The sequence below is a fragment of the Mastigoproctus giganteus genome, chromosome 6 (assembly GCF_048544385.1).
Source record: "Mastigoproctus giganteus isolate SK-2022 chromosome 6, ASM4854438v1, whole genome shotgun sequence".
Taxonomy (NCBI): domain Eukaryota; kingdom Metazoa; phylum Arthropoda; class Arachnida; order Uropygi; family Thelyphonidae; genus Mastigoproctus; species Mastigoproctus giganteus.
In genome coordinates, this window is record NC_143580.1 from 42,056,438 (window position 1) to 42,200,616 (window position 144,179).

Consider the following 144,179-nt stretch of genomic DNA (forward strand, 5'->3'; position numbering starts at 1 on the left):
CTCCTCACAGTGTGGTATTCTTTTTCAAATGTGAATGCACTGTTATGTAAATAAATTTACATTATTTTCACATTTATGAAGTTTTCTTTCAGTTTGCAAATTGTCCAGTCAAATTTATTTACCATCCACCCCAGATAATCAGGAGTCTGAATTAAGGAAAACACAAATGTGGAAACAGAAAGCTTCTAGCTTATTATCTAATAAGAAAAACTAATAGAAACACTACTGTGGGCATTTGTTTCTCATCAACTGAACTAGCCCAGAAACTCAAAGAAGGAGAAACTTACAATTCTGGGTATGATGAGAATCAACAAACCATGGATCCTGCACAAGTAGTTAGGTAAACTATTTTTTTTTTTTTTTTTTTTTTTATTTCAAAATTTTCAAATCATTCAAAACATTGTGAGCAATGAAGTTTTTGTTGTTATAATCACAAATAAAATTCATGTGGAAGTTTTCAAATATTTTTCTAATGTTAATTTTGCACTTATGTAGTTTTATCAAAATATTATAAAAATATGTTCCTAAGATGATTTATGTAAACTTGACATAATATATGTATATTATGCCTACCTTTTGTAAAAGTTTATAAAATAAAATAGTGTTTCTTAGTGTAGAACCTGGAGTCTGACAGACCCTCATCATGTTAGTACCATTTTTTTCCCACCAGCACAATTATAGGTTAATGATGTAACAAATGCAAACGTGACACTATAATGCATGCAATGTAAGTACTTATACTTTACAGATGACTAGAAGAACATGTGCATTGTTCTCTGTCTCTAATTATAATATTTTATCCCTTCCTGCTGATCACGCATAAGTTATTGTCTCCACTCACAACATCTTATGCATGACCAGCAGGAACGGGCAGATTTCCTTCAGCAAACTGTTGTTTAAGATGAATTATAACTACTGTATGGTTTTAAGTGATATAGTATGTAACGTCACCATTTTCACTTAAAACTCATTTTCATGTGTGATTCACCATGATGTGAATGACATATGAAGATGAGTTTTAAGTGAAAGGCTGTCTTGTGGCATGTAAAATGCCAGTAAGTTCACATTTTTCTTTAATCCAGAGGCCATTTCTCAATTTTATCCATAGCACTATAATGTATGCTTTATACTACTGAAAAACACCCCATTTGTAACAGAAATGTGGTAGTGCATTACTTACACACACACACACACGAGAGTGGGATTATCAAAGCAACAAAGCATCCAGGCATGCTGAGTACTGGTATTGCATTACTGTATGAGTTTTCCCACATTCAAAACACACACACAAAAAAAGAGGATTTATGGAGGCTGCATCAGACAGATTCTGTTGGGAAGTGATTACCATGGCTAGCTTTGGTCCCTTTAAAAATGGCCTGAAAGGTAATTATTTGCAAAGAAATAATGGTGCAGACTGCCATGGTAACAAGGTGGCTTCAAGTGCAGTTACCCATGCCAGAAAAGTTGAATTGTTTTCTGCCAGATTAGAAGAAATGCCTAAAGAAATTTCTTTCTGTATAATGTCTAATCCCATCAGTTTCTGCATAATCCTTAAATGAAAAGTAATACTTTTCATTTTTCCTAGTTGATATCTATAAAAAGCACCACAGTATTTTCCTATGTGGTTTAAACCTATGCTTTTCATAAATATTGGGTATGCTTGAGTTATTTTATAATTTTTGAAGTATCCTTTTCATATGTTGCCTGGAGACTCACATTGAACAACTTTTCTGTGAATGTTTAGGTCATAGAATTGTCATTAACAACCACCTAAGGACCAGTATGTCCTGAAACAGGCTGTTATACCAGTGTCTAACCCTTTAAACAGATGGCACAATAACTACTTGGTGATGTCATTTATTTGAAGATAATGCAACAACGATGGCAACCTATCAAAATGGAGTTCATTTTGGATGTGAGGCATAACCCGTAATGTTTTATTATGCAGTTTAAACTCTGTGGGCTGAAGAAACAAAGATTTGCTTTTTAAAAATAACATACATGCATTTTCTATGTTTCATTTAAACAACCCTTACACACTATAGGATAAATGATGTTCATTAATAAGTAAATATATAAATTTTTACTTAATTTATTAAATCTAACTTGGTGGTTCAGTAAAAATAAGTTTTTTTATTATTATTATTTTTTACAACAGCTTTTGTGAATGCAAAATTTAATCTGTGATCTGAATTAAAGGAACATCAATTTTTAATATGTGGGCAGCCACTAAAGTTACACTTATTAGAATAGTGGGTTATTTTATATATATAAAACAGTAATTTAGTTAAGAAAAAGTCTTTTTCCTATGGAAATAAGTTCTGTTATTATATTAGGCACCATAAGCATTACAAGTAATAATGTTAGAACTCTGCAGGAAGAAATATTTCCTATATAGAATAAACATACATAAATATTTATCTTAAAGACAGAGAAACACATTTTTATGTTGGAATTGTTAGTGATTTTAACAAATATTAGATGTATTACTAGCAAAATAATTTTTCAAATGATATTTGAATTTCCATATAACCTACAAACATGCACCCACAATTCCACTACATTCTCTATATTTCCATTTCAAATAAAAACTGATTTGTGGAGAAAAGGAAGGATTTGGACTTTAAAAAATTAAAGCCCTATTGAGATTCATACTGAATCAAATTTCATTGCACTCATTTATAAATTATAACATTACAATAATCAGAAATTAATTAAATGCTCAAACCACAGATTTATTATATACATATGTAACATATATGTATTATATATATATATATATATATATATATATACACACACATATATATTTATTCACAGTACGAAGCAAAAATATATTTATTAGTATATACATAATCTCTATATATAACAAGCACAACCAAGATTTCTTTTCTTTAATACAAATATAAAAAGCTCAATAATTCTATCTATCTAACAACAATAAAGAAGGGAATTATATAACTAAATTCAGCATGCCTCAGTTATGTATACAAAATATAAACAACTTAGAGCTGCAACTCAGTTCGGTTGCTTTGGCAGTGTTTCCACCAAAACTGAATATATCCTTTCTTTCAAAAGGTTTTATTCCGCCTTTCCAGTGACTTTGGATCTGATCTCTACTCCTCTCCAAGTTAGCTTTAGGAATAAAAAAGAAAAGATTATATAATATATAATAATGAAATATAATGTCAATTATTATTTAAAATTTAATTATAACAGGTAAATGTATAATATCCTAGCTTCAGAGACCATTGAAAATACATTCAATATTGCAATTAACAAACCATTATTCACTTGTTTAACATTAAGGTTATTATGAATATAAAAAATATGAATACACAATTCATAGTCCTCCTCTTCTTTGCATTACAACAGACTGTCCATTACCACGTAAAAAAATGAACCAAAATATGGTATCACAATGCCTGATGGAAGATTGACCAACAATTGTGTTTCTATACAGTGGCGTAACTAGGGTATGTCAAATGTGGCCTCAGATATAGGTGGATGAACAGGATTAAAGATGAGTCTTAGAATAACTGAAATTATACTTTATTTTAAAATATGATTATGACTGTCATTATCTATATTAACTATTCTAAAAATGTGAGACCAATATATGTTATGATTATGAATTTTGTCTCTTTCTTGCAGAGACTGCAAGCAGTGCCTCTGTACAGTCCACATCACAGGCCAGTGCGCTTGGTTTGTTTCATTATTTTTTTTTTAATATACAATTACTGGGCACCAGACAGAATATATATATAATTTAAGATATTAGTTGTAGAGGTGTGATATTAATAGATCTCTACAACTAATATCTTAAATTATATATAATTTAAGATATTAGTTGTAGAGGTCTATTAATAGTGCAATAATAGACCAAGTTAAGCCGGCTATAATGTATATTAAGAAAGCTAGTAAGTTATTATAATTATTATAATTGAGCTATTAATTAACTATGCATTTTACATACTTGATATATATAAACTTGCTATATTGCAAAACACAGTTCCACATCACTAAACAGAAATTATATGTAAGTGACAATTAGTTCATAATTTTTGTCACAAAAGGAGTCAAGTCGTGTTTTGGCCAGTCATATATCAATGAAAAGCAGTCTCAAAATATTCTGTTAGATAAAAATCATATAGAAATTGACAAATGATAATGAAGATCAAAGACCATGCAAAAAAACAAAACAAAACTGTGTGTTCATGGCATATATAGGACATTACATCAACAGGCACTATACCATGGCTTTGTTGCAGACTACAATTACTTGAACTGTACCAACCAAACAACGATGAATTATGATAGTGAAGGGCTCATTTAAACACTCTCAACATCCAGAGCTGGGCACAGTTTAGTTGCCCTAGATTAACCAAATATATCATTTATATATGTATATTATAATTTGCAATACAGCCACTCCCCAGCTAACGTAATACTCAACTTACGGAAATTCGACTTCACGTAAGTTTTTTCCGGCTAGTGCAAACAAAAAAAAAAAAAAAAATTGTGGAAACATATTTTGCATCCCGTAGGAATAAATGGAGGTATCGTGAAAATATCGTAATGTGAACTCAATAACACATTGTGCTTTTTTTTTTTTTGGTAATTCGTTCCAAGACCTTGGAAGTTGAAATTTTTGTTATATAACTAAGCTATTTATATCTCTAAAAGTCATTTTTATAATGGAAATTGCACTACTTGTTCACTGTTATCATATGTTCAGTTATAAGAAACAGTTCTGAACGCCTTTGTGATATTTTTCTACAACACATTTCTGGAGGTCACTACCATAACTTTCCGGTTAATTGGGCTTTAGTGTAATCTATTATAAACAGGTAGTAAACTCGATCTTATTACACTGCGATAATACTGATAACTGCAATTGTGTGGGTTTTTATGTTACGGTATTATGGTGAAATGAGTTCCCCTTCACTGAAATCTTCAATCATATAAAACAAATAAATTTTCAGAATCTTCTCTTCATTCCTATTTACTTATTATAAGGGTGAAGGGAAAGGGACCAACAGAAAGTGCAAGTGCTGGCAGTGCTAGGAAATGAAACAAAATTGATTTAGAAATGAAGATGATTAATTAAGAATTATGAAGCAGGACAAAGTTTGTCATCTATTGCACGGAATTAGGTCTCACTGATTCAGCAGAGAATACTATTTTAAAGGACAGTGCACATATAAAAGAACATGTCAAAGGATCAACACACTTAAGATCAACAGTGATCACAAAACAGTTCAGGTGCTATATCAAAGATGAAACAGCTATTAATATGGATGGAAAATCAGATTCAGAAGCAAGTGCCCTTGAGTCCAATGGCCATTCAAGCAAAAGCAAGAAGTATTTAAGAAGATATTAAGGATAAGTATGGCAAACCCCAAGCCAAGTTCGTGGCAAGCATCAGGTGGTTTAATAGGTTCAAGCATCACGTTGGTTTCCAAAGCATTAAAGTATGCGGTGAAGTTGCCAGTGGCGATTCTGCAGCTGCACAGAAATTTTGTGATGTGTTGGGAAAAAACCCCTTCTAAATCTCCACAGCCTTCAACTTCCACAGCGGCATACTTATCAGCTGAAGAGTTAATTCTGGCAACGGTGCTCGAAAGGTAAAATTTGCTGATGCTATGCCTGTCTCCTCTCTCTTTTTGTAATTTTTACAATTTTGTACACTTTTGGAATTTTTCCTGTGCATGAGTAAAAAATTGAATAAATAATTCTATTTACATGTTCATTGAACATTTATTTTTTGCTTCAATCAAATTTGCGATTGCTGCATAAGCATTTAGGGAAATTCCAACTTACGTATATCGGTGAGTGGCTGTATAAGTAAATTTTGCCTATCATCAACAACTGGGATCTGGTGCTGCAGATTCCCATCTGCAGCACCAGATCTCAGTTGTTGATGGTAGGCAAAATTGACCCCTTGAACATAACATGCTCTGTGCAAGAATTGTTGGCACTGCATTTCACAAACACAGACTAATCAATTGGTTGCTCCTATCTCCTACTGAACTGCCACCCTATTTTCCTGATCTCATCCCTGTAACTTTCACATACAAAAAAAAACAAAAAAACTTTACCTACTTTATTCGTCCAACCCTTCTTTAAATTTATTCAAACTATCCACTTGTTATAGTTGGCAGGAAAATAAAGAACAGGCTAGAAATAAATTTCCCTGGCTGTTCTTTATATTCACTTGTGCTTCTTCCTCCTCCTTTTTCTAATAGTGTAAGCATGTATTAATTCATGCTATGATGATTAACAAAGTATTTTCAGGAGTTCAACTTCTACTATAAAAATATTTTATGAGAATTATTAATTATAAATAAAGTCAAGAATACTAACCTTTGTTGTGTATTCTCTTTTTAAATATTCCAGGCGAGCAGTACAACTAAAAACACATACAAAAATATATAAATTTCAAGAATAATTTAAATATTATACAAGGTGTGGCAATAAAGTTTGAAGACTGGTGCTGTTGTGGTCCTGTATGATAAATTTCAAAAATAAATGGAAGTGGTATGTTGTAGTTTAAACTTCCTACAGCAGAGGGTGGTACAGAAATTGTCCAGTAGGCTGACAGTTGCAAGTAACAACAAGTTTTGTTAGTAGTGTTAATGTTTTGGGTCACAATTTTCCAATGGAGCAATGAATGAATATCAAATTTTGCTTTAAACTGGGAAAATCTGCAACAGAAAAATATGAAATGTTAAAAACTGTTTATGGTGATGAAACATTAAGTACCAGTGTGTTTGAATGGTATAAGTGGTTCAAAGACAGATGTGAGGATGTTTGCAATAACACAAGAAGTGGACATCCATCAACCTTTTGAAATTAGGACAGAGTTGCAAAAGTTTGGGAAATTGTGGAAAGAGATCATCATTTGACCCTCAATATGATGGCTGATGAGCTGGATATAAATAAGGAGATGATTCATCAAATTCTGCATGAAGATTTAGGGGAAAGGAAGGTCTGTACAAAATTTGTGCTGCACAGCCTCATGGATGAGCAGAAAGAATGAAGAGTGTCATCAAGTGAAGACTTCATTCAGACTTATCGAGACAAATCCTAATTTCCTTGAATGTATTGTCACTGGATATAAATGTTGTGTTTCAGTACAACCCAGACATGGAGAGTCTTAGCATGCAGTGGATTTCAAAATCATCCCAAGTCCCAAAAAAGTTTTGTTTGCAGAAATCCAGGATCAAGTTGATCACGTTTTTCGACAAAAAGGATGCAATTCACAAGGAACTTGTACATGAAGGGAGAGAATTGCATTTTACGTATAGGTGCTTCAAAGCCTACTGAAGTGCATTTCCTGGGTGAAGCTGCAATTTTGAGAGAAAGGTTGCTGGTTCTTGTTGCACAACAATACACCCACTCATTCTACAGATCAAACACCTACCCTACTCTTCTAATCTAGCACTAATGGACTTCTTCCTCTTTCCCAAAGTGAAAACTGCCCTCAAAGGAAAGAGATTTCAAAATGTTGAGAATATAAAAACATAACCACTAAACTCATCTCTTTGGACACTTTTTCTGACTCTTTTAAGAAACTTTTAGAGCAGTGTAACAACTGCATTCAATTGGTGGTGATTACTTTGAATAAAAACAAAAGCATTTTTGAGCTCCTTTATTTTGTGTTTTTTTTTATTACACCAGTCTAGGAACTTTATTTCCACATGTTGAATATCTAGATAAAACTATTGGATTCTTTAAACTCCTTGCAATTCTCTAAAATCTGTATTTATCTAAAAGCCAGTCTTTGAAAGAAAGATATAAAAGAAGCTGGATGTCTTATTGTGTTTTGCATATGCATATGACTGAAGAAGTCATATGCAATATATTTTACAGTTAAGTGAATTTTAATATCATACACTTAACTTGATTTAAGATTCCCTGTTCATTTTTTGTGGTTTCAACAAAAACTCCATATTAGCAATGAGTTATATTTTATGTTATATTGGCACTTGTCAGAACTTTATCATTTGTTTTGTATTTGATTACTGCAATTTTAACTGTAATTTTAAGAACATTTTCTGATGGAGATACCAAATTAATCATTAATGACAAAATTAATATGAGATGTGTGGAAATACAACCTACAGTTTTATGAAATGAAACAGCAAAACACAAGATACAAAATAAAGACTAAATGAGAGCATACAGTAAATGTGGGGCAAAAAATCAAAAGATAAAAGCAACACTAAATGTTCATTATATGAAGAGCTAGAAAATACATTAACTGTACCTAATCACAGAAACAAAGTAAAACTTAAGCATGCACATGGGGTTATAACATAGCACATTGTTTATAGCATGGTTATTGTTCAATGTTTTTTGCTAATTTATTATTATATTTTTTTTGTAGTCAACAAATATGATATAGATTTTAAAAATATAATTTTTAATTATTATCAGAAATTTTTTAAAAAACAATGGCCTAATTGGTTGTTTTGGAGAGCTTTTTGAAGTGTTATAATGTGGCTAAAATAGATATTTCTAGTTGATATTTTTTGGGTTGTCAATAATATTATAATCTTTATGAATATGATAAACATTCATAACTGATAGTAGTTTGCAGCTGTATATGAATTTTATTCACATGTTAACAGTAATTCCACATTTCAAACAAAAATATTCATGTTAATTACTACAACAGTTAAAAAAGTTTAAAATCAATCCATTTTATTTTTTAGAAAAATTCATTTAATCACATTCTATGAAATGGAATTCCTCTCGAAGGCTGGGCTTTAAAATGAACAAATGAATAAAATACAGTTTCTCTTGTTTGTTTGTTTACTTTGAGTATTTCACTCTATGAGAAACTGAGAAAAAGAATAAAGTATCTGTAACCATGAGATATCAATACACACAGCACAAGACTACCATTTGTAAAGTTGGCCACAAACAATGGGATTGCAATTTTTGCACAGCTTCTGCAATTTCATGCACTACTGGTTTCTGAATAATTAGAGAAGATATTAAATGTCTTTGAAAAGTGCTAGGACTAACTATAAAAACACTGTCTTCTTTTCTGATTGCATTTTTCTCTATAGTCCTTCTTTAGTTATTATGGCAGTGTGGCAAATTGCTGCTATGGATAAAGGAATGGTTGAGTGGGAGAAGATAGAGAGTGGTAATCAATGGACACTGCTCTTTGTGGACTAATGTTATTAGTGGGGTCCCCCAGGGTTTGGTGTTGGTTCCATTGTTGTTTTCTGTATTTATTAATGATACTGATGAAGGTATATCAGGCTTAATGTCCAAGCTTGCAGATGATACAAAGGTTGGCACGGTTGATAATGATAGTAATGACAGTACGCTATTGCAACAGGATCTAGAAAAGTTGAGCAGATGGGCTGAGAGGTGGCAACTGAAGTTTAACATTGACAATTGTAAAGTACTGCATATGGATAGCAGTAACCCCAGAGTAACGTATTAACTGTGTGGTACTTACACCCAGGGTGACAGAGAATGAAAAAGACCTGGGGGTAATTTTCCTATGAATCTCAATATTACAGTGTGCACTCCTTGCTGAATGTTTGTGGAGCCATCTGTAGTGGGACACGACAAACAAAGTTGTTTGTCGTGTCCCACTTGTTTTTTGTTTTTGATGCAAAAACATAAAGACATCAAAGTAATTCAATGTTCTGATGGGAAAATATGAGAGCTTGAAGAACAGGGTTGATGTCCTCAAAGGAATTAGTGGCTCAATTATCTGGGAAATGGGAATATATTATGCAAAAATGACAGGTGGAATGGGACCAGGGTATGTCAAGCAGGGGCAAAAGTTAATGATTCTGAAGAACAGTTATTAACTTTTAAGGGCACAAAAAAAGATATTACTTTTGTGCCCTTAAAATGATGTGATATTACTGCAGTATACATTGGTATTGGTAATAATAAGAGAACTAAAGATACACTTAACAGGCATAGGAAAATGTTAAAAAAAAAAAAAAAAAAAAAGAGTTAGGATTAAATTTGAAAATGAATAGGATAAAGACGAATACAGTAGCTTCCGGTTATTTGGGAGACATCAGGACTAGTGAAAATTGGCCCGATTAAGCGGCTGCCCCAATTATCCGAAGTTTCACGTAAATAGTTAAAAATACAATGGACCCGTGCTTTACAATTGGTTCACTGTACAATCAAATCATGTTACAATGGACTCACCGTAATAAAGTACCATTCACTATACGATGTGTAGTAAGCGGCAGTCATTGTGATCATGTTTGTGAATTGAATTTTAATTATATTAAACAGCGATTGTATTAAATTAGCAAAAACAGGAGGAATATTATCCACAGGCTATAAAAGTAAAGATACAGTAAGCACATTTTTACCCTTTATTACCTTTCCAATTAAAAAATTACATGATATGTGAAAATCGGAAAAATACATGTGATAATCAGAATAATTAATACGTACTGTGATAGGTACATACTAACTAGTTGACATTTCTGTTCACTGACATTTGTGGGTGGGGGTTAAAATTTAAAACGGTAAAAAGATAAGCAATCAATAATAAAGAACACGGGATACACAAATTGCAAGTAACACGATATGTGCAAGTGAGAACGGAGTAACAAGTTATGAAGCTTTAAAAATAGGAATGAAGAGAAGGTTCTGAAAATTAATTTTTTTGTATGATTGAAGATTTCACGGAAGTGTAAACACATTTCACCATAATAACCCACAGAATTCCAGCTGTCGGTATTATTGCAAATTCAATAAGATCAAGTTTACTATGCTTTTATGATAGATTGCACTAACAGAAAAGCCCAATAAACAGGTGACTGTTAATTGTTTTTATTGTTTTATGGTTGTGACCTCCAGAAATCCGACCGAGCCACATGGTTCGGTCGGAGACAATTGTAGGGTAATCTCCAGTGCTGTGGTCTCCTGCCCCGATTAAATGGCATGTTGTCCCAATTAAGCAAAGTAAATCCTGGCTATTTTCTCGATTGGGTTCTGTTTTTTTAAGATTTGCCCCAAATAAACAGCTGCCCCGATTAACCGGTGGCCCAAATAACCGGAATCCACTGTATAATAAAGATTTGAAGATGAATATGACTGGAATTTTGTCCAGACATAAAAGGAGGGAGTACACGATGACAGCTTTGTCAATCAATTTGACCCTGGACAGATTGTGCAAGGCTCATGGGGTAGAATTTTTCACAGTATGATTTGAGTTTGTTAAAAGGAGAGAATGTTTTTATAGGGATAGGATACACTTCAACAGAAGGAGTGCAAGAAATATCTGATGCCTCAAGCAGAGGAAAATCTATTCTTATACTGCAACAGCAAATTTAGGCATTAAACAAAATTTAATGTCTAAGTTTGCTTATGATACAAAGGTTGGCAGAATAGTTAATGAGAGAAATCAAGGTATGCTACTGGAACAAAACTTAGAGAAATTAGACAGATGGGCTGAGAAGTGGAAATTGAGATTTAATACTGATAAATGCAAGGTATTGCATATGGGCAAGCAACAATTCCAGAATAACATACCAATTAGGTGGTACCATGCACTCAAGATGGTATTGAATGAAAGATCTGAGGTAAACTGTACAGCGTAACATGAAGTTCCCTGAGCAGTGCAGACAGGCAGGCAGCTAGGGTAACCTACAGGGCTCTGTGAATGATATATAGGAAGTTTGCAAGCAGGGACAAGGAGTTGATTTTCCTGCTGTGTAAGGTGAAGGTTAGGCCACATCTTGACTACTACATACAGGTCTAGAGGCTTCATTTTAGGAAGGATCTGAATCTGTTGGAGGGTGCAGAGAAGAGAAACAAGATTAATAAGGAGCACAAAAAAAAGTATTGTTATCAACAAAACTTCAGTTCTGCAAATGCAGCATCTGGAACCTATACATCTGCAAAGAGACCTGATTGAAGTGTTTAATGGATTGGGTAAACAATATGATGATGGTTTCCTTATTCTTTCCCAGATGACACACATAAGGGGACATAAACTAAAACTGAAAAAAAAAAGGGGGGGGGGGGTGGTTACAGATGTGCAATAAATTTAAGGAAGGCTAGACAATTTATTAAAGGGGATGTGGGTAGCATTTTTTTGATTTGCTCTTAAGAATGGCACTGCTAATAGCTAATAATAATCTCCTAACTGTTATTTTATCAATAACTGGGATTCCTCTAATATACTCATTTCTCACTTTACTCTTTTTTTTGAATTCATGTCATCCATCTTACCAACTGCATTTCTGCAACATAAAACTTTTTTCTTGTCCTTTCTTTAATGCCCAACACTCTGAACCATATATCACATCAAGTCTCTCCACTGATTTATAAAACTTACTTTTCAGCCAAATTGGTTCTTGCTGTTTGCTATTACTGCATTCTTACCAATACAGATTAACTAGAATATATTCAGGATCTTCACTGGCTAGGATTATTATTTTTGTGGAAAAGATGGATGTGAAACATTAGGTCTGACCTAGTCACTTCTCCCACCCTTATGGACTTTAAAGAGTTAATGCTATTGTTTCAGTAAAAGTGGGTGGAGAATGTTCCCTTTGTGATCCAACAACTAAAGAGATGACCCCTAAAATTACATTGAATGAAGCCAGATTCAATTTAAGATGCACAGATATGGGCCAAAGCACTTTTTAACAAGATAGGTATCTTCTACAACAGTGGTCCCCAACCTGTGATCCACAAGAACGTTTTGTTGACCCAGTTGAGAAAGTCACTAATTTTTTTTACAAAAATAAAGTCTATTTACTAAAAGGTCTATGGTTTTATTTTACAGATATAAGATTATTACAATGGCACATAGTGTAATTTGTACAAATTTTATAATATAAAGATTGTTAAATGTACAGAAAAAAATGTGTACAAATTTTATAATATAAGGATTGTTAAATGTACAGAAAAAAATGTGTACAAATTTTATAATATAAGGATTGTTAAATGTACAGATAAAAATTTCTTTGAATTTGAATACTGACTCACTATAAAAAAAATGTTGATGGCTACTGATCTATACGATCCTATCAAAAAAACTATGTTAAAAGAAGATGCCTGCCACTGTGATAAAATGATAACTTGCTATCAAGTTCTTATTAATTCAGATACGTCTGTTAAGCTAAAAACTCATTTAGAAATTAACTGCATGTTTTCAAAAACAAGGCAGAAAAATGGAAAAAAGAGGATGTAGCCTAGTGCAGTCAAAAGTAGCAAATGTTGAACCTAGGCAAAGCATGGACAATAAAGTGAAACAAAAAAAAAAAAAAAGGTGTGAGAGCTAGAGAGTGATGGAAGCTAACAAAAAAAAAAGTATAATAAAAAATAAAAAATTACAAAAAAACGGATAAAATAATTAAATTCTATACAGTGGGACCAACTGGTGATGTTATCAACAGCAAATCCTAAATGGGAAGAATTTAAGGAATGAATTTTGGAAGCTACTAGGCTTTTTGTCTAAACTAAGAAATAATGATCAAGGTTTATACCTAAATGGATGTCAGATGAACTAGTGAGACTCGTGGCAGAGAAGAAAAATGCATGGGATTCACATAAATCATAAGGTGACACAAAGTCTATGCCAGATATAAGCTGTTGGGTACTCAAGACACAAAGGAGGTTAGGCAGTCAAAGGGAGATTAAGAGAAATTTTAGGCAAGAGTTGCAAAGAAAAACAGCAAAGAGTTCTTTACTTATATAAACTCTAGAAGGAAGGGGATTAATCAAATTGGTCCACTTGATATCAATGGTTTGACTGTTAAGGACCCTGCTCAGGAAGCTGACATACTGAATGAGTATTTTGCATCTACATTCACATATGCGGAGTTATTCAGGGAGCTAAATGATTTTGTAATAACTTGCTGAGAGCAAAGTGGAGGAGAAATTGTCGAAGTTAAACGTAAGAAAGGCACCTGGGGTGGATGGGATCTATCCAGTTATATTAAATGAGGCAGCAAAGGAAGTAAGCAAAACCTTTGGCATAATTATGAGAGCTGCCTTGGACTCAGGGGAGGTTCCCATGGACTGGAGATATGAAAATGTGATCCTAATTCATAAAGGGGGATCAAAAGGTGACACAAGCAATTACAGACCTGTTAGTTTAACTTCTGTTCCAGGAAAAATAATGGAGGCACTGATTAACAAAGCACTACAGGATCATCAAAACAATAGTGCAGCTATAGTTCAGATATAGCTTGGGTTTGTTAATGGGAAGTCTTGTCTGACCAATTTGATCAAATACTACAATGCATTAACCATGCATAAGTAAACTCCTTCACAAAGGAACTGGATGCAAAAAATAATTTTGATATCATATACTTGGATTTCAGGAAAGCTTTTGATACCATTGCACTTGGAAAACTACTGTACAAATTGGAGCAGTATGGCATTAAGGGCAAGTTGCTGCTCTGGATAAAGGGATGGTTGAGTGGGAGAAGACAGAGAGTGGTAATCAATGGACACTGCTCTTCGTGGACTAATGTTATTAGTGGATTCCCCCAGGGTTCGGTGTTGGGCCCATTGTTGTTTTCTGTATTTATCAATGATAGTATATCAGGCTTAATGTCCAAGTTTGCAGATGATATGAAGGTTGGCAGGGTTGATATGACAGTAATGACAGTATGCTACTGCAACAGGATACAGAAAAGTTGAGCTGATGGGCTGAGAGGTGGCAACTGAAGTTTAACATTGACAAATGAAAAGTATTGCATATGGGTTGCAGTAACCCGAGAGTAACATATCAACTGTGTGGTATTACACTCAGGGTCGTAGAGAATGAAAAGGACATGGGGTAAGTGTGCAGTCAGATATGAAGTTTTCTGAGCAGTGCAGAGAGTCTGCAAGAGTAGCTCAAGGTGTCTTGTCAATGATATACAGGAATTTTTCTAGCTGGGATAATGAGGTAATTATCCCCTTGTATAAGGCAATGGTTAGGCCACATCTTGAGTACTCTATACAGGTCTAGAGGCCTCATTTTAGGAAAGATGTGGAGTTGCTCAAATGAGCACAGAGAAGGGCAATGAGATGGTTGAATGGAACAAAGGGTTGCTGTTACAAAGACTTAAGTTCTGCAAATTGTGGTGTCTGGAGACTAGGCACCTATGAGGTGATCTGATTGAGGTGTATGTGGCCTTGAATGATTTCAGCAAGCTCAATGCTGCTGGGATTCTTCCTGTTGCCCAGATGAGTTGCCTGGGGAGGGGTCATAAATTCAAATTGAGGAAATAGAGTTGTAGAATAGATGTGCAGAAATTTTCATTTAGCCAGCAGGTGGTTGATTGTTGGAACAAACTTCATCTGTCATTGTAGAAGTTGAGAGCTTAAATAAATTCAAGCAGAACTAGAAAAACATTGGAGTTAATGGATGGGTGAAATAGGAAATTTTTGTTTGGCTGATGCTATATAAGCTTATACATCATATGCCTCTACTAATGCTAATAGGAGAGATGCATGATGGTGTGTTGTTCAATCTAAAAGATATTTCTGTGCTAAAGGCCCAAGAGTATGAAGGAGTTTACTTATGCATGCTTTCTACTACCAAGGTAGTGTAATGCATTGTTTTAATTACATTTCATATTGTGAATACCTTCAGATATGAGTTGTCATGTATTGCAATACCCTTGAATAAGTAACGCTTCACCTATGGAGAAGGTAATCCACTGAGAATAAGTAACAATGGTGTTCTCCATAGGTGAAGCGTTAATTATAAGAGGTAGTGCAATACCATGGCATCTCGTTGTGAGATATTCACAATAGGAGATATAATTAAAATGGATGCATTAAAACTACCTTGGTAGTAGAAATGATGTGTGTGTATTACCCATGCATAAGTAAACTCCTTCACAAAAGAAAATAGCTGAAATATTTTGGCAAATTTCAAGAAGCTGGGCTACACATGAGTGCCAAGGTTTTATATTACATTTTTTACACTCCCACATCAACTACTTCCCAGAAAATGTAGGAAGTGTTAGTGAAGAATAGGGTGAGAAGTTTCACCAGGACATTAAAGACATGGAGTTAAGGTACAAGGGGTGGAATGTCTACATGATGGTCTGACTATTGCTGGAAGCTGAGAGGGACTGTAAAGTAGAAGGATCTGCAAGAAAATCAAAGAAACAAAAATTTGACCCATCGTAGATCAGTTTTTAAAATGAGAAACAAGTGTTTGGTGGACTTTTTACCAAACTGCCCTTTTTAATAGTTTTCAAATATGTATTTAAATATAAAAAAGTCTGGTAAAGTAGCATTTTGTTATAATTTCAGTGTGCAAATTCTGCCAAATTAATAAAAATTTGTGAAAAATCAATTTCTTTCATGATTTTTGAAGAAACCTGATGTAATGGAAACAAATACAAATTATTTTTTTAAATCAGCATTAGAAAATGATTCAGAAAACACCCTTTTCTGAGAAAACATCAGTGAATTGTTTTCAAAATGCAGAGTAGTGTTGTGAATTCGAGAAAAACTGCAATACTAGACCACCTTGAACTATTGCCTGCAACCACGCCTGCAACAGTGGAGTGAATTCTTCAAGCATTGTATATCACGACCCACCTCAGGGACCGCCAGAAGCTGCACTATCGATCGATCCCCCTGAAGTCTCCATGGTCGATGTTGAGCCTACAGTAGAAGAAGTGAAAGCAGCGATACAATCCCTAAAGAATGGCAGGGCACCAGGAGTGGACCAAGTCACCACAGAAGCGATCAAAGCCGGGGGAGATGTACTGCTTCGCCGACTACACTCACTCCTCAAAACCATCTGGTGCACTGAACAAATTCTGCTAACATGGAGGAAAGCCATTATCGTACCGATCCACAAGAAAGGTGATAACCGGGATTGCAAGAACTACCGTGGCATCAGCCTCCTTTCCATCATCGGAAAGGTCTTTATGAAGATCATCCAGTCAAGGCTGCAAAAACATCGCAAGCAAACCAGTCGAGAAGAACAGGCAGGATTTAGACCCGGGCGAGGATGCTGTGATCAAATCTTTGCCATCCGTCAGCTGATGGAGGAGAGGATCCGGTGTGGACAGCGAACCGTCATTGTTTTCATTGACTTTAAGTCTGCTTTCGACTGTGTCCATCGGCCTGCCTTATGGAAACTACTAGAGGTCGAACATGTACCTCGAAAAGTCATCACACTCCTCCAAACTGGATACAACGGTTTAACCAGCCAGGTGCGCATCCAGAACGATTTATCTGAGGAATTTACCATCCAAACTGGAGTCCGCCAAGGGGATGTAGCCTCCCCATTGCTTTTCAACATCGTGGTCGACGCCATTATGAAGCAAGCATTCAGAAACAGACGGGGCATACAATATGACAAGGATCACTATGTGACTGACCTGATGTTTGCCGATGATAGTGCTATCTTTGCTGGTAACGACTCTGAAGCCACGGACATCCTCTACGACATTGCCCGCATTGCCCAGCCATACGGTTTGAAGATCAATGCTGATAAGACAAAGGCCCTGACAACAGATGGGTCGCAAGCCACCATCTATCTCGAAGGCGTCCAGATCGAGCAAGTGCAGGACTTTAAATACCTTGGGTCGCTGGTTCAGGAGAAGAAAGTTGCATCCACCATGGAAATCCACAGCAGAATTAGACAGGCGGCCACTGCATTCGCCTCACTCAAATGGTGTCTGTGGAAGAGGACCAACATTTCCTCAAAGACTAAAATCCGACTCTTCCGGACTTTGATCCTGGCCATTCTCCTTTACGGATCAGAAACATGGATTTGTCTCAAGCTAGATTTAAAAAAACTTGAGGTATTCCAAATGCGATGCCTGCGGCAGATTTTGGGCATCTCACTTCGTGACCGCATCACTAATGATACCATCCGCACCAGATGCCAACAGCAACCAACCATTGCCGACCAAATCCAGAAGCGAAGGCTTAGATGGTTTGGCCACGTATGTAGAATGGGCACGAACAGAATACCATCCACACTCCTTTGGAGACAATGACCCACCCAATGGAGCATCCAACGGACTGCGCCTAGGAAAACGTGGGCCAAGCAAGTGGAAAATGACTTGAAGAGTCTACGTCTTGACCTTAACCAGGCCAGGACTGACGCCATGGATCGTAAAGTATGGAAGAACATCACAGAGCAAGTCCGAAACCCTGCGGCACCTACAGCAGCATACTGGTTGCGTGGCAACCGCCTCCCCCAGCTGCCAGCTAAGGACCAAGAAGAAGAAGAAGAAGAAGAATTGAAGGACTTCTTCTAGACACTTACTCAAGTGAGAAAACTATTATTTATCCTAAAAACAATGGCAGCCTTATCAATAAAAATACTTATCCATATATAATTGTATTTAGTATAGTAATATGAAGCTCACCAGTATAAAATATGGATATATGATCCATAACCTGCTAGAACATGCCATACTGCATGTAACTGGGTAAATGGGTGAAATGCTACTGGCAATTTATTTCTTGCTGCCCTAAACAATAACAAAAAAGTAAATAACTTTAATTACTATTTTATAACACTTTAATGTAAATAATGACAAAACTTTCGACAAAAATACATTGTGCACATAACAACATTATGATATGACAGGCAGACAAAAATTGAGTTTGTTTATGTGATGCCTACATCTTCCTTTACCTTTTAGGGAAAAATCACTATATACATGAGTGTGAACATTTCAAAGCTAAGGAATTTTAAATTTCTTAGTTATTTTAACACATGTAACAACCTTACCATCAGTAACAGCATTTACAAGCTTTTTTTTTTTGAACTATAAAGTACACTTAATGCTTTTTAGGTAATTCAGATCATAACTAGAAATTGTGAAGACCCTCCCCCCATCTATTTCTCTCTCTAACACACACACACACACACACACACACACACACACACACACACACACACACACACACACACACACACACACACACACACACACACACACACACTTTTAATTAAAAATCAATTTAACCCATCAGTAGTAGCACACCAATTTGTAGCAAATATGGTGATGGGGCACCTGACAAGTGCCATTATCATTTTAATTTTTAGATTTTTTTTATTATTTTTTTAATTTAATTTTGATTGAAATGAACTTTATCTTTTCTTAATGGACTGAAATACCTATTGTATATAGATTTTTAAGCTTAAAAGAATTAGTTTTTAAAATATGCTTTATGTAAATTTTACACCTTTTATTTTCAAAATAACAAAAAAATTAATTATGTTATAAATTACAAAAATCATTTTATACACATAAAATAAAAAGTTCAGTCTCTCTCTCTCTCTCTCTCCCATTTAAAAGACTTAAGTGTGCAAATTTTAAACGTGTGCTTGTGCACATATTTCTGCTTATTATGTTTATAAATATTATTAAAAGATTAAAAAAATATATAATGATACTATTAGTTACTTCTATTTTTAAGTTTATTTTAAAATTTATTTAAAATTTGACCTTCACAGTACACTAAATTTGAAATTACATATGTTGTTTCCTGCTGAGTAAGCAGCCATTTGGAGAGAATATTGGGTTTTGTGTTATCTTCTTTACTCTGTGAAAACAATAAATTTTTCAAAACCAACTAACCTGAAAGGTTACTAGGCCATTTCTGAGCCCATCTGCCTAATTTTTCTAGATCTTGTTGCAGTAGAATATCTTGTTTACTGTTATTAACCACCCTCCCAACCTTTGTATTATCTGCAAACTTAGACATTATGAAACTTTAAACAAACAGCACTGGTGATTTTTGATTTTCTGGCAACATCCCTTCCAAAAATTTGTCTAGTACTTCTTTGAATTACCCACTTCCATAACAACAAATGGAAGTTTCTTACAACAATCAACCACCCACTGGCTGAAGGTAAACCTCTGCACATCTATCCTACAGTCATCCTTCCTCAATTTATGCCCCATCATGTATGTAGTCTGAGCAAGATAGGGAATGCCATCAACATTGAGCTTGCTTAATCCATTCAAAGCCATAAACACCTCAATCACATAACCTTGCAGATGCCTAGTCTCTGTACACAGCAATTTTCATGAAACTAAAGACTTTCTTGGTAATAGCACCCTTTCGTTCCCTTCATCAATCTTGTTGCTCTTCTCTGCACCTGTTCCAGCAGATATACATCCTTTTTAGAATGAGCCCTCCAGACTAGTATACAGTACTCAAGATGCAACCTAATAGTAGTAGTAGTAGTAGTGGCATGTGATGCAAGAAAGCAAATGTACGAGCTTATGCAGCATCAGCCAAAAAAAAAAAAAAAAACACACCATTCCCTCCAAATGCCTGTCCAGTTCCTCCTTAAATTTATTCAACCTATCAACTTCCACAACGACAGATGGAAGTTTGTTCCAGCAATTAACCACCCGCTGGCTAAAGGCAAATTTCCGCACATATATTCTACATCTGTCTTTTCTTAATTTGAATTTATGCCCCCTTAGGTTCGTAATCTGAACAAGTGGAAGGATCCCATCAGAATTCAGCGTGCTCAACCCATTCAAGGCCTTATATACCTCAATCAGATCACCGCACAGGTGCCTAGTCTCCAGCCACTGCAATTTGCAGAACTTAAGCCTCTCTTGGTAAGAGGATCCCTTCATTCCCCTCACCAATCTTGTTGCCCTTCTCTGTACACGCTCAAGTAAATCTACATCCTTCCTAAAATGAGGCCTCCAGACCTGTACGCAGTACTCAAGGCGTGGCTTGACCATTGCCTTATACAGAGGGATAATCACCTCCTTTTCCCTGCTAGCAAAATTCCTATATATCATTGACAAAACCAAATGACCTGCCCTGGCAGCCTGTCTACACTGCTCAGAGAACTTCATATCTGACTGCACAATTACTCCCAGGTCTTTTTCATTTTCTACCACCTTAAGTGTAGTACCACACAGTTGGTATGTTTCTCTGGGATTTACCTAATCATTGCCTTTTACAACAGAATAATCATCTACTTATCCTTGCTGCCAAAATTCCTGTACATGATCGACAAATCCCCAGGAGCAGTCCTGGCAGCCTGTATGCATTGCTCCAAGAACTTCATATCTAACTGCACAATTATCCCCATGTATTTTGCATTTCCTACTACCCTGAGTGTGGTAACACACAACTGGGACATTAATTTGGGATTAATGCTCCCCATATGCAGCACCTTGCATTCGTCAATGTTAAATTTCAATTGCCATTTCTCAGCACATCTGCCCAATTTTTCTAGATCTTATTGCATAGCATACTTTGATTACTGTCATTAGCCACCCTGCCAAACTTTTTATTATCATCTGCAAACTTAGACATTAAGCCTGATATACATTTATCAATATCATTAATAATTATAGAAAACAACAAAGGACCCAGCATGGAACCAAATGGGGACTCCACTAATAACAGTGAATGAAGAGGAATGGCCATTACTAACCACTCTCTGCCTTCTCCCACTCAACCATTCCTTTATCCACAGCAGTAACTTGCCTTAATGCCACACTGTTCCAATTTATACAGTAGTCTTTTATGTGAAACAGTATCAAAAGCTTTCCGGAAATCCAAGTATATGATATCAAAATTACTTTTTTTTTATCCAGTTGCTTTGTTACTGCATCACAATATGTTATATAGTATATTATACAGTATAGTATGTTATGTAGCACAGTAAAGAATTCTTCATGTGTTAATGTGGATGCAATACACCTATTCAGTTTGCCAACAATCTGAGCAGGATCATCAAAAGTTACACCATCAACAAAGTGAAGCAACTTTCTACTCTTAATATAAGCAAAGAAGTTGTTGCTTTTCTTTACATTCTTTGCTAGAGACTTCCCATAATATGTCTTAGCTTGCCTAACCTCCTTTTGTGAACTGATTGCAAACTTTTATATCTACCAGAGGCTTCTGTATCACCTGATACTTTATATGCACCCCATGCATTCTTCTTCTCTGCCACAAGTCTCATCAGTTCATCTGACATCCATTTAGGTCTAAGCCTTGAACAGTATTTCTTAGTTGATACAAAAAGCCTGGTAGCGTCTACTATTACTTCCCAGATTGCTTGCCATTTAGAATTTGCTGTTGGTAACATCATCAGTTGGTCCTACTGCATAAAATTTAAAAACTGTATGAGACTAATTCTAAAAGCAAAAGCCCTTCCCTTTACCATTGACGGTAGTTATGTCTTAAAGAAAATCCCACATCAGTACATTGTGATCTCTGAAATCCAATGGGTCTTTTATTTGCATATTTCTAATACACAAAGAAGCACTGCTGCTAATCAGCTCAAGAATATTGCTTCTCTAACATGCTTCCACAGAAAACAGTCATCCAATAAATCTATAAAAATCTTGCTGATGTGCGAGTGACCAACCCACAGGTTCTAGTCATTATCTGTAAAGTTAAAATCCCCCATTATAAGACATTCTGATTTATTTGCCCACTATTTCCCTTTGCAGCTGTTTATTATAGTCAGAGTCCTTAGGCCTATAACAAACTCCTATTTTCATTTTTGTTGTGCCAGTGCTTATGTCACACCAAACTGACTCAATGTTGCACATGTTGACTGAATGCAATGCCTTAGATTTAATATGCTTCTTGACTAGGTGCATAACTCATTCCCCACTCCAGTCCTGTCTGTACATATAGTCCTCCCCATGTTCAAACTTTGCATCCCTTAATGTCTCAGTGACCGACAAGATCCTGATAACATCGACTGGTTAATACGTTCGCTACATCTTCATCATTAAGGAAGTACAAAATATTTATTTAATGGAAGATCGAATTACATTACAGTAAAACACAACTATAATATTATTTAGTAAAATACTAAGATAACATCTGATATAGTAATAGTGACATGTGATGCAAGAAAGCAAGTGTAGCACAGCCAAAAAAAAAAAAAAAAAAAAAAATTCATCCAACCATTCCCTCTAAAAGTTTGTCCAGTTCCTCCTTGAATTAATTTAAGCTATCAACTTCCACAACAGATGGAACCTTGTTCCAGCAATTAACCACCCACTGGCTAAAGGCAAATTTCCGCACATCTATTTTTCTGCTGTCTTTCCTCAATTTGAATTTATGCTCCTTAGGTTCGTAATCTGAGCAAGCGGAAGAATCCCATCAGAATTCTGCATACTCAACCCATTCAAGGCCTTATATACTTCAATCAGATCACCTCGCAGGTGCCTAGTCTCTCCAAGAGCTGCAATTTGCAGAATGTAAGCCTTTTGGTAAGAGGACCCCTTCATTCCTCTCACCAATCTTGTTGCCCTTCTCTGTACAAGTTCAAGCAAATCTACATCCTTCAGCCAAGAACACAGGGATGTGTTCTTGGCTGAATTGCAATTCGATTAAAATTCAGGAAACTATGCTTAGAATAATTCAAAATAAAAGCCATGTTTTTCAGACTTTCTGCAAGCCCTTCTTTAATATACATGACTACCTGGGACCAAAATTTCAAAAACATTTGTAACTTGGCACTAAAGCAAGTACGGAAACATACGTTTTTTTTAAAATATAAATTAGTGTTGAGTTTCCTATATTTTCATTAAATCGTGATTCAGCCAAGAATTCAGTGGTGTGTTAATCTTCTTAGACATAGTAAAATAAAATAAAAAAATATGAAAACACACAAAATGAAAAATAATAATTTGCTTACGTGAGCTGGGGACAAAAAATATTATCCACATTCCACAATGCAAATCCAGTTAGGTAGAACACTGTTGCAGCTATAAATAATCTCACTTGGCATGGTAATGTGCTAGAATTCACAATTTTCGTATGAGCATAAGTATCTTTTATTGCGAGTATCACAAAATAATTTCAGAATAAAACTGCAGTTGTTCAAATTCAAATTAATGAAATAATAAATAAAACATCTGAAAATCATAAATTTATTTATTAATAACTATTTATTAATGTGTAGCTGCAAGTTCCATTTCAACTGATAAGGTTACACACCAATGTTGCTTATTGGCAGAATAAATAAATACTATACAGCACATAATGATATATTTCATTTTTCAGTTTTTTTAATGAAAAAAAACAAAAAAACTTCAACCACATGCAGTACTTAGTACTGCATGTGGTTGAAGGTTAAGATGATGAAAGAAGATACTTGTTGACATCAGACTTAAATTTCTGCATATTGTAATTTTAAGAAATACTTGTGAAGGGAGGTTGTTCTAGAAAATGGAATTGAAGGAATAAATGAGAAGAAAAGTTGTGAGAGAGAGAGAGAGAAAATTTGGTTGTAACTGGTTACAAGGTTAAGTACTGCAACTTTCCCTTCATGGCCAAAAGGCCAGGGGTTTACAGATAACCGGTGTTACAAAAACACTAAATACCATAAGACATTCAAGAACAAAAACAAGATGACATTAAATATGGGGATAAAACGAAAATGACAAATACGATTTACAGTAGTGACTGTTGTCTTCACTGTTCGTGCGAGAGTGCAACAAGAGCACTGTCAGGCTCGTTTCTCATTATGCTCACTAATTAATTCACAGGGGTCTCCAACTAGGGCAGTTTCACTTCCGCCTAGACAGTTGCGATGGGTTGCAATGCTTTGTCAAGAGATGGTGGCGCTACGCTCCCTGTGGTCGCCTTTCCCTGTATTAGTTAAGGGGTTTGGCGATTGTTAGATGCAGCTGACAGTTCACGGCTCATGGAGGGTGTTGGGCCGAGTATCCCACGTCTATATCGTCGGTTGACAGCAAAATTGTTAAGGTTGGTGTTGATGTCATGGATTCGTCCAAGCATCTGTTATGGTAGGAAATAATCTGATAGGTGGAGGCTTGAATGAAGAGGGCAAATAATCGGGGTGGCTCTGAGCTGGGCAGGAGGAATCCTCCAACAACAGAGATCCCAGAATGAAGGAGGATGTGATCAGATTGGTCAACATCTTTACTGTGATTATCAGTCTTTTTTCATCAATGAGAGAGGGCAGCCTGGGGATTCCCAGGGCCTGGGCCATTTCAGTTGTATGAACAAGGGGTGGTAACCTGTGCTTGTAAGTTACCCATTTGAGGAGCCAATATTCCGCTGCCCAGATGGGTTTTCTGATCGTATGTGCTGCTGATGCTCAGATTTCAGCTGCATAAAGTAGTGGGGAGTATCTAATGGTCCTGACATATTTTGTTGCTGTAACCCTGTCTGAGACGTAATGCAGATGTTGTTTCGCTCTCCATCTCAGGTGCACCGCATGACTGATGATATACAGTCCCAGGCAGCTCAACATGAACTGCGGTATTCATCAGCACCCACAGTTGTAGAGGACGGGGTTGAATTCAAGGCTGTCAAGATTTGGTTCTTTGATATGGTGATAGTTGTTAGAGAGTTCTGTTTGTCGTGATTGAATATGTGGTCAAGGTTACTGCTGGGTCCCGTGACGTCTTCAAATCTGGTTATGAAGTCAATCCACCTCTGGGGGTAGAGTTGCTTTTGGAAATTGGTGGTTTGTTCAGTGTATGGTATCTTACCTATTGCTAGCAAACAATCAAAATAGCTCTTGATGGCCTGGGATTTTTGGCGGTTGAAAATTGCTCTTGCTCTTGAAAAGGCTATTCTGTCATTAATTTCACCAGACTGCTTCCATTGCTTATGTAGTTGCTGCTTTAGTTGAAAGCTGCAGTTTAGATGTGGGGACCATCATGCTTTAGGGTGGGGAGTGATAGTGACTCTGTTTGAGGCAGTGTATTGAGCTACCGTAATAATCCATTGAGTTAACAGGTCGACTGCTAGTAGGGTATCGCAGGATTCAAGGACACACCATGGGATGAGAGATACTGCTGTAATGCATCTGGAAACATCGAGATATTTTGGACTACAGATTGTTCTTCATATCACCTGTCCTTTTGTATTGTAACTTGGGATTGGTGGTTCTAGTTGTATTACGATTGGGTCATGGTCAGAGTTAAAGTAACCATCTTGAGGAGTCTCGAGCATACAGGCAATAGAAGTGAAAATCAGATCCAGTTGGTTTGTACCCCTTGTGGGGCCTTTTTTTTATATATATATATATATATATATATATATAATAAGGCTAGCCATGCCAAGCTGTGAAAAGAGCAATTTTTTCATGTGTTCCAGATGTGGCGGGAGGTTGAAATCTCCACAAACAATTTTTGTTGGTGAGGTGTGGAGGTGGTGAAGAATCCAGTGGTCACCTCTTGTATTGTTTCTAGTGTATGATTGGGAGGTATATAAATGACAATGACTTCAATGGAAATGGAACTCATTTTCAGCAATGTGTAGAGCACCTCATAATCATCTGAGTTACTGAAGATGCTGTTCTCAAGGGTGAGGATGGTTTGATTGTAGAATAGTGACATTCCTCCTCCCCTCTTTTTATTTCTGAACGTGAGTACAGAGTCATAGCCACTTGGAGTTATAGCGGTAATGTAATGCTCACTGGGTTCTAGCCAGGTCTCGGTGAGGCAAAGCATATCAAACTCTTTCGATAACAAAGTTTTGTCCATGGTTTCAATTTTATTCCTTAAACTGCGGGTGTTCTGATACAGTAGTGTGATGGGGGTCAAAGGGATTCTTTTTATTGTCCGGACTCTTGTCAATTGATTCTTTTGAGGACGGGCTGTTTCCCTTAATATGATCCTGGTAATGATAGGCATCTCAGTTTGGTGGATTATGTTTTGAGGTAGTTTTTCCAGAGACCCTACAGAGAGGCAACTCAAGTTGGAAGGTAGCAGGTGAGCATGTACTAAAGCATCTACCATTTGGATGGATTGATTGCTATTGTGGCTATAGGCAAGTCAGCTGTCTTTGTTTTCGGGGGCCCTTGCGTCTCCCAGCGTGTCATTATGGTGCTTTGCTCTCCTGTAAAAGGAGAGCTCGGAGTTGTTCCGCTGCAACATCAAGTTGCCACTCATCTTTTAAGGCAGTCGCGATTTGATCAACTGTGGTCTGAGAGGAAAGCCAAGAGACGTATTTGCTGCTTTTCGCCTTTCTCGTAGTGCTTACTGCTTGGAACTGTGAGGTGGTGGATGTTCCTATAGCATAAGATCGGCTTGCTCTTTGTCTTGGCGGGGAGTTCTGTTTTGGCTGCTTCTTTTCTGTTGAATGCGTTCCAGTTGGTTCTGTGAGTTGAACAGTAAAAGGATACCGATTGGTGTGGCATGTGTTCAGACTGGTTTGAGAGAGAGAGAGAGAGAGAGAGAGAGAGAGAGAGAGAGAGGGAATTATAGAAGCCAATTCAGAAGAGTAGTTCCCATAGAGGTATATATAGAAAAGGCATAGAGCAGAAACAGAACATCTATGTAAGAGATGGGTCATTCATTAACCTAACTGCCCTCTTTTTAAAGGAATCCAGAACTATGAGAGAGAGGTTATGGAAGTACCACCCCAGATGTGGGAACAATATTCCATGGTGGGGTGGATTTCAGATTTGTACAATGTACACCGATGAGCCAAAACATTATGACCAGCAAGTTGTTATGCAAATTGAAGCAACAGAAGGGTGACTGTGGTGCAACTCGCTGGTAATTGGAATGCTGGTGATGGAAGTAATGTGTCATAACACACAGTACTTTGAACCCTGCTGAAAATGGGGCTGCGTAGCTGTAGGCCGCTCCAAGTGCCAATGCTAATCATGGTTCACCAGCAACAGTGCCTACAATGGGCACGCGATCATCGAAACTGGACCTTGATTGATTGGAAGAAGGAAACATGATTCATCTGGTCTGATGAATCATGTTTCCTGTTGCACACGTACTCGGCCATTCACATGGCCGAGTACGTGTGCATCATTTACCTGGGAAAGTGATGGCGCCTGGATGCAAACAAGCCAGTGGTGGTGGTGTCGTGTTTTGGGCGATGTTCTGCTGGGATACCCTGGGTCCAATCATCCATGTGCCGGGCACTCTGATGTCTACCACCGACCTAAACATAATTGCTGACCAGGTACACCATGGCAAAGGTCTTCCCCTCTGGTGGTGCTGTCTTTCAGCAGAATAATGCGCCATGCCACACCACCCGGAATGTTCGAGACTGGTTCACGGAACATGAGAAAGACTTCCAGGTATTGTCCTGGCCTCCAAATTCCTCAGACATTAATCCCATCAAGCATCTGTGGTTTGCATTGGAACGGCAACTCTGATCTGTGGTGTCACAACCACAGACCTTACAGGAGTTAAAGGATCTGCTAGCTATGTGTTGGTACGAGATACCACAAGACACATTTAGAAATACTGTAGGGTCCCTGCCTCACTGGGTACGAGTTGTTTTGGCTGCACATTGAGGACCAACATCATATTAGGTAGGTGGTCATAATATTTTGGCTCATCGGTGTATATGTTCAGAAGAAAAATAATTCCAAGAGCAAAAGAGAAAACCCAGTTTTTTAGATGCAGTGGAAGCAACATTAGAAGAGAAAGCAATGTTCTTATGCCAAGAGAGAGAGATTAGAAGTCAGGTTAATCCCTAATAGAGATATGTGATCTTGTCTAAATATCTGAGTGTTATCACAGATCAGCATAGGTGCAGAAGAGTCCTTTTTGTGAGATATAAGCAAAACCATGGATATGATTTCCCACCATAGTGTTTTTGTAATGCAGTGCCAGTGGTTTCTCACAAAACCAAAAATTTGCAAAGCCAGATGAGTGCGAGTTGTGCTGTGTACTGCGATCTGTATGTTCGCAGGTTATTTGTGTTGTTCATCTGGGAGGAGCGATCTCCAAGAAAGGCATCTTCCAGCATCTGTCCAAGGCACAAGGAGCCAGGTCAGGACAGAAGAGGAACATTTACCAGGCTGGCTCTGCTCTCGCCAGGACAAGAGCAGAGGGGGCCTAAAGAAAGGAATAAACACATAGGATAGAGAAGAACAGGTAAGGTTGGGGGGGATGACAGGGAAGGTATCCCCCTGGCAAGTACGAAGAGTGAACCTAAAGTAGGTGGGAGCCCTGAAGAAGGGTGCGAAGAAAAGTAAAAGGATAACAGGCAAAAAAAACAAGAAAAGGTGGTGAGATCATGAGAACCTATGGTAAGAGGCACGGGCTGGAGATAGAAAAGTGCACTTGGGGTAATGCAAGCAGGTGCTAAGTGTTCAAAATAGTTGCGTTCATGGTGGATGTAGTCATTGCCTTTGAAAGGTGTGGCATTGGAAGACAACTTTAGAATAGGAGGTCAAGGCTTGGAAGGCTTCTTTGGATGCAATAAGCTGATGCTTATTGCATCCAATAGGTTGCAGTGCATTGATACCCAGTGCTTGCAGTAGGTTAAGTCTAAGGTTAAGATAGATTGGACAAATGTTCATGATGTGGTGCCAAATTTCCTCATCCTCAAAAGAACAGTGTGCATCTTCCTAGATTCCCAGATCCCGCAATTTACTGTTAAAGGCTCCATATCCTGTCAGGAGAAAAGTTGTCTATAGGTCTGGATTCAGCCATGAAGTGGATGTCTTATTCATAAAAGTCATGTTGGGAAAAAATTTCCTGGTAATTTCACCTTTTGGACTGGCTGTCCACCTGTCCTGCAACAGACCAACAAGAGCCTCCCAGATATGTTTTTCTCCCGATGGATATTAATGCCTGTCTTTGCATTGATTTTGAAGAACTCTGCAGTTCAATTGTGTTTAACAGCATGAGAGCCCGCAGTAAGTAATGTGGAAGTCGAGGGGAAGTTTTCCAGCAAGGACATGAAGAGCGACGGTGGATGTTGTCTGACATGTCATGGAAAGTTGAAGGATGGTTCTCTGTATGCAAAGAAGTTGTTTAGCCACAGCAGTTTTATCTGTTTAGTGGAACCAAACCGCTGCTCCATTTGTGACAATAGGGATGAAAACAGCATCATACATCAAGTGAAGAGCTCTGCCCTTTAAACCCCAATCCCTTCTTGTAATTCTGGAAAGAAGAGTAGTGTGCTTCTTCACTTTTTCTCTAAGGTGCTGGACATGTGGCATGAAAGTAAGCTTGTTACCCAAAATAATGCCATGATGTTTTACAGAGTGGTGGTTTTGGAGAGACTTGTCTTGAAAGCGAATTGTGGGAGGTCTGTGCACATCAAGCTTACCTTTCAGCATTAATGTGCAACATTTGTTAGGAGAAATTGTAAGCTTGTGAGTGTAGGCCCAAGTCAGAAGTTCCTTTAAGATGTTGTTGGCAGTAGTTTCCAAGGCTGCTCTCGAGGGTCCATCCACAAAAATGACCAGATTGTCAGTTTAAGAGGACATCACAGAATTACGGAATGAACAGGCCATCCACTCATCAAGGACCATGTTCCCTGCCAACAGACCAATAATCGAACTTTTGGGGGCAACCCCTGGTGACCGGTGTAGAAATGCTGTGAAACTGGGTCGTCATTTTCCTGCTGGAAAAATAACTCTGGAGACAGCAATATATATCTCTGTAGAACAGCTAGCTTCATGTGCCCTCCAGATAACACTGGGCCACCAGACAGAGTCGACAGCACCTTGGAAATCTATGAAAATTGCACATACTTGGAAGCTTTTTTTATTTTTATTTTGGTAGTTGTTGGCGCATCGGCTTCTATGGCCATATTGCACCTCCCAAGGTTTTTGCAGTACTTTGATCCAAGCCCGAGGCGGGAATCGAACCCGCGACCTTGGGTTGGCGGGCAGGTACTTTACCCACTCGGCTAGCCCGGTCGGCCACATACTTGGAAGCAGAAGCGGCTGCATTCTGTAAGATGTTATTTAAGGCCTGGGCAGTGGAGCAGCCTTTCTTAAAACTACACTGATGGATACTAGGCAACTTAGCTGCAGACTATTGATGACTCAATCTGTTAATCAGGATCTGCTCCAGCACATTCCCCAGGATATGGAAGAGAGAAATGGTCTGGTACACCTTAAGTGGATCAGTGGAGTTGAGCAGACCTTTAGGGATTAGTTTAAGATTCGCATGTTTCCACCTAGTTGGGAAGACACCCTCCTGGGGACAAGCATTGTAGAGAGCAATAAGAAGATGTGTGTCACAGACTGCAGATGCTGGATAGCCTTGCCTTCAATGAGGTAACCACCAGGTGACCTCATTGAAGGTGAGGCTATTTAATGTGTTTCTTCCTCTTTTTAATGCACTCGACTGCTTCCTCCACCTCCTCCACATAGTGAAGGGTGGCTCTGAATGAGTTAGTTGAAATGAGCTATTATCCTGAATGACCTTCAATTGGCATTCTGGGTTCTTAGCTGGATTGTCCATGATGACAAAGGCATCCAGGATAGTGCCCATGGTATCTCCCCAGTTCATTGTTTCTTGGTTATTGTTGTTGTTTAGAGAGTTGATAATATCAGCAGTGCAGATTCTGTTATGAATAACTTTGCAGACAATGTCCCAGGGGTTTGAATTCCCTTCTGAGCAAACCAGGTTTTGGCTGCTGTCTGCCTTTCATGGTATATGGCATTTTAGTACTGGTGCTGTGAATTCTTGAATTGTAACTCTAAGGCATTTATTTTGTTGGATAGGCCTCTTTGCATGTTCTTTGGAGCTCCTTGCGAGCTCTTTTCATTTCAATCCTTAGTTTAGTTAGTCTGGGGATCCCCCATGGAACACTATGTGGTCGGCGTTTCTTCTTCTTCGTTGCAACTTTGGAAGCTTGTAAAAGAAGGTTTTGGATGTAGCCAAGTGTCTTGATGCACCCATACTACCCAGGAAATCACTGGGAAGATTATTGGTCTTATTCTGGATGAACCGATCAAAATTGTCCCGACAAGCATATTTAGTTGCAAATCTACTGTTATCATAAATGTGGATGTTAGTGGTTGTTCCAGGAGAGATGTCATGTGTAATAAGCCTATAGTCTCGTGTTTCGTGGACCATCCAGTGCAGCTTCTTTGTTAAAGCCAGAGTAGTAAGGGTGATATCATCATTTGTATCACCTCTGCTAGATGTAAATGTGGCGGGCATGTCTGGTTAATAATATCCAATCCTGTCCTCCATGAGAAGTCCCTTTTCTATTAGTGTCTGTATTATGCCAAAGGGATGAGTGTGCATTCACATCAATTGCAATAAGGAGATTATCTTTCCCAAGGAGAAGTTCTATGGCACTTTGGCAGTGTGCAATGTAGGGCTCTATTCTGTCACTAAACTGAAAATATGAGTAAGGAGTAGCAACCAGTGTCGTTCTCAATTGTGACACAGGCAGAGTGTGAGTTACATAAGGAGGAGATCTTAGTAACCACTACGTCCAGGTTTCTAATAACAATGGTCACCATACAGGCAGGAACAGGGTCTGGATGACTCTAAATGACAGTGGATATGGTTCTTGGAGTAATAACACATCCAGCTTCAGCAGTTCCATAAATTTGGTCAACTGGTTGGAAACTGCTATAGATCGTTGTGCATTTATTTGTGCAATTAACAACTTAGAAACAGCCAAATTTGGTCTCTTATCCATAAGTGATCCGGCTGCGTAGGTTATTCAATGCTCGTTTATACACTATGCAAGAGGTATCCCTTACAGAGTGGTCATGGGCCCTATTAATCCTCTTACAGTTTGCACATTGTGCTGGCTTTTCTTTATTGGGACACTCTTTAAATAGGTGGCCAGTTTCTGCACAGTGTCTGCAGATCGGTTCCTTGTAGGAACAACAGGAAGAGATGTGGCTGTACCCCAAACAATGAAAACATTTTAGAACTGGCACAAAGTCTTTAAAGCGATGTGATGACCAACCAACATAGATTCTGTTTTGGGCTTTATAAACATTCCTAATTCTTGGAGAAATTTCTACTATCCAGTTTAAGCACGACTTTGTCCTAGTCTTTGTTGAAAACTGGACCGTTATTTCTTGAAGGGCATCTTCTTTCTTGAGAATGTCTTCAAGATTTCTGGAAAAGATCTCCTCTGCAAGTTCATCTTTAATTGCAGTTGCATCAACATCGAAGACGATAATGCTGAGGGCCCCTTACCCTGGGGTACTCTCTCTGCCTTCGGGCCCAGAGACAATGATTGGGCAGAACTTGATTTGATCAATATCTGACTAGGAGGCCACCTCCATGGCAATCCCTTTATCTTCTTCACTGATTTCACCTTCATGTTACCAATCTGAAGTTTAAATGGTTTTGAGCACTTCAATCTTCACCTCTTTACTGGTGGTTAACTTGCTATCCTTTTGCACTTTCAAGATCAGGACCTGTTTGGGTAACATGACGGGAGCCTTGGGCTTTCTGGTAATGGCTGCATATGAAGGTTTCGAAGGCCGCTCTGTGGGTGTTACATCCAGGATAGTAAAACTGGTTTTAGCTGGTGGGCGTTCAGCCTTTAGCCTTTCATTTTCGACCAAAAGCTCTAGTATCATCTTTTCCATTTTCTCCCACGACCTGGCTATTTTAAGGGTAGTTTCCTGAGAGATGGAGATTTCATCACTTGCAAGGCAGCTTTCTAACCTTCTTCTGAGGACAGCAACTCTATCATGCACAGTAGGGGTATTTCTGTTTGAATGTCTTTTTGCATCTATGGTGAGGGCAGGCACAACTCCAAGTCCCCATCATCTGAGCTCACAAGAGCTCTGGCTGTGAAGCTCGATTTAAGCAGCTTCTCATTCAATTGGCCCGGTGGGAAGGCACTGTTGGTATTTTCATCAACTTGGTCAACTACAAAGCAGCCTGGTTCCCTGTTGAGACTCTCAAGAAGAATTACTGGCTCTAGTACTTTCTCCTCACATATCTACAGAATGTGAAAAAAATTCACATATCTACAGAATGTAATACATGAACCTCACATATTTACATTCTGAAATTCACAATTAATTTGTAATTAAATGTGTGCATAGTATATAGGTTTTATTAAAGGTAGTCTTAACAAATATCTGGAGGGATAAGTAACTTTAAAGTATTGTCCCAAACCTGTAAATCTAATTCTGATCAATGAACACAAACAACCAAAGTGATATTAGAGATGAGAGAGTACATAACTAATACTCTATCAGAATAAATTTATACAGAAGTGCAAGTTAATGTCTGAATAACTTCAAATAACTACAGTTCAGCTCTATCAATCAGATATGAACATTTAATAGTAAATGTAAAATAAATTCTTACTTACTGTGCAACATGTAAGTTAATGAGTAATGTTGCACCCACTAAGACTCCATATGATATCTACAAGAGGGGGAAAAAAAAGGAACTGTCACCCAACTTTAAAAATTGACAAAAAAAAAAAAAAATTGTTTTTAAATATACTGCTTTTACAGGAGAATCCAGTTAAAAACTGGCATTCCCTGATCACAGCAACTTTTAGGCAAATGTTATGTGTGATATTTCTATATCTATTTTAAGGAATCTCATTTAAATGAACCTTGACTCCCTATTTATACAGGTGAAAATACAGGAGACAAAGTATCCTAAATTTTTGTATATAATACATATTTGAGTTATCAGCACTTACTAGTATTAGCCATATAGCTCAATGAGGTTACAGACTTTTGCTTGCTGCACTGGACGAAAAAAAAAAAAAAAAAAAAAAGTAGATATGAAAATTCAAAACAAATTATGAGCTTCCCTCCTCATGTAACTATCCAGTTGACCTATGAATTTCTTCAAACTGTCAGCCTCAATTACCTGTGGAGACAATTTGTTCCAGTAATAAACAATTTGCTGGCTAAAAGAAAACTTCCTACAATTTAGTCTAAACCTCTAATCCTGTAATTTGAATTAATGGCCTAGTTCTAGAATTCTTCATAACAGTGAAAATTCCACCTTCATTCATTTTACCAACTTCTCTCATGGCTTTATAAACCTCAATCAGGTTCTCTCTAAAATGTCTGGTTGCCAACTTCTGTAGCCCAAATAATTGAAGTCCTTCCTCATATGACTGCCTTTTTGACAATGTCACCATGTGAGGTGACTGTCAAAAAGGCAATCATAGACCCTTTCAAGGAGCTCAATGTCTTTTTTCAGATGAGGTCTCCATACTTGGACATAAATCAAATGTGGTCTTAAAATTGCCTTATACAGAGGGAGTATGACTTCCCTATCTCTACAGGATATTGTTTGATAAATCATCGATAAACCATATGCTTTCCTGGCCATCTGTTTACACTACTCAGAAAACTTCATATCTGCCTGTATCATAACTCCCAAATCCCTTTCTTCCTCTACCATTTTTAAATCAACCCTACCAAGTGTATAAGTTGTTTTGGGGTTGCTATACCTCTAGTGCATTTTGCTGCATTGAAACATAGCTGCCACTTTTTTGATAATTCTTGAAGCCTGTTCAAGTCATCCTGAACAAGCTCTGCTTTGGCACTAGTCATTACCGAATCTCCCAATCTTTAAGTTATCTGTAAATTTGTACATCATGCGTTTTATACCTTCATCAATGTTGTTTATGAAAATTAGAAATAACAGTGGTCCAAGAACTGATCCTTGGGGTCAGGGCCGGCCTGAGGTATATTGGTGCCCCGGACGAGAAGGCATTCCTGCACCCCCATCCAGAAAGAAAAAATTTAAGGTATTTTTATTGAGTTAATATTTTTTCTAGAGAAAAGTTAAAAAGACAATGTAAACACAAAAAAAGACAACCACAATATTTATAATTTTTTAATTGTCATATTAAAATATTAACAATAAAAATTTTACAAAAGAGTCAATTTTTTATAAGGACATTTATCAAAATACTAGCAGCGGATTGCAGTTATGCTTGCCTTTAATTTTTATAATAATAATAGTTTCTATAATTAAATTTCAGCCACTCATGTAAAAGAAATGGGATGCACATAGGATTGTAGCCAATTACCTATATTTATACCAAATTTCAAATCGGTATCCCATCTGGAAGCGGAAGGATTTGGAGACAGACTGACACTTGACAATACTTAATAGTAGAGAAGCACTTACAGAATAAATAAATAAATAAATAAATATAGTAATAGTAGTGCTTACTGAATAAATAGAGATTTTACATTACATTAAAACAAATTACATCAAAGCTATTTAAAAATACAAAACAAAAATTTAAGAAGTTTTTGTTATTAACACCAAATGTCATATTTTTATTCATAATGACATATTCCTTTCCATGATTTTATATCAGAAAATTTACTAATGACATCGGTAAGTCCAAATTTGCAGCCACAAAAATAATATTTTGGAATATTTTATTTACTTACTTGATGAAAAAGTGGTTGCTTAATTTTCATATATACCTGAAAGTGTAAAGAAAGCATCAGAGATGTAGTAGAAATATTGATATCACATAATAGTGAAACATCACATAAATATAAAATCTATCTTTATAATTGTATATAGAATGATTAAAAGTTTTAAGGCTTATAGCATTGTATCTTGGCTAATTCAGGCAAGAACTTAAATTCAATAACAACATTCTTACAGGTATATAACTGATATCTCAAAGTCAAATAAGCAAAGTAATACTATTAGATATAAGGGACTATATAAAACAGCTCAGGATTTCTCAACCAACATGCCATTAATTATGTAAAAATAAACTTTGTTACATTAAAACATTTTAATTTCAAATAATTCACAATTATAATTTTAACTGATAGCCATACATTTTAGGAAATGTAGAGTTATCAGTTTTTATTGCCCTTTTTAGTGGCCTTCTGAAATAATTCCAGAGGAAAAATAATCATAAATTTTATATATTATGGCTGCATTCCTGATTAGATTGTTGTTATTTGTTGTTATTTGGTTTTTAGGAGCATTAGCAACTAAGGCCATATTGCTCCGGGATATGCGGTGGTCATTTCCTGACCTTTCCGCATCCTCCGTATTTGGTGGTGACGGGCTCGAACCCCTGTCTAATCAAGAAACATGTGCTACGCACTGCTGCTCCTTCCCACCTGGCTACGGAGGCGCCATTCCTGATTAGATGACATTTAACTATCAGTGGCATCTTAACTACCAGCCAGTGACTCAAGTTATTTGTTATTTGGTTTTTTTTTTTTTTTTAGGAGCATTAGCAACTAAGGCCATATTGCTCTGGGGATATGCGGTGGTCATTCCCTGACTTTTCCACATCCTCCATATTTGGTGGCTCATGGACTCGAACCCCGGTCTAATTAAGAAGCGTGTGCTACGCACTGCTGCTCCTGCCCACCAGGCTACGGAGGCGCCGACTCAAGTTATATATCCAAGGTGAAAGGTAGACAAATACAATGTGCAGAGGACGCCTCCGTAGCCAGGTGGGCAGGAGCAGCAGTGCGTAGCACACGCTTCTTGATTAGACTGGGGTTCGAGCCTGTGACCACCAAATACGGAGGATGCGGAAAGGTCAGGAAATGACCACCGCATATCCCCGGAGCAATATGGCCTTAGTTGCTAATGCTCCTAAAAACCAAATAACAAACAAACAAACAAACAATGTGCAAATGAGAAAACCTCACAATCTCTGAATATGGAACATTGCAGAATTACTGCAATGACCAAAATGGTGATGTGATGTGTGTAAGGACAACAGAGAGGGTATATAAACAATGACAGACAGGCTAAAAAGCAATCAACTAATGCAAAAATTGTGCCCAAAAAGAAAGTAGTTAATAAATGGGAAGAGCACAGGATTGCCAGAACTGTAGAGGCAAGCAAATTGAAGAAAATAACAGCTTCACTGGTAAACAACATGATGCTGTGGACCACTATGCATCACTACAATATTAAAGAATGGTAGCTTAACTGTGATTATTAGAGCATTTTTCTGTAAGTTTTTGGATCCCCTGATCCCTGTAAACCAACTCCTGAATGCTAGAGCAATTCTGCAGATGGGGTGCAACCCCATCATGTTGAATGCCTATCCCTCAGCTAGCAGTTACTTCCAGCAGAATAATGTATCATATCAGGGACTTTCTGTTCTTCATTAGCCTCATAATCACTGCCACAAATCTACATTAAAATAAAATCCATCATCAGCATTGGATGGTATCCTACTGGAACTGTCAGATGTCATCCAATGTGTGTGTGTGTGTGTGTGTGACTAGTGTATACTTCCAGAATATTATTTGAAGTGAATGGAGTTAATGCCAAGACAAATTTTGCAGTGCTACAGGCAAAAGGGGAAGCGTCTTACACAATATTAAATAGGTGTACCAAATAAAGTGGTAATTAAAGTGTAAGTTGTAATAGACCCTTTAAAACAATTGTGACATCTTGGATGCAGGTCTTAAATTTTTTTTTTTTTTTTTTTTGCCTTCAGTTGGGTGACTTTAGCATTGTAGAATCTGCTGGTTAGACCTTGGTAGAAACTCGGATAATTTAGATTGCAAGAGTTATTTCAGGTCAATTAAAAGTCTCCACTTGAATACTTATATTGTTACAGCAAGCAGCACAGGGTGATAATTCATACTGCAGATATCAGCACCAAGCTTGTAAAGATTTAGAGGGTGAAATACATAGTGGACACAGTGTTATTGTTATGTGGTTCCCGTGGTTTCCCACAAATCCGCGTTAAATATTCTGTTAACATAGCAAAGCCAGTCAGTGTGGGTTATGTGTGAGTAGTGTGTTGTTTGACTGGCCTCTTTGTTACTGGAAGGCACGATCACCAGGAAGGAGCCTCCCAGCATCCATCCACTGGCACGAGGAGCCGGACCACGGAGTAAAAGACATCTGGCAGGTTGTCCACACTCCTGCAGGAGCAAGAGTGGGGAAGGCCAAGGAAAGAGCAGAGAAGAGACAGGAAAGTGGAAGACAGGTAAGATAGCGGGGGATGACAGAGCGTAGGCATCCTCCCAGGTGAAAAGGAGCAGGAAGAGTACTAGGTGCAGTTGTGAGAGTCCTGGAGAAGGACTGTGGGTAGGAAGAAGAGAATAGGTAAAGTTCAAATTAAAGAGTCCAGGATCGTCACAATGGAGAATCACGGAGTGGTGTCGACAGGGCTGGCCGCAATTTGCAGTTTCATGTCTGGAAGTTTCCAGTGCTGGGTATCAGTTGCTGTCTAGAGGAGGTTATCCAGGAGTAGTGTTCGGGAGTTGCTGGTGATGCCAGCGACGACGAAAGACCTCGTTGGCATAACTGGTCAGTGCACGGAAGGAATCATTAGATTCCAATAACTTGGTTTCTGGCCGAAGTGAAGTAGTGTGGAGGACTAGAAGTAGTTGGATTCTTAGATCTAAGTATACGTTGCATGAGTGCATCATGTGATCCCAGTCTTCAGGTTCTCTGCAGGTACAGAGGGCATCCTCGAGTAGACCAAACTCTAGAAGGCATCTCTTGAAGGACCCGTGGCCAGTTAATAGGAAGGAAGCATAGACATTAGGGAAGAACCAAGTGGAACGTTGTTGATGTAGGTTACCTCAGGAAGGAAAAGTTTAGTAGTTGCACCAGTTGTGGAGTTATTCCAGCGGGTTTGCCACAGGTTTATCAATTCTAGCCACACACGTTTATGTTCCTATTTGATGTCGGTATTGGTACAGGTTTGAATAGTGGGGAATTCAGCTTCCTTATTCTTCTTAAATGGCAGGAGAGAGTCCGATAAAAGTGACGTGGAGGTCCAAGGGGAGGCGGCCTGTTAGTAGCTGTAGGGTGGCAGTTGATGTCATTCTACATGCACGGGTCATTTGTATTAGCATAAGTCGTTGAATTTGCTGAATTTTACGTTGAGCATGCACTAAAGTCATTCGGTGGTACCATACTGCAGCTCCATATGTGACAATTGGTATAAATACTGCTGAGTATAAAAGGCGTTGAGTTGGTCCTTTAAGACCCCAGTCCTTGTGGGTAAAGCGTGCTAACATAGTGATGTAATTTTTTATCTTTTCTTTGAAAGCTTGGATATGGAGGATGAAAGTTCTCCTGTCGTCCAAAATTGCTCCTAGGTACTTCACCGATCGGTAGTTTTTCAGTGGGCGGCTATTAAAACGTATGGTAGGAGGTCTGGAGAAGTCTAGTTTGCCTTTTAATAGGAGGGTTTTGCTCTTCTCAGTGGAGACTGAGATTTTATTTTCCGTGGCCCATACGGACAGAGCAGAGAGAACAACCATAGCCTGGGTTTCTATGGTGGCGCGGGTGGGGTCCTCGATGATGATAACCATGTCATCGGCATAAGAAAGCTGAGTAGTGTGTGGGTAGTCCCTCAGGAGCCAGTCGTCGAGTATCATATTCCAGACAGCTGGCCCCAGGATATGCATAGTGTTTTGTGGAAGGCGCCACCAGTGGTTTCCCACATCTGCACCATGGTACTCGTGAAGAATTTACAGAATCTCTGTAAAAGCCAGAAAAAGTGTGGTGTCTGGTTTGTGACAGAGTAGTGTGGTGTTCTGTTGTTCTGTCTCTGGCTGCTTAGCCGCAAGGCCCCTAAGGGAACCCCACGTTGCCCGTCACCACCACTGGGAGAGGTGAGCCAGGCTGCCCATTATACTCTGGCTGGCCTCCGCCAGGGTTGCCTGAGCTTCCGGACGGAGACCAGAAAAAAAAGTAATAATAAAATAAATAAATAATAAAAAAACATAATAATAATAAAAAAAAAAAAAATATATATATATATATATATATATATATATATATATATATATATATATATATAAATATAAAAAATAATAATAAATAATTAAATAAAAAAAAATAAAAAAGTAACATTAAAATAATAATAATAATAATAAAAATAAATAAAAATAAGTAAATAAGGTAACAGTTTAAAAAAAAAGAGAGAGAGAGAGAGAGAGAGGGGGGGGGCATAGAAGAAGAGGATTTGAAGGGGAATGAATTTGGGTGGGTTGGCAGGGGAGAATAAATCCACCTTAGTTTAGGCGGAGTATAGGAAAGGGTGTGGGTTTAAAAGTCACAGGGGACAGGAGCCCCTGTGTAATTGCCAATGGCATAGTGCCTGTAGATCCTGCACCTAGATTGGTGCCAGCAGTAATCCTACCTGTTTCGGGTTTGCGATGACTTTTAAATCCCGCACCTTGGATGGTGCCTGCAATAAATCCTACCCTATTCGGGTTAGCATGATCATGTCTGTGTTGTTCTGGGGGAGGAGGGGATGGAGAGTTATCCCACGCCGATCCGGTTTAGTTCTTGGGCTCTGAGTTCTGCAATCTTAGCTCGCCTAAGTGCAAATGTTTCCTGCGCATAGGTGGTTAATGCCTTATAGGTATCTTCCTGGTCCATAAAGATTTTAAAAACAACATTTTGGAATTCAAAAGTACATCACCAAGGGTGTCAAGACTAATACTCAAGATTTCTAAGAGGTACACAAGCTAAAGATTATAATGATTTATGCACCAACATCGAGCCATGATGATGAAGAGGTTGAAGAAATGTACACCGAAATTGAGTCATCTAGATGAGCAGAAAACCCACTACACTATTATTATGGGAGACTTCAATGCTAAGGTTGGAAAAAGATAAAACAGCGCAGAAAGGGGAACTATAGGAAATTTTGGAATTGGTGAAAGAAATGAAAGAGGTGAAAGACTTGTGGAATTTGCAGATCTCAAGGACTGTCAGTAATGAACACTTTTTTTTCAAGAAAAGGGTAAACAGAAAGTGGACATGGAAAAGTCCAAATGGATTAACTACTAATGAAATCTACTTCATCCTCACTAACAGAAGATATATTGTGAATGATGTTACCATCCTGAATAAGGTAAATGTTGGAAGTGATCACAGAATGGTAAGATGTGCACTTGATATAGATGTAGGAAAGGAAAAAACTGACTCGAGTAAATAATACAAAGGTCTTTGAGATAACAGAAGAGGAGAAAAAGCAGTATGTACTGGAACTTAAGAACAAGTTTGAGCTTCTGCAGACTGCTCAGGACCAAGATATCGACCAGGAATATTACAACTTTTTGAAAGTGATAAAGCCCAAGAAACCTATAGGGAAAAAGAAATCCAAAGAAGAAAAAATTAGTCAAGAAACACTTGTCATGATGAACCAAAGACGACAAATGAAAAGCAAGAAAAACAATGACAGGGAGAAAATTGAGTATACCGAGTTATGCAAAGCCATTAGAAAGAGACTCAGAGAGGACATAAGAAGATCTAACACAAGAAAAGGAGAACAAGCATTAAGGGAAAAACAAAGGATTTAAATCAGCAGCCATGAGCAGTAATACAGAAAGACAAATGATACTGAAACTGAAGAATAGCGATGGTGTACTTATAAACAGCAGAGAAGGCATAATTCAAATAGCAGAAGACTACTATAGAGAATTATACAAGAAGCAGGGGAATGATGCCAGCAGTGGGGAAGATGGATTGCAAAGAAGCAACACATATGACATACCCGATATTCTTCCTGATGAGGTAGAACATGCATTGAAGAAAATGAAGAATCAGAAAGCCCCGGGGGAAGATGAAGTTACTGTAGAGTTGTTAAAATTGGGAGGAAGAGACATAACACAAAAACTGGCAAGGCTCTTCACAAAGTGCATTAGAAAAGGTGTGACGCCTAAGCAGTGGAATAATGCAATCATAGTTTTGCTGCATAAGAAAGGAGATAAATCAGAAATTGGAAATTATAAACCAATTAGCTTGTTATCCCACATCTACAAGTTGTTCACAAGGGTCATTACTAACAGATTAGAAAGAATACTTGATGAGAATCAACCGAAAGAGCAAGCTGGCTTTAGGACAGGATTCTCAACTATGGATCACCTTCATGTAATATCACAGCTAATGGAGAAAGCAAATGAATATAAAACACCATTATGCCTGGCATTTGTGGATTAGGAAAAGGCATTTGACTCCATACAGCATAAGGCAATGTTTCAGGCACCGGAAAGACAAGGCATTGATACCTCATATATTATGATTTTGAAGAAAATATATGAGTGTGTTACCTCCTTTATTAGACTAGACAAAGACAGTAGGAAATTTAAAATTGAGAAAGGAGTTCGACAAGGAGACACAATATCTCCGAAGCTGTTTACTGCTGCCCTTGAGGAAGCTTTCAGAGGATTAGACTGGTCACAGAAAGGAGTCAATGTGAACGGAGAGTACCTAAACCATTTACGATTTGCAGATGACATTGTGGTCATAAGCCACGATCCCAAAGAATTAGAGGAAAATCTTAATCAGTTATGCACAGCTAGTAAGGATTTTGGACTAAAGATGAATATGGCTAAAACAAAAGTAATGATGAACAAGTATGCCACAGAAAGGGAAATAATGATTGAAGGAGCAGTAATTGAAAAGGTGGAGTCTTATACTTATCTGGGACAAGTTATTAGCTATAATAATGATAAATAGCTGGAAGTCAAAAGAAGAATAAATTTTGGATGGATAGCATTCAGGAAATATAGTCACATACTGAAGAGCAATATCCCAGTTTGTCTGAAACGTAAAATAATGAACCAATGTATACTCCCCACCATGACTTATGGAAGTGAAACTTGGGCACTCACCAAAAGAATGGAAGAGAAGCTGAGAACTACACAGCGAAGAATGGAACGAATCATATTGGGAATCAGACTGTTAGATAAGAAGAGAAACACATGGATTAGGCAGCAAACTCAAGTAAAGGACATTCTTATCAAAACTAAAGAACTAAAATGGTCTTGGGCAGGACACATAGCTCGAAGACATGATGACAGATGGACTAAGAAAATAACAGAATGGTACCCAAGAGGAGCTAGTAGAAAACCTGGAAGACAAAGGCGGAGATGGATAGATGAAATTCTTGAGTTTTTGGGTAGTAAATTGATGGCCAGTGCTCAAAACAGAAGTAACTGGAAAGTTGCTGGAGAGGCCTTCAACCCTGCAGTGGATTGAATGATGACGAGGTATCTTCCTCGAGTAGCAGAGTAAATTCTTGATTGCGAGGGTTTCTCTGTATTGTGGTGAGGAATTTAAGCCTAATGTTGTCGTAGCTGGGGCACTCATACATGAGGTGCCCCCAGGTGGCACATTATGACCCGCGTAGTCCATGTGCCATTAAACCTCAATACAAACCAAACCGTGCCCCCAGGACAGGACTCCTCTTCGCCGCAGTGGCAACGTGGATCATTCTCGATTCCCATTGCAGTCAGTTTTTGTTGGAAGGATCCATGGCCAGTGATGATAAAGGTCACATGGAGGCCAGGTGAAAACCAGGGTGGAGGTTCTGGGTGAGTTAAACTTATTGATGGAAGGAATCGTTTTGTGATGGCCCTTTTGTTGTGGTGTCCCAGTCATGTTGCCATATCTCTTGTAGATGTTTGGTTATCTGTTGTCTTTCCTGCCTGGTGCTGTTTGTGGTGTCAAGTTGAAAATTTAGCAGTTGGGTTGGAACTCCCTTCCTTAAATGGTAAAAAAGCCCTCTTTTAACCACTTCTAAGTATAGTGGCTGACATCCAGTTAATACCTGCAGAGCAGGGGGTGCTGACGGTGCGGCACGCCCTGCAAATTGAAAGGAGCACGAACCTCTGGATTGAATCCAGCTTAAGTTTATTTCTTGTTAGGATGGCTCTTCGGTACAAGATGGAGGCACCGTAACACACGATTGGCACGTATACCGCTTGGTACATGAGAGTAAGAGCTTTGTGCTTCAGCCCCCAGTCTGCCCTGCTGATCTGCCTTATCATAGCACTTTTGAATTTTGTTGGCTAGATACTTTAGGTGGTGGTGGAAGGTAAGCCCCGAGTCTAAGAAGATACCTAGGTGTAAAGTTTAAATTTTATTGTAGGTGGTCTTGTGATTTGTAGCTTGCCTTTAAGGAGTACGGATTTTGTTTTCTCTACTGAAATGGTAAGGTTGTGCAGGGCTGCCCAGTTCTGAAGTTTTACCAGTGCTCCATTTGCCATTTTCTCCAGGTTCGTCCTGGTGTTAGCACATACCAAAAGGACAAGATCATCCGCGAAGGCCAAAGGTTCAATGCCTCCCAGGTCCATGCCCAGGAACTCATCCAGGACAATAGACCAGAGGAAAGGGCCAAGCACAGAGCCCTGCGGACAGCCTCGATCAATGTACCTAGCCACTGTCTGGAATCTGTTGGTAACTTGTACTTTTCTACCAGTTAAATATGACCTTAAACTGTTGTATAGGTTGTTTGAAACATTTGATTGCCGAAGCCTCTGAAGAACACTGGGCCACCATAGTCGATCAAAGGCCCCAGCGAAGTCTACCATGATTGCAAGGGAGTACTTAAAGACTGTGTGAGTTGCTTGAGTGATTAATCTGTTTATGGCATCTTCTGTGCTGCTACCTGCTTTGAATCCAAATTGCTTGTCATTTGGAAGAAGTTTTTGTTCTTCATATCTGGCGGTTAAACGGAATAGGAGCAACTGTTCTTGTAACTTGGCCATTACAGAGAGCAAGGCAATCGGGGGGTAGGAGGTTGGAATTTCTGGTGACTTGTCGGGATTTTTCAATATAAATTTCAGGGTTGCCGTTTTCCAGGATGTTGGAAAGTTGCCTTCTGTCAGGCACCTATTTTTTTTTTTTTTTTTTTTTTTTTTTATGAAAACCCCAAACACGAAAAGTATCAAAACCTATAGTACTTAGTACCGTGCATGGGTTGAAGGAGAAGTATGGGGGGGAGGGAGATGCCAGAAACTTTGCTGTAGAGACTAAACATGGGTTTCACCACTTCAAGCCTCCAATAAGCAAAGTGGTGGTATTTCACTGGTTGATGAAAGTCATCTACCACTAGGCTAAGGAGAGTAACAGGATAGCATTCTGCAAATTTTTTAACCACATCCACTTCCAGCAGATCCACACCAGGTGTTTTTCCTACTTTAATTTTGTTTATTGCCAATCCCAGGATATATAGTGAAAATTTAGGAAGTCAAGAGGAGCTTTGTGATATTATCCATACAGTACTTTTGCAATACACACAACATAAGTCAATATCTAGCTGATTTACTGGATGGATAAGGGAATGAATTCTATTACATAAGGAAATAACTTTGATTTTGTTCTTGCATTTTGTTGGGGGAGGTGTGCTGTGTAATCTTGTTCCACAAAGAAAGGTATCCCAGTTTGAGCTGTGCATGATCTTGTTCATAGGGATATATTCAAAATTTCTATGACAAAAATCACATGGTCAGATCTCTGACTATGTGATTTTCATTCTCTCTCTGAAGTAATACAACTAGTGAAATTGTTTCCAAGTACTAAAATGTCATCAGAAAAAGCATTTCTGGATTGTTTTCAGCAATTTTACATTAATGTCAAAAGATGTTGCTGTACAAGCAAGCTACTGGGAAGAATTGGAACTGGAAGAATTAGGATTCGCTTCTTCAGATGTAAACAACCAAATACATTAAATACATTAAAAAAATAAATCACTCCTGGGATTCTACAGAAATTTTTACATATTAAAACTGCATGAACAACACAAAAAAGCAAACAAAGTAAAAGAAAACACTTACTACTGTAACAATTATTCCATATGTTATTAACCCAACTAAAAGGCCATAATTTCTCTTCTTGGGAGGGCTACGAACTTCAGTTCTTAAGTCATTTGGGGAAAAAAAATATCTATTAAAAACATTATCAGAGAGGAACAATGAAAGTTTTCATCTTATGAAATTATGATAACTAGAGTAAATCATAATTACAACATCACTGTGTTAATTACACTCAGAACTAAAGAAATTCAAAAATTTATCTATACAAAGAACGGTCTCTATACTTTGTGGTATAGATAAATTTTATATAAAAAAAAAAGTTAAAGATTTTAAAATATTCGTAATAGTAAAACTTTTTGAAGTTGACTAATTGAAATAATGATTTATAAAATTAAACACTAACACCACACTGAAGAGGTGCCAAGTACCATCTACATATGAGTGGAAATTAAAAATAAAACTACCAAATAAACACTATAAAATTTCAGAAATAAATAAGCAGAAGGATATACTCGCTCAAGGAAGTACAGTGGTAGAGTTTCCTTCTTAAAGTATCATGCAATTACTGCCAGAAACAAGCCAGAAAACCTCCAAATGCAGACCTACTAAAGAAGAAAACTCTAAAAGAAAAAGATTTAGAGAAACCATAGTGACCACTTCTTTAAATAGGAGGGGGTTTTGCCCTCCTATTTAAAGAAGTGGTCACTATGGAAATTCCAAAAACACTCACATTTCTGTCATGGCTTGTTAACAGCAAAAACACCATGGATACCCTAATACATATGATCAAGACAGACATGACAACAGAAAATGCATCTTAAATACAGTTATAAATACACAAACACATGCAAAATATAAATTAGATGCTGACTACCCAATTGACAAGCCAAACCAATGTTTACTAATAAATTATACAGCAAAACTGCAAGTTAACTAAAAAATTAAATCATTAATTTTATAACCAAATATCAAATTTTGTAATGTTTTTTTTAAATTATATTTGTAATTTTTGCTCATATGCAAGTGGCTGCTGGCACTTTTTCAATATTACTGGTTATAGTTTGAAACTATCTTTTTAATATGATATAATAGTGTTTAAATTTATAATTATCTGATTATATCATGTTTTCATTTTATTAATTCACTTTCTCATTAAGGGATGGTTGTAATGACTATTAATATTTTATGATTACTTAATTAGCATGTTTCTTTTGAAATGCAAACTATGATGCTTATATACTAAAAAAAATTCTAATTTTAATTTGTAAATGTTTATTTCCCCGTTTGATTTCTAGTTTCTAAAGTCGTTTATACTCTATACAAGATGAAAAGTGGCTAAAAATTTAGTTCAATGGATGGGTGCCAGTGAAACTGAAACAGGTACTAACAACTGGTAATGAGGATCACACTACAAGAAACTACCAAATTGCTATAGCAACCACAAATTTTGGTTTTGATCCGACAGTTTATTTTTTTCTTTGCAGCACTGAATTAAGTGTCATAATAAAGTGGAATACAGATTAGTGACTCAGTTCCTCTTGGTGCAAGGTAAAACACCCAAACAATCCATGAAGAAAGTTGTTGTTTATGGAAAAGACTGCTCAGGTTACAGTTTGTTGCACATTAGTATAAACAATTCAAATGCTGAAGAAATCCCAGGATGACCAGCAATTGCTGTAACAGAAGAGTGTTGCAAAAATTTAGGTGTTAATCCTGGATGATTGCCGTATTAGTGTCAAAGAACTAGTTGCAGAGCTTCAAATTGGTGTATGGTCTGTGGAAAACATCATCCATCAACAGTTGTATAGGAGTAAAGTGTTTGCTAGATGGGTTCCCAGACTTCTGACCCCTTACCAGAAGAAGAATAGGGCACAATGTGCACATGAAACATTGTTGACGCACCTAGAAAAGCAAGATTTTTTTTTCATGGCTAGTCACCACAGATGAAACTTGGATCCATCACTATGATCCCAAAACTAAACAAATGTAAAAACAATGGAAACATACAGAATCACAACCCACAAAAAGGCAAAGGTGTAACCAAGTGCTGGCAAGATGAGCTGTCAGTTTTTTGGGATCAGCATGGTGTAATACTAACAGATAACTTTCAAACGGAATATATTGTGATAGCAAAGCATTATTCAACCTCTTCATAAAGATATATGCTGTTATAAAATTTAAAAAAAAAAACAAAAAAAAAAACAGGGAAAGCTGTCATGTGTGCCTGCTCCACAATAATTCCCCTGTGCATTCTTTGCAATCTGCAGTGCAGTGTGCTCAAGAATGCAGGTTTGAAATATTGCCACATCCTGCTTATTACCCTGACTTTGCACCCTCAGATTTCTTCCTCTTTCCTGCCCTGAAGTCATTTCTTTGTGAAAAACATTTTTCTGCTATTGATGAGGTGATTTCTGCTGTCAAGTTGTGATTTTAAAGACAGTCAGAGGACTTTCATAAAAGTGGCCTGTGGAAGTGTATTGAGAGGCGGCAAAAATGTGTCATTTTGTCTGGTGACTTTGTTGGAAAAGTGTAATACATTGTGTTTGTCTAAACCAGGGATTCTCAACAGGAGCAAAAAAATTATGGATATTACAATGGTCTGTGGCCCTCCAAAGTTCAACCCTACCCAACAACATCTTATTCCTTAACATTTAATTTGTCTCATTGGGTTTTCTTTTCCTCTGAGACAACTGATTTTTAACATATAGGTATATTATATTAGGAGTGAGTGAGAAATTTTGATAAAAGGAAGATAGTAGGTGTGATTTAATTCAACCAACTTTGCTTTTCATAGGCATTAAATGCCTAAGTGCTTTTGGAGGTAATGTCTCCGCAATCCTGATGTTTGCACCTTTCAGACAGCTGCGATCTTGGCGCGGTGGACATGGTTTATTTATTTATTCTTTTCCTATCCTCATCCACATATCCTCATCCCATCCATGAGGCATGGATGGGATGAGGATATGTGTCAGTGTACAGTATTGTTTCTACTTTCTAAGCAATAATTAGTATTGATTTATTGTTTCCTTGTGGAAGTTGTTTATTTTTGATCCACAGTGCTTTTGTGAGTGACATGGGCTATGAGAATTAAATAAAAATATTTTATATTTTATTATTTAATTCTTTGTAGTTATTCAACCCATCATCAATCATGTCAAGTGCTGGAAAGAAAAAGTGTCAACAGTATCTGGATGAATTAATGAATTATCATAAGCTTCCAGTATCTGGAAGCTTATGGTTTTATTAAAAAACCCATTCAACCCAAGACTTTTAGAGCACTTAAAAAGGAAACATCCTGATAAAGTTGGTAACATATCGAATATTTTAAAAATTTAAAACAGAATTTTGAGCAATGTAACACTGTTACTTCCTTATTTAAAAAGAACATACAAACAAATGACGATGGAATGAGTGCATCTTATAAAATTTTAGAAATCATTGCAAAAACTGGTAGTGGTCATACAGTTTCTGAAACTGTTATGTTTGTTATTTGGTTTATAGGAGCATTAGCAACTAAGGCCATATTGCTCCGGGATATGCGGTGGTCATTCCCTGACCTTTCCACATCCTCCATATTTGGTGGTGACAGGCTCGAACCCCGGTCTAATCAAGAAGCATGTGCTATGCACTGCTGCTCCTTCCCACCTGGCTACGGAGGCGCCTTGAAACTGTTATACAACCTTAGAGACTGTAATTTCAACAGTGATGCATCAAAATCTTTCCAGTATTTTAAAAGTGTTGCCATTGAGCAATGATTCAATTTGAAGACGAATTGATGAGATGTCAGTTAACATTGAAGAGCAGCTAACTGACAAACTGAAAATGAGAAAATTTTCAATTCAGATTGATGAATCCACAGTTACTGAAAATAAGGCCATTCTAGTGGTATATATGTTCGTTATTTTGACGATGATTGTAAATTGCAAGAAGATGTTGTTTGTAAAATCTATAGAAACTGACTGTACTGAAGAATAAAATTCATATATTTCATACATTTATTCAGAACACAAGTTATGGTAAAGTTATGCAAGGTATATTCTTCTTCTTCAGCATTTAGTGTAGCCTCCTTCACTGTCAATTATGGTTTGTATGTGGCATGGAGATTGGAGATTATTCTTCATTAATTCCCATAAATATTTTAATTGCTATTTGCCCTTTACAGATTGTTTAGAATGTCAGCTCAACCATCAAAGAAACACAAACATTCAAATGAAGAGGGGAGTAGCAGAGAATTTCAAGAATCCTGGAGTGAAAGATTTGGTATGATTAAGAAGGACAATAAAGCATTATGCATTTTGTGTTCTGAAATTCAAGGGTAGTTTTTTAAAATATTTAGCCAATTTTGGCACAAACCCTTAGAAAGGTTTGCCATCCCTGATCTAGGGTATGTATGGCTGAATATACTGTAAATTTCTTCATGTAGAACATAAAAGTACAATTTTATATGGGGAAGGAAAACAACATTTCATACCTTTAAGACAAAAATGTGTGACTGGTTTTTGTGGAAGCTTGGAAAATGTGGCAAGGAGATGCTAGTGCTTACAGAGAAAGCTTATAGACTGGATGAATTAAGTAATTCGGGTGGTGGATACATTTAAAAAATGGAAAGATAACAATCAAGGACATGTAGGAACTGTACATGAATCAAGGACTATAGGTGATCCACTTTTCTGATATTGTTCTCTAACAGTGAGTGCTCCATAACTAAAACATATTATAGGTATCACAATCATGATTCACATCTACTGCCTCGGGAGACATGAATCATGATTTCTGCTGCAGCACAATATTACACTGTAGTCATATGTAGCACAAACAGCTACCAGTAGTATGTTAATAGAACATGTCCTATAGATCAAATGTCATATCATACAGTTTTTGGACATTCAACTTTAAAACATTACACCAGAGAACACAAATTTGGCAATGATATGGAATCCATGCTGTGACTGCAGTCATAGCATTGATTTGTTAAGGGGAATCTTGTCTGAATAATCCAATTGGTTACTATGACACAGACAAAATAACTGGATGCAAAAAATAACTTTGACATCATATACTTAGATTTCAGAAAAGCTTTTGATACTGTTGGACTTAAAAGACTGCTATACAAATTGGAGCAGTGTGGCAGTCTGGGAACATTGCTGCCATGGATAAAGGGATGGTTGAGCAGGAGAAGACAGAAAATGGTTATCAATGGGCAAATGTTTTTCTTGGACTAATATTATTAGTCCAAGAAGATTGTTGTTTTCTATACAGTCAGTCCTCGTATAACACATGTTTACACTACACGAATTCGATCATACACAATTTATAAATAGGGGAATGATATCTTATATAACACGAACCGAATTCGCTTATGCATGATTCGCCTTTGTGTTTACAAGAAATGGCAGTCAAACGCAGAATCACCCCAACCGAACGCAACACGACAGGAATGAAGAGAAGATTCTGAAAATGTATTTGTTTTTTATATCAGTGAAGGGGAAACACATTTCACCATAATAACGTAAAAACCAACACAATTCCAGCTATCGGTATAATTGCAAATGCAATTAGATCGAGTTTACTACCAGTTTATAACAGATTCCACTAGCAGGAACTCAACTGGAAATTGTTTTTATTGTTTTATGGTAGTAACCCCCAGAAATGTGCTTTAGTAAAATGTGAGGTGTTAATAGAGTTGTCTCTGCCTTTACGGTGTTGTTTATTCAGTTGCTACACGCGCCCAGCTTTGTTTATATGTATCAGGCGTGCCTCCTCATTTTGTAATTGTGCTTTATTTCCTAAAAATGAGTAAAATACTTAAAAGGTGTGAAAAGGAAGCGTCCTGGTGAAGACACTACAGATTCAGAGAGAAAAAGAAAAGCAATATTGATAAACAGAGGCGGACTGGATCAAAAATTCTTACCCGGGAAAATTCATAGTGGCCTCATACTACGATTTATGGCCAAAATCACACCGGACTCCGGCCCACCGGGGTTTTCCCAGTAAGGCTTATGGCCAGTCCGCCTCTATCGATAGAGAAAAAATATGAAATTGTGAAACTCTTTGAGCGAAATGAAAGACCATGTGATATTGCACATGCTACAGACCTAAATGAGGCAACGCCGAGAATTACAAAGAATGCAGAGAAATTAAAAACAACTTTCATAGCAGGAACAACTCAAAAGTATAATTAAAATCCATTAGATCAAGACACAAAGAATTGGAAGAGATGGAACGGCTGTCATCTGTTTGGATAGAAAATCAAACAAAAAACAAGTTTGCTTATGATAGAAGCAAAAGCATTAGCAATATTTTATTACGTAATAGTCGCAATAAAATACGTAAGTATTTTATTACGATTATTTATTGTGTTTGGTAATGTTTCGGTTACAAATGTGTGTTCAATCTTGGTGGTCGGCACATAACCCTATTTTTCCGATAGAGCCTGTTGTTTATATTGCAAGAGGGTTTCTAGGAACACAACTATCATGCTATACGAGGACTGACTGTATTTATTAACGATACTGATAAAGGTATATAAGGTTTAATGTCTAAGTCTGCAGATGATATGAAAGTTGGCAGGATAGTTAATCATGATATACTGCTGTAATAAGATGTAGACAAATTAAGCAGATCACCTGAGAAGTGGTAACTGAAATTAACATTGACAAATGCAAGGAGCATATGAAGAGGTATTTCATATGGAGAGCATAACAGCAGTGGAGAATGAAGAAGACATGAGGTAATTGTGCAGTCATATATGACGATCTCTGAGCAGTGCAGACAGGCTGCTAGGATAGCTCATGGGGTTTTGACAATGATATGAAGGATTTTGCAAGCAGAAATAAGGAGGTGATTATCCCATTGCATAAGGCAGTGGTTAAGTCACATCTTGATTACCGCATACAGGTCTCGAAGCCTCATTTTAAAAAGGATGTGGATCTGTTGAAATGGGTGCAGAGAAGAGCAACAAGATTTGCAAGGAGAGAAAAAGGGTGTTCTTACTAGGAAAGGCTTCAGTTTTGCAAACTGAAGTGTCTGAAGATTAGGCTGTGAGGAGATATGACTGAGGTGTTTAAGGCGTTGAATGAACTGAGTAAGCTCAATGCTAGTGGAATTGTTCCTTCTACTGACTCTTTGTTGTGTTCAACAAATGAGGGGGCATAAATTCAAAAAAATTCAAATTGATGAAGGATGATTGCAAGTTGGAATTGCATAAATTTTCCTTCAGCGAAAGTTGATTCAGGTGGTTGATCACTGGAACAAACTCCAATCTGGGATTGTAGTAGAGGTGGGTAGTTAGAATAAATTCAAGGAGAAACTAGATAAACTGTTAGTTGAGATGGAAAGGTGAAACAGGAAGTGATAGCTTTCTTTTCTTTTTTTTGGCTGATACTGTATAAGCTTGCTTTCTTGTATCATTTGCAACTAATACTAATAATAAAATGAAAAATGTCATGTCCACAATACTGAGAAGTCCATTGTAAAATGGACTGTTAAATGTATTTGAACAGAGTAGAGTAGTAAAATACATGTGAAAGTCACAATATCAAAAAAGGAAATTATTCCTAATGCTCTGGGCAGTTCAAATCCCAAATAAGAAGTGGAATTTCAGAAATTTTCAAATATCACTTACAATGTTAGGATTGCTGAAAATCAGAATGCTTATGAAAATACGAAATTATGACTGACTCCCCACCTGAGTAGCTTCTCTGATTCCAGCCAGTTCATCTCTCAATCCATAACTGATTACTAAACTAGTGATGTCACAATTCTCCTAGGATAACTGTTGACCATCTGACCATCCACTCCTCTTCCAGAGTCACTATGTGACTCATCATATACTCCGGCCTACTGTATTTGAGGACAGCCCACCTCTACGCCTTTGTTGGTTTTGTTTAGTTGGTATGCGTTTTACTTGCACTGGTAAAGAAATCATCCAGAAATATGTGATGTTCAAGTACATCCATTTACAATTTACTTTTACTGCTAATTCTATTTAATTAATTTGTACAGGGTGATACAAATAATGTGGGTTAAGGTGCAGTTATTTTAACAAAAATTAAGTTATTTTTGTTTGTTTTTATTTTCTGACTGAATTACACTGTGATGGGGTCATGCAATCTTTTGAAACTTATTTTAATAGTTTAGTTACTAATTAACAGGAAACTGTCTTGTTTGACTGGAGAATGTTATTTAGCCAAGACAAGTTTTATTTCTAAAACCTGTACTAGTGGTAGTACAGTTTGAAGTGTATAGTTGGTTTAAAGCTAATACTGATTCCTGTTTTTAAGAAAAACTCCAGAATACACCCAGAAACTTCATCGAATGCCATATTTCAATAAGAGTTTTAGAGTGCTTCTTAACTTTATAAATCAATGCTTTGAATGTACTGATGCCATATTTATAGAAATGGCTGATATTAGGAGAGGGGGGGGAAATTTTCAACATTACTTGCAGATATTTATATTATTATAATTTTGAATTCATTATAATGTAGCATATTCTATCTATAATAAATAGATAGAATGTATCTGATAATATCTGGAATTATTCTGGTATAACTTTTAAGACATAAATCAAATGCTAATTGAAATGAAAGTATGAGATTATATCTGTATTCTTCAAGCATTTTTTACTAAATTCAATATAAACTTATTAAAAATCATCATTAAAATGTTAGTTAGCATGGAAAAGGGAATGCAACAAATATACACACAAGGTTAATAAGTGAAGGTTACTTACAAAGCATAGACAAGCACCAGGCTTCCCCACACCATGGGGAGCTCATCAAATAACTGTAAAGTAAATAATCCCAAAAAATATTCCATCAACATAGCACATGCATTGTCTAAAATTAATAAGCAAACCACAAATTATTTACCTCTGCTCAAGTTAATTCTAAGTCATTTCAGAAATCAGGACCAAGTTAAGCATAATAAAGCAATGTTATAAAGAGTTATGTAATATTAGCTAAGAAGTCCCACCCCCAAGTTTGCACTGATACAGAGAGAGGAATTAATGGAGATATTCCAGATATTCCAGTAAATTTTACATTATAATACAAAACTTGGCACAGCCACACAAACCACCCATCACAGAATAATATGAATCTGCTGTTTTCAGGAATGCATCCATATAAATAACACCTGGCCAATAAAAAAGTTACAACCTGCACTGATATAACATTCTGTAGAGCCAACTTCTTTTGAAATCCCCAGAATTAATAGTCACATGTCGTTAAGTGAATATCCGGAGACAACTGAACCTATGTGAGTCCCTTGTGGCTGACCTATCATGCAGGTAGGTCAGGAACACTGACCTACATGCTGACCTATTATGAACACTACATAATAGCTACCTGCTATCATGCAGCCTATCATGTGGCTGACCTATCATGCAGTGTTCATGCAATGTGTGACAATACCCTTCCAATGCCATATTTATAGAAATGGCTGATGGAATATCTTGCAATTACTGTCTGATGGAATAGAAGTGTTATCTGACACAATACCTTTGCTTTGCGACAAACAAAATGACTGTAATCAAACAATATCTTATGTTTCACTTCAAATTTTACTTTTTTAAGGTGATGCAGTTTTTTGTCCACCACTGTACACACAAACGTGTGTGTGTGTGTGTGTGTGTGTGTGTGTGTGTGTGTGTGTGTGTGTGTGTGTTCTGTAAGTTTGGCTTGCTTTTCTATTATTATGGCATTTAACTTTAACCTTAATGCTATTTTAGAGTCCTTCAATCTTAATTGGATTAGTACAAGTTTCTTTACACAATGAATTACCAGGAACCCTGCTAAGGGATGGGGATTTACACCCCTGGTAATTTTCTGAAGTAGTTTGCAGTCTTTACCTCTACTTTTATCTTTATGATATCTACCTCTTGTACTTATGCCTCAAAATATATTAGAGTAATTTGAGTGAGTGAGGTAATATTGCTGTACTTGTTGCCTATTCCTTTTGCCTAATTTTGGGCTTATGCCCTCACTATTCTTTCCTCCTGTCCATTTTGCGACAGAAACAGAAATATTTGTGTAAATATTCCATTAATGTTTAAGAGTTTGGCTATCTCTAGGTCTAGCAGTTATATTTTGCCAGTCTGACATTTAATTTTTTATTACAAGTTTCATATTTATATCGGTTGCATTAGCTCTTTTAGCTAACAAAAATTTAAACTTAAATTTAATCTTAAAGCTATTATGTATACTATATTTAGTATATATGAAATATGAATATGATAAGGCTGGCATGTAACTAGCAGAAACAGATAGCTCATGTTGTTATTGATGGCAATTAAGAGTCACAAGCCTCTGTTGACATGCCTTTCAATGTAAGCCTTATTCAGCGATATTATGGTAATATTGATTATTATATTAATTGTTTATTTAGTTAATATTGGAATTAGTATAACTTAGCTATATATTGAGATGGTTAGTGCCCTTTGTAGGTTATGGTTACACCTTTTTCTCAAGTTTTATAGTTTGAAATAAAAATAAATATCTCATATATATAGACAAATATTTTAGATAAGCGTATGAGTAACGGTGCTGACTGTCAGGTGACCTGTCAGCTATTGATATGTGGCAATAGCATTAATGCCACATATCAATAGCACATTCCTAACAATCTATAATAAACCACTGCCCACTCTTATGCAGTATGGTTTTTGAGAAAAAAAAATTTTTTCCCCTATTTTTATACACACATATATATATATACACATACACGCACGTACAGACGTACGTGCACGCATGCATACAGACAGACACGTGCACGCATGCATACAGACAGACACACGTGCACGCATGCATACAGACAGACACACGTGCACGCATGCATACAGACAGACACACGTGCACGCATGCATACAGACAGACACACGTGCACGCATGCATACAGACAGACACACGTGCACGCATGCATACAGACAGACACACGTGCACGCATGCATACAGACAGACACACGTGCACGCATGCATACAGACAGACACACGTGCACGCATGCATACAGACAGACACACGTGCACGCATGCATACAGACAGACACACGTGCACGCATGCATACAGACAGACACACGTGCACGCATGCATACAGACAGACACACGTGCACGCATGCATACAGACAGACACACGTGCACGCATGCATACAGACAGACACACGTGCACGCATGCATACAGACAGACACACGTGCACGCATGCATACAGACAGACACACGTGCACGCATACAGACAGACAGACACACGTGCACGCATACAGACAGACACACACACGTGCACGCATACATACAGACACACACACACGTGCACGCATACATACAGACACACACACACGTGCACGCATACATACAGACAGACACACGTGCACGCATACATACAGACAGACACACGTGCACGCATACAGACAGACACACACACGTGCACGCATACAGACAGACAGACACACGTGCACGCATACAGACAGACAGACACACGTGCACGCATACATACAGACAGACACACGTGCACGCATACATACAGACAGACACACGTGCACGCATACATACAGACAGACACACGTGCACGCATACATACAGACAGACACACGTGCACGCATACAGACAGACACACACACGTGCACGCATACAGACAGACACACACACGTGCACGCATACAGACAGACACACACACGTGCACGCATACAGACAGACACACACACGTGCACGCATACAGACAGACACACACACGTGCACGCATACAGACAGACACACACACGTGCACGCATACAGACAGACACACACACGTGCACGCATACATACAGACACACACACACACACACACGTGCACGCATACATACAGACACACACACACACACACGTGCACGCATACATACAGACACACACACACGTGCACGCATACATACAGACACACACACACGTGCACGCATACATACAGACACACACACACGTGCACGCATACATACAGACACACACACGTGCACGCATACATACAGACACACACACGTGCACGCATACATACAGACACACACGTGCACGCATACATACAGACAGACACGTATATATATACATACAAACACACACATATTATTTGGTTTTATGAGCATTAGCAACTAAGGCCATATTGCTCGGGGGATATGCGGTGGTCATTTCCTGACCTTACCACATCCTCCGTATTTGGTGGTCATGGACTCGAACCCCGGTTTAATCAAGAAGCGTGTGCTATGCACTGCTGCTCCTGCCCACCTGGCTATGGAGGTGCCACGCGTAATATATATACACACACACGTGTATATACACGTGTGTGTGTTGTCTCCATAAGCAGTCCATGGCTGGCTATATAGCTAATGGGAGGTGAAATTAGGAAAGTACTTAGGGCAGCAATAGACAGTCCTGCCCTTGTATTGTACTGATTAGCTGAGCATCAACTGTATTTTTTTCAATCATATTCTCTTCACTGTCCTTCCTCTAAGATTTTTCAACACTGAGCTATTAATGCATTGGACTGCTTATGGAAACAACACACGTTTAGATAAACCAATGCAAAATATATACATACTAGCTCTATCTTTGCAGCCTGCACAAGATAGGCAAGTAATTTTGAACAAATATATTTTTATTTTTAAAAAAAATTACTTAAGCAAATAATCTCTTTGAACACACACACACACACACACACACACACACACACACACACACACACACACACTGGTGTTCAAAGAAAGTGCATCACCCCTTAAAATTGTAATTGTTGTCCGAATAACGTAAGTATATAGCAATATTTCTTACACATTGCATCAGATAAGATTAATGATGATGCATAGGTGATGATGTAATATTTCATCAGCTGTATAAGCATGCTCTGCAAGAGTTGCAGTCATTCCTTGCTTGTGTTAGGATGGCGAGTTACATCCAGTTGACCCCATGAAGAAAGAGTACTATTGTTGCTTTACGTGAGGATGTTTTTCCCATCATATTGCTTATCGAGTGTCTCATAATCAGTCGACAGTGAGTAGATTTATTTCCAAACTCAACAATATCGGTTCTGCTGAGAGGAAAAAAGGAACCGGATGCAAACTAGTCTGCATGCCAAAACAGGACTACCTTCTGAAGCGTATATGCCTTAAAAACTGTAAAGCTTCTTTGTCTGAGCTGAAAAGAGAATGGGAAGAACATACAGGAGTGGTAGCAAGTAGAGTAACAGTCGGAAGACACCTCTTCAAAAATGGACTTGTTGTTGTTATTTGGTTTTTAGGAGCATTAGCAACTAAGGCCATATTGCACTGGGGATATGTGGTGGCCATTCCCTGACCTTTCCGCATCCTCCATATTTGGTGGTCACAGGCTCGAACCCTGGTCTAATCAAGAAGCATGTGCTACGTGCTGCTGCTCCTGTCCACCTGGCTACAGAGACGCCCTCAATGGACTCGTAGCCTGTCATCCTAAGAAGCCCCTCCTCACTCAAAAAATGAAAAAGCCCCAATTAATCTTGTGTAAGGAGCATGTCAAATCGACCCACCAAGCAATTTGAAGTCAGTTATTTTCTAGGATGAGAAGAAATTCAACCTGAATAGCTCTGATAGGAGAAAAACAATTTGCCGTAGCCATGGTGAAGAATACCATCCAGACTGCATGTTGTCTACAATGAAATTCCCTATCAGCCAAACGATACGGGGGTGCATTTCTAATCAAGAAGCATGTAACTACGCACTGCTGTTGCCCACCTGGCTACGGAGATGCCCTAAATGGACTTGTAGCCTGTCGTCCTAAGAAGAAGCCCCTCCTCACTCAAAAAATGAAAAAGGCTCGATTAATAATAGACTACAAAGATTAATAGATTAACAGTAGCCACTGGCAGAGGTGAAATTGATTCTTGCACTGCTTCTATTGGAATGAGCAGAAGCCTGGAAAACAAGATGCAGGATATTTCAGAGACTGCTGGGAGTCATTGCAGTACAAGTAAACACATGGGTTGTGTTAGGGTAGCTAAGAAAAAGAACAGATGCATGTATACTTGCGTGTACATCAATGCTAAGAGTTTGGTAAATTAATTTGTTGAATTTGAGGTATTGCTCAAAGCATCAAAGGCGGATATTGTTGGGATATCAGAGACGTGGTATCACACAGATATAAGGAATGCAGAACTGGAATTTGGGGAGTACAACGTCTACAGAAAGGATAGACAGGACAGGAAGGGAGGAGGGGTTATGCTATTAGTTAAGAAACAAAATCCAAGAAAGTGAAGCCAGTCGACATCGCTGGACAGTGCAGTGTCAAGTCAGTTTGGTGTGACATAAGCACTAGGAGATCAAAATTGAGAGTAGGGGTGTGCTATAGGCCTAATGACTCTGATGAGTATAATACGAAACTGTACAGGGAAATAGGGTGGGCCAGTAAATCAGAGAGTCTTATATGGGGGATTTTAATTTCCCAGGTATTGACTGGTATTTGTGGGTTGGTCACTCGCACACTAGCAAGGCTTTTGTAGATTTTATTGGATGATTGTTTTCTACATCAGCATGTTCGGGAGGCAACTAGAGGGAGTAATACTCTTGATTTGATTATAAGTAGTGATCCTTCATGCATTAAGAATCTGCAGATAAGGGACCCACTAGGTGGCAGTGATCACAGTGTGCTGAAGTGGGATTTACTCAAAGAGGTAGCTACCATAAAGGGTAAAGGGAAGGGTTGCTGCTTTCGTAAAGGCAACTACGATGGTCTGAGACAGTATTTAAATTCTATACAGTGGGACCAACTGATGATGTTACCAACAGCAAATTCAAAATGGGAAGCATTCAAAGAACTTATCTTGGAAGCTACTAGGCTTTACATGCCAACTAAGAAATATTGTTCAAGGTTTAGGCCTAAATGGATGTCAGATGAACTAATGAGACATATGGCAGAGAAGAAAAATGCTTGGGATACATATAAATTAACACGTGACACAGAAGCCAATGATAGATATAAGTTGATCTGTAACCAAGTTACAAAGGAGGTTAGGCAGGCGAAGGCAGATTACGAGAAATCTTTGTCAAGGGATGCAAAGACAAACAGCAAAGAGTTCTTTACTTATGTAAACTCTAGAAGGAAGGGGATGAATCAGATTGGTCCACTTGATATCGATGGTTCAACTGTTGATGATCCTGCTCAGGTAGCTAACAAACTAAATGAATATTTTGCATTGACATTCACACACAAGGAGTTATTCAGCGAGGGGAATGCCAGAGGTGTATTTAACTCTGGCAGTAAGCTAGATAATCTTGTAATAACTGAGAGTAAAGTGGAGGAGAAATTGTTGAAGATAAACACAAGAAAGGCACCTGGGGTGGATGGGATCTATCCAGTTATATTAAAGGAGGCAGCAAAGGAAGTAAGCAAACCCTTAGCCATAATTATGAGAGCTTCCTTGGACACAGGGGAGGTACCCATAGACTGGAGATGTCCAAATGTGACCCCAATTCACAAAGGAGGATCAAAGGCTGACACAAGTAATTATAGACCCGTGAGTTTAACTTCTGTTCCAGGAATATTAATGGAGGCACTGGTTAAAGAAGCACTGGAGGACCATCTAGACAAGACTTCAGTGATAGCTCGGACACAACATGGTTTTGTTAAGGGGAAGTCTTGCCTGACCAACTTGATTGGATACTATGATGCAGTCACAAAAGAACTGGATGCAGGGAATAACTTTGATGTTATATACTTGGATCTTAGAAAGGCTTTTGATACTGTTGCACATGGAAGACTGCTGCACAAATTGGAGCAGTTTGGCATTGGAGGCAAATTGCTGCTATGGATAAAGGGGTGGTTGAGGGGGAGACGACAGGGTGGTAATCAATGGACACTGCTCATCGAGGACTAATGTTATCAGTGGAGTCCCTCAGGATTCAGTATTGGGTCTATTATTGTTTTCTATATTTATAAATAATATTGATGATGGTATATCAAGCTTAATGTCCAAGTTTGCAAATGATACAAAAGTTGGCAGGGTTGTTAAGGACACTATTGATGCTATGCTGCTGCAACAGGATCTGGAAAGGTTGAGCAGATGGGCTGAGAGGTGGCAAATGAAGTTTAACATTGAAAAATGTAAAGTACTACATATGGGAAACAGCAACTCCAGATCAACGTATCAACTCTGTGGTACTACATTGACAGTGGTAGTGAATGAAAAGGAACTGGGGGTAATTGTGCAGGCAGATATTAAGTTTTCTGAGCAGTGCAGATGGGCTGCAAGAGTAGCTCATGGTGTCTTATCAATGATATACAGGAATTTTTCTAGCAGGGATAAGGAGGTGCTTATTCCCTTGAGTTTTCACACAAAGAAATTTAAGTCTGGGTGCGAGGTTAGCCTGGGCAGACATTGCTCCTTAAAGCTCTTCAAACAGAGAAGTTTTTCCTGATTTATTTTCTGCTTTATTAGTTTAAATTGTCATATTAACTTATTTTCTAGAGTAGCTTTATAATCCTAGTTACGATACTTAGTTTAAAGTTTAAATTAGACAGAGATTTCGTAGATATTACTTAGTATCGGTAACGGTATCAAATCCACGTGTCACAAATTGAACGAGAGGTCTTTTAACCAAATTTAGTCGATTTATTAACCAATTGTAACATCAAATTATCTTCTATAAGTAGATTATAGATCTAGTCAGGATCCTTAGTTTATTCTAAATTGAGATAGCGAGATTTCGAAGCTAATCAATACTTACGAGTCCGTAGAAATACCGTTCGTGAATTCCCGCCATTTTTACACGATAGCATAAGCTTAGTGTAGTATACTGCATAATATAATATTGTCAATTAATCAGTAAATCTATTAATCTTGATAAACTTTATTGTCAGTTAAATTGTATTTTTAACTCTATATATATATATATATATAACGACTTAATCGTAACAAATAAGTAATACATAACTATAGTGGTACACGTGATACGGAAGTTGTATAAAGGGAACACTAGATACCGAAAAAAAAAAAAAAAAAATATATATATATATATAACATAACTGTTTTGGGATATAACTTAAGGATTTAATTTTTGTTTTAAATTTTATTGAATTAAATTGGAATCATGACTCTGACCAGAGCAGCAAAGCAAAAGGCTCAAGCTAATGGGAGTGCTGTGGTTCAGGGGAGAACTGAGGGGGGCAGTTGCCCTCTGAATCACAGTCTATTAAAATGCACTGTTTGCTTGATGTTTGCGGAGCAGTCGGGGGGCCCATCAAGCTCTCAGCTGCCCACATCAACGCCAGAGCTTGCACTTGGTCATCAGGCAACACAGGGGCAGCCCCCTAGGCAGAATGCGCTGGTCCCACAGGAACTAGTAGTTGTTGGTGACTCTATTGTCAGGGAAACGGGGAACATGCTTTGTAAAAAGGATAGGTGGAATAGGACCAGGGTATGTCTGCCAGGGGCAAAGGTTGATGACGTTGTAGAGCGGATATCATCTTTTAAGGGCACAAAAGGTGATATAGTTGTACACGTTGGCACTAATGATATTAAGAGTAGGAGACCGGCGGAATTACTTAGCAAGTACAGGTCACTGTTGAAAAAAAGCCGTGAATTAGGGTTGAACTTGAAAGTGTCTGCAATTCTGCCCAGACACGATAGGAGGGAGTATATGATGAGAGCCTTGTCGATCAATTCGGCCCTGGAGGGATTGTGCAAGGCTCAAGGGGTAGAATTTTTTTCAGCCTGGACTGTACTTGTTAACAGGAGAGATTGCTTCTACAGGGATGGGATACACTTAAATAGAAAGGGTGCAAGAATTTTTGCTGATGCTGTCGAGGCAGTGTTAGGTGGGTCGGAAAACTGCTAGTTGGGGGAGATACAAGGACTAATAGATTAACAGTAGCCACTGGCAGAGGTGGAAGTGATTCTTGCACTGCTTCTATTCAAATGAGCAGAAGTCTGAAAAACAAGATGCAGGATATTTCAGAGACTGCTGGTAGTCATTGCGTTACAAGTAAACACATGGGTTGTGTTAGGGTAGCTAAGAATAGAAACAGGTGCATGTATACCTGCGTGTACACCAATGCTAGGAGTTTGGTAAATAAATTTGATGAATTTGAGGTATTGCTCAAAACATCAAAGGCAGATATTGTTGGGATATCAGAGACGTGGTGTCGCACAGATATAAGTAATGCGGAACTGGAATTTGGGGAATACAATGTATATAGAAAGGATAGACAGGACAGGAGGGGAGGAGGGGTTATGCTATTAATTAAGAAACACATAAAGTCAAAGGAAGTGAAGCCAGTTGACATCGCTGGACAGGGCAGTGTCGAGTCAGTTTGGTGTGACATAAGCATAGGGAAATCAAAATTGAGAGTAGGAGTGTGCTATAGGCCTAATGACTCTGATGAGTATAATAAAGAACTGTACAGGGAAATAGAGTGGGCCAGTAAATCAGAGAGTCTTATAATGGGGGATTTTAATTTCCCAGATATTGACTGGAATTTGTGGGTTGGTCACTCGCACACTAGCAAGGCTTTTGTGGATTTATTGGATGATTGTTTTCTACATCAGCATGTTCGGGAGGCAACAAGAGGGAGCAATACTCTTGATCTGATTATCAGTAGTGATTCTTCATGCATTAAGAACCTGCAGATAAATGAACCACTAGGTGGCAGTGATCACAGTGTGTTGAAGTGGGATTTACTCAAGGAGGTAACTACCATCAGAGGTAAAGGGAAGGGTTTTTGTTTTCGTAAAGGCGACTATGATGGTCTGAGACAGTATTTAAATTCTATACAGTGGGACCAACTGATGATGTTACCAACAGCAAACTCAAAATGGGAAGCATTCAAGGAACTAATCTTGGTGGCTACCAGGCTTTACATACCAACTAAGAAATATTGTTCAAGGTTTAGGCCTAAATGGTTGTCAGATGGACTAATGAGACATGTGGCAGAGAAGAAAAATGCATGGGATACATACAAATTAATGGGTGACATGGAAGCCTATGATAGATATAAGTTGGTCTGTAACCAAGTCACAAAGGAGATTAGGCAGGCAAAGGCAGACTACGAAAAATCCTTGGCAAAGGATGCAAAGAAAAACAGAAAGGAGTTCTTTACATACTTGAACTCGAGAAGGAAAGGGATGAATCAGATTGGTCCACTGGATATTGATGGTTCAACAGTTGAGGATCCTGCTCAGGTGGCTAACAATCTAAACGAGTATTTTGCATCTACATTCACGCATGAGGAGTTATTCAGGAAGGAGAATGATGTAGGTAAAGTAAACATTGGCAGTGAGCTGGATGATTTTGTAATAACTGAGAGGAAAGTGGAGGAGAGATTGTTGAGGATAAACATAAAAAAGGCACCTGGGGTGGATGGGATCTATCCAGTTATATTAAAGGAGGCAGCAAAGGAAGTATGCAAACCCCTAGCCATAATTATGAGAGCTTCTTTGGACTCAGGGGAGGTACCCATAGACTGGAGATGTGCAAATGTAACCCCAATTCACAAAGGAGGATCAAAGGCTGACACAAGTAATTATAGACCTGTTAGTTTAACTTCTGTTCCAGGTAAATTAATGGAGGCACTGGTTAAAGAAGCACTGCAGGATCATCTAGACAAGAATTCCGTTATAGCTCAGACGCAGCATGGTTTTGTTAAGGGCAGGTCTTGCCTGACCAATTTGATTGGATACTATGATGTAGTCACAAAAGAACTGGATGCAGGGAATAACTTTGATATTATATATTTGGATCTTAGAAAGGCTTTTGATACTGTTGCACATGGAAGACTGCTGCACAAATTGGAGCAGTGTGGCATTGGAGGCAAATTGCTGCTATGGATAAGGGGATGGTTGAGTGGCAGAAGACAGAGAGTGGTAATCAATGGACACTGCTCAACGTGGACTAATGTTATTAGTAGAGTTCCTCAAGGTTCAGTGTTGGGTCCATTGTTGTTTTCGGTGTTTATGAATGATACTGATGATGGGATATCAAGTTTAATGTCTAAGTTTGCAGATGATACAAAGGTTGGCAGGGTCGTTAAGGACACTACTGACGCTATGCTGCTGCAACAGGATCTGGAAAGGTTGAACAGATGGGCTGAGAGGTGGCAAATGAAGTTTAACATTGACAAATGTAAAGTACTACATATGGGTAACAGTAACCCCAGAGCAATGTATCAACTCTGCGGTACTACACTGACAGTAGTGGAGAATGAAAAGGACCTGGGGGTAATTGTGCAGGCAGATATGAAGTTCTCTGAGCAGTGCACACGAGCTGCAAGAGTAGCTCATGGTGTCTTGTCAATGATATACAGGAATTTTTCTAGCAGGGATAAGGAGGTGATTATTCCCTTGTATAAGGCAATGGTTAGGCCACATCTTGAGTACTGTATACAGGTCTGGAGGCCTCATTTCAAGAAGGATGTAGAGCTGCTGGAACGGGTACAGAGAAGGGCAACAAGATTAGTAAATGGAACAAAGGGTTGCTCTTACGAAGAAAGGCTTAAGTTTTGCAAATTACAGAGTCTGGAGACTAGGCACCGGCGAGGTGATCTGATAGAGGTGTATAAGGCTTTGAATGGTTTGAGCATGCTCAATGCCAATGGGATTCTTCATCTTTCTCAGAATAATCACCTCAGAGGGCATAAATTCAAATTGAGGAAGGACGGATGTCGGATAGATGTGCGGAAATTTGCCTTTGGCCAGCGGGTGGTTGGTTGGTGGAACCGACTTCCATCACTTGTTGTTGAAGTTGATAGCCTAAACAAATTTAAAGCTCAACTGGACAGGTATTTCGAACGAACGGAGGGGTGAAATGGGAGAGGGTTTTTTTTTTTTTTTTTTTTTGGCTGATGCTGAATAAGCTTGCTTTCTTGCATCATATGCCTCTACTAATGCTAATGCTATAAGGCAATGGTCAGGCCACACCGTGAGTACTGTATACAGGTCTGGAGACCTCATTTCAAGAAGGATGTAGAGCTGCTGGAACGAGTAGAGAGAAGCGCAACAAGGTTAGTGAATGGAACAATGGGTTGCTCTTACGAAGAAAGGCTTAAGTTTTGCAAATTACAGTGTCTGGAGACTAGGCACCGGCAAGGTGATCTGATAGAGGTGTATAAAGCCTTGAATGGTTTGAGCATGTTCAATTCTGATGGGATTCTGCCTCTTGCTCAGAATATTAACCTGAGAGAGCATAAATTCAAATTGAGGAAAGACAGATGTAGGATAGATGTTTGGAAATTTGCCTTTAGCCAGTGGGTAGTTGGTTGATGGAACAGACTTCCATCCCTTGTTGTGGAAGTTGAGAGCCTAAATAAATTTAAGGCTCAGCTGGACAGGTATTTCAAACGAACGGAGGGGTGAAGTTTTTTTTTTTTTTTTTTCTAGATGATGCTGCATAAGCTTGCTTTCTTTCTTGTATCATATGCTTCTACTAATGCTAATGCTAATTTGGTGTAAGGAGCATGTCAAATGGACCCCTCGAGCAATTTTAAGTCAGTTATTTTTCTTGAATGAGAAGAAATTCAACCTGAATAGCTCTGATAGGAGAAAAATGATTTGCCGTAGACGTGGTTGCATCCAGACTGTATGTTGTCTACAGTGAAATTCTCTACCAGGCAAATGATATGGGGGTGCATTTATCATGGAGTAGGTCACCTGCAGTTTTTAAAAGGTTCCGTCTGGCTGCCAATGGATACCTGACTATATTGGAAGGTAAATTGCTGCCAACCATTAGAGACCATTTCAACCTGTCAAGTAACTGCATCTTTCAGGATGACTCTGCTCCTTGTCATCTGGCAAAAAGTGTAAGTAGGCACTTCTGTAGTTACCTTTGCTTCATTTCTGCATTAGAGGTTTGACAGTAATGTGTTTACATTTGTTACAGGTGAAAAAATGGTCGGAAGAATGGCCCATTACAATTCTTAGCTACAATTCTTTTGAGAAAAGACTCAAATTCTTAGCCTGGACTTGAATCCTATAGAGAACTGTTGGCATTGTGTGGAATCTGCAGTTGCCATAAAGAAACCAAAGACCCTTCATGAATTTCAGGAAGCCATAATTCAATTCATGTTTGGAACCACGAACTATCAGTTGATTATATTCAGAAATTGATCTTGTCAATGCCTCAACGGTGTGCTGCTGTCATCAGGGCCAGAGGCCCTGATGACAGCAGCACACCATTCCAACTAAATATTAGGTTCAACTAAATATTAGTTTGCACCTAGTGAACATTTCATTTTGTTTTCCATTTAAAATGATAAACTCAAGCAAATTGAGGGCTTCTGATAACATTTCAACCACAATTGTCATGTTTACCAAAACTGTTGTATAAAGGTTGCAAATGGTACTCATTTTGGAATATTTTGAGAGCACCTGTCAAATATTATTTAGCTTTGCCTTAACTATTAATAACTATCCTTTGTTTATTTTTCCATTTGTGATGCTAGTCATTAATGTAACATACATTGCAAAAAAGGGTCAGAAATGCAAGATTCCTAGGTGATGCACTTTCTTTGAACACCAGTGTATACACACACATATATATATATATACAGCACACGCACACACACACGCACACAGTGGTGTCTATCATTCATTTATCTGTTCAAAGCTCCTGATGAGTAGTTGAGAGATGGCCATATAAATGAATGAACCTCGTCCTTTTCTTTCTCAGTTTATCTTCCCTTTTTGTTAATTTCTAGGTACTTTAGATTTGTCTAGGTAGGCATTGCTGCTAACAACTCTAAAATTTATTAATCAGCATCATTAAGCTAAAAATGCCTGGAATGTACCATATTATACCTACACCCACTCCACAAAATCAGATACACAATAAAAAAAAAAAACAGTAAAATCATGTGTATATAATATCTAATTGTTAACTATAACAACAGCATTAATGCCATATATCAATAGCAGATTCCTAACAATCCATAATAAACCACTGGGCACACTCATGCAGGATGGTTTTTGAGAAAAAAATCATTTTCTATTTTTTTTTTCTATAATTATTTTGTTATAATGATAGAAAATATATAATAACACACACACATTAAATAATTCACTGTTATTTGTTGAAGTTTGCAAAAAGTAAATGATTTTTAAAATGCATCCAAGCTTCTTTAAATTAAAACACAAACACATTAAATCTGTCGTAAAACTTACTGGGTAAATTAAATGAAATAATCTTATGTCAATCTGAAATGTATAGTGCAAATTTCCAACTCCTGTTCTAGTCTTATTTTCAATCTGTTGCCTGCACTCAACCAGTGTGCATTCAACTAGCTGTCAAAAAGAAAAGTGTTGCATCAATTTTTAACAGACTTCAAAGATGCTAGAGAAGTGCTATGTTTTAATGCCGCTAAATGCAAGGTCTTACAACACTTGGGGAATAGCAACTCACAAATAAATGATACACTTGGAGTTGAATTAAAAACAATTGAGGAGAAAAGGCATGTTTGAGTTACAATATAGGCAGATATGAAGTTTTCTGAACAGTGTAAACAGGCAGCAGAAAACCCATGGTGTCCTATCGATGATTTATCAAACATTATCCTGTAGAGATAGTGAGGTCAAAATTCCATTGTATAAGGCAATTGTAGGACCACATTTGGAATACTGTGTTCAAGTATGGCGTCCTCATCTGAAAAAAGATATTGAGCTTCTTGAAGGGTCCAAAGACGTGCAACTTGAATGGTGAGATTGGCAGAAGGATGACCGTTTGAGGAAAGATTCCAATTATGTGGGCTACAGAGCATGGCAAACAGGATCTCAGAGGTGAACTGACTGCGGTTTATAAGACTGAGAGGGATTAGCAAAATGAATGAAGGCAAAATTCTCAATGTTATAAAGAATTCCAGAACTAGGGGATCATAAATTCAAATTACATGGGTTGAGGTTTAGATTAGATTGTAGGAAGTTTTCTTTTAGACAGAGAGTCAATGATTGATGGAACAAGTTGCCCTCACAGGTAGTTGAGGCTGACAGTTTGAATAAATTCAAAGGTCAACTGGACAGTTTCCTGTGTGAGGAGGGAAGCATTTTCTTATCTTCTTTTTTTTTTTTTTTTTTTTTTTTTTTTTTTTTGCCAGTACAACAAAAGCTTGTGGCTTCCGTGCACTATTATTACTATCATCTTTATTTCTCGCAACTGCTGCTTAACTGTAATAGTTCCCTATTCCTACTGTCTTTAAGAGGTCCACCTGTAATAGCTATTTCAATGTTCCATTTCTTTTTCCACATGATTAATTGCCCTCTCCATTCTAACTAAGTTTTTATGTATATAGTATTAGTAACAAGATTATGACAAAAAAAAATTAAATATGTGACAGCAAAGTCAGCCAAAAGTGGAACTGGGACTTCTAGGATAAACTATACAAAGTATTGTTGTGTCTGATTTAAAGTATACTAATTAGTCAAAATAAAAAAAAAATAAAAAACAATAGCAATATTTAAAATTATGTTCATTACTTGAATTTCTTATTTGATTTATAAAATCTGTATATTATAAAATCATATGAATCTTATCTCACACAAATAGTGTACACTATGAAAATAGCAGTTTCAAGTTGGTTTAAGTCACTGGATTTTCTTTGTATATATCATATATAATATGCTATTTTTATAAATGATTCCTAACATAATTCCAAATTTGGCAAGAAAATAAAATCCACTGAAGAAAGAACGATCAGTGATATAAAAGTAATAATGCTATAAAATGACTGTAAAGGCTTCCTTGACTGTAGTATATCCAATACTTCATAATTCCCATTACAGTCGAGTAGAGCTCTTAATAAACTGCAATTTATCACAGTGAATAGGAGGATCTTATTCATTAATACATACAGCAGTAACATGGAATCTAATTCAACACAGAAATTAGTGATAAATTAAAAATTTTTTTAATGATGAGCTTAGATCAACTATAATGAATAATTATAAAGAATATATAATTCTCAAGTAAATAAAAGTGACAATATAAAATTACAAAAAAAGAGATAAAAACACACTAATCATATATTTTATCAGAGAATGGGTTATGTCTGGCATAGAAGACACAACGAATGATTATCAGTACCAGATATCCAAAATGATGTTTTTGTGTCATCCTTTATTCTACTTAAAGAAGTATTAATGAAGCTTAAAGGTGAATTATCTTCAAATGCCGTTTTAATTACTTTAAAAATTGACAATACTGAATAGAGCTAATTAATTTAGAGGATGGAAATATTTAGGTATATCTATCTTACAGGTTGTTCAGGCAATGAGCTGTTCCACAAAACATGGATTAGCAATGTATAGAAGTAAATAATCCATAAGATTCAAACTATGGGAATTAGAGGACAACATGCACCCCGTTGCATCTTGTGCAGACAGACAAGCAGATGACAATGACAAGATGTACAGACCACTACTCAATTCCAACAAGACAATGTAATGGACACTCCATAAAATGGGAATAACAGCTGATGACCCAATCATCATTCTTTTCTGACCTCCTTGCACAAGCAACTGCAACTTGCATGGTATTAGAAATGCTGAGAGCGGACAGTTAACAAATGGAAAAATGTATGTTGTTTTAATGAGTCCCATTTATTGCTGTTCCATGCCAACAGTATGCACATGTGGTACAAACCACAAGGCTATAAGGCCTACATGAAAACATTCCAGGGTGGCAGAAACAATGCCACAGTCTTAGGGACTGTTATTTGGAATTCTTTGTTGCCTCTGCAAAGCTACCTTTGCAATGGCACCTGTGCAGAGGCCAAAAAGTTCCACAGATGCCATGCAGTGGTCAAGTAGACCATTCCATAGCAGTTGTGCATCATTGCAATGTCCCTGCAGATACATAACCCCTCCCCACCATTCTGAACAAACATTTGAGACTTCACTGTACTCATCCATGTCCAGTGTCTTCAATCACCACCATTCACCAGCACATAACTGGTGAATGGTGTTAGCCATACAGACTGTTGTTAGCCATGCACAACAGTCTGCATGGCTAACAACATCTACAGATGTTGTCTCTAATCTTGTGACATCCATGCCACGATAGTCAGGCTGTTCCCAAAACCTCCGAGGTAGCCCAACAGGCTATTATGTGGATTGTATTTCATAATTCAGTGGCCACTGAAAAACCATTAGGCATCATTGTGTGTTATTGTATACAGGTTTGAAAAGCTTAGTATTAGTAGTGGCAAATGATGCAAGGAAGTAAGCTTATACAGCATTAGCCCACAAAAAAAAAACCTATACACCCAATCTGTTAATCTCCTCTAACAATTTGTCTAATTCTTCCTTAAATTTAATCACACTAATTCCACACCAGATGGCACTTTTGTTCTAACAATCAATTACCCTCATGATGAAAACAAATTTTTGCACTCTATTCTGCAGCCATCCTTTTTTCAATTTAAGTTGATGTCCTTTATGTATGTTGTCTAAGAAAATGTAAGGATTAAATCTACATTTAATTTACTCACTCCATTTAAGGCATTAAACACTTCAATCAAATCTCCTTGCCAGTGTCTAGTTTCCAAGCCCTACAATATGCAGAACTGACATATTTTGTGGCAACCCTTTTGTGTCTTTGATTAATCTGGTTGCTCTTCTCTATATCCATTTCAAAAGACCCAAATCTTTCTTAAAATGAGACTCCCAGAGCTGTATGCAGTACTCAAGATGTTGCTTAACCATTGTCTTATACAATGGGATAATCAAGTCCTTGTCCCTGCCTGCTGGTAAAATTCCTGTATATCATTGACAAAACCCCATGAGCTGTCTTAGCAGCCTTCTGCAATGCTCAGAAAACTCCAAGATCTCTCTTGTTCTCCACCAACTTAAGTATAGTATCACCTACCTACCTAGTCAGTTATTCTGGGATTGCCCATTTGCAGTACTTTGAATTTATCGATGTTAAACTTCAATTGCCACTTCTCAACCTATCTGCTTAATTTTTATAGGTCTTATGTAGTAGCAGTATATCTTAATTCCTGTCATTAACCCCCCCCCCACAGTTACTTTTTATATCACCGAAAACTAAGAAAATAAGCTTGACATGCCTTCATCAACATTGTTAATAAATTTTAAAAACAGTAAGGGATCCAGTAATGAATCCTGGACTTTACTAATAATATTAGTCCATGAAGGGCCATGCTCATTGATAACTGCCCTCTGTCTTTTGCCACTCAACAATTCCTTTAGTATATAGAAGCAGTAACTTGCTCTTAATGTCATGCTGCTTCAATTTGTATAGCAATCTCTCATGTGAAACAGTATCAAAAGCTTATTTCAGGAAGTGGGTGGATCTCTTTAAAAAGGAGCAGCAAAAAAGTGATATGATTTGTTATTGCAATAAATAGGTACTGCCTTTACTTGGCAGAAATTGTCAATACTCATTTAAATGTGTTATTTAAATAAGAGATAAAGAGGCTAAACAAATAAATATCTTAACTTTCAGTTAAACTTTAGAGTCAGGTTGTAACACTCTCTGGCCAATTACAGCATTATTTTCACCCTGTATTTTTTTTTTCTTTCTTTCTTTCTTTCTTTTTTTTTTTTTTTTTACTGATTTTTTTTTTTTTTTTTTTTTTTGCATTTCTATTCTATTTTATTCTATTCTTGCATTTCAATAGAAATGCAATTGAGCAGCAGCCTGGAAAGCAAGGCAATGGGAATTTCCAGGACAGCTGGGAGTCATAGTGGAACAAGTAAATACATGGGCTGTGTTAGGGTAACTAAGAGTAGAAACAGGTGCATGTATACTTGCATGTACAACAATGCTAGGAGTATAGTTAATAAATTCATGAGCTTGAAGTGCTAGCCAAGACATCAAAGGCAGATATTGTTGGGATATAAGAGACATGGTGTCACACAGACATAAGCAGTGAAGAACTGGAATTTGGGGAGTACAATGTGTACAGAAAGGATAGACAGGACAGGAAAGGAGGAGGAGATATGCTCTTAGTTAAGAAACACATAAAATCTAAGGAAGTGCATCAAATTGATGTTGGTGGACAATGCAATGTTGAGTCTGTTTGTTGTGACATAAGCACTGGGAAAGGAAAAATGAGTGGGTGTGTGTTATAGGCCTAATGAATCTGATGAGTATAATGACCAATTGTGCAGAGAAATAGAGTGGACCAGTAAATTAGAGTGTCTTATAATGGGGGATTTTAATTTCCCAGATATTGACTGGAATTTGTGGATTGGTCACTCACACACTAGCAAGGCTTTTGTGGATTTATTGGATGATTGTTTTCTACAGCAGCATGTTCAGGAGGCAACTAGAGGGAGTAATACTCTTGATCTGATTATCAGTAGTGATTCTTCATGCATCAAGAATCTGCAGAAAAAAGAATCACTAGGTGGCAGTGATCAAAGTGTACTGAAGTGGGATTTACTCAAAGAGGTAACTACCATCAAGGGTAAAGGGAAGGGTTTTTGCTTTCGTAAAGGTGACTACAGTGGTTTGAGACAGTATTTAAATTCTATAAGGCAGGACCAACTGATGATGTTACCAACAGCAAATTCAAAATGGGAAGCATTCAAAGAATTAATCTTGGAAGCAACTAGGCTTTTCATACCAACAAAAAAATATTGTTCAAGATTTAGACCTAAATGGATGTCAGATGAACCAATTAGACATGTGACAGAGAAGAAATATGCATGGGATACATATAAATTAACATGTGACACAGAAGCCTGTGACAGATATAAGTTGGTCTGTAACCAAGTTACAAAAGAGGTTAGGCAGGTGAAGGCAGATTACAAGAAATATTTGGCAAAGGATGCAAAGAAAAACAGCAAAGAGTTCTTTACTTACGTAAACTCTAGAAGGAAGGGATGAATCAGATTGGTCCACTTGATATCGATGGGTCAACTATTGATGATCCTGCTAACAAACTAAATGAATATTTTGCATCGACACTCACACACGTGAGGAGTTTAATACACCTCTGTCATTCAGAGAGAGGAATGCCAGAGGTGTATTCAACTCTGGCAGTTAGCTAGATAATCTTTTAATAACTGAGAGTAAAGTGGAGGAGAAATTGTTGAAGATAAACATAAGAAAGGCACCTGGGGTGGATGGAATCTATCCAGTTATATTAAAGGAGGCAGCAAAGGAACTAAGCAAACCCTTAGCCATAATTATGACAGCTTCCTTGGACTCAGGGAGGTACCCATGGACTGGAAATGTGATCATAATCCACAAAGGATGATGAAAGGGAGACCCAGGTAATTACAGACCTGTTAGTTTAACTTCTGTTCCAGGGAAATTAATGGAGGCACTGGTTAAAGAAGCATTGCAGGATCATCTTGACAAGACCTCAGTTATAGCTCAGACACAGCATGGGTTTGTTAAGGGGAAGTCTTGTCTGACTAATTTGATTAGATACTATGATGTAGTCACAAAGGAACTGGATGGAAAGCATAACTTTGATTTCATATATTTGGATCTTAAAAAGGCCTTTGATACTGTTGCACATGGAAGACTGCTGCACAAATTGGAGCAGTGTGGCATTGGAGGCAAATTGCTGCTATGGATAAGGGGATGGTTGAGTGGGAGAAGACAGAGAGTGGTAATCAATGGACTCTGCTCTTTGTGGACTAATTTTTATTAGTGGAGTCCCTCAGGGTTCAGAGTTGGGTCCACTGTTGCTTTCTGTATTTATAAATGATATTGATGATGGTATATCAGGCTTAATGTCCAAGTTTGCAGACGATTCTAGGGTTGGCAGGGTTGTTAATGACACTAATGACAGTACATTGCTGCAACCGGATCCAGAAAAGTTGAGCAGATGGGCTGAGAGGTGGCAAATGAAGTTTAACATTGACAAATGTAAAGTACTATATATGGGAAGCAGTAATCCCAGAGTAACATAACAACTCTGTGGTACCACACTGACAGTGGTAGAGAATGAAAAGGACCTGGGGCTAATTGTGCAGGCAGATATGAAGTTTTCTGAGCAGTGCAGATGGTCTGCAAGAGTAGATCATGGTGTCTTGTCAATGATATACAGCAATTTTTCTAGCAGGGATAAGGAGGTGATTATCCCCTTGTATAAGGCAATGGTCAGGCTACCCCTTGAGTACTGTATACAGGTCTGGAGGCCTCGTTTTAAGAAGGATGTAGAGCTTTTGGAACGAGTACAGAGAAGGGCAACAAGATTAGTGAATGGAACAAAGGGATGCTCTTACGAAGAAAGGCTTAAATTTTGCAAATTACAGTGTCTGGAGACTAGGCACCTGCAAGGTGATCTGATTGAGGTGTATAAAGCCTTGAATGGTTTGAGCATGCTCAATGCTGATGGGATTCTTCCTCTTGCTCAGAATAATCACCTGAGAGGGCATAAATTCAAATTGAGGAAAGACAGTTGTAGGATAGATGTGCAGAAGTTTGCCTTTAGCCAGCGGGTGGCTGATTGCTGGAAAAAACTTCCATCTGTCATTGTAGAAGTTGATAGCTTAAATAGATTAAAGGCAGAACTTGACAAACATTTGGAATGAGTGGATGGGTGAAATAAGGTTTTTTTTTTTTTTTTTTTTTTTGGCTGATGCTATATAAGCTTGCTTTCTTGCATCATGTACCTTTGCTAATGCTAAATAAATATCTTAACTTCAGATTAAACTTCACGGTCAGGTTGTAACACTCTGGCCAATTAAAGCATTATTTTCACCCTGTATTTTTTTATTTTTTTTTATTGATATATATTTTTTTATGAAACCTCCAAACACAAAAGGTATTAGAGCTTATAGTACTTAGCACCATACATGGGTTGAAGGCTAAGAAAAGACAAACAATACTTGTTGACATTAGACTTTAATTTCTGTAGATTGTAATTTGTGGTAAAAAGACATAAAAGAAGTTGTTCCAGAAAACAGAAGTAGACGGTATAATGAGGAGGTGGCAAAATTATTTCTGTAAGTTTGAAGTTGGACAGCGAATGGATGCTAACTGCTTGTGACATGTGTACAGAATGGTTTAGAAGAGAGTGGGAGTATTACAGATGCCAATTCAGAAGAACCGTGCAGATAGAAGTATCTATAGAGAAGGCATGCAACAGAAGCTGAATGTCTATGAGACAGGGTTAAGAGACTTTATAAGAGATGGGTCATTAATTAATCTGACTGTTCTATTTTGAATGGAGTCAAGAAGGTTGAGTGAGGTTTTGGGAGCAACACAATAATCCATGGTAGTGCCAATTTGAGATTTGGTCAAAGTGAGAATTGTTTAGAAGAAAAGTAATGCTAAGATTAAAAACTAAAACTTTTTTTTTTTTTTGATACAGAGGAAGCAGTATTTGTGCTGTGCATATGCCATAAGAGATTAGAAGTCAGAGTAATCCCTAATAGAGATATATGATCTTGTCTAGAAATCTGAGTGCCATTGAATATGATTATTTGTTGTTATTTTGGTTTTTTAGGAGCATTAGCAACTAAGGCCATATTGCTCCGGTGCAGTGGTCATTCCCTGACCTTTCCACATCCTCCATATTTGGTGGTGACGGGCTTGAACCCCGGTCTAATCAAGAAGCGTGTGCTACGCACTGCTGCTCCTTCCCACCTGGCAACGGAGGCACCCATTGAATATGAACATAGGAGGAGGATTTCTTTGTGAGAAATAGACCGGACCAAGTTTTAGGACTGAAGTTAACTAAGCGTTCTTCTCCCCACTGGAGAATTACCTGAAGATCAGAATTTATGAAATTGGTGGTAGGTATTTGAGAAGCTGAGGCTTCTCAAATAAGGCAGAATGAAGCATGAGTAAAGCAGGGAGAAAAACAACATGTAGTTCAAAGTCACACTTTGGCTTCTCACTCCATAATAATGCTATGGAGGAGGTCTAGTGAGTGACCCTGTTATTTCTCTCTCTATATAATAATTATAATGGTGGCAAACATGACATGTTCTTATTCTTAGTGATCTTTCTTATTACATGTGAGAAATTGAGTGAATTTCTCCATAATGAAAAGCAAAATGTGATGCAAATTGATAGAGATTTCCTTGCTAAAATAATTACACTACACTACACTACCCAACAAAATTTTTTTTTCGTCATACCTCTGGAACGAAATTAATGTCCTGATTATGAAAATCATTAGTCTTTTACTTGTGTCACGTCTACACAAAAGATATACTCATTTTTTAAATTCCTTGTTTTTATACAATATCAGCATACATGATTGTAATTATTACACACAATATATGTTACTTAGACATGTTTCCCACTCAATGATTTCCTTTTATACTCCAGATTGCTTTCCTGTTTAAGGAACCAACAGTAATCTCCCATCATGGCAGAGTCCCAGCGACCTTGGTATCGTTTTTCTATTGCAGATACATCCTGGTGGAAGCACTCTCCTTGTTCATCACTGACATCTGCTAAGTTTTCAGGAAAGAAATCCAGATGGGAATGAATGAAATGCATTTTCACTGACATTCGGCACCCATGTTCTTGTAACATTTCAGCAAATTTGTCACCAGTTACTTATAGTTCTCTTCTTTTCTCTTTCCGAGGAATCTGTGTACCCGAAAGATCTCCATGCAGCCAGTTCAACATCATTCAGGTTTATTTGAAATTCTTCATCTTTTAGGAGCTTTCATATCTGAGGACCTATGAAAATTCTTTCCTCCAGCTTTGCATAAGATAAATTTGGAAACATTTTCAGTAAATATGCAAATCCTCTGCTTTCTTTATCCAGTGCCCTGTGAAATTCTTAATCAGTCCAAGCTTGATGTGTAAAGGAGAAAGAAAACATTTTGTGGATCAACCAATGGAACATACTTTACATTGCCTTTGCCAGAAATATATTCATCTCTCTTGTCCCAGCACTGTACAACGTAGTGTTTGGCTGTTGCACAACTATCCCACAAACACAGGAAACAACAGTATTTAGTGAAACCACCTTGCAACCCAACAAGCAGTCCAATCACTTTGAGATCGCCACAAATATTCCAACCATAGTCATTGTAACGTATAGCAGCAAGAATCTAGGACATACTATTGTAAGTTTCTTTCAGGCCAACAGCATGAACAAGAGGAATTGATGGTAAAGTATTTCGATTATGAAGCAATACTGCTTTCAAACTTAGCTTTGATGCATCAATGAACAAATGCCATTCAGAGGTATTGTGATCAATGTTCAGTTCATGCATAAAACCAACGACATCTTTGCAGACACAAATGTTGTTTTCCACTGCAAAATATCTTGAAAACTCTTCATTTCGCTTATGGTATATTGTAATGTTTGAATGTTTGTACCTTTGGGAGTAAGTTCCACTGTTGTAGTCCGGATCCGAGTAATTCATCCTTCTCTTTGGGTAAGCCGCCCAAGTCTTTGATCAAGTCACTTAATTCTTCTTGTTCAATGTGGTGTTGGGCCTTTTCGTTTCCTGGCTCACAGTCCAAATCATGTGAAGTACATGGTTCCATGACATCTGGTAAAACTATTTCTTCTGTAACTTCATCACTACTTCCAATACCCCAAGATTTTGATGGCACAGGTACTGGCAGTTCTTTACCATGTGGCACTGGGCTAATTGCTGATGGGATATTTGAGGCAGTGCTTGCTCTTTTTGGAAATACCTTTTATTTTTGTCATGCAAAAATAGCAGTCGTTGAAATGATTCTTAGGCTCACGCCACACCAAAGGGATAGCAAAAGGTAATGCTCTCAGCTTGCTATATAACCGCAGCCTTAAGTTCTGTGTACAAGTAATACAGCAGATGTGGAGCCCAATTTTTTGTTTGATCACCGATCTTGCAGCCGAAGTACAATGAATATGCAACTTTTGTGACATTGTATATTTTCTTCCTCTGAGTTTTTGAGGTTAAGTGTCCACAAACAGCAGAAGTTGTCTGGGTGATTGACGCAAGTTCTGCGCTTTGTCTTCTCCATTTTAACAATGCATTAACCTAAAAACAGTAAAAGCAATTGGTAAATTTGAACAGAAGGTGGATTCTTGTAGCGTAGTTCGAACAGTTTATTTGAACAGATTATTGAACAGTTGAATGGTGTAATAAAATTAATAAAAATACTGACTTGTCTGGAAAAGTGCATCAAAATCAAAATATACTATATTGCAAGAACAGTGATGATGTACTTGCTTAACTTTTAGCCCAATAAACAAAACCAACCAAAAGTTAATAAGTTTAAAAAAAGTATTTCAAAGAGTAATGATATCTTTGTACAGAATCCAGTTATCTATCTATATCTTAAAACTGAGATGTGATGGGAAATTTTCATGATTGATTTTAAATTCTATACATAAAACTTGACCAGAAACAACCATTGATTTGCTGGAGGTAAAAATCATGTTGGATAGTGTTATTCTTCAAGAAGAATAATTAATTTTTTCCTATCCTCCATTGTGAAAGTATTTTTTTTTTTTCTGAAGCACATTTGTTTATATTATGACAAGATTTGCTGTGACTATGTATATTGTCATTTGTTCATATTTAACAAATGGAAGTATTATTTACATTTTAACCACTAGTACTATCTTGTAGTCAATATAAAGATTTACAGATGCAAATAAGTTTGCTTATTGGTCCTTAATATTCATTGAAATGTGCTTCTCCAAACTGTTCGGTCACAAGGTATATATCTCTAAAATATGAAAAATTTTAAAATCTGTCACCTCTTAATCCTTGATAATGCTGGATTTTAAACAGTTAACTGTATTAATATTTTTCAAATTATAAATTATCAAATGTATTAATTTTTCTTGCAAAAAAAAAAAAAAAAGCCAAAATTTACTGTAAAAATCTTTTACAGTAAATTTTTAATTACTTCATTAAATAAATAAAGCTCATTTCCAGGTTATGCATAGTGTGCTTGGCATATTTGATAAGCAATTACTAAAAACTGAATGTTCCAAAAATTGAATAAGGGGGTCATGAATTTTTCTTCACTGTGTAACTCACGATCTGTATTAGGCAATTTTTGGGATGACTGAAATGCTTAAATTACACAGTGAAGAAAAATTAGTTTCCTTAAATGCTTACAAAATTTCAACTGATCACAAATTCATGGTGAAGAAATGATATCATTTAAAGATAAAATATTTTATATGTATAAAATGACTTGCAAATACTTAGAAAAATGGGCTGAACTCTTCAATAAATTTTTAAGTAAAATTCTCAAGTTAGACATGGTCTCCAAACAGTGCAGACAGGTTGCTAGAACAGTTCATGGGGTTTTGTGAATGATATATAGGAATTTTCCCAGAAGAGATAAGAAGGTAATTATCCCAGTGTACAAGGTGACAATTAGGACATATCTTGAGTACTGCATACAAGTCTGGAAGCCTTATTTTTGGAATGATGTGGATCTGCTGGAATGGGTGCATGAGACAGGGCACAAGATTAGTCAAGGACACAAAAGGGGAGGGCGCTTAACAAGAAAGGCTTCAATTCTGCAAATTGCCTCATCTGGAAATTAGGCAGGCAACTAATTTCCAGATGATGGCATCCTTCCTCTAGCTTAGACACATGAGGAGATATATTAATTCAAATTAAAAAAGGATAGTTACAGGAGAGATGCGTAGAAAGTGTTCAGCCAGTGGGTAGTTTGAAGAAATTTAAGGAAGAGCCATACAAATTATTAGAGGGATTGGACAAGTGATGTCGGAAGTGTTTTTTTTGATGATGCTATACAAGTTTGCTTTCTTGCATCATTTACCACTACTAATGCTGATATTAATACAAATTGGATAAGGAATATGCGCTTAGTCAAAGCTTAATAAAAATAAATGCCAAAATTAATGCTTAATGCCAATCACAGGATGATTTAGTTTTTGAGCTAAAATATCTTACTGAAAAATTCACAGCTAGAAAATATCCCATCAAACTAATCCAACAAATTATTTCAATTGTTAAAGGTAAAATTAGTAATTTAAATGTTTCTAATAACTTAGTTATAAAAAAATCTAATTTATCCAATGTTCATGTTGTCCTTCCTTACCACTGCCAAATCGCTAGACGATTATGTCAAATCTTTACTAACACTGATGTCTATAATTTTTTTCTACTTATAATAAATTAGGAACCCCTTTTAACAAATATAAAGAAACCTGTGTATATGACACTAAGGACATCAATAACATAGTTTATTTAATCAAATGTCAACCTGATTGTAATGCATGTTACATCGGGAGCACTACTAATAAATTTGGATCATCCACCATCGCAAACACATGCGCCTACTACCACGTCAATAGTTTCCGGACACAACAAGGAAATACCGAACTGTCTCAGGACAAACACACTCATAACCACAACCCCTTAGTTGATGTCACAATAACCATTATCAAATTAAATTCAAACCATAAACTCCTTCTATATGAAATCCTCATAATAGAATGGTATTGTCTCACATCGATCTTGACATCTTAAACACAAAACTTCCGGTTTCCTTGTCTTCCATTTGGAATCTCATACGAATTAAATTACCACGTGTCCAGCAAAACACTTTGGGTACTTAAGATCTACAGCAACCTTCTGCTCTTCATTCTAATGCCAACTGAAGATGAATCTATCGAAAGTCAGTCGTTCATGACTTTTGGCCTTATTCCTTTTTTAATTTTAAGATAATTTATTTATACAGTATTGTAATTGATAACTAGAGGATGATGTGGTGCACCTTACCCTCCTCTGCGCTAAGTTTTTTAAATTACGCTTTCTTAATCACGATTCTTAACTTCCGATTTTAGTTTCAATCAAAGATTTCCCACACCACTGTTTCATAATTCATATAACCATAACAGATTATTGAGGTGAGTGCTGTTTTTTTATTAAGCTTTGACTAAGTACATATTCCTTGTCACAAACTTCACCATTTTAAGCTTTTGCTAACTCTAATCAGGGTACAAAATGGATATAATAGAACGGCATCCATTCCACAAATTCAAATTTATCGAACGGATGCTTTGAAAAGTACGTGGATGGCATTAAAAAGTACACTAGTTTGGAAAAAAAGTACAAAATATGCATATAAAATATTATTGAATGAATTTCAAATTGATAAAACCTTTTCATGAATGATTAGGCAAAATTATTATAAATGGCCTCACTTCAGCTCTGCCACACTGTTATTTCTCAAATAATATTTAAGAAATATCTATAATTCATTTATAAGATTTTGTAATTTATATTTTACTATCAATCATACTAAAAACTATTTATATTTTCTTGGAATATAGTTCTAACACACCACATTAAAGTTTGTGTTTAGAACGTTACCTTGTCCTGTCAGTGTTCACTAGTCAGATGGATGAAAGTGTTGAATGTAAAAATTGTTACTGATTTTCACGTAAATTAATAATATAAATTTAATGTGCAAAGATTTTTATTAATAAAAATATGATTACAGCAGTAAGAAGTTCAATAAAATATAATTGTATAAAGCCACTGGCTCCTGATTTAAAATCATAATTATGATTTTTTAATATTCTGATTTCATTTTATGACAATAAATTTAATCGAATGTTGGGCAACTAAGTCAGAATAAGAATAAATTAATTTTTTCATTTTTAGGAATTTTAAAAATTTCCCGAAGAAACTTGCTCCACAGAGCCACAGCTGTTAGCGGAAAATTTGCTACTCAGGGTTCACACACTTTCAGGATGCTTACTACAGGAAGAGTTAAGAATCCCTCCAGTCTCCAATGGAGTTTGAATAGAGACCGTTCTAAATGAATGGCAAAACCACCACACCATCACAGAGGATGCATTACTTTGAAATATATCATATGTTTCTGAATACCCTATACTTGTTAGTGCCTGAACTAGGACCTTTAAAACCTTAGTGAACTGAGTAGGGTGGGAAGGAACTATGGACATCTTGTCCTAATATTAATAATTATACAAGTAATTATCTAATATTACTTGTATAATTACTGAATAATAACTAATCACTGTGAAAATAAAATAAAAGTACTGTGCATGTGAGTGTGCAATACTATGCTACTTTCTTTTTCTAGCAATTGGTTCATTAATTTACAATAAGTCCAAAGTCTGGTATAAAGGATCACAGAAATTACTAGAGGGTTTAACTGCTTTGCTCAAAAAAAAAAAAAAAAAAAAAAAAAGCTTGAGAAACAGCACATGATGTAAATATTGTAAATTCTCAGCAACACATTTTTCATTGCAGTTATACACATTTTTTTTTTTCAACTTACTTGCATTTCATACAGAAGTGTCATATGGAACCACCAAGATCCTATTCCAACAACTGGAAATGCAAAGAAATTCAGTTACTCAATGGAATTTATCATACACTATTTTGCTCTTTTACTGTAATTATAATTCTTTTGCATAGCAATGACAGTAATTTGTCACTCTTATAGCATAATAAAAAATTATCAAAAGAAAACTGTAGAAAGTGAAAACATTTAAATTAATATTAAATAAAACCAGAAAATTAAAACACTTCACTTTATCCATGACAACATGTCTCTTTAGACTGAAAGAAAGAGTTTTCTCTTTAGAATCGAATGAGACCTGAAAGTCTCATTATTGCATTATGATCATCATCTGCTAATGGCTCCTTGATGCAAAAGCATCTTAAAAAAGTGTTTTGCATTAAGGGACATATTTTTTTTCAAGAATTCAATATTAGTTGAATTTCTGGTAAAGATAAGATCAAGAATACTGTCCACCCAAGTGATATCTCTAACATGTTGGTAAACGAGAACACTTTAATGACTTTATTTTTGCCAAGAATGCAACTAATATTGTCTTCCCAAGTGGTGTGTCTAACATGTTGATATAAGCATTCATCTACAAGAAGTGTTCAATGAATAAGTGTTTTTTTGGGGGGGGGGGAGGGGAGGACCATTCCTATGGTTATATGTGCCTGAATGTAAATTTAAAAATGCTACTGAACAGTATTAGGTGGGCTGCAAAACTGCCAACTTTGGGGAGAGGATACAAAAGCTAATGGTTTAATGGCAACAACAAGTAGAGATGACATTTATTCTTACTACTTCTATTGAAACAAGCAGTAGTCTGAAAAGCAAAATTTTAGGGAATTGCAAGATCTGCTGGGCATCCTCATTGGACAAACAAATGTATGGGTTGTGTTAGGGTTACTAAGAGGATGGTTGGTTGAGTGTTTGATTTTTTTTTACGCAGCACTGAAAGCTTAGGCCTATTAAGAGGAAACACAGATGCATATATATTATGCTCCTAGTATTAGCATACTTGTTAGTATTCTATAATGCTAGGAACTAGTAAATAAATTTGATGAATTTGGAGTATTGGTTAAATCATCAAATGCAGACATTATATGGATATTACACATTACAAGGATTACATGCTTAGACACAGGTGATGCAGAATTTGGGTGTGGTCAGTAACAATGTATGCAGAAAGTGCACCATTTATTTATTTCCATTTAATAGATGGTTCCAGCCTGATAAAGTCAAACCCACTATGGCCATGTAAATGTGAAATATCATACATGGTCAAAGCCAATCAATGTAATGATGTGTATGTTTTTGTGTTTCTTAGCATAATGTTGCATTATGTTGTTTGGCAAGAAACAGTTCACAATATTAGGACCTCATTTTTACCAAGTTTTTGGTTCATAATCCAAAATCAAAAAATATAGAATCCAGTTCCAGAAGTCACAATCTTAAGATCTGTAATAATTTTACACTACCAGAAGTAGAATGATATTATAAATCAATATTCAGAAGAGTTGAACAATTCAAATCCTGAGGAATCAGAGTCCTCAACATGAAATCCATCCAGAACAGAAATTCAATGTTACAATACCACAAGGATAAGTCGTGAACCTAGACTACAGAGAAAGGTTATAAGAACTGAGCGGCACCTCCATAGCCAGGTGGGCAGGAGTAGCAGTGCGTAGCACACGCTTCTTGATTAGACCGGGGTTCGAGCCTGTGACCACCAAATATGGAGGATGCGGAAAGGTCAGGGAATGACCACCGCATACCCCCGGAGCAATATGGCCTTGGTTGCTAATGCTCCTAAAAAAAAAAACCAAATAACAAATAAGAATTGAGAAGTCCAATATGATACTAAAAGCTCAGTAGTCCAACATGATTCTAAAAGTCCAATAATTACACTATTCCTGTATATCAGTAGATATACAAGAGCAGAGTGGTTATAAATATAGTTTTAAGTTCATAAATCCAAGAGTTCAAAGATTTTTCATAGAACATTCTTAATTTGAAGCCTAATCAAAAGTTGACTCAGTTAATTTTCTTATACTAAATACATAAAGTGCTCTATCATTAATAACTGGGCATCCCTCTGCTGATAGTCATGTCCTACTCAAACACCATGTCACACATTGCTATAATATACTCTTAGGCTTTCAAGGAGACAGTACTATGATTGTGAATGCAAGATGTCATGACTGATAGGATTAACAGATAGCTAGCACAGAATGAAGAAACTGTGACACATAAGCAATCAGTCCGTATGTAACATTTCAATGGCACTAGATGTGATTTTCAAATGAAAAAGGACTGGTGCCAAAACTGTCAGAAAATAATCTGGAAAATCCCTGAAGCTGAAAGAATGTGACAGGAGACCCCTAAAGAATCATACACTTGGAATACAGGTTGACATCGCAGCACTCACAGGCCCTCAGTGAGATTATTAGGACACACGTCAGTACCAGTACAATTTGCAGGATGCTGCATGATGTGGGTTACCACAGCTGTACAACTGCTAACCATGACTAACACCAGATGATGTATAGCTTGGTGTAAGGTCTGCTGTTCTTGGGCTGCAGCCCAATGGAAAATTGTGCTTTGGAGTGATAAATCACACTACATGGTCTGCTAGTCCAATGATCATGCCTAGAAACAGTTACCTGCCAAATTACATCATCCTAAAAAAAGAAGTTTGGCAGAGATAGATAGCATGATGGTCTGGGGCTGTTTTTTACAGTTTGGCCTGGGACCATTGCTTGTTTTGGACAAAACCAAGAATGCTTATGCATATCTAGATATCTTCAACAACCATGCACCTTACCAACATTGTAGCAACACATTGGGGAAGGCCCATGCTTGTATCAGTGTATCAGCAGGAAACACTCCATGTTGTACTGCTCACATTGTGACAGACTGGTCTGAGGACATGAGCATTTAAAAGTTGGACTGGCTAGCCCAATGCCCTGACCTCAATACTACAGAGAATCTCTGGGACGAATTGGACTGTTGGGTGTGCAAGAGGAGACTGCCTAAAAAACATTGGAAGCCATAAAAAAAAAATTCATGGATAATGTTCCATGGAGACTAGAGCATGTCAAAAAGGCTAAAGGTTTGTTTCTGCAAACTTTATTAGTTTTCTTGAAATTAGGGTTATTTGCAGGCACACGGGTGTTCATATATTAATGGCAGGGCAATGAATATCCTAAGCATATTCTTAAAATCCAAGTTTAATTCCTATTTGACTATCAGCCTGCTCTATTATTAGCTGAAAATTCATGAAATAGCTTGAACAAGTCATACCCCATACCCCAGGGTGTGGTGAAGGGCTGAGTTGAGCTAAATTCCTTGCTAAGCAACTGGCACATATAGGAATGTCAACTTGCCTTTCACGTTGCAGGTAGGAATGACCCTTGCATGCACATATGGTACAAACAGTATCTTTAATAAAACAGCATTTTATAGATGTGCAAAACTAAGACACATTGTAGGTAAACAAAATCTCTTGAAATGATAACTTCACCATCTAATAAAAATCCTAATAGATTTCTCAAAAATGAATGTACCTTAAATAGAATTTTATTTAACCAATTTTCCTCTGCTGTCCCCTTTTTCTTGAAAACTGAACACGAGATTAACTAAATTTTCTACAACAGCACGTTAGGAAATCAGAAAAAAGCAATACAGTAAACCCTCTATTTAATGGACCCCGATATAACAGATTTCGGATTTAATGGACCGGACAAATAATAATACAGTAATGTACATATTAATCTCAACCATATTATTTTTTTTAGGTTATACAGAACTTTGTGTTATTATTAATTAAAAATTAATAATAATTACCTATTTCCATTATTGTTTTGATAATCAAAGAAACCAAGTACTCTTAAAGACATTATGAATCAGTTGCCTGTTATTTACACCAGCTCAAAGAATGTGTGGTTTACTTCAGAGATTTTTTCTGACTGGTTCTTCAACCACTTTTTCTCTGATGTGAGGCACTTCCAGACAGAAGTTCTGAAAATATCTTGACAAGTTAGTAAGGATGGCAGAATTAAATGTCTTTTTTTGCCTCCTAACACAACTTCAGTTATTCAATGGACCAGGGAATAATTGCAGCCTGCAAGAGGCTGTATAAGAAGAACTTTTTTGGAAGAAGTAATGGTCGTGTTGGAGGATGAAGAAGAAGATGCAGAAGACAACAAGAGGAGCCAGGACACTTCAGAATCTACAACATTAAGCCTGCACTTTTTTAACTTTGCAGCTGCTTGGAAGGAGATGAAGACTACAACTTTGGCAAATGGTTGGAAGAAGTTGTTGTACAATATTGAACTGGATTTGGATTTTGAAGGATTTGAGATAAATGACTTTCGGTGCACCCTTGTAAATGCTGGCAACCAGGAAACAACTGAAGATGTTTTGAAATGGCTTGAAAATGATGAAAGTGATCCTGGCTACCAAGTCCACACTGAAGAAGAAATTGTGGACTAGGTTCAATATGGCAAGGCAGGGAAAGAAGAAGACATTGAGGAAGGGCAAATTACACCAGCACGGTCTACACTGTCTGAAATGAGAAATCTCATGGACATCACCATCCATTACGTAGGGACATCTTCTGACCCTGAAATTGTCACTTACTATGAACATTTTCGGCAGTTCAGAGCGATCATTATTAAGAAACAACATCAGAGTGGCAAACAACTGAAGCTGGATGCTTTCGTTAAGCAAACTTCACCAACTCCAATTCCACCTCTAACTGCTTGTACATATCAACTGTCTATAAGCAAACAGATGACGCCAGCGCCTCCATTTGTGAAAATTTCTTAAGAATCTGAAGCTGAGGATTCCCCTTCACCTCTACCTTCAGATACTGAATAACGAATACTGTACTACTACCCTCTGGTCAGGGCAAAATGCTCTTCAACTACACTGTCAAAAAGGTGAGTAAATATTACATATTCTTTATTATAATTTAAAAATTTTATATTGTACAGTACTATATTGTATTAAAGCTTTTTTTTTTTACATTAAGAACAATAAAAAATCCCCCCCCCAGGTTACATTTGTAACCTGGGGGGGGGGATTTTTGTCCTGTTGTCTGTTTTCTCTGGGAGAGTGCCCAGAGAAAACAGACAACAGGATATATGATGAAAACAAAAGAGCTTCTACAGAAAAATCAGAGAGGAGAAAGAAGGCAATGGACCCCCCACCCAACCAGAAGGTACTCTAGGAGTTCTGGAAAAACCTATGAAGCAGTAAAGTTAGCCATAACAGCTGTGCTCCCTGGATAGATCTAGAAAGGAAGAAACCAAGAACATACAAGAAATGACAAAATGGGAGATTTGGAAGGAAGAAGTACAACAGCGGAAGCTGTTGTACTTCTGTTGAAGTGGAAGCTGTTGTTGTTGTTATTATTTGGTTTTTAGGAGCATTAGCAACTAAGGCCATATTGCTCCGGGAATATGCGGTGGTCATTCCCTGACCTTTCCGCATCCTCCGTATTTGGTGGTGATGGGCTCGAACCCCGGTCTAATCAAGAAGCGTGTGCTACGCGCTGCTGCTCCTTCCCACCTGGCTACGGAGGCGCTGATCTGGAAGCCCCACAAATGGTGAACCTTAGGTATAGATAACATCCACAACTACTGATACAAGAAATTCAGCTGCATGCACAGCCACATAGCAGAGCAGTTCACGCAGATAATAAGGCTATGGACAAAGACATCACAAACCCAGCAAAGTACAGACCAATCACCTGTCTCCCAACAATGTACAAGATACTGACCAGCTGCATAACTAAGACAATATCAAACCACTTGGAGAGCCAGAACATCATTGCTGAGCAGTAGAAGGGATGTAGGCAGAGGATGCAGGGAGCAACTGGCCATTGACGCTGCAGTTATGGAGAAGGCCTACAAGAAACACCGCAACTTGTACTAAACTACTGCAAGGCCTTCAGCTCTGTGTCCCACAACTGGCTGATAGAAACACAGTCACACTTCTTAGGAGTAACCATGGCAAAATGGAGGACCACCATCAAGGCTAAGATCATCATGACCAGACCAATACCCATCAGAAGAGGAACCTTCCAGGGAGATGTCAAGCCCACTATGGTTCTGTCTAGCACTCAACCCACTGTTCACCATGCTCAATAACAGCAAGCACTGATGTATCCTAAAAGGGAGGAATAACCTGTACATCCTCTCTCATCTGATGCCGCAACTGCGAATCAACTCTAACCAGTTACACCGGATCACCGAAGATTTCAGCACTGAATCAGGTTGCAATTTGGCCTAGACAAATGTAAGATTCATGGATTGCATCAAGCACATCCAGTAGGATGAAACTACCAGCTGAAGACTGATGAAGAGATTGAAGCCATGACAGAAGGAGAGACATACAAATATCTGGGGATGATGCAGGCCCACTACACCAGTTAGAACACAAGGAGTAAGAGAGTTGTTTGCCCACCAAACTGAGAAATACCATCAGACTGAGAAGCCTGCTAAAATCAAAGCTAAATGGAAGGAACATGGTCACAGCCATAAACACTTATGCAGTCCCAGTACAAGCTGGAGGAGATCTTGTGATCGATCAGGATAATGATGACCAAGAGTTGCCAACACTACCCAAAGTCGGTAACGAGAGACTGACCACAGCCTGTAAAAAAGGTGTGAGAGGATTGATTGACCCCTCAATGAACAAGAGAAGAAGGCGATTAAGAACCTATGTGAATATTTCCAGGAAAACACATCACCAATCTACCAAGTCATAAGACAAACAGCACACAACACTCTACCTCAACAAGAAGACCAAACTGACAAAAAAGAAACAGACAGTAAAATGGATGAAGACACTCCACAGCAGATGCTACAATGATCTCCATCAAGACTAAATAGATAAGATTGCTTCCAATGCTTGGTTCATGAATAGAAAGCTCTTCCCCAAGGTTGAAGGATCCATGCTTGTCCAAGACTTGGTAATCAACACTAGGAACTACATTGCCAAGAACCCCAGAATAACAGATGACACAAGTTGACGATGCCACCTGGCCCCAGAAAAAATCCGGCAGATCACTGCAGGATGCAGGGTGATCACCCAAATGAATTACACTCACAGACGGGACCAAGTGGCTAGGATAACATGTCAGAAGCCTGCGCAAAATTACCAGCTGATCAAAGAAAGTTGACTGTATTACAAATACGAGTCTCGGGCTGTACTAGAGACCTCTACTCAGACTATACTAGGACTGTGCCATAATAATGGACAAGATGACCCCCCCCACACAACAGACCAGACATAATTCTCATTGACAAAGAAGGAAATGGCCAACCTGATTGACACAGCAGTGTGCAACACTGGCAACCTCCAGAAAACATACAAGGAAAAGATGAGGAAGTACTCAGACCTAAGGCAATAATTCAAAGAAATGTGGGATATGGAACAAGTAATGACCATTGTGATCATTGTGTCAACCATGCCATGGTGCCAAAGAGCCCCCATAAGAACCAAGCAACAATAGGCCTCCCACAGAACACTTACATTGAACTCCAGAAAGCCGTAATCTTGAACACCTGTAGGAGAGTAAGGGAGTTTCTCGACCAACAGTAACGATAATAATAGTACCTGGACAAATATAACCACCCCACACACTTGGTACCAGTACCGGTTATGGGGCGGAAAAAATTCCATTAAAAAAAAAAAAAAAAAAGGAAAGGGTTTTGATGATAATAATAATAAGAAGAATCACATATTTGAAGCCTAAAGATCAAGATACAAGAAACCCTGCAAAATACAGGCCAATCACCTGTCTCCCAACAATGTACAAAATCCTGACCAGCTGCATAACCAAGAAGATATCAGACCACTTGGAGAGCCAGAACATCATGGCCAAACAGCAGAATGGATGCAAGCAGATGAGCAAAGGATGAAAGGAGCAATTAACCATAGATTCCACAGTTATAGAGCAATCTAACAAGAAGTGCTGCAACCTATACATGGCTTACATCTATTACCACAAGGCCTTCAACCTGTGCCTCCTGGCAGACTAATAGAGACGCTGAAGATCTACAAAGTCAATCTGACAGTGACAAACTTCCTAGAAGCAACAATGGCAAAATGGAGTCCCACCATTAAGGTCAAGAACATCACAACCAGGCCAATCAGGCCCCATCAGGAGGGAAATCTTTCAAGGAGATGCCCTGGGCCCACTGTGGTTCTGTCTAGCACTCAACCTGTTATCCACCATGCTCAAACAGCAGCAAATATGGATATAACCTCAAAGAAGGAAGGAAAAACCTGTACATCCTCACCCACCTGATGTACGTGGATGACATCAAGCTCCACGTGGCAACTGAGAAGCAACTCCAGCAACTACTCCGGATCACCAAAGAATTCAGCAATGATATCAGGATGGAATTTGGTCTCGACAAATGCAAGACACACAGACTGCATTGGGGAAATTAGTCAGACAAAACTACTAGCTGCAGACTAGTAAAGAGATTGAAACCATGACAGAGGGAGAGACCAACAAATACCAGGGGATGATGCAGGCTCAGCAGTTACAGTACGAGGAAATCAAGCCTGCCTGACTGAAAAATACCATCAGAGACTCAGAAGCCTGCTGAAAGCAAAGCTGAATGGAGGGACACAGTTATAGCCATAAACAATGCAGTTCCAGTGCTAACATGCTCCTTCAGATCATAGATTGAACTAACACTGAGCTGTAGGATATAATGAGAAAGACAAGGATGACCAAGAGCTACCAACACCATCCGAAGTGAGACATGGAGACTAACAATAGCTTGGAAAGAGGGAGGAAGGGGCCTGACAGACCTCATTGAGCAACAGAAAACAGCGATAGCTAACCTGAAGGATTCTTCCAGAAAAACACAGCAGCACTCTACCAGGCCATAAGGAAGACAGATAAGCGGCATACCCCACTCAACTTAAGTGAGTGGAGTATGGCACAAACAAAGCTAGAAAGATGGGCAAAAAAGACACTCCATGGCAGACACTACAATCAAGATCATCAAGATCACATTGATAAAATGGCTTCCAATGGATGGCTCATGAGGGGGATGCTCTTCACCGAGACTGACGGATTCATGCTCGCCATCCAAGACCAGGTAATCAACACCAGAAATTACAGAAAATACATCGCCAAGGAGTCTGAAATTTCAGATGGCATGTCATCAATGCCACCTGGCCTCATAAATGATCCAACATATCACCGTGAGATGCATGATGCTCACCCAGACTGAGTACACTTGTGGACATGATCAGGTAGCCAGGATAATACATCATAAGCTAGCAAGGAAATACCAGTTTAACTTGTGTTACAAGTATGAACCCCAGGCAGTACTAGAGACAACAACCCACAAGCTGTACTGGGACCACGCTATAATAACAGACAAAACAATCCCACACAACAGACTAGAAATAACTCTTTTCAACAAGAAGGAAAAGGCTACCTATCTGGTTGACACAGCATTGCCCAACACTGGCAACAAATGCGAGGAAAAAAATCAAGAAGTACACAAACCAAAGACAGGAGATTAAAAAGATGTGGCATATGCAACAAGTAATGACCATCCCAATCATTGTGTCAGCCATCAGTATGGTACCAAAGACCCTACATAACAGCTTAGCAGCAATAGGTCTCCCAGGAACACCTACAAGGAATTTCAGAAAGTCGCAATCCTGAACATCAGCAGGATAGTCAGAGAGTACCTCGACAGTAACACCAGATATAACAGCCATCCTGTGTACTTGGTAGCAATACCAGTCACAGGGTGGAACCCCCAATCAGGGAGAAATAATATAAGGACAACAATAATAATGTGAACAGTTGCAGTCATTATTATTAATGTTTTTTTAAGTAGTTCTAAAACCTTCATTCATAATCAAACATAAAGTTCAGAACTTATGGTAATTTTTTCCTTAACTACATTGATAAATGTAATTAAACCAAAAAGGTTTTGGTATTTAAATACACAAGTTATCACTCTATCAATTCATTTTTAAAATATTTACAATGTAAAACAGAAATGTTCCAGTGCTCCATACTCTTGCACTCTACAGTGTATGCATAAAATGCATAAGTATAAATGAAAAAAGATTTTCTTCTTTCAACTGAAATATTAATATTGATATTGTAAAAAAATGTAGTTAACAACACATATGGATCTGATGATAACTTTTCTTTTATTGGTATAATATGCTACCTGGTCCAAAAATGATTGAATTTTATTGTATATCAAAAGAGAGACATTTCAGTTTTTGAATGTATTCCTTCTCCTGCTTCAAAATTTCACACTACATCTCTGTTTCCTGTCTACTTTATTAATTTTAAGCATGATAATTGCTGATGTCTAACAAAGAGAAATTCTTCCTGCATAAAAATGCTTTCATAAATGACAAAGGTTACAAAACTGGCAATATGCCAGCATTTGAAGGGAAAAAAAAAAAAAAAAAATTCCAAAAGCTTACTGGACATTCTTAAGCAGAGTTCATTAATAAAATAAACAACAAAAAAAAAAAAAAAAAAATCCAAAAAAAACTAAGCAATTCTTTAAAAAAAATTAATTTTCATTAATCTAAATTACTAATTCTTCTTTATTGCTTAGATTCTGCTATACAGGAACTTGTTGCAGTTATGCTTCAATTTTTATCAGATATAAGAAATTGAGCAAAATCTCAATTTCATGTCTGATATTTTTAACTTTGCAGTTATTTGACTAGGAATAATTAAAATTACTGCAAAAAAAAAAAAAAAAAAGGCAAAACTTATTTCAATAAAAAAGAAAAAAGTAATTAATATATATAAGTTTTTTAAATAGTGATTAAATTTATGGAAGATTTAGATATGCTATTAGAGGGGTTGGACAAATGAGGTGGGTAGTGGGTTTTTTTTTTTTTTTTGGCTGCTTGCTTCCTTGCATCATTTTCCAATATTAACAATAATAATGTGAACAGCTGCATTCATTATTATTAAGGTTTTTTTTAAAAATAGTTTTAAAACTATTTAAAATAATGTATGTGCAAATTCATAACCAAATACAATTTCTAGCTGTAGTTTTATCAAAGAATAATAGCAGGATTTATCAAATAAGAAATATTTATTCTAAAACACAATATTTCTTACTACTTCTGATTTATTTTTATAAATCTCAAATGCAAATTTATAACTATTTTAACCTTAAATAAGCATAAGCACAATACACATGCAAAAAAAAATGATATTTGTCAGCATACTGAAGCTGATGATTAGAATACAGACCAATCAGTCTTTACCAATATTTTATCAATATTTCAAGAATAACAATATGTATTACATTTTATAGAAGGTACTAAATGTTTGTATTACTGTGTGCTTTCAATAATCATTATCCATAAAACTGCTTACCTAACAAGAAAATATGGCACACTAAAAATCTCAGTTCTAATTTGTCTTGCCATGCAAGCCACCCTGCCCACAAAGGAGGAATAATCATAGCTAAATTACTTAAGGTGTTCCCTGAAAATAAGAAAACATTTAATTATATCTGAAAATCATTTCAAAGTATACCATATAACTATAAACTAATCTTTTACTGTAAGTTAATATAGAGATATAAATGTAGTTATGTACTGTATACATATATTGTTACAGTGCAGAAGCACCCAAGCTTAGTAACTTGAGAGCTGCATATAATAGTTTTAAAGGCTTGGGTGCTGCAAGCTTTTGCAAATGCATACTAAACTTTTATTAGATAAAATATATATAGTAATAGTATTTGCCATACAATGCAAGGAAACTAGAGGCTTTTGCTATACTGGCAAGAAAAAAAAAACACCCCAGTAGATAAGAAAATACATATTACTTGCTCTCCTCCTCACACAAGTAACTATCCAGTTGACCTTTGAACTTGTTCAAACTGTCAGCCTCAACTACCTGCAAGGGTAACTTGTTCCAGCAAATCAACAACTCGCTGGCTAAAAGAAAACTTACTACAATCTAAGCTAAACCTCAACCCCTATAATTTTAATTTATAACTCCTAGTTCTAGAATTCTTTAGAACAGTGAGAATTCAACTTTCATTCATTTTATTAATCCCTAAGAGCCTTATAAACCTCAATCAGGTCACCCGTGAGAAGCCAAGTTGCCAAGCTCTGTAGCCCACAAACTTTTCCTCATATGGTCATCCTTTTTTCGATCTCACCATTCCAGTTACGAGTGTTTGGACCCTTTCAAGAAGCTCGATGTCTTTTTTTCAGATGAGGTCTCCATACTTCAAAACAGTATACCAAATGTGGTTTTACAATTGCCTTATAATGCAATAAAAATCCAATGTATGCAATAAAATAATGTATGTGCAATATAAGCATATATACAATAAAATAATGTATATGCAATATAAGATGCAATATAATAATGTATATGCAAGATAATAATATAATAAAATAATGTATATGCAATATAAATTTATTCTTCAGATCAAGCCATTTCAAAATCAGGATTAACAGCTGTAAATACACTTAACATGCTCATTAATAAATAAAGTGACATATATTGTGAATAAAATTAATATATAATAAAAATATTAGGATATATCATGAAATTACAGGAAAAATACTGTGAATAATAACAATAATAATAAAAAGTTGTAGTCAAAGCTTTATGTAATTTTTATATATTAGGGTATGTAAAAACATAGAGTAACATATTTCGGAGGGAAAACTGTGCCTTCTCCAACAGCAAAACAGCATATGAATAATAACAGCACAATAATTTTCATAAGGCAAGACACAGCTGTCTATATATTTCTCTATGAATAAAGAGACCATGCTAGTTTCTTCAAAATTAATGACAACTGAAAAAATCATGAGACACAGCCAAATATCAAATTATTAAAACACCGAAATTATATATTTTGGTTGCTACTTGTAGTTAGTTTTTTTTTTTTTTTTTTTGTTTTATTCTCTTAAGGTATTCTTGTAAGACATGAATTTTTCTTGCCCACATGAAATTTATTGCCACACCTCATAATAAACAAATAACATCATTACACTAAATTGTATTATTAGTTGAAAATTTTTGTACTCATTTCCTCTTAGATTTTAAAAAGAATTAAAAGATAACTTATTTTGTGTTTCTGCTACAATGTAATAAGCAAATAGTAATAATTTGTTTATTGGTATTCAGTTTAATAAATATATATGAGGGCTGTCGAATAAAGAATGATCATAATTTTACATGAACAACCATACTGCTTGCTATTTCTAGCTGAGCTGAGGAATTGAAGAATAAACCAAGATGCATCATATAGCAACTGTGCACTTGGCTAATGCACACAGTATGACCTTAATGGTCGGTCAAGTTTTTGTCTACGTAACAATGGATGTCACATGTGAGGAACACTATGCTGCTCACAAATATTATTTCTGTCTTAAGAAAACATCAACTGAACTGCATGAAATGTTAAAAGAGGCTTACAGTGAATTTACACTTCTATATAGTACAGCTCAAGTGTTTTAGAATATTTAAAGATGGACATGATTCAACCATAAAAATTGGTGGTCCTGGATCTCCAAACACTGTTGTCACTAAAAAACCATAAACACTGCATCTGCAATTGTGAGAGAAGATGATCATATAACAGTATAGCAACTAGCAGATAATGAGAATATCAGTAAGATGCATGCACAGTTTTCTCCATGACCATTTGCATATGACACATGTTTGTGTATGCTAGGTTCCAAGCCTACTCACACCTGAGCAACAATTCATCATTTCAACCCAGAAAGTAAGAAACAAAGCTCTATTTGGAAATCTATGTCATCACTAACACTGAAAAAAGCAAAAGTTGTGGCTTCTACAGGAAAAGTTATGGTCATCTCTTTTTCTGATATTTAAGAAATGGTTTATCAGCATATTGGGCCATGTCATAAGACTGTTAAGGGACCTTACTACAGAACTGTACTGCAGATTTAATGGGATCACACTCATTTCAAATGACTGCAACTGCATGCAGATAGGTGGATGCTGTGTAGTGACAATGTGAGACTTCATACTGCTCGTATTGTCATCGAGTGTTTAGCCAGCATTAAGGTCTAATGTGCTCCTCACCCGCCCAAAAGGCCTGATCTTATAACTGCGGGTTTTTTTTTTTTTTTTGTCACAGCTAAATAAGGAGCAGCAAGGAAAATATTTCCAGTTGTCAGAAAACGTAAATACATCAGAGGCGATTCTCAAATGCAGGTCAAAAAATGGCTTCCACTATGTTTTGAAGAATGGCAGGAAATTGGAGAAAGTGCATTTCATCAACTTGGGAATACTTTAGAAAGCATGTTTTAAACAGTATTTTGTTTGGATTTATTCGCCATTAATAATAACCATGTATAAACCAGATGCAGAAATTATCATTAACCAATAAACCTCAAAAGATGCACCTTCAACATATAAATCGCTATTTTAACTATTAAATGCATGACTATTTGATTTTATACATGCCATCATATTGCTCTTTAATATTTAAAATATTCGTCATCTGAGTATTAACATTAACGATTTTACATTTCGAGAGAACAAGGTGAATAAAAGTTTTGCTTCCTTGTTTTCTGCACAATAAGATATCACAATTCTATTGAACAACGTTACTTCTTGTTCTACAGAATTGTGATAATGTAATAAATAGAATGATAACAATTCTGCATTTTGTCTATGATTTTATCTATTATGTTGGGAAGAAGGTATGTTTAAATACAGACATCAGGTAAGTTACACACATCAGTTCACAGGTGATTTTAAATTATGCATTGGTAGATTTTGTATTAAAAAATTGGTGTTTTGTTGTTTAGGTCAACAGATGGTAGTTTTGAAATTAACAGTTATTATCTGTTCAGCTGTGAGATGGAAAACAAAAGCAACCAGTTTCATAAATACAAAAAGTTTAATTTAAATAATTACTATTAATCAAAAGCATGTTAGTGGAGTAGTACACCCAGAAATTTTAGCTGGTGGGGGAGGCAGAGAATCCATACATTCCATATTGATAGCTTTTGCAAGAATCAATACATGACAGTACAATTCTATAATATCAAAACAAAATTATCTTCGGGGGGGGGGGGGGGGGGGGGGGGGGGGGGTTAACTCTACACAGCTTTTTAGAGCTTCAAAATATTTCAATACAGTTTCCCGGATCTTTCATATCAAACATACACGAGCTTTTTTTTTTTTTCGATGTGACATATCCTTGGGGGCAACAACAGAGCAAATCTGATCAGTCACAAAAAATGTGTTACAGAAGTGATATCATCTGCAGCTTCGGCCAGAGGAGCTTCCCACACTCCCACCACTAGTCTGTGCCGAGAACTCACTAGTAGTGTGATTAGAGTGCATGATGCATTTTTTGTGACTGGTACGATATCCTTAGGAAGAGGTTAGCGAAATCCAAGCCAATAGCCTCATTACCCATTTGATTGTAGCCATTTGTTGAATTGCATTAGTAGAGGCGTATCATGCAAGGAAGAAGGCTTATATAGCATCAGCCAAAAAAAAAAAAAAAAAAACCCTTCCTATTCAATCCAAATATTTGTCTAGTTCTCCCTTGAACTTATTTAAGTTGTTCACCTCCACTACAACAGATGGAAGTTTTGTTCCAACTTCTGTTCCAATTAGCAATATTGAACTATCAACTAGCAATATTGAGTTTGCTCAAATCACTCAAGGCCTTATACACCTCAATTAGATCACCTTGCAGGTACCTAGTCTCCAGAAGCTGCAATTCGCCTTTCTTGGTAACAGCAACCCTTTGTTCCACACACCAATCTCATTGCCATTCTCTGTACTCATTCCAGCAGCTCTACATCCTTCCTAAAATGAGGCCTCCAGACCTGTATGCAGTACTCATGGTGTGGCTTGACCATATCCTTATACAAAGAGACAATCACCTCCTTATCCCTGCTACCAAAATTTCTGTATATCATTAACAAGATCCCATGAGCTACTCTTGCAGCCTGTCTGCACTGCTCAGAAAACTTCATATCTCACTGCACCGAATTACCCCGAGGTTCTTTTCATTCTCCATTAACCTGAGTGTAGTACCACCCAGTTGGTACATTATGCTGGGGTATTGCAAACCACATGCAGAACTTTACATCTGTCAATGTGAAACTTCAGCTGCCACAGCTCAGCCCATTTCATCAACTTTTCCAGATCCTGTTCAGTAGTATACTATCATTAACAACCCTGCCAACCTCCATATCATATTCAATTTAGACACTAACCCTGATATACCTTCATCAATATTATTGATAAATACAGAATACAATAATGGGCTCAACATCAAACCCTGGGGACTCCACTAATAACATTAGTCCACGAAGAGAAGTGTCCATTGATTACCACTCCTTGTCTTCTCCCACTCAATCATCCTTTTATCTATTGTAGCGACTTGCCCTTAATGCCATACTGCTCCAATTTGTACAATAGTCTTCCATGTGCAACAGTATCAGAAGCTTTCCTAAAATCCAATTACATATCAAAATTATTTTTTGCATCCAGTTCCTTTGGGATCAAATCATAGCATCAAATAAAATTTGTCAGACAGGACTTCCCCTTAAGAAACCCATGCTGTATCTGAAATATAACTGCAGTCTTTTCTAGATGACCCTGCACTGCTTCCTTAACCAGTGACTCCATTATTTTCCCTGATTACCCATACCAAGTTAAACTAACAGGTCTGTAATTACTCATGTCACCCTTTGATCCCTCTTTGTGAATTGGGGACACATTTGCACATCTCCAGTCCATGGGGACCTCCCCTGAGTCCAAGGAAGCTTTCATAATTATGGTAAGGGTTTGCTTACATCCTTTAATATAACTGGATAGATCACATCTACCCAGCCTTATGTATGATTTTTGTATGTAATAAAAAAGGCAATGGTATGGTGTACTGCATGCCACAGGAAAGAAAAAATTGTACGTGTGCCGATCATGCAGGGTATATGGTTTAATAGTATAATAGGTACTTTAATAGGCAGATGGCCTAATAGTATGATGCCAAAATCATACTTCCTACAGTTACTGTGTGTGTGTGGTATGGTTGTTTATTGGTGCATTAGCTGCTATGGCTATAGTGCCCTACAGTTACTACTGCAGGAAGTATGATTGCAACAATACAAGTATTTGTCATATGACTGCAACAATACAAGTATTTGTCATATGACTGCAACAATACAAATATATGTATTGTTGCAGTCAAAGGAAATTTCGTGTAAAACCATCTACCGCACATTCTCGGGGCACACACAATTTGTTTCCCTGGGGCATGCAGTATATCATACCATTGCCTTTTTTATTACATACAAAAATTTTAATTTAAAAGACCGTTAGCACATTAGGAGATATATAAATTTTGTTTGGGAGGGCAGCAGCAGGAGAATTCATACATTTGTTGATACCTGTAAAAGTTACCAATGTAGAAATATTGGTAACTCCCTCCCTGCAAAACAAAATTTCTGTATATCCTACTGTGCAAACAGACTTTTAAATTAAAATTCCTGGTATTCACGGGCTCTTCTCAAAAATTCAATTAATGTTTTATTTTCTCTTTCTCTAGTATATGTAAGTCTTCAGTCATTATTGAAATACCTGTACTTTTATTTTAAATTTTGGAAAATAAAATTATAATAAAAGATATGTTTTACACTTTTAAAGCAAGCATGTCCTAAGTCACTTTCTCAAATCCAACTCCTCTCCACACACAAGACTATTGGAGGACCACAATAATCCCACCTTTTTTCTTATAAAAAAAAGCACTGCTTATACTTGAATGTATGAAGGCAAACAATTGTTTCTAACACCTATAAAATTCAAAGTTGTTATAAATGGATTAGGAATATTTCAATATTCCTAATCCATTTTGAATTTTGAAAATTGAGGCAACCCTACTCATACAATTGAATGTACCTGTATGTTTGCATGCATATTACATCCATTTATACATACTGGAAAATCAAGTAAATAACATTAACATAAAATATTAATATTATTTATTGGAATAGGATACACAAACAGATTGCTCAATAACAGCAATAAACAAAGGTGGAAATGATTCTTGCATTGATTCTTGTCACATGCATTAGCCAGAAAAGGAGGAATGGAACATTACAAGACATGCTAGGGAGGTACATGGGTCTAGCAATTACATGGGCTGCAAAAGTTACTAAAAGCACTAACATACATATTTATTAATTAATTATATTTTTACTGCAAGTTTTTACTTGCAGTAAAGAATTGATGTTTTATGTATCGTATCTTTTGATATGATACAATATACCCAACACTGCATGTTTCACATAGATATAACTGCTTATACTAATTTTTGGGGTATAGTATATATATGTTTGATAATTCTGAAGCTGTGATAATGGCAGCTTATTCAAATTGAGAATGGCACACATGCATCTCATATATGGACTTGTTAGATGTAATGCAGCTGAGGCAAGGCATCTGTATGTAGAAAACTTCTCTAATCATCATGTGCCAAACAAGACCTTTGGAAGAATACATGAACACCTTGAGGAAGCTGGTTCATTTAGAAAACAAGTTTCAGATGATGGAAGACACATCAGCACCCATTCCTCCAAATCAGCAGTTCTGATCTGGAGGAATAGGTCCTCAATCACGTTGATTACATTTTCAAAAGAACACATCATAAGCAGCAACAAAACTTCTTTAACAAATTATATATTTTGAATAATTTTTGTACAAACAGTTGAGACTAAATGCCAGACTTAAACTTTACAAATCATGTACCTCTTTTCTTCTTCCCTTTTTTTTTTTTTTTTTCTGATCTTTTTGTAGTGACAAATTGGGGAGTAACATGTATTTAATATTAATTAGTATTTAGTAAAGTCCAAAACATTGGCAAATAGACTAAATAAGTGCTCTGATCTCAATGTTTATTCGCGTAAATGCGAATGCACTATACATTCCATTCACATTTACCGAGTGTATATTTTCATCACTATATATATACACACAGTTAACTTATTTATCATTATTACTTTTTAAAATTATGGTACTACTTGGGAGCATCAGGTTTGTAGTGACCCCAACCAACCCACTAGTTATATATAAATCTAGCCCTGGTATGGATAGCATTATATATAAATATATAACATAGATACATATAAAAACAACAAAATTAATGTAAATTTAAAGAAGATTAGAGACTTTTAGGGAAAGTTGGAAAATTAGAGAATACTGGAGAAATTGGAGAAAATTAACATTCTCCCTCATGACCATACTACTTCCTCTGGGGCTTTGAGCAGACATATAGCCATACTAGAGGAATGTATTATACATACGAGTACGTATAATACATTCTTCTAGTATGGCTATATGTTTGCTCAAAGCCCCAGAGGAAGTAGCAGATGTATGGTCATGAGGGAGAATGTTAATCTTCTCCAATTTCTCTTAATTCTCCAACTTTCTCTAAAAGTCTCTAATCTTATTTAAATTTAAATTAATTTTGTTGTTTTTATATGTATCTATGTTATATATTTATATATAAGGCTATCCATACCAAGGCTGGATTTATATATAACTAGCGGGTTATATAATTGTCATTAGACATAATTCCACTATATATATGCTTACAGTAAACACCGGTTACAACCAAAGAAAGAAATCAAATACTTGCATTGAAAAGAAACTGAAATAAAATTCAGGAATGACGTTACTACACAAATATTGCTGTACGAATGAGGAACTAAAAAAGGAATATACAAAGGTGGTTCAATAAAGAATTGCCCTCACCTACTTCCACTTATCGCAGAGTCATGATATTTTGTGTGTAGCATCATGCATATCTCTGTACTAAAGGTGTAAAATTTCAGCCCTGTCTTAATTTATTTTTCTCTTCGAGAGCTGAACATGTGACGAAGTAGCATCATGGACAAAGTTGAAGCCAGAGCTGTAAATCGGCATCTGTTCTTGAAGCGGAAATCTCCTAAAGAAATCCATGAGGAGATGACTGCTGTATATAATGATGAAGCCCCATCCTATAGCATTGTGAAGCACTGGCATAGACAGTTTAGGTGTGGTTGGACATTGGTAGAATCTGAGCCCATTCCAGGTCATCCCCATTCAGCCATTGATGACAGTATGATCAGAAAAGTGGAATCATTAATCATGGAAGATCGCTGGATGTGTGAATTGTCCCAGGAGGTGAAGATTAGTGTGGGCTCTGTTGAAACAGTCCTTCATGACCAACTCCATTTATGGAAATTGAGTGCAAGATGGATTCCCTGATTATTGACAGGTTTCCAGAAGGCTGATCAACAACAGAAATCACAAGAGTTGTTAGCCCTGTGCCAAAAAATGAGGAAGACTTTTTCTCTCGTCTACTCACTCAGGGTGAAAGCCGGATACACCATTTTGACCCTGAAAGTAAAAAGCAGTCCATGGAATGGCGACATCATGGTTCCCCAACCCCATTATTAATAATCAGTCATTATTACGCCTTTCTCATCCGAAAACACTGTCAGCAAGACCTTTCCTGCTGATGCTTGTACCCTTGGCTCCTTAGGCAAGGGTCCAAGCATCTGCCTTCTTAGGCAAGCATCAGCAGGAAAGGTCTTGCTGACAGTGTTTTGGGATGAGAAAGGTGTAATAATGACGGATTACCTGCCGAAAGGTAGAACAATTATAGGTGCCTATTATGCCAACTTACTCACAAAATTACGGGAGAAAATCAAAACATGTAGGCGTCGCATGCTGTCCAAAGGTGTGAGAATGCTTCAAGAACAATGTGCCAGTTCACACTTCTGAAATTGCAACAACACAAGCGGCCACTTGTGGATATGAAATACTGCCCCATCCAGCCTACTCAACCGATCTTGCGCCATCGGACTTCTTGTTTCCTTTCCTCAAATCCTTTCTTCGGGGGACCCACTTCCCTGACGACGAGACACCCATTTCTGCAACAGTCATGGTTTAAAGACCAACCTCACCACGTCTATAAAAACGGTATCCGTAGCCTCATCCATCGAGGTGGAAAATGTGTAAATCTGCACAGTGGCTATGTAGAGAAGGACTAAAACCTATGCCAAGAATCAACAGGCTAGCATAGATAATGCAATCTCTAATTGAATATCTACGAGGGTGCAACCTCGTAAATATGCAATCTCAAGCTAACGTTACTATAACCAAGTCACGGAAACGAAACTTTGACAAACATCAACAATTACAAATGTACGCAATACTTACAAAAAAATATAAGAAGCATTTAGTTTAATACTAAGAAACGCAGAAATATTAATTAACGATTGTAAGGCAAAGTTATCGCATGCTTAGAAGAAACAGCGCGGTTCAGACTACTCACAATATTCGGCAATATAATACGTGGTTTCATAATTTTTTTCACACCAATCGAGTGTTGCTGTCGGCTTACCCCAGAACCCTTCTCTTTCATTAACTGGGGCCATTACGTTATAATTTTTCTTACGATCTACTCTCAAAGATACTACAGAAGCCCTTTAAATGCAACGGTAACGCACATGCAAAGATGCACATGACCACTACACACACACCAACGCCACTACTAAAACCTAGCGAGCGCTTCATTAGTCTCCATGGTACAAATACGTCACGTTATAGTCTACAGGGCGTAGTCACGTGATCCGGTTTTTTTTTGATATCATTTTTTGGTAGAAAAATGAACGAATGAGTGCCTCTTCTGAATTGCTAATAAATTAATAAGTTACGTGGAAGATGCTTAGACTGGATTGCAGGAAGTTTTATTTTAGTCAGCGAGTTATAAATTACAGGAATAAGTCACTACATGGGTGGTAGAGACTGACAGTTTGGGGAAAATCAAAGGTCAGCTGGATTCAAAGGTCACCTACGGGAAGAGGGAAACGCATAGGTTGTCTGTTTCCTTTTCTTTTATTAATTATTTATATTTTTTAATTTTCTTCTTATTTTTTCTTTCATTTTATTTATTTATTTATTTATTTGGCTGGTGCAGCATAATCCATAGGCTTTCTCGTACCATGTGGCCATTGCTAATACTAATCATCATGATCATCATTGGCCATTTTCAATCCACAGCAGTACGAAGGCCTCTTCGGCAACTTTCCAGTTCCTTCTGTTTTGTGCAATGGCCATCCATTTACTACCCACGAACACGTGAATTTCATCTCTCCATCTCCGTCGTTGTCTTCCAGGTTTTCTTCTAGCTCTTCTTGGGCACCCTTCTGTTATTTTCTTAGTCCATCTGTCATCATGCCTTCGAACTATGTGTCCTGCCCAAGACCATTTTAGTTCTTTAGTTTTGATAAAAATGTCGTTTACTTGAGTTTGCTGCCTAATCCATGTGTTTCTTTTCTTATCCAACAGTCTGATTCTTAACGTAATTCGTTCCGTTCTTCGCTGTGTAGTTCTCAGCTTCTCTTTCATTCTTTTGGTGAGTGTCCAAGTTTCACTTCCATAAGTCATGGTGGGGAGTATACATTGGTTCATTATTTTACGTTTCAGACAAATTGGGACATTGTTTCTCAATATATGACTATATTTCCTGAATGCTATCCATCCAAAATTTATTCTTCTCTTGACTTCCAGCCATTTATCAGTATTACAGCTAATAACTTGTCCCAGATAAGTACATGAAACCACCTTTTCAATTGCTGCTCCTTCAATGATTATATTCCTTTCTGTGGCATACTCGTTCATCACTACTTTTGTTTTAGCCATATTCATCTTTAGTCCGAAATCCTTACTAACTCTGCATAACTGATTAAGATTTTCTTTTAATTATTTGGGATCATGGCTTATGATCACAATGTCATCTACGATTTGCAGATGGTTTAGGCACTGTCCATTCACATTGACTCCTTTCTGCGACCAGTCTAATCTTCTGAAAGCTTCCCCAAGGGCAGTAGTAAACAACTTAGGAGATATTGTGTCTCCTTGTCGAACTCCTTTCTCAATTTTAAAGTTACTGCTGTCTTTGCTTAGTCTAATAAAGGAGGTAGCGTTCTCATATATTTTCTTAAAAATCATAATATATGGGGTATCTATGCCTTGTCTTTCCAGTGCCCGAAACATTGCCTTATGCCGTAGGGAGTCAAATGCCTTTTCATAATCCACAAATGCCAGGCATAATGGTGTTTTATATTCATTTGCTTTCTCCATTAGCTGTGATACGTGAAGGTGATCCATAGTTGAGAATCCTGTTCTAAAGCCAGCTTGCTCTTTCGATTGATTCTCATCAAGTATTCTTTCTAATCTGTTAGTAATAACCCTTGTGAACAACTTTTAGATGTGGGATAACAAGCTAATTGGTCTATAATTTCCAATTTCTGATTTATCTCCTTTCTTATGCAGCAGAACTATGATTACATTATTCCACTCTTTAGGCGTCACGCCTTTTCTAATGCATTTTGTGAAGAATCTTGCCAGTTTCTGTGTTATGTCTCTTCCTCCCAATTTTAACAACTCTACAGTAACTTCACCTTCCCCTGGGGCTTCCTGATTCTTCATTTTCTTCAATGCATGTTCTACCTCATCAGGAAGAATATCGGGTAGGTCGTATGTGTTACTAATTTATGATCCATCTTTCCCACTGCTGGTATCATTCCCTTACTCCTTGTATAATTCTCTATAGTAGTCTTCTGCTATTTAAATCATGCCATCTCTGCTTTTTATAAGTACACCCTCGCTACTCTTCAGTTTCAGTACAGTATCATTTGTTTTTCTGTATTACCGCTCATGGCTGCTGATTTAAATCTTTTGTTTTCCTTTAATGCTTGTTCTACTTTTCTTGTGTTATATCTTCTTATGTCCTCTCTGAGTCTCTTTCTAATGGCTTTGCATAACTCAGTATACTCAATTTTATCCTTGTCAGTGTTTATCTTGCTCTTCATTTGTCGTCTTCGGTTCATCATGACAAGTGTTTCTTGACTAATTTTTTTCTTCTTCGGATTTCTTTTTACCTATAGGTTTCTTGGGCTGTATCACTTTCAGAAAGTCGTAGCATTCCTCATCGATATCTGAGTCCTGAACAGTCTGCAGAAGCTCAAACTGTTCTTAAGTTCCAGTACATACTGCTTTTTGACGTGAATACGTCTTTAAATTGGGTCCGGTATAGGAGGGGTCTCGACGAAAACTCTATAACGACCAAAAAATGGCAAGATTTTTTGCGCTTTTATCTCGTAAACTCTAAATGATAATCTAATGATTTAAATTTTGTTGGATACAGGCTTTATGCCGTATCTAAAACGGTGGGTAGTGGGGGTGTGCAGCAGCGAGGGGGGAGGTGTAGCGCTTACGTGTAAACACTGAATATGGCGACACCGCGTGGTGTTTGGGCAGTGTAACTTTGGATTGCGAAGAGATAGGATGTTGAAATTGGTGTCGATTTGTAGAGAATAACAGGATCTACAATATTATTTAGCAATAATAACCGATAAAATAAAATTTGTAAATTTATAAGCCGATAAATGTGCTGAGTTTAAGAAAATTTTCATAATGTCGAAAAAATTGCAAAGGAAATATGAAGAGAAATGTAAGAAACGTAATATCATTGGAAAGAAAAATTCAAAAGTTCAACTTGAAGTACATTTCTACATCGCCCACTACTCTGGACAACACTTGTATAGCTTTAACCTTTGTAAGAAACATCGATGTAAATACTATGCCATATGTACCTTACTTCTCCTATCATCGACCTTTGATAAATAAAATTATAGTTCACTTATAACCACCAAGACTTTATTCATTTACATCTTACCCTTCCTCTAATAACACAAAGATGGATTCACGCCTTAAACGATTGCGGTTGTATCCCCGTACACAACCCACTCCAATTTTTCTCCTCTGCTGTTATCTCAAAGACCTTTGTATTATTTACTCGAGTCAGTTTTTTCCTTTCTTTTCTTACATCTATATCAAGTGTGCATCTTACCATTCTGTGATCACTACCAACATTTACCTTTTTAAGGATGATAACATCAATCAAGATATATCTTCTGTTGGCGCCTCCGTAGCCAGGTGGGAAGGAGCAGCAGTGCGTAGCACACGCTTCTTGATTAGACCGGGGTTCGAGCCCGTCACCACCAAATACGGAGGATGCGGAAAGGTCAGGGAATGACGACCGCATATCCCGGAGCAATATGGCCTTAGTTGCTAATGCTCCTAAAAACCAAATAACAACAACATATCTTCTGTTAGTGAGGATGGAGTCGATTTCATTAGTTGTTAATCCATTTGGACTCTTCCCTGTGCACTTTCTGTTCACTCTTTTCTTGAAAAAAATGTTCATTACTGACATTCCTTGAGATTCTGCAAATTCCACAAGTCTTTCATTTCTTTCACCAATTCCAAAATCTCCTATAGTTCCCCTTTCTACGCTGTTTTGTCACTTCCCAACTTTTGCATCGAAGTCCCCCATAATGATAGTGTAGTGGGTTTTCTGCTCATCTAAAAGACTCTCAGTTCGGTGTACATATTTTCAACCTCTTCATCATCATGGCTCGATGTTGGTGCATAAATCATGATAACCTTCAGCTTGTGCCTCTTAGAAATACTGAATAGTATTTCTTCAACCTCTTCATCATCATGGCTCGATGTTGGTGCCTAATTCATTATAACCGTTAGCTTGTACCTCTTAGAAATCCTGAGTAGTAGTCTTGACACCCTTGGTGATGTACTTTTGAATTCCAAAATGTTGGTTTTTATATCTTTATGGGCCAGAAAGACAATTTCAACTTTGCTCCTTTCACTGTTTCCATTGGTGTACAGCAGATTTCTACTTGATAAACTTATAAGTGATTCGTTTCTTCTTGTTTCAGCTAGACCGATGATATTCCAATTTACATTTTCTAATTCCTCACCTAGACTTCAATTTTAGACTTCTCACCTAGATCGTACAATATAACCATGGGAGAAAGAAAAAATTACGGATCTCATGGCAAGCACAGTGGTTACGATCGATGTCCTTCTGCACTCTGTGGAAAAGGACTGTATTAAATAAAGACCCGCCAAGAGAGAAACTTTCATGGGCTTTTTTTTTGCAAAGCAAATAGTCAGTCTGGGCGGGCGAGATGACTTTCTGCTGGAAACTTGGATATTTCATTCAACAAAATAGGCAAACAAATTGTAGAATACATACATATTATCAGATAAAATACACTGACATCCCTATGGCCCAAACTGCCTTGGTATTAAAATTAAAAAGCTCATATAAATAACCAATAACTAGAAATTTAACAAAGGAAGCAGGAGAGAGATTATTCTAGACTAGAAGAGGACACAAGTTCCAAGTCTAGGAAAGGTGAAGATGATGATGAATTTTAAAATAACCCTGTCGATGATAATTAGGACACCACCGCCATTTCCAACAGCCATTCAGAAAAATAACACTTTGACGAACAGTTGTCATGGGAAATACAGTTCATTGTTCTGTGCATGATAAGAGGTAGTAATCGATTTCGATGCAGTTCCTTGTGCTGCAATATAGAAGGTATGGTAATCGGTTTACGCACTTCCTTGTGTTGCAATTTGGAGGATATAACACAACTAGTTTATGACGTAACTCCTTGTGCTGCACCATGGTGGATAAAATGTTACAATCCTAATTCACTGATTTGTATTCATTGGTTACTAAGTTATATACTGGGTATGGACTTGAACAAACTTAAGTGTGCTGATGATTATACTAATCTGTTATCGATTAGAATATCGATGTATAACACTACATGGAACGGCTACAGTAATGAACATAAACACGTGGCGAATTTGCCATAGTCTAGCTTGGGACTGCCATAACTTAAGAAATTAAAAAAAAAAAAAAAAAAACGCTTTGACTGCATGGTTTGATTGATACTCAATGTGCGACCCCACATGATACCCGTGTGTGGTTGCGCTGTGGTGCAGGAAAATACCACTCCTAGTGAAATGGCCGAGTGTCTTTTGATGTACGTTGCAGACGAACTTTGGGAATTAGGGAGTAATTCTGTAGGTTAACTACAAGGTTCAAGCCAATAGTTTTCGGGCTGGGGCAATAAAATTATTTTTAAACTTGTTAGTTACAAGCTAGCATTGAATCCTTCACAAGTAGTATCAACCAGAGTTTACTCATATTTAAGGGCACAAAAGGTGATATAGTTGTACACGTTGGCACTAATGATATTAAGAGTAGGAGACGGCAGAATTACTTAACAAGTACAGGTCACTGTTGAAAAAAAGCCGTGAAGTAGGGTTGAATTTGAAAGTGTCTGCAATTCTGCCCAGACACGATAGGACGGAGTATATGATGAGAGTCTTGTCGATCAATTCGGAACTGGAAAGTTTGTGCAAGGCTCAAGGGGTAGAATTTTTTTCAGCCTGGTCTGTACTTGTTAACAGAAGAGACTGCTGCTTCTACAGGGATGGAATATACTTAAATAGAAAGGGTGCAAGAATATTTGCTGATGCTGTCGAAGCAGTGTTAGGTGGGTCGGAAAACTGCTAGTTTGGGGTGGATACAAGGAATAATAGATTAACAGTAGCCACTGGAAGAGGTGAAAGTGATTCTTGCACTGCTTCTATTTAAATGAGCAGCAGCCTGGAAAACAAGATACAGGATATTTCAGAGACTGCTGGGAGTCATCGCGGAACAAGTAAACACATGGGTTGTGTTAGGGCAGCTAAGAATAAGAACAGGTGCATGTATACTTGCATGTACACCAATGCTAGGAGTTTGGTAAATAAATTTGATGAATTTGAGGTATTGCTCAGAACATCAAAGGCAGATATTGTTGGGATATCAGAGACGTGTCACACAGATATAAGGAATGCAGAAGTGGAATTTGGGGAGTACAACGTCTACAGAAAGGATATACAGGATAGGAAGGGAGGAGGGGTTATGCTATTAGTTAAGAAACACATAAAATCCAAGGAAGTGTCACACAGATATAAGGAATGCAGAACTGGAATTTGGGGAATACAATGTGTATAGAAGGGATAGACAGGAGAGGAGAGGAGGAGGGGTTATGCTATTGGTTAAGAAACACATAAAATCCAAGGAAGTGAAGCCAGTCGACATTGATGGACAGGGTACTGTCGAGTCAGTTTGGTGTGACATAAGCATAGGGAAATCAAAATTGAGAGTAGGAGTGTGCTATAGGCCTAATGACTCTGATGAGTATAATAAGATACTGTACAGAGAAATAGAGTGGGCCAGTAAATCAGAGAGTCTTATAATGGGGGATTTTAATTTCCCAGATATTGACTGGAATTTGTGGGTTGGTCACTCACACACTAGCAAGGCTTTTGTGGATTTATTGGATGATTGTTTTCTACATCAGGATGTTCCGGAGGAAACTAGAGGGAGAAATACTCTTGATCTGATTATCAGTAGTGATTCTTCATGCATTAAGAATCTGCAGATACAGGAACCACTAGGTGGCAGTGATCGCAGTGTGCTGAAGTGGGATTTACTCAAGGAGGTAACTACCATCAGAGGTAAAGGGAAGGGTTTTTGCTTTCGTAAAGGCGACTATGATGGTCTGAGACAGTATTTAAATTCTATACAGTGGGACTAACTGATGATGTTACCAACAGCAAATTCAAAATGGGAAGCATTCAAAGAACTAATCTTGAAAGCTACCAGGCTTTACATACCAACTAAGAAATATTGTTCAAGGTTCAGGCCTAAATGGATGTCAGATGAACTAATGAGACATATGGCAGAGAAGAAAAATGTATGGGATACATACAAATTAATGGGTGACATGGAAGCCTATGATAGATATAAGTTGGTCTGTAACTAAGCCACAAAGGAGATTAGGCAGGCAAAGGCAGATTATGAGAAATCCTTAGCAAAGGATGCAAAGAAAAACAGAAAAGAGTTCTTTACCTATTTAAACTCAAGAAGGAAAGGGATAAATCAGATTGGTCCACTGGATATTGATGGTTCAGCAGTTGACGATCTTGCTCAGGTGGCTAACAAACTAAACTAGTATTTTGCATCTACATTCACACATCAGGAGTTATTCAGGAAGGGGAATGTCGTAGGTGAAGTAAACATTGGCAGTGAGCTAGATGATTTTGTAATAACTGAGAGGAAAGTGGAGGAGAAATTGTTGAGGATAAACATAAAAAAGGCACCTGGGGTGGATGGGATCTATCCAGTGATATTAAAGGAGGCAGCAAAGGAAGTAAGCAAACCCCTAGCCATAATTATGAGAGCTTCTTTGGACTCAGGGGAGGTACCCATAGACTGGAGATGTGCAAATGTAACCCCAATTCACAAAGGAGGATCAAAGGCTGACACAAGTAATTATAGACCTGTTAGATTAACGTCTGTTCCAGGAAAAGTAATGGATCATCTAGACAGGAATTCAGTTATAGCTCAGACACAACATGGTTTTGTTAAGGGAAGGTCGTGCCTGACCAATTTGATTGGATGCTATGATGTAGTCACAAAAGAATCAGTGTGGCATTGGAGGCAAATTGCTGCTATGGATAAAGGGATGGTTGAGTGGCTGAAGACAGAGAGTGGTAATCAACGGACACTGCTCAATGTGGACTAATGTTATTAGTGAAGTTCCTCAGGGTTCAGTGTTGGGTCCGTTGTTTTCTGTATTTAAATATGATATTGATGATGGTATATCAAGCTTAATGTCCAAGTTTGCAGACGATACAAAGGTTGGCAGGGTTGTTAAGGACACTGCTGATGATATGCTGCTGCAACAGGATCTGGAAAGGTTGAGCAGATGGGATGAGATGTGGCAAATGAAGTTTAACATTGACAAATGTAAAGTACCACATATGGGAAACAGTAACCCCAGAGCAACGTATCAACTCTGCGGTAATACACGGACAATGGTAGAGAATGAAAAGGACATGGGGGTAATTGTGCAGGGAGATATGAAGTTCTCTGAGCAGTGCAAAGGACTGCAAGAGTAGCTCATGGTGTCTTGTCAATGATATACAGGAATTTTTCTAGCAGGGATAGGGAGGTGATCATTCCCTTGTATAAGGCAATGGTCAGGCCACACCTTGAGTACTGTATACAGGTCTGGAGGCCTCATTTCAAGAAATATGTAGAGCTGCTGGAACGAGTACAGAGAAGGGCAACAAGATTAGTGAATGGAACAAAGGGTTGCTCTTACGAAGAAAGGCTTAAGTTTTGGAAATTACAGAGTCTGGAGACTAGGCACCGGCGAGGTGATCTGATAGAGGTGTATAAGGCCTTGAATGGTTTGAGCATGCTCAATGCTGATGGGATTCTTCCTCTTGCTCAGAATAATCACCTAAGAGGGCATAAATTCAAATTGAGGAAAGACAGATGTAGGATAGATGTGCGGAAATTTGCCTTTAGCCAGCGGGTAGTTGGTTGGTGGAACAGACTTCCATCACTTGTTGTTGAAGTTGGTAGCCTAAACAAATTTAAGGCTCAGCTGCAGTTGAATTTATACCCATGCACTACCAGGAAGCCCTCCACAATATTAACATAGTTAATATTTTAAATATTACGTGATTAACTATTGGTGTTCTTCAAGTGAAAAATATCATGCATGAAAATAAGCTCCTAAAATAAAATAGGAAATATGACTAAATTATTTGAATTTAATAATTCAAATAATTATTCGGGAATATTCGAGTGGCTACTAATCAATGGATATCATGCTATGTTTAGTTCAAATACTACTCTACGAATTAAAAATGAATGTCATATTCCCTAAATAGACTTACATCAACTAATATGTAACTTCAGAAATAACTGAGAATTTATGGGAAATGACAACCTACAGCAGCATGCGTGCTTAAACTTATCTCGGTGATCTTTGCCATTACTCTTTGAAATCAGAATACCTTTCGGTAATTTCGATCTATTTATGAAGCTGAAGAGAGAAAGTGCAGTTCTAAGTAATAATTGATTTTTTTTGCATGTTTAAGCAACTGCCATATACGAGAATTTCTTCTTGTAGAGTCGGATTAGGCTGCCTAAGAGACGAAAAATGTAAAATATTGCAAGGACTTCATCGAGTTCTACTCTTTGTTGTTCACTATTATCTTTGTGATATTCGAATGTAAACCTTTTTTTTTTTTTTTTTTTTCCAAGGTTACTTATAGAATTCTATTTATTTATCAGCCATGATGGAATTCGATTTCCGGGTATGATATTAGCATTTTGGTATGGAAAAGATAATTACACATAACAACAGTGTGTGCGTCTGTGGGTTAAGTTTGGACTTTTGAATTCCTTCAAGGAAACTAAGGCCACGAGTTGTCGATTTATGGTGGCTGTGACCTGCGTTTATTGTACGATCGGTTGGTCTGCTTTACTGAATGAAAAACGGATTTCCAGATTAGAAAGTTAAGCACTCTTGCCAACACCGGCTAACTCTGTCACGGAATTAGCATTAACATTAGTAGAGTCATATGATGCAAGAAAACAAACAAACTTATACAGCATCAGCCAAAACAAAAAAACAAACAAACAAACAAACACACTATTAAAGTTCATCCTGTCGAGGAACTTCAAAGTTCTTCCGTAGATCACCATGAGATATCTGCACTAATCTCCATATCCTCGAGAGATGGACGAAATTACTGGGAAATTTTCAGAAATACAACACGTCTGAAATCATTTCCATGAATGATAATATTCTCACACAACAGGGCTTAGCTAGTGAATAAATTCTTTTAAAGTGAGGATATTCTATGGATGGAATAGATTTAATAGAATTTTATTGAATACATATATTTTTAATTTCGTACTGATGAAAAATTACTAGTTCTAACACTAATATTTATTATTTTAAATATATTTTTAATATATTTAAAATAATGTCAGTTTGGTTGCACTGGTAGGTGCTACCTACCAGTGCAACCAAACTGACAGCAGTTAGTGAAGCACAGTTTCAACAAAGCAACTCATGATCTTGCGGTTTCTTTGCGCTTGCTGCACGCGCAAAAATGCTGAAAAAGAAGCATCATGCGGATGCACTTTTACATCAGTGCAGCAGGATTTTTCTTTGCGGGAATCTAAAGAAGAGGGTCACTGTACCTTTACGACAACTATAAAACCACATGGCATGATAATATTTTCTGCTTTAGCTGTTTGCGGAGGTGGGGAGAAACAGTTCATTAGGCAATTTTAACAATTTACATGTACCAAGAGTTGTTTTGTCCAATCATTGACTATTAATTATTGTCCGGGTTTATCATCCAGCTATTGACTTTGAACTATTGTTCACTTTTTTCTTTAGCAAACAGACAAAAAAATCACAGCGTGTCATCGATTTGCCTGTTTGCTGGACGAAAAACTTGAATTTCGGTGAGGAATAAACACGCAACATTCGCCTGAGACCGACTAACTCAGCCACGTCGTGAAAAAAGCCCATTAACGTTCCTCACGTCATTGAAGGGATTCAACCAGAACCTTTTCCACCTGGTATAGGGAGGACGATGCTTATATGCACTGCGCTACCGCGAGAGCTGTCTGACTATTCCATTAGAATAGGACACTTCCCTTTCCTATCACATATGAAAGGAAAATTGTACTGTCTTTTATTCATAATAAATTCGCAGACTATCAAGTGGATTCAATGAGGTAGATATATGGCTACCCTGATAGCTATTTATATAAAACAGTGCCACGCCAAAGTAATTTAGCACTGGGGAAAAACAGTTCATATTGCACCCCTTACAACTTAAAATTTATTTTCTTTATTCCATTTTTGAACTCCGAACAGATGTAAGGGATGAGGGTCCCAGACACCTCTGCATTGGCATGGTCCTGTTATAAAGTTACTGTCTTCTGGGAAAGGTTGTTAAAAAATCATATATTTGTAGAACAGTGACGATTTAAATTTGCAGTATGACAAATACCAGTAGCTGGCTAATTACCAGGAATGGCAATCGACTCATACCGTGTTAGTTCACTGTTAAGTCTGTTTAAAACATTCAGTTCTCGATAGTTCAGATCTTCCGTGTCCTATAGGTCAATGTTAAGTGTTAACATCTCTCGCGCTCTTTCTTTCTTTCTTTCCCTGTGGATGAAGAAATTCCCAACTGTCCTTGGCCCATCACTCAAAAGATGCTTTAAAAGCGAGTGCTTGGCCTTCTTGTTTCGTAGAATCTAAACTTCGAAGGCAGCTAAGATTTTTTTTGTTTTTGTATGACAAGTTGAATCAGTTGGGTATGAAGAATACGTCCAAGTATATTCTTCTTTCAATGTTTGAAATTTCAGTACAACTATATCACAGAGAGATCACAGTTTTGTAGAATATATTTCGTGTTATTTGAACTACGCAAGCCTAATAATTGTGTTCGCTGGTCGAATTCAAACTGGTTTAAATCCTTTTATGTGATAAGACATTCCTTATCATCCGTGTCATATTGCATACCTGAAACAAGACAAATACAACACAACCTCAATTAAAGGTCATTTTATCTACAATATCGGTAATATTGAACACCTGTCGAATATGTTCTGTTCTAAGATGAAATATCTCACACACTGAGTGGAAAAGGACTAGATTTGAATCGCGTTGGGAGGGGGAAAAATTTACGTCCCATTTTATCCGTGTCAGATTTAATAGTGTTTGGGAGAGATTAGGGAAAAACTAGTCTTTCATTACTCAAATCAAGTTGTAGTTGTAGGGTTTTAGGCGCATCAGCAACTTAGGCCATATTGCGGAGCATATAATATGCCTGTGAATTACGTGGAACTGTAGATTCTACAAACTGTGCTACCCACGAGGGTCATCGGGACACATTTCAAAAGAGGAGATTTGTAACACGTTACAAACGCTTCAAGCAATATTTATATTGTATAGTTAGACGCGTTTATAGATTTTTATCTCAATTTTAGAGAAGACATCGAAGAAATTTTAAAAATTAACGTTGTTGTCGTTAAACCAGAGAGAAAGAGACTGAGGTTTCGCGTTGCCAGAGGATGGATTAATAACTTCAGATCGTTGGTGATTGTTGAGACAACTAGCAGATTACAAACCCATGACAAAACGTTTATAGTGTAAAGAGGTGAGAGCCTGACGGAGAACCTTATGGGACTTAGGGAAATGAATAGGAATTAGAGACTCGAACGATAATAAAAGACGACTGTTATTTCAAGGAGATTTAGTAAAGAGAAACTATACACGATAGGCAGAAAATTTAAAGAGGAGAAATGTCGGGATGAATAGAATAAAATGCATAAGATATATCGAGGAATCTGTTTACCTTTATCAAGACTGAGATGTATAAAATAGATGAATATGGAAAAATTGGAGAGAGTGGAATTTCTAGGAAGAAAACGTATTGGTAACTATCAAAAAAAAAAAAAAAAAAAAAAAAAAAAAAGAAAAAGATGAAATTAAATATAGAGGCAGTTGAAAATTAACCCTTCAAAGATCTTGGCGATAGCGTTGAATACAGGACGGGACGGTAACTGAAGGAATCAGTTCTGTTTTTTTTTTTTCCAGTAAATTAGAATTATGTTGCCCTTCTGCTTTGAAGTAGAAGCGCAGCAATTGATCAAAATATAGCAAGAACAAGAACAAAAGATTATACCATAAACAGGGATTATATTTATTTAAAAAAGGAAGAGGTAAAACATAAATGCAAGGTAAGTAGTGTGTTATAGTTGATTTAGTCCCTCCTGCTTGGCATGTTTCAGCATAAGAAATCTCAGATTCATGGTCTTCTTCAAGCAGATGACTATGGCACGCGCCTTGACTTTTCACTACAGCTTCTCGCCAAGTTAGACGAGAACAATGAACGATTCGACATCAATGATATACAAGAATTTTGCTAGCAGGGAAAAGGAGGTGATGATCCCTTTGTATAAGGCAATGGTCAAGCCATGCTTTGAGTACTGCGTACAGGTCTGGGGGCCTCATTTTAGGAAGGATGTAGAGTTGCTTGAGCGTCTACAGAGAAGGGCAACAAGATTGGTGAGGGGAACGAAGGGGGTCCTATTACCAAGAAAGGCTTAAGTTCTGCAAATTGCAGCAGCTGGAGACTAGGCACCTGCGAAGTGTTCTGATTGAGGTGCATAAAGACTTGAATGGGTTGAGCACGCTGAATTCTGATGGGATTCTCCCCCTTGCTCAGATTACGAGCCTGAGGGGCATAAATTCAAACTGAGGAAAGACAGATGTGCAGAAATTTGCCTTTAGTCAGCAGGTGGTTAACGGCAGGAACAAACTTCCATCTCTCGTTGTGGAAGTTGATAGCTTAAATAAATTCAAGGAGGAATTGGACAAACTTTTAGAGGGAATGGTTGTGTGAATTTTTTTTTTTTTTTGACTAATGGTACAAAAGCTCATACGCTTGCTTTCTTGCATCACATGCCTCTATTACTACTACTACTACATCCCGCAGGAAGATAAAGAACACTATACTATGCAGGGTGGCATATTATTGTACTTTGTTGTTGTAGTAAGGTTTTAGGAACATCAGCAACTAAAGCTATACTACTTCGTGTATATATACTGTAGTAGAACCCACGTAAATTGCGTGGGTTCTATGGTCGATTTTCTGTTTGCTGGACGAAAAATCCATGCTACCCTCGCCTGACTGAGTTAGTTGGTTATGTTAAAAAAACCCATAAAAATTCCTCACGTCATCGACGGCACTCGAACTCGGATCTTTTCCACCCGGTGTGGGGAGAACGGCTTTTCTACCAAATGTGCTACCCACGAGGGACAGGTGTCTTGAATACATGACATCGTATCGTTTGATTCTTTTTGTATCATGTTCTATTCCATTCCACATGACGTGAAAGCGATAGTTTGGTTGTTCCTCCACTCCTTATTTCATCTATAGTCCGTATTTTTTAGGAAGCTAACGGTAGCTTTTATCTGCGGATATATGGTTATGGGATCTTTAAAGTACACAGTTTATACAGGGGTTCCAACAAATGTATCTCAATTCAAAGCAAGAGATAACGAACATCCTAGGCTAAATGCTTTCATCAGCGATTTCTTCGATGATGAAAGCCATATGCAGTGTGTTGTAAACTACAGTTGTGGTCATATCAAATGAATGTTGCAATGTCTGTAATAAAGTTTTTTGATAGTTTTTGTTGTTACATTAATCTCTCCCCCAGCCGCGGATTTGAGATAATGAATTTTTCGATCTGAAGAACTTTATGCGGTTCAATCTAGTCGTTTGGAACAAAAGAACGACAGTTGTCCCGCATCAACATATGACGGGAGCGAGTCTAGTGTGCAGTGCACAGGAGATTTGTTTACGCTTCACCGTAATGGTTCCAAACAATTGTTACTAGAGTCAAAACTGGAGTAAAAGAGACGCTATATTCGTGGCACACACTTAAAGAATGATTAATACACTCACCAATGGAGTTTTTCCTAATCTAGTACCATATCAAGGTGCCAGGGTGCACGGTTTAGGAACCTCTGCAGTCTACCCTCTCAATGACGTACTTGCCAATATTTTGACTAGTATTTTCCTCCCTGACGGAATTCTTTTGGGCTTCTCTTCTTAACGCTTTGTAGATTACCGTCGACTACCCAGGAGTGAAGTCAACATTTTCTTTATTATTATGTAATATAATATATTACATAATAATAACATCTCTCGCGCTCTTTCTTTCTTTCTTTCTTTCTTTCCCTGTGGATGAAGAAATTCCCAACTGTCCTTGGCCCATCACTCAAAAGATGCTTTAAAAGCGAGTGCTTGGCCTTCTTGTTTCGCAGAATCTAAACTTCGAAGGCAGCTAAGATTTTTTTGTTTTTGTATGACACCATAAACAGGGATTATATAATGATTTATTTATTATTTATTATATATATTATATTAAGTATTTATATAATAATAATTGCCGGATTAGAAATCCGGCAATTATCATTACTTTTTTCAGTACAACTTCGATGGAAAAAAATAAATCCACAGATTAAATGTAGTTTTAATGTAATGTTGTTAGCTTTAGACAGTCCCTGCATTGGTATGTAAGACTCGTGAACGTGGTGTCATTTGTGTCATTTGTCATATATATATAAAAAAACAGACTTAAAAGTACATGGGAGAAGAAATAATAAATATTATACAATTGTAATTAAATTTAACGGCTAAGGTCAGAGAATGTAAAACTACAGAGCTTTATTAAGTGTTCTGTAAAGTTATAATCTCAGTAATTTATTGATAAGGAGATAACTATATTTACTTTTCACTTTTATTAATCAGAGAAAAAAAAAATTTCATTAATTTAATGAAAAATCGAACGAGTCTGAAATCTAACACACTGCGTACATTAAATAACTTGTTTCTTATTGTATTGTATTGTCAACTTTTTTTTTATGTTGTATGAATTTAAAATGAAGTTTACTGTGATTTTTCGTATATTTTATTGGCATATGTAACCATTTTTTATGGGTTTTTAGTCTTGTCAACTGAAGTACTATTCAGAAAGGTATCCACCGCAGTTAACGAGGAATTGCTGTATTTTTTATGACTTGTTTGTTTATCTGTTCTTATACTATTATTCAAAATTATACAATACAATTAATTATACAATTATGCAAATTTAACATGGGATATCTGTAGAGCATGGCAATATAGGACAATTCCAACACACTAAGTAATTATTTTTAATCACCCTACGTATTACGTTCACGCTCAGTATCCTCCGGTACAGTAGTAATGACTATTTTAGCTGAACAACAACAACAAAATCTGAAAGACTTTTTTTTTTTTTTGTGATACAAAGTATTATTTCATAATATAAGCTGATAGCTATACCACGTGCAACTTCATTTTCATGGAATTTCACTTCAATTTGTCAATTCTTGCTCCAAGATTTTATTGCTATATTACTACTATATATATATATATATATATATATATATTTTTTTTTTTTTCACAATCAGTTACTTAAATATAAATTATATTAATGTAAAACGCTATTTCGATTTTTCCTGTTAAAATGAAAACATTTTATAATAGCTGTAATTTTAATTGTGGAATTTCGGGCCAATCAAATAAAAATGATATCCTTTTACAGGAAAAATTGTATAATTTTTTACAGCATTCATAAATTACATAAGGCGATTTCTTAACTCTGTCTCCCCTCCTCCATCCCTGTATCTGTTAACAACAACAGCTTTTATTCCCACCTCATAGCGAAATACAGCATAACCTCATAAAATCCTGTGCTTTTTGAATATTTCTGCCAGGGTAGTTGAACTTACAGGGGTAAAGAGGTGTAATAGGCTGGCCGGACTTCAAAAAAAGCGGCGTAGGTGCTAAATTTATGCATTACGTTCCATTAATAATTTTAAAACACCAGTTTATTTATTTATTAATATATTTCGTAGACTGTACTTCATTATTATAGTGTATTTGAAAGATATAAAAATTAATCATTTTGCAAGACATTCATACGAGTTCACTGTATAATACTACAGTTCAACCCCGCCAGTGAACTCTGTGGCGTTACAAGAACTCTGTATAAGAAAATAATAAAGAAAAAAACCAGGTGAATCCATTAAGTTTACTCTTGGCGAAGGTTTCTTCTTGACTTTTATCTTTCAGTCAGATTTCTTAAATTATCCCCGTTCATTAAAATTGGAGAATAGAAACCAACAGACAATTATTTATTTATTTATTTTTATAGAGGGGTGGCTGTGCTACTAGGGTAACGTACGCGGACGCAAATACGCACAATACAACGCTTCCAGAAAAAGTGTCCAGTCCACTGATAATTGCGAGGCCAGTATAGTGAAAGCCAAAAAAAACTATAAAGTCGTCTAACCACCTAGAAGCTGTATCAGATTATAAAAGAGATCACTGTCTCTATATAAGGAGAGAGCATGGGACCAGCGTTTCGTGCGGAATATAAACAGAGAAACGTAACCTAAGAGAATTCCAATGGGAGGGGAATGATCGCTGGGCCAAATTAGTCAAATTACTCAATGGTCGGCATTATTTAGTACATGGCTGCATTTGTTCACATTTTCCAAACAGCCTTGTCTCGTGCGCACCAAGAATAGCTCAACCATGGAGAAACCACCAGCCAGAGCTACCAGATAGGCTAGTCAAGCGTTGACCAAAGAGGTGAGAGGTGGATCCAACATGCTGTCCAGAGGAACATGTCACAAAGAAGTAACTGATCACGCAGGTTCTTAATGCAAGGGCTATACTACATTTGTACTTAGTAATACACTACTTAATGTCTATGTAACGCTAAGCCTAAAGTCGCATTTTTGATATGTAGATTTTGGTTTTGCAATTTTACACTCTAGAATATTGTGCCTTTCCCATTTGTTCCTCAAATTAATGGATAGGCAAAACTCATTCTTGGTTTCGTTCAGATTGAAAGACCTTAAATAATATCTTTTCGTAAAGCTATCTCAATGTTTACTCCTGTTGCAGTATATATGAAAAGACATGCAAACATTATTTGAGAAGGAAACGTCGGATCGACACCATTTTTACCCTAAAACCAAGGAATGTTGCAAAAAATGAAAACATTCTGTCACCTATCTTAAAGAACGTAAGGGTGCAGTCATCTGCTGACAAGGTGATACCGTGCATTTTCTGGACCAGCCTGGTGAACATTGCTGATTCATCACTGCTTCCGTTACCGGAACGTCCCGTTTGTATACAGTCGTGAAGGAAAATGGCGCAGAAGATTTACTGAAGGAGTGCTGTTATTCCGTGTCAATGCCTCTGAACACAATTTACACACTGCCATACTGAGAGCAAGCCAATAGGACTTTGATTTTCCTTATCCATCATATTTTCATGACCTCATTTTTCGGCCTTCTTTTTCTATCTCTGAAGTTTTTTGCGTAACGAGCGTTTCTTTGATGGTGACGCAGCGATTTCTGAGAATTTTGTGATTTTAAGAGCAACCATAGGTGCCCCCTATAAAACTGGATTACAGAAATTTAAGGTGGCAGAATTGCGTCCTCTGGCTGGTGACTATGCAGAAAAGGAGTAATAAACGTGCTTTAAACGTGGTTTTAACTTTCTGTCACCAGAGAGTGTAGGTGAATATGGATCTTCAAAGAACCATTCTAGCACTAAGTCTGATTACTATAAAAATTTAGATTAATGTTTTTTTACCTTCACATTTTTTTTTAGATTAACTAAAAAAACGTGAAGGTAAAAAACGTTTTTTTTTTTTGATTAACTTAAAAAACGTAAACGATAGGCCAATAGCCTGTTAGAAATGAGAAAAAATAAGGGCTGGTAAGGACTGTTGTATGATTTAATCTTACATTTTTTGTTCAGTGATACATGAGCACAGGGTTCACAACTGAAGTCAATAGGCATTGGCATTAGTAGACGCGTATGATGCAAGAAAGCATCAGAAAAAAAAAAAAAAAAAAAAAACCCTTTCCATTTCACTCACCCATTCGCTCCAAAAGTTTGTCCAGTCCTTCCTTGAATTTATTTAAGCTACCAATTTCCATAACAACAGATGGAAGTTTGTTCTAGCAATCAAAAATTAGGCCTGACGTAGCCCAGTGGTCAGGAGCGAGAGTGCATAGCACGCGTTACTTAAGTGGACCGGGGTTCAAGCCCGTGACTACTAAATACAATAAATATTTGTATTGGCGATTTATTGTAAACTCTACTGACTTGGTTGTCGTGCCGGAGTATAAACAGAAAAAAAAAAAAAAACTGCCCGCTGGCTATATTGCAAATTTCCGCACATCTATTCTTCAACTGTCTTTCCACAATTTATGACCCCTCAAATTATCAGTGACGTCCCTGTCGGAACTGTAAGTAGTATCATCACCATCGTGATCAAAGTAAAGGCGCTGTGCTGGAAACATCAGATAACAGGAACATTATACGGGGGGGGGGAGAGTTAGTTAGTTATTTGGTTTTTAGGAGCATTAGCAACTAAGGCCATATTGCTCCGGGATATGCAGTGGTCATTCCCTGACCTTTCCACATCCTCCGTATTTGGTGGTGACGGGCTGGAACCCCGGTCTAATCAAGAAGCGTGTGCTACGCACTGCTGCTCCTTCCCACCTGGCTACGGAGGCGCCTGGGGGGGGGGAAGTTTAAGGCCGAACTAATACAATTGCATATACATGTATCTCTGGTTACACTTGCGGGAACATATAATTTAGATGCCATGTTAACCCGCTGCATAAGCTCACAGTGCGTTATAAAACACGTTCGAAGTTTCCACAATTCTATGCTAAATGAACATCGTCTCAACAAACCCCAAGATCTAGAGACCGATCAGATCACAACACGGTCAGGTAACACACCTGAAGAAGATATTTTTGCTTGGCATTTTCTTCTTATTTTTTTTATTCTGTAAGTGGTTTGTATTTTTACCAAGTCGATATACGAAATACTTGTTGCGCCACGGTGCACAGGAAATTATAATAACGGATATCAGCTGGAAAATTCAACGACAGTGCATGCCGACGTTCAAGACACTTCGGACGACTCCGTATGAGAGCGTCCTTACTGCTGCGATGTTTCTGTAAGGGCCCTTCTTATTCCATATGGATGCTTGTTTTTTGAGAGCACAACCATCCAGTTTCTTCAAAATGATGTATCCACGTTTTAATGGAATGGGCAGCCAGTACAGGCTCTTAAATGGAATGAGCAGCCAGTACAGGCTCTTAAATGGAATGAGCAGCCAGTACAGGTTTTTACTAAAATGCCTCGACGGCATTTTAGTAAAACTACATTTGATATTGGTAAATATTTGATATTTATCAATAAATATTTTTTCGGCGACACTGTATCATGTCGATGGCAATTGATATCTGCAGTAATATTAATAATCATTTGTTGGCAGACCGTTACTTAGACTCGTGTCCCTTGAAATATTGTCTGCATTCCTGTGTAACTTCTGCCAAAGAACTGAGTTTAAAATAGCAGTCCATAATTTTAGTTTCATATATAGTGTTAAACTCTGAATCCTCTTTTAGGGTTAAAGCCATGGTTTACTCAAGACTTCATGTGCATGAGAATTATGCTGGCATCTATCGCTAAGTTTCCGATCTACATGTCAAACAAATTATACACTGCTCCCACAATTATAACCGAGATACAAATTTTTAGAAACTATCAAGATAAGATTCAGTCGAACACAAACATTCAAAGTCGGTCCTGGGCAAATGTTACACAGTTTTTCCCACAAGGGAAATTCGTCTGTTTCTTCCAGAAAAATAGACAAAAAGGTGTGAGACTGATAAATTCTCAGCTCACGACGATCGGATAAATCTAATTCTGTGTTCAATAAATAAAACCGATATTTAGGATATTAGGGCGAAATTATCGAAAACAGTTTTCAATTAGAATTCGTAATATTCAAGTTAGGGAAAGTCAAACCGAAAGTATTGAAGAGAAGATGTGAGCGAGCCTATGAGAAGGCAAGAGCCCATGACTAACACAAACTTACTTTCGCTCTGAACAGGGGATCGTAACGGGGGTAGAAAGAGTCAGCGAGAACTTCGGCCCCGCGCTAACGATAATAAACAAAAAGCAAGGTTTAGGTTGATAGCGAAACCAGGCTCACACCTGCCTATGACGCAGACTTGGACAACTAAAAGAACAGTACTCTGTCATATTTACGACTTTCCCCACTGTCATTGGGAGGGAGCGAAGAATTCCTCATTGTTGAGTAATCAACGAAGAAAAAAGTTAAAGAGGGAAAGTAGTGCCCAAGTCCGAGATAAATACAGGAGGACTGAGTCAGACAGAGGAGAGGAGAGGGAAGGAGAGTCACGACCGAGAAGCAGACCGAGACAAAGAGAGGACACAAGAGTTGGCTCTTCGCAGATGAACATCTAGTCGAAAGATTGCCAGAGCAGCGAGAGACAAAGGCGGAGAAGCAGAGCGGCCACCAGACAAGTCGCCCGAAAACCAGTAGAGGACCCCGCCCAGATTTCGCTGAAGAGAAGGCCGTACCGTTGAATTCTAGGAGCGAGCGAATTAACTGGTAAGCAATTATATTATTCGTGTGAATGTAACAATCAAAAACCGAAACTAAAATGATAACCTGCTCAATGCTTCTTTCCTAACTACAAATGAATTACATGTTAATACAATGTAGGTTGAACGACTAGAATGCTCCCATAGACACGAAAATCCCCATCCTGATGTCCATAAGAAAAGTGCAGTATAATCGAGCGTGATCAAGCGCTAAGCTCCGGATGATGATGAAGGATGCACTGAGAGTTAACAAGCCAGGAGACTTAAACACACCCACCCGCGTTTAGCCTCAGAATATGAGGAGTACCAAATAGGTCTATGAGTGTTCTGGACGGTTAACCTAGAATAATCTAGTACACTACAAAAGGTAAGAATTGTGAAGAGTTAATGTTGCAAGATAAATTACAGAATTTCTATGAAGAGCAGAATGTACTAGCTCAATACCTGATTCACACATTGACATTATGAAATGTAACTAATGCCTGAATGCCACTATTTAAACTGATCACTTAAGTAGAGTGCAAGTGTTGTATATTTAGTTTATTTTTGTGATAATAAATATTGTTATGTGTTTTACTAAGTCTCATCCTCTCTGCCCATATCCAATCACACCAGCACAGGTAAGAACCAACTAAAATAAGTTATTTCGGGGAATCGAATCAACGCATTGTGATTGGTCAATTCTTTAACACAACGCTAATCCTTTGCTGCAGTCACAGGGGGTTATATAATTTCTGGAGACCGAGGGCGGGGATTTTGTCCTAAAAGGTAGTGGGTTGAGTGACTAGACAGAAAGAGGGCGTCGCCCCACAGAAACGAGAGGAAACAAGATGGCGCCTTGAAGCGAGCAAGAGAACCAACCCAACCAAGACGTGCTACGTAACCAAAGAGAACAGGGCCATCCACAAGATGACCGCGACGCTCTACAAAGGCCATAGAATACACTCAGTTTACAGACACGACACGCTGACGCCTCACAGCCTTAGCTGCTTTGCCATAAAGCAAAACACAAAAACACCTTGAAGAGAACAGTAATTTATAGAATATACATATTTTAACTAATCATATAAAGAAATTGTGAAAAGTTTCATAACAAATTGTTTCAAAAAGAAATGTGAGAAATACACATTGCAAATTGTCCTGTTGTATAATATCAAAGTCTAGCTCGATGGTAAATTTTGCTCAAGAGATTTCCTGATTGCACAAGCTAAGGGAATACCATTCGAAATTTTTTCTAAGATGGCTCTTATAAATGATTACAGGATCGTGGTTGCTAGAAAACCGATAATGGTTCACCCAACTGAATTAAATCTATCGAGCTAACAGAAAATCTAAGAACAAGAGATTTCTTTTCACATTAACTTGCATTGTTTCTTGTTCACTGCTGTTCCCAATTTTATCAATAGAATGTAAATAAAACGTTTCTCTAAATTATTCCGTTATTTACCTGATTTAAAATTCGTTTTTCTTTCCCTGTCTTATCAAATGTATCTTTCTAGTTTTATACTTAACCTTATCAATTTCCTTTTTGATTTAATTTGTGCTACATCCAACCGGTCTTCTTCTTAATGTTTTCATTTTTTTATGACCAACATTCATAACACTGCTTCCTGTTATTTCAATTTAGCGTTCCTTGCGACTCGTTATTTTCCCTTCTCAACCATCTCTGCCGTAATTTTTGGGCAGCTGTGGCCTTGTGATAATTTGTGGAACAAATGGCAGTGGTGGTGTGGGCAAGTGATAATGAATATTTGCATCTCTTTGATTAGCATTTCCAGATTAAGGATAAAACCAGACCCTTTGAAGCCGCTTTTTTATTTATTGTAGTCAATATATATATATGCATTATGCAAACTGTGAGGAGTAAATTAAAAAATTTGAACGAAATTGTGAAATTTAACTTGGAAGTTTAAGCAATTTGTATTCACCAACTACATTTCCTTTAAGGGCTTCTGGACGATGTCATCGGATATATCTGCAGTAAGGTTACGTTATGCTAGATTCCGACAAAGCTGCGTATAACTTACTGTACATGCAGCTTTCATTTCCGATGATGTTGTCATTAGACATTTATTACAGGGAAACTACAGGGCTTTTCCGTTCTGGTCGATAACGAATCGAAAGGGGCGTTCCAAAATCGACTGGCGGTAGCGACAGCCAAGAATTCAACTTCAAAGATACTTTCTGTATTAGGAGACAGGCTATAGGACACAGGTTATTTTTGGGTCCTGTTATTATACAGGGTGTCCATAAAGTTCTTGGGCACTTTAAAAATGCAATAACGTAGATTCTATAAGAGATGAAAAATGCATTGAAAAGATAAATTATTCTAGTTTTTAAGTTATCATAAGACATAACCTCCAACATTACTGAAATAAAGTGTAGCACGGTTTTGCAATCCCATAAACGCGTTCTCCAGTTGAATTTCAGTTACGGCAATTAATTGAATTTGTGATCCTAATACGAAGATCGTTTAAGATTGAGGTTCTCATGATAAACCACATTTTTAACATGTCCTCATAGAAAAAAGTCCAACAGGGTTAAATCGGCTGAACGAGCTGGCCAAGCAACTGGCCCACACCTGCCGATCGATCTGTTTGAGAAGATTTCGTTTAAAAATTGTCGAATATTCCAAGCAAAGCGGAAAGGTGCTCCACCTCGCTGAAAAAACCGTATTGGCTTCAATTGTTAATTGTCTTAATTTCAGGAATAAGAAATCCTACAGAACTGAAAAATAACTATCACCATTAACCAATGTCTCTTAAAAAAAAAAAAAAAAAGGCAAATTATGTGTGTTTTTCCCAGGGCACACCAAATACAGATACTGAATTTAGGGGAATCCTTTCATTCCCAAACTTCATTTAGACTTCTTGTCTCCCCCTCCCTCCCTCCTAAATACGGCAATCATGGCGAATTAACCTTGCAGATAATCCGGAAATTTAATTATGCTTCATCACTAAACATTAAATTGTGAAGAGAAGCCGTTTTCAATAATATTTTCATTAAACTTGCGAGAGAAAGCTAATTTTGCAATGGTAGTCCTCTTTCAGCAACATTTGATGCACTTAAATCTTGTAAGATCGGCTATGCAGTTTCACTCTAAGAATTTTGTGCACTGTTGCTTTAGGAACACGGATCTCCAGAGATGCTCGTCATAGCGGTTTTCGGGGGCTTTGCCGAAAAGCTCCCTCGACAGATGCCACACTCTCCTCGTACGTTTCCAGGAACGTTTAATCCTCTAACATAACCAATCTCTTTAAACTTCTTCATCCAGTTTGAAATTATTTTAGCATCCATTGAGTAAAATTTTCTTAATTTTTTTCCTAACCGTTGATATGGACTTAAGTCCCGCTAGCCAGAGGACACAGTTCACTTTATCTTCTATTGTTAGGGTAGATTATCTGAAAAAAAAAAAAAAAAAAAAAAATTAAAAACAAAATTGGAGTAAATTAAGTAATTATTTTTGTGCATAAAACCTAGAATAGATTACCCTTCCAATGCATTTTACGGATTGTGTTTATCTCGCATAGAATCTAAGTTATTGAAGTTTTCAAGTGCCAAGGACTTGATTGGATACATCGTATAACAAATAAATAAAAAGTGAGTCTTATAGTAAAAAAAATACGGTGTATTTTAAAGTACCAAATTTTTGTATTTAAATTTTTTTAAAATAATTTGATATTTACAATTTATTTTTGATTTTTAAGTGATCTGGGAACAATGAGGAAGCAACCACCAAGCAACGCTCTGTCCATCTGTCTTTAAGAATACAACAACGACGTTCAGGATTTTCCTAAAATTTGGCACTTGTGTGTCTTAATAAAATTTATGGGACAAAATTTAGTTCTGATGCACACTGGATAATTTCAAATATAATTTTTTTCTATACATTTTTATTGAATTAAATGTACATTTATTTGTTTTTTAATTATGCTTTTTTGGAGCGGCAACAATCAGGTCGTAACCCCTTCCCTACAGCATTAGGGAGGGGGTTACATCACCGATTCCAGTGCTAACCCCCGTTATCAAACCTGTAATGAGCAGTGTTAAAACTGAAATTTGTCTTGCACTCTGGATGACATCAGTACCATATCCAGGTATCATCGTAAGGGGGGGGGGGGCATGACAACCAGGTTTTTGAGTGTTTTTTAGATAGACATATGAACACTTATACGCATGGTTAAGGGACATATGCCCTCTCCGCTCCTGCACGACATCATTGCATTTAGTGATGTTTTCTTAAATAAGGCTGTTGTTTATTAGTGGATTAAACGTTTCCAAAACAGCCAGATGACCAACGTTCGGGCTGACCATTGTCCAAACAGTGATGAAATTGGTTGTTGCTTAAAACTTAACATTGAGATTTTTTTTTTTTTTTGTTTTCGGCTGATGCTGTATAAGCTTCCTTTCTTGTACCATTTTCCAGTGCTAACAACAACAACAAGTTGAACCAGTGAAAGTTACCGAGCTCGTTCGTCCAAAAAAATGCACGATTTTCGGTCGAATGGGAGAACAATGTTTGTTTTTTCCTACATTCAGAGTATACTTCATTATGAATTTCTTCAGAGTGATCAGACGGTAATCTGTGCCTACTATAAGATTCTGATTCGCTTGAGGGACGTTAGAAGAAGACACCAGCACCATCTGTTTGAAAATTTATCCATATAATCATTGTCTGCACCATGACAATATTCCTGTACGTACCGCACTCTTCATTTCAAAATTTTTAGCCCTGAAAAACAATCTTGTAGAAAAACATCCTCCATATTAATTTCATCTCAAGTATATATATATATTTTTTTTCATCTCCCGAGAAACTCAAAACAAAACTAAAGGAATTGATGACATTCCTTCCACCCATCCAATAGAAATGCTACTGTCGGATCACTTTTTTAAGTTTCTTAAAATCACGGAATTAGCAAGGCGACAAGTCCAAGGTATACGTACGTTGGTCGAGGGCACCCCAGTAGAAACGTTGATCGATGAGCAATAGCTGATGTGTCATATGGTGTCAAATCAACAAACTGTTGTTTTGTTGATTGAAGTTTAACAACAAAATAAAACGATCCTAAGGATCGTCACATTATCATGAGGATTATACGTTCAGTCTCATTTATTATTCTATTCTTTTACTCCTGAAATAGAGTTCCAGCTAAGAAATAAGTTACGAATGAACACAAAAAAAAAAAAAAAAAAAAAGAATAAAAAATTTAACAAAACGCAGATGTCATTGTGTAACATACTGGCATTGTCATCAACTGTTGTAATAGTTCCTCTTTTTATTCCTCCAAAATAGGAAGGAAAAGTGCTTCCTTACAAATTCTGTCAAAGTAACAGCGTTTTCGAAATCCACTACTTTTTCCCTGAATGTCAAGGTTACAGAAGGCAAATTCCTTCCTGCAGCATTCTCTTTCATTACCGATTTTGTAAGAGGTCAAGATAGTTCATTGTAACATATTAACGTACATCAGCTAATCTGCAAATACGGCTTCTGTCCACAAGGTTCATTCACCCTTTTATTGGCCCATTTTTTAGGAACATGCCTTAAAAATTGCTTTTTGTGTTCAATTGTCCTGTCGGCTTATTCTAGGGACGGTGTACAGAATGGACTTCCGCCTTTATCTTTTCTCTGAGCTTACTCATGAAGAAAGAACGTGTTAGCGTGATATGGATGCGTGTCTTCAGAATCTAGTACTGATATTTCTTTGATGCGTCACTATAGCCAGATGCGATCCTTTTGTGTATTTTCTTTGTTTGCAACCATTATTTTCTGATTAGCATTAAATTTGGAACAGATTACTTTAATTTCTCTCTCCCATAACACACATTTTTTTTTCTTTTAGATTATATTTTATTAGTCATATTTATAGCGGATACTGGATTGTAAAAATTGCCTACAACAGAAGGAGCGGAGCGAGAAGAGAGGATGCGTCAAAATTCAAATGCGCATTAAAAAAAAAAAAATCTTGAAATGCCTTGAAAGATATTATATTTGAAAGATAATTTTTTGTGTGTTGCAGGAAGAAGTAATGTTTTATATGAAATATGACTGAAATAACAAATTCTTGTAGTAAAATTTAATTACAAACATTCAATTGTAATGGTCAACCGAATCATCTGAATAAGAATAAACCTAAACATTCTGACTCTTCATCACTTCAAAACATGTTTTCTATGAAATGGTTAGACGTTTTGAGAAGACAGGAAGTGTTGCTAATCTTTCTAGGAACGGAGATAATGCTAAATGTGCTAAGAAAGCTCTGGACTGAACCCCCAAAAAATCTACAAGAAGTTTTCAAATGAACTAAAAATACCTACAAAATTCACTATAAAGTTTTGTAAACTTCATACTGAAGAATTTCAGAACATTCCAGAATTGCGTCACGCACTTAATAAAGAAGATAGAAGAGCTGAATTTATAGGAAAGTTTCTCCAGATGTGTGAAAATGAAAATTTTCCAAATTAAATCTTGTGGTCTGAGGTCATTTTCAAGATCAGTGAACATTTTAACCGAGAGAATTGTGTTTACTAGAACATGAAAATCATAACCTAGATTTTACGCCACGTAAACTGATAATTATAATAAAAAACATCATAGCACTCGCATCACAAACATGATTTTCCAGAGATGACTCGCTGAGAGTCTTTCATGACTCAAATGACAATGGATACAGAACCATTGCTACCCAAAAGTGCGTTCAAGCGGTTCGAAAATTTAAAGCGATTTTTCAGTCTAACGTTATCAACATTTGCAACAATTTTCACAGAATTTTTTTCAAAATGTTTACCTTCAAATCCACATTTTCCTGTCCATATAAACCCAAATTACAGAAACACAGTGAAAAAAAACCAAAAAAAAAAAAAAAAAAACCATATATAAAATAAAACATATAAGGAGTTAATTCAGACCCTTCAGAATTATTAGGTTCATTATCAGCATCATAAACCACCAGTATTTTATAAAATTGGGAAAAAGTTGGTTTATTATTTTCACTGTTTAGCGGGTTTGTGACTTATTTTGTTACACAGAGGATAATTTTTATTCATACAGAAAATTTTAAATTTGACTGGCGCATAATGAGCAGTTGGCCCACGGGGGTTTCCACGAAATGGTCGATCGTCCTCTGCCTGTGAGACATATCTGTGAGGTTTAGATCATGGGGTTGAAAGGTCAAAAAAAAAAAAAATAGGGTTTTTCTTTCAGATTGTTTTTTTTTTTTGGGTTAAATATTCCTATTATGTTCACATTACAACACTTCCGAGTAAAATCTTCCATTGTACGGTCTTAATCGATGCAGAATATATACTGATTAAGGCCATACAATCGTATATTAAAAATAATAATAGACATAAACGAATTTATATCTTAATTTAGAGTTTAAATAAAAACCGGCATCATATGAACGGCAGAGGAAAAAAAACTCAAACATTTTAGAAAACTAATTCATGTTTTTACCACAAGATGGCGGGGTCGTGCTTAAACTCTTCAGGAAATTTATCTGCCCTACTTGACTTAAACAACTTTCTCAAGAAAAAGGATGTTGTGGATGGGGAAAAGAAAACAATGGTGTGTCAAGCAATGTTCCAAGTGGTGCAACTGCACTTAGGGAGCAGAGCTTGGGGAAGGGACGATGGAGAGGGTAAAGAGCAAAATGAGAAAGTTACAACAAAATTATTCTGCACCTGGGCACAAGCTCGTGATGATACGCTACTGGAAAGAGTAATACATTGTTATTATATGCTTTATTGCATGCTCCTATCTTTACACAAAGACCATGCAAAAGAAAACATAGCAATGTTACCCATTGCAGTTCGAATAATCGTCACAAGGGATTCACCTCTATAATGAAACATTAACATGCATATACTAATAGAAAGATGAATAACAGTGAAAGGATGAGAGCCAAATATGCGAAAAGATTTTGTTTATTTGTTGTAAAGTTTTAGCGCATCAGCCACTTAGGCCGTATTGCGCCGTATATAATGTCTTTAAATTGCGTGTGTTCTGTGGCCGATTTGCTGGACGAAAAACCCGAGCTTCAGGGAGAAAAAACCATGATACCTCACCTGATACCGACTAATTCAGCCACGTTGTGAAAAGTGAAAAGAGTCCCATAAAAATTCCTCGTGTTATCAATGGGATTCGTATTCGGTTCTTTTCCACTAGGTGTGGAGAGAACGGCGATTCTACCAACTGTGCTATGCAAGAGTAACACCGAAACCAACAACTATTAAAATAAAAAAAATTACTATAAACACGATAAAAAAATCCTACTTAGGATACACAAACATGAAACACGAAATTAATGAAAGAATAAAACTTCTTGCCAAAGTTCTAATCAAGACCTTGCGTGTCATAGGAAAGAGGACTTCCTGAACCACTTGAAGCGATGAGTATCTTCAATACATTATATACAACTTTGGTCGTATTGCACCATGTCTGTATATTTCGTGTGTTCTGCGGTCGATTTGCTGTTTGTTTGGTGGAGGAAATACTCAAATGAGGATCAGATGCGTTTTTCTCCCGAAAAAATGCATCTGATCCTCATCTGAGACCGAATAACTCAGCCATTGTGAAAAATACACATAAAAATTCCTCGCTTCATTCATGAGATTCGAACTCAGATCTTTTCTACACAGTGTGGAAGAAGGATGGTAATTATACCAACTGTGCTACCCACGAGTTCTAGTTACTGTTCTGATGCTTCTCATTCTGGTTAGTGGTCCAAATATTTTGTTCGGGATTGCTAGATCGATTGTGCTATGACTAGACTGGAATCGGTGCTTCAAGGCAGTCCATCTCAGCAGCCAGAGTTTCTGTACAAACAGACATTTAGGAGTAGTTGGAGCGGCAGACCTTTACTGCTCTGTCCTATATAGAACTATATAGCACTGCCCTGAGGGAACCCCTACTCTTAAAGGTCTTGATAATCCTTTTTGGTCAAATTGCAGGTGTAACATTCTTTTTTGTTAATAGGGATGTTATGAATTTTATGAATATATTTTTATCTGAATTTACTGTTTAAATAATAAAGACCGTCATTCTATGAATGACTGTCTTTCCCCCAGACAGCAAGGTCTCATCCTCAGAAACTTGGGTTTTTCGTCCAGCTGGTTGATTGTGCTAGGGTTTTTTTTTTCAGGCAGTATTGCGCCGTATATATGTCTGTAAATTGTGTTGATTTGTGGTCGATTTGCTGTTTGATGGAAAACAGCATATCATGCTACCCTCGTCTGAGACTGATTAACCAGCCACGTTGTAAAAGAAACAGTTAAAAATTCATCGCGTCACTGACGATATTCAAATAAAAATCTTTTCTACCCAGTGTGGGGGGAGGACGGTAGTTACAACAACTGTGCTACCAACGAGAGCTTTCGTCCAGCAAAACAGGCAAACCGACTAGCGAACATACGCAATTTAAGGATATAATACACATGGAATGAGAACGCTCACGGGTGGTCCTAATATGACAGTTTTTTTTTTTTTTTTTTTTTTGTACAACTGCAACCACCTGGAGTTTAGAGCTCGGGGTGGTGAGTAGAAAAAAAACAGAAAAATGAGAAAGTTACATTAACTGGGCACAAACAGGACACACATTACATTTACATGACACCATAGTATAAGCTCGTAATGATACGCCACTGGAAAGAATAATATATAAACTATTACCAATTAATAATACATTAGATTAAATATATAACTGTCATTAATAATAATTAAGATTATTTACGGTTATATTATTTTTAATAATAATTAATATCAAAAAAGCAATCTATTTTCATATTTCGTGTAGTTAAAGCAGAAATACAAAAGTAAATAAAAATTAAGGTTAAACTTCAGTAAGAGACTCTTACCCATGGACCTTTGCGACAGAGCAATGAATAAGCTTAAGCTTCTCCTACTGCTTCACGGTGATCGGACAATCTATTCCTCCGCGTTATTTTCCTTCCCGAATTAAAACCAGTGGTAAAGGGAGGAACCCCTAAACCGTTTATTGAGAAAAGAGTTTCCCCAACCCCCCTTTGGCGCTAGTTTAAAATCAGGAAACATTGGTTTTAAATTGGATAACAAAATTATGCGAAGGAAGAGATCGCCCAATCATTGCGAAGCGGGGGGGGGGGGTGCTAGATTTTGCGATCATTTGCTATCGCAAAGGTCCAAGGGTAAGTGTCTTTTTCTGAAGTTTAACCAAAATTGTTTAATTTTTAGATTTTACAAAGCGCAGAAAATATTGATTTTAACAGAGGCATAAAGCTATAATCCAATGAACTTATTTTGACAATAATTTGAGTAATACAACCACGAAACCCTGTCCTATTTAATCAGAGCCAAAAATTATGGCAAACAGTTAAAACTTTTAAATGCACTGAAATATTTAATTGAGAACAGAAAGCATTACGCAATTTCTATTACAAATACTGCAATTTTCCGAACAAATCGGCTAACAATTTACGTGGCGCCCTCCTTCATTTACCTTGACATTAATTAATATTGCAAACTTTGCGATAAAACTGATTTAAACTCTGTTTATACTCCGGGACGACCACGCGGTCAGAAGAGTTCGCAAGATAGAGAGAATACAAGAAACATCACCGTATTTAGCAGTCACGGGCTTGAAGCCCGGTCACTCAAGGCACGTGTACTTATGCAACCACACGCCTGACCACTAGGCTACTGATTGTTAAGCTCTATAGATTTACACGCTCTAGTCGTAATTATGATGTATGAGTGATAGGGAAAATCCCGTCCACATCCAGGAAATTCAAACAATAGTGTTTAAGGTGCTTAAGAACTTTTTCTTAAAGAATGCCTGTAACATATTTGCTGGTTATGATTATGAAATAGAACTTGAATGCAATACAATCGTGCGTGCTCACTGCGACACACACACACACACACACACACACACACACACACACACACACACACACACACACACACACACACACACACACGAGAACTCAAATGCGGAAATTTTCACGGTTCTATTGAGTATAATCAAGAATGTTCTAGTCAAAGTCGTCAGTGTTCCACTGCGTCTGTCATCGGATCATCCTTCAAGGGCAATACGAAAACAACAGTGACGATGAAGACACCCAGTCAGCCGATTACAAGGAAATAAAAGTAATGAATTATGTTTACTTTTATGAAAGATCATATAATAGAGATGGTTGAGTAACAAAAGATATGTATCACTTTTTAGTACGGATAAACCCAAATGCCAGGACTTTTTTTTTTTTAAGGGATAGCAATTTAGGCCATAATATTTGTGCAGTTGTGTATTACGGGCAACTTGTTGTGCGGCAAAAAAAACATACGACATAACTCTCCTGAGACTGGCTAACTGCAGTCTCCGATTATGTTTTTTAGGATGTTTTTGTATCAGTGATGCAAATTTTATTAACAAACGAAAATACATTTGGGATGTTTTTATAATATTGCAGTTTAAGAAAGAAAAGGGCAAAGAAATTCAACGTACCTTAGGGCTGACGTTATAATGTAACTAGATCGACATTTTCACTACGTTTTCATTAACAATGTAAGAATGATATTAATTATGTGCACTGATGTTTATCACATTTATTGGTTATCACAAGTAACACGAGTATTTGTGAAAACCAATTGCTAACTATGTAATCATGGCATGATTATCTAATTTCGAAAAAGGAAGATAGTATCGTATAATGAAGATAAATTTTCTATCTCCAAGACCGTTCGTGTCATCTAACTGTGTTCTAGAACATTCGAACTACTTGCACATTCGAATAAATAAATTCTAAAGTAACGTTTCGCCTTGTTTTTAGTACACTGGTTATAATCTTCCATAATGTGTCCTTCTAACACATTATGGAAAAGGCAATGCCAAATTTGGGTACTCTGGGAACGTAGCGCATATATTTTAGGGTTGTGAAAATAAACTCACTAAGGGGAACCTCCTGGACCAACAGTACATGTACTGTAATTACATTCAATCGGGTCCTCTCCAGCGACTTTGGGACCATGGGGTAACTACGCTACTACGTTCCCGTAAATTCAGGTTTGGTGAAAGGCCTCAGAGAGAATCCTGTTTCGATGGGAGGGATTTTTGCTCTTTCCCACCCCACATTGTGGCCAAGTTAGCCGGTCTCTTTCTCCCGAAAACTTGGTTTTCATCCCACAAAACGAGTAAATCGACAATATACAAAATTTACAGCCAACATACATTGACATCTCCATGTTATTAGGTGTACTGACGCAAATCCCCGTCAAAAAACCATCTAGCTAACCATAACTCTCACATCTAGGTAAACAGATACAGTTACTGCTCTGTTCGAATGAGCCTTAGAATATGAATACGGAGTAACTTGGAATAAGTTGTAAATATTAAGTCTATAATTGACGTGTGCAGACCTGTTGTATAAGGTTACAACGCGTAATAAGAGATGGAAGCATCTGTCATTCTATGCGAAACGCGCTGGAATCCAAAGCTGTACATGTTTTCGGCCAGGAGGAAAAGCACATTCCTGGAGAATGTCGGAAATTAATTCAGTGATGTATCCTTTAGACCTTCAATTCAGTGTGGTTTGTTTATCAATGCGCACTCTTTAAGACCCACAGGGAAAAAAATCAGGAGGAGTGAGATCTCGGAAGACAGAGCCCCTTAGATATATCGTAAGGAACTCAGAAAAAGTCTCTAAAATTTTGTAAGACTGACAGTGTCACAAAATTTTTGAATCAACTCACACATGGTTAACTTTGTAACTCATGTGTCTTGAAATATTGCCTACATTGCTGTCTTCAAAAGAATTCAGTTCGAAAGATAGCTCAACAAGAAGGCATATTTGTTGTAGGGTTAACGCCATGTCTTACTCAAGAAGGCAATGAATTTACTAAGCCAATGACTTCAGATGCGTACAGTTTTCTGCCAGCTGTCGTTAAGATTCTGATTAAGCTTACGTTAACAAAATTATATGTTATTCCAGCTAGTATAACCAAGGATTTAGGCAACTGTATGGGTTCGACAACTATAAAAACTGTATATGCATATTATAGCCGTAAGGATAACACTGCAGATGACTGACCAACCTGATGCAACTCCTCGATTTTTTTCTATGGTAGTTATATCAATGCATCTGCGAACAGCGTATTCCAGATGTATGCTGATACACTCAGTGGCATTGAGAGCCAGTATGGATAAACAACTTAGCCTTCTTCTCCTCCTCAACGCCTATAGTTAAGTGATAAAAAACACCAGTGGCGGATCCAGAAAAAAAATGACAGGAGGGGTACCATTTTGTGCACTAGAATGGCGATCGCATTACTATCAGTGTTGCCAACTGTAGTCAGTTGAAAATAGCTGAGACACATGCAAAAATAGATAAAATCCTATGTTAACAATGAAAAAAAAATTTTTTTTTGCAGTTAAAGGGAATTTAAACGATTGGTGTATATTTTCCAAAAAACGACAGGGGGGAGGGAAACGTCCAGCAAACAGAAAATCGACCTCAGAAGCCATGCAATTTACAGACAATATACACGGAGCAATAAGGCATTAGTAGCTGAGTAGGCAGGCCTATAATAGCGATGACCTATGACCTATAACTTCGCAGGTCTATAATAGCGATGGCGAACCATTTCTGTCCAGAGTGCCAGAAAAACGCCAAACCACTAAAATTAGTAAATAATTTTATTGTTAATATAAAATATCAAATTGTAATAATACTTAAAAGTTTTGGAGAAGTTTATTGCTACATAGTTTTGCGCATGCCTGATAAACCATAAAAAAAATTTGTCATCAAATGAAAAAAAATATATATTTTTTATAATATAAACTATTTATGAGTGACTGCGTGCCATTGGTTTGCTATCGTTAGCTTATAACGCTGGTGAATTTCTATATAGTATTATGGGGTGGCTACCCATTGCCATCCATGACTGTATCCCGGAAGAACTCATGAGCAAAACGCGTATCTTGAGACCGGCTAACTGAAACCTGAGTGAAAACACCGTCACAAATTCATGCGGTTGTTGAGATTCGAACTGAGTCCTTTGCAAATGGGTTTCTCCATCCTATTTGCATTGTGTAATTTGTGAATAGCCCCATTTTAGTATTTTTTCCCCACTGTATATTTAAAATTTTTCGTCACGTTGTACTTCGGATCCGTCAACATTCAGTACGAAGAACTATAATAAACCAAATTAATGGAACGAACTTATTTACAAGAAAAATTAATAAGTAAAAGAAAAAAAAAACGTAAACGTCCAAATTCACTTCACAAAAACACATGACCTTAATTCTAATCTGAACAAAGTCCATTTCCATTTGCATTCCATTATTAACCCTCGCCGTTCGGTTATTGCGCACAAGTTTCTGTACTTCCTGTGCATAATAAAGATTATTCATTTATAATAATTTCTTAAGTCGATTGTAAATGACACCTAAGCCATCTACAGCTTCACACTTATCTCTAAGCTACTACTCTGACCTCTACAGTATTTGCACAACCAACAATTTGTATAAAATACAGTATACTTATTCATTAGTGTATACTCCGTTAAGTTTAGTCGGCTCGATACACGGCCCTCAGCTAGTCGTTTAGAGAGGTATGGGTTCGAGTCCCGTCAAAAACTGGAGGAACTTCTAAAAGCCCGTCTTCAATGGGGGTGTTCTGTGAAATCGTGGAGGCTTGACTCTGCTATATCCACTGCAACTCCAGCTCCTTGTGCTGAATTACCTAAAGTTCTGTGAAATCGTGGAGACTTGAGTCTGCTATATCCACTGCAACTCCAGCTCCTTGTGCTGGCATTTCTGTTCTCGGCAGCTCCTTGTGCTGGCATTTCTGTTCTCGGCAGCTCCTTGTGCTGGAATTTCTGCTCTCGGCAGCTCCTGGTGCTGCTGGCTTTCCAACAGATGCAGCTCTTTCCAATGAAGTTTGGACTTTGTCGGAAATTTAATTATATGTATATTTATTTTTTATGTAATTTGATTATTTTCAATTTGTTCATATCAATATTTTTTGGTCATGGCAGGTTTTTTCCCCTTCCTGTACTTGGGCAAACAGGAGAGGGAGTATATAAGAGTACTGCTAAATTATGTGTAACTGACAGCGGGGCTGCCATTGGTTGGCTGGGACCGCTTTAAGTAATAAATATCAATATCAATCAATGGGGGTGTTAGGTAAATGGAGTGTGGAGATAGTGTGATTGTTAGGCGGTAGAAACACTCAATAGGTAGGACTATGGCAGTCCACTAACAATGACCAGGGTGCGAATGAAGGTGGCGTGAGGGAAAAGGAATTTGGGTAGAGTTAAAGGGTGGATAACGGGGGGATTTAGAGAATTCCCCCCAGGTGCAACGACGGAAACCTAAAGAAGGAAGAGGGTACGTCAGGATGCTCGCAAAAGCGTAGGCGCGCAGTCAAGTGCAGAGCACGCGAAAACAGACGAGAGGTAAATCCCACACCCAAGAACACCTTGGTATCAGTAGGTATCCCCTTTCCAGGAGGGTTCGGGAGTTAGCAATATCAGTGGTTCGCCTAAAGAAGCGTCTAAGAGCAAAACCGCAGCAGAAAGTGAAGCCATCCTACTATGGATAGAAAATCCTATAATGACAGCGGCGCCTCCCTCCCCCAGAGTCATAAAAGGCCTCCTGATAGGCAGGAGTTAGATACCGTCCTCTGCACTGAATACACCCGGCGGGAAGTCTCGAGTCAGCACAAGCTAAAAATCCCATTTTGGGGCCAATGTGGCCTAGTGTCGGCAACAGCGCAGGACTCCAGACAGCAGGTGGCGAGATACCTGGAGTAGAGATCATACCCAAGGCAAAAACAGTGAGCTGGGTCAGCATAGTACCACAGGGCAAGAATCCTGCGTTGGGAAGAGTTCAAGACCAGCAGGATGGGTTGAAAATAATGGTGGAGTGGCATCCAGAGACAAGTATACAGGACACCTGTGGGGGATGATTCTCTCTTTCAGGTTGATATAGATTCCAAGAGGAAGAGGGAGAAGCACCTGGTGTCAAGCTCTCACCCATGCCCAAAGGTAGCCTGGGTTAGCAGAAAGCCACAAGGGCGAGGATCTCACGCCGAGCAGAATCCTGACATCAGTATGGAAGAGTATCTTAGAGGCGATCAAGACAACCGGAGGGGCGAATGGAGTTGGGTTCCCCCATGGATATTTCATGTTTTTTTCCATCACCTCGCACGACATGCAAATCGATCGTCAGCAGACAGAATAGACACAGGGGCGGAAGGCAATGGGAAACTACCACATTAGGTCAATCTAAGGCTCCGTTTAAATACACGGCACTGAAGAGACCCGAAAGATCCCTCTTACGTTTTTAGTTTTATCGGTTTCTTGGGACATTAAACACACGCATCCGCTGCAGTGCCACCTGTGTGGACACTTTGCACCCAGATCGTGAAATCTTAGTAATAGAGAAGCACTTCACGGAGGAGAGGATTCATTAATTCCCAAATAACATAGGACAAAATAGAAGAAACATATGACTGTAGTCCTAGTTTCTTCTATTTTTCCCCACCCGAAATTAAAGTATTATAAGTTAAACGCCTACAAGAAATCAAACAAGAACGAGTTTAAGCAGATTGTAATACTAGCTCGTAATGAGAGAAGAAATTTATTTGTGTGTGGGTGATTCAAACATCAATATTACACATTCATTCTTCTCTTCGCACGAAACCGTTACAGTACTTAAGTCTTTTTCTTTTGCGAATAGAAGATGCATATACAGCAGGATACCCTTACTGTAGGACAGAGAAATATTATGTACAAATAACAACCACAAAAACATTGCGAAGTTATTTGGTCCAACAATTCGAGTAAAATGGACTGTCAATCCAAATAAGGACAAATATTCGAGTGAAATGGGTGTAAATGATTTCGACCGCCTTTGAATCAAGGTTTCTGTTCAGATCATCTGGGTTAGAAGCTCCGATT

At 37.3% G+C, this 144,179-nt stretch overlaps 1 protein-coding gene across 1 annotated transcript; it reads right to left on the reverse strand.

The window, feature by feature from the left end:
- Positions 1-3,033: 3,033 nt before the first annotated feature.
- On the reverse strand, positions 3,034-105,887 carry LOC150084194 (alkaline ceramidase 3-like). Its single transcript, XM_090376154.1, has 11 exons — positions 105,699-105,887; positions 95,732-95,842; positions 84,319-84,371; positions 54,905-54,957; positions 46,193-46,274; positions 36,053-36,088; positions 33,988-34,043; positions 23,633-23,734; positions 18,354-18,458; positions 6,367-6,412; positions 3,034-3,135 (listed from the first exon to the last, which is right to left on the reverse strand). Exons 1-11 carry the CDS (start codon positions 105,799-105,801, stop codon positions 3,082-3,084), a joined length of 801 nt encoding a protein of 266 aa, XP_090232280.1. The 5' UTR covers positions 105,802-105,887; the 3' UTR covers positions 3,034-3,081.
- Positions 105,888-144,179: the final 38,292 nt, after the last annotated feature.

Bases quoted from the DNA above. Each gene is read 5' to 3' on its own strand.
- LOC150084194 (XM_090376154.1), bottom strand. From the start codon at position 105,801: ATGGCCCCAGTTAATGAAAGAGAAGGGTTCTGGGGTAAGCCGACAGCA. The intron at 18,459-23,632 runs GTAAGCAAATTA...GTTATTGTTTAG, and splicing joins ATTTTTTGTCCCCAGCTCAC to GGCAGCAAGAAATAAATTGC. The intron at 6,413-18,353 runs GTGAGCTTCATA...ATGTGTTTTTAG, and splicing joins TATATCCATATTTTATACTG to TTGTACTGCTCGCCTGGAAT.